The following is a 120,348-nucleotide window of genomic DNA, read 5'->3' as shown; positions in this document are numbered from 1 at the left end:
GCAATTTTCACACTGTGGTCTACACTTGATGTGCTGGAACATTACATACAATTGGTGGGTATTCTTGGTGGGTAGAACCACCTAGTGTAGGCAGGAAGTGACATCGAACTCCTTCCTGTAGTGTCAGAAATGCAAAAAAATTCAGATTCTCGTTCACCAGGAAGCATACAGCCACAGTGCCACGCTCACCGCACATCCCCACTGGCACCAGGGTGTGAGGGCCTATCCAATGCTGCTTGAGGCTTTCATTTATTTTGCTTTTGTTACAAAATCACAAACTCAATATTCTTGTGATTTAAAGGCAGAGAGTTAAAAAACAAATGTATAAAACATTTTGGTTTCTGTACACATACAGTCCAAAGCTGTCTGCTCATTACAGTTGGAATATTCACTTTCATGACAGTTCTTTTATCTTTTTTAATCTTGTAATAAAAAAGGTAATTTGACAAAATTCAGCTCTGAAAGCTAAAAGATTCCACCTGGATGAGGTCTCTACACCAACGCCTGATGTATCATCCTCTGCAGCTAACTACAAATTAAAGTTATTAATTAAGTAACTGGATCATGAAGTGACTGTAACCTGTCTTATGTTCCACAACTCCTGCTGGAGACTTTTCATCAATGATCATTTTGTCACAACACACAAAACTCTTTTGTATCTGTCAGCTATCATCATGCAAACATCTCGATAAATAACTCTTATTGTTGGATCACAACAACAGACATAAAAAAAATAATAATAATGACAAATGTTGAGTCTTTGCCAAGATGTTTTTGAGATATTTACTAAAACTAGATATTCCAACATTTCCTTTAAGTCTGTGAATGTCATGATACCTGCCTGACATCAGCTGAATCTAAACATTAACATAGTTCTGCAGACAGTTTACAAAGTACTGCATTGAAGTCCATGAGAGTGAATCATTTAATGATGTCTAACACTTAAACATGATCAGATATTGTGCTGGTGACACTCAATCACAAACTTGTAATTCTTACACTTTAAAGAAGGAGAGTTAAAAAAAATCCAAATGATATCAAACATTTTGGTTTCACAGCAGTATTCTGTACACCTACAGTCCAAACTGTCTGCTTGTTACAGTTGAATATTCATTTTCATGAAACTTTGCAGTTTTTATTGTTTTTTTCATCATCTCTACATATAAGAAAAAAGTGATATGATCAAAATTTACCTGTGAAAGCTTCAAGATTCCACCTGGATGAGTTTCCTACACCAACGTCTGATGTGTCGTCCTCTGCATCCAAACAGTCTGTGCAGTAAATATGGTGTGTGACAACATGCAGCAGGTTGATTATAATCTGTACCTGCTCTTACATGGCAGAGAGAGGAAGTATTCAGACATGAATATGGAAATGACAGAGCAACAGTTTTATTCTATATAGTGTATATTAATCCAGTTTAAAGCTTTGTTTTATCTTTTTTCATGTTTGTGTTGCACTAAATCAGGGGTGTCAAACTCATTTTGGTTCAGGGGCCACATACAGCACAATTTCATCTCAAGTGGGCCGGACCAGTAAAATTAAAGCATAATCTATCGATTATTCTGCCGATTAATCGAGTAATCAGATAAGAAATATTGCGTGTTCTGCACGTTCTGTTTTTCTATTACATTACTTTTGCTTTATTTAAGAAGAATAGTAAATTGCTAAAGCAAAAATACTCAGTAAAGTAACTTTACTTTTACTGTAGATTTACTCTTACTGTTTTTACTTTACTTTTTACTTTTTTTTCTAAGTACAAAGGTAAAAGTAAAGGTAGTAATGTCTGCAGAAACCACAAACAGAAGATGGAACTAACTCTTTTAACTGAAACAGTCACCAGAATGTTTTGTTAACATGTTAAAATCACAACATTTTTCTTCTGGAGCAGGACAGACGCTCCCAGAGGACAGAGGACAGAGGACAGAGGACTGGTTTACCAACATGACACCGTTTCTCCTCTTATGAGTTTGCAGATCTGTATTTAGTCATCAAAAAATAACAATAAGAATACCATTAAAGTACAACAACAGCAATAAAAATGTTGATTTTTCAAAAAAAGGAAACAATAACATGCAAGATTTTCAAATTGTAATTAGGTATTTTTGTGGTATTAGTGTTTTTACTTAAAATAAAGAATGTGAGTATTTTTTCCATCACAGCAGGTCAGTGATCAGTGTTTCAGTGACTCTCTGTGGATCAGTGAATAGTGTTTTATTTATGGCGGCCCGCCACCTTAAAAACATTGACACCACTTTTCTGTTTTTGGAGCTGCGCACCTTGTCGTGTCTAGAAGGTAACTGTTTATTTGCACAACTCTCGCGAGATTTGTGTTCGTTATTTCTACTAAAATAATCAAACTCGCACGATCTTTCACGGGTCTAGGGTTCCCTTCTAGACACGACCCTCTCTGTCTCTCTGTCAAACAAATGACAGCAGACTGTCTGTAAACAGCACAATGTTACACTCTGCAGTGTTTCAGACAGACTTTATTTGTGTGGACACCCAGGTTTGGGTTGTCAATTTTAGCATTTTTATTTTTTAATCAGTCCAAGAGGACGACAGTATCAGTGATTGATTAGTGATCAGTCTGTCCTCCTCTCCTCCCTCACCTGTTCACTCTGCTGGGAGAAGATCTGAAAGTTTCTCACAGACAAACACAGACTCTCCTGTTTTACTTACAGGCCTCCTTATACAGTTGTTTAATTTTATAAGTGCATCTGGTTGGTGTCGATGTCATTAACCATCACGTTAGTTTCTGTTGTAATAAACTCCGTCATTAACAACAGTCTCCTCCACACGCAGCTTCTCTGCTGCTGTGAAAACTTAATCGCAGGTGGATTAATATGTGGGGAAAAACCCAGAATGCGAGTTAGGTTTTGTCTTTTTGTCTTTATAAAACATCCTGCTGATGAAGAAAGTCAACAGATCAGATACAGTGTCTGTACTGTACGTGTGTGTATGGAGGAGCTGCACTGACCCAGAGAGGAGATGCTGCAGCCGTGTGATAATAAATGACATCAGAATTTAAATGTCGGCACTCATCAATACTCTGGTCTTTAATAACCCCCACATGTGAAACACAGTGTGCTGTACAGTTGTACAGATTTAAACAGATTTTAGTAATCAAATTACTCGAATTACTGTAGGAATGGTTTCAACCCTAACATAAATGTCTTCTCTGTAATTTTCACATTTTACAAAGTCATCCCGTGGGCCGGACTGGACCCTCTGGTGGGCCGGTTTTGGCCCGCGGGCCGTACGTTTGACACCCCTGGTCTAAAGCGTTCTCCAGCGCTTGGAGGTGTGCGTCGATGGTATACATAGTTGACCAGAGACTGCAGGGTGGACAGCAAGGAGTTGTCTACGTCACATGGGTAGGAGTGGGAGATTGAGACACAGCAGTGGTCTTCCATTTCTTTGGCTGAGGAGCTGATTTCTTGATTCTTTACTGGCTGCAAACAGGTGTGGTGGGGGAGGAAGCTGGAACAGCTGAATCTTGCCTGGGGGACGAATACTCTGAGGGATTGCAGCACACTTGTTCAGCCAGCTCACAGAGCTGGGACAAGGGGAGACCTGCTGCTCAAAAATGCCATGATCATTAGCCTCATCTGGAGGAGAACTGCTGTGAGACAAGTGAACACACCTACACATCATCAGATAAGAGGGAAGGGAGAATACTGGAGCTGCGACCCTCCAGACGGTCGAGATTGTGCTCAGACATCGGCTTGGAGAACAACAACCAGAAGCAGGATACAGGAAGTAAAACATGAGCAATTCTGGCAAAATCTGATTGGATTAATACCCACAATCAGCTGATTAAGAGGGAGAACGGGGGGGGGGGAGAGAGCGAGAGAGAGAGAGAGAGAGAGAGAGAGAGAGAGAGAGAGAGAGAGAGAGAGAGAGAGAGAGAGAGAAGTGTTACAGCTTGGCTCAAAGTTGCAACAAAAGGAGGGAGTCCACACACAAAAAGATCAATGATCTGGATATTTTATTGAAAAACCCAAATAAATAATGTGGAGAAAGAGATGAGATGTAATCAGTAGTGTAGTGCATGTGGGGGTGGAAATGGGTGTATGTATGAGTGCTGAAAATAAGGATTCAAACCCAAACTAATATGGCAAGACAGCCATGAGGAATGGTGGCAGCAGCCCAGCCAGAGAGAGAAAGAGTCTAGGGAGAGCAGCCCTTTTATGCCCTCTGGCTCCTCCCAACTCTCAGGTGCAACCAGTCTCACTGACGACCCACCCAGTCTCTGGGTGAACAAAACAAGACACATGGGTGGGCCGTCACAGAAGATTGTGAAGGCATGAAGCATGAAGAAGGTCTTCCTGATTGAACTTATGCTGAGCTTCATTTCACCATCTGGTTTATGTAGCCTGACTCAACTTTCTTCAGAGGGTTGGACAAGGTGTCAGTTGTTTTTCTCTTTGCACCACTGGCTCAAGCTATAGAGAGTTCCATAGAGATGATGTCTAATAATGATAGGATCCACACAGAACTCAGGAGTTTGTGGGGGGGCTTCCACTTTAATACTAACATGTTTATAGCAGTTGGTGGTATGTCTTTTATGAAGTTGCATCTTTTATGTCTTTTTTGTTGTTACGACCTTTTATTGTCCCTGAGGTCGTTCAGTGCCACCATTCGCCAAAGGGGTCCTGCCTTCATTTTCACCAGTGCTGTGGCCACCAGAGGGCTGCCACCACCTTTGTCTTTGCCGTCAGTTGCCACAGGGGTCCTGTCATCTTCGCTTCGTTAGCAGCCTCCTGATCACCGCTGCCTTCGTCACCAACCTCCAGAAGGGTTCCAAAGTCTCCCACGCTGACTTCCAGAGGTGTTTCATTCTTCATCCTTGCCACCTGGTCACCCTCCAGATATGCTCTGCTCTCTTGCTCTGCTCTCTTGGGATCCTAAAAACAGACTCTGAGATCCTGCAAAGAAAAGCCCTGAACACATCACAGATTTAAATGAGAATTGATCAAGTTCAGGAGACAATCATCCCTCACACTGCAAGGTGGGAAGTACCGAAGTACAAATGCTTTGTTACTGTACTTAAATACATTTTTCAGGTATGTGTACTTTACTTGATTTTCTGACAACTTTTTACTTTTGCAAATATCTATATTTTCTACACCTTACATTTTAAAAACAGACTGTCAGGAATCCCAACTTTTAGTTTGTTTTCATCTGGTTTTGTTTTTATGTCTCATCACTAACTCTCCTGTCATTTCATATCACACCTCCCTCTCAGCTCATGCATTTGCTCATTTCCTGCACCTGGTTTTCCTGCCCATCTCCACAACTGTGGCTCATTTTCCCACCAGTATATATACCAGTCCATTTCCCACTGCTCTCTGCTGGATTGTCTTGTGTTCCTGCCAAGCTATCCAACATTTTTTGCTTTTTTGTTTGCTGATTTGTCTGATTTTCTGGTTTTGACTCTGCCTGAACTCATTTAGTAAAGTGAACGTGAAAATGAAGGCAGGACCCCTTTGGCGAATGGTGGCACTGGTGAAGATGATGGCAGGACCCCTATGTTGGTCAGCGGCATTGGTGTAGATTAACACAGGACCCTCTAGCAGAGGAGCAGTAAGCCAGACATGAAAATGTGATCCCTTGGGTTGTTGAGCAAGAGACTGTGAACATGAGACCTCTCTAGATGCCAGCAAGGAGGATGGGACCCCTCCAGCAGACATAAGGCAACAAAAACAAAGCCGGGATCCCTCTGGAGGCTGGCAACAGTGGTGAAGACGAAGGTGGATTTCTACAGGAGGCCAAAGGTGTAGACAAAAACTCTCCAGATGCTGGTGATGAGGACAGGACTCCTCCAGTATCAGGCAAAGGCAGGACTCCTCTGGCGAGACCCCTCTGGAGGCTGATGACAATGGTGAAGATAAAAATAGGCCCTGCAGGGGGCGAGCGCTGAGGCGACAGAGCATCCATCAGGTCAGTCGGGGAGACTGTAGGCAGCTGCAGCTCAGGATGGGCAGGAGGTGATTGTGGTCCAGTTGGAGCAGGAGGAGGCTGCGGCAGAGACAACTCAGCCAGGACTGGAGGTAGCTGCAGCCCAACCAGGACTGGAGGTGGCAACAAAAACCTCAAACCATGACAGTTTAGTGTTTCTTCTAAAATTGTTCCCCCCTCTGAAAGAAGCACAATATTTAATTTATGTTATTTAGCTGATTCATGTACACTTTGTCCCTTAGGATTTGTCCCTCCATGAGTCTTCATAAATGAGGACACAGCTATCAGCTGCCTCAGCAGCCTCAACCACAGTTTTAACATAAGTGTCATTCACTTTGGCAGGCTGTGCTTAAAGTGCTCCAAAACAATTAATTCAGTCAGTTCCTTAAAATCATACATTTGCAAGCTCTTGCCCCTAATTTACACCAGGCGGGGCTGTGCCGCGGCACTCGGAGACATACGCTGCCATTCTAGTCAATGCTGTAATTTACACCAGAAGTGCTGCGGCGCATCTCAGCAGCGTCCCAGAAGCGGCTCGGTGCTCTGCTCCGCGGAGAATACACAGTGAGTCTATTTTTGACAGATGGCGCATCAATTGGCACAGAGCAAGTAGAATGAGTAAGAAGTCAGGCACGTAAAACGGGAGAATCCGGTTGATTTTCAAAATAAAAGACCCCGTGCAGACTCGAGATCATAAAGACAGACAGAAAATAAACAATTTAACTATGTAGCCTGCTTATCCATGGTAGAAGCACAAAGAGCAAGGAAAGAGGACTTAGTAAAATCAGAGCAAGTAAATATAATCAGATGGGCAAAACACTCCACTGCTGAAACGCTTCTGACATGCTGCTGGTGTAAATTGAAGTTGTGTGCATGATGGAGCAAAACAGCGGCACAGCCATGCCTGGTGTAAATTACGGGTCAACCACTTCTCAAAACTTGTTGCTGTTGTGCAAAATGCAAATAAGTCTGTCCCAGTTGTACTCTCTCTGTCCAGAACCTTTGTCTGTATGTCTCTGGGACTAAGTCATATGCTTTCAGCACTGCCTGTCAAACTACCTTACCATACACTTCCTGGGCCTTCCCTGTTGGGGAACCCTTCATGCAGGTTACCCAGTCCTCTCTAGGCCAGTCATGCTGCACAGCAATCTTCTTAAACATCTCAAAGAATAGACCAAAGACAAACACTTATTTACATCAAACATTTCTTGCTGTCCTGATGTCTGCAATCTAAAAGCAAGCTTCATTTTCTCATGCTCCTGCTCTTTTTCCTTTTGCTGTTGCTCACACTCCCTCATTTTCTCTAGTTCCTGTCACTCATGCTCACTCTTCTGACACTTTCTCTTCAGGGATATAGCTAATCCTCCTAAAACAAGGTGAGACCATAATCCAAACATCAACCCCAAATTGCACAGGACAAAGACATCACCTGAATAGACCAACAGAAATGTTGTTGAAGAGGACAGAGGAAACGTTGCAGTGGTTCTTTATTTCCAGTCCATGTGAGCTTGTCGGCACAGGAGCAAGAGGGAAGAATGAGTCCTTGGCTGTCCCTAGTTCTAACTTCTGTTGAGATGAAACATTTCAAACATTTCATTCTTAAGATCTTTGTAAAGACTTAATACAGTTTACTACACATTCACTGTGTCACAGTGACCTCACTGAACACATTTTTCACCCATAACTCTAGAAGTTATATGCTAATGATGACAAAATTACACACAAATATCTAATAGGATAATATGGTGAGATGATGACATTTCATATCCAAAATGTCAAAGGTCAAATTTACTGTGACATCATAATGTTCAGCTCTCTATCTGCCCTCTGTCTGTCACACTTCTGCATGCCCAGTTTCCATTGCTCACTTCCACAGCTCTCTCAGTACTTTTCCATTCACCCCACTTCTGTTCCACTCTGCCTGCCAGCCACTCCCACCTCATCAGATCAGCTCTGCTCACCTGTGCACAAACTGCAACTCCTCAGCAGTGGTGGACAGTAGTGAAGTACATTTACTTGAGTACTTTACTTGAGTATTTGTTTTTTTGGAAACTTCTGACTTCCACTCCACTACATTTCAAAGACAAATATTGTACTTTTGACTCCACTACATTTCTAGGAAGGTTGTTGTTACTTTTTGACTAAGCACATTGTTGAAGTCAGCTGTTGGTGTTTTTTCTTTTCTAAAATGCAATTGGTCACATGCTGTGTTTCCCACAGAAGGAAACCAATCACAGTAGCTCCTCTCAAATGGGACTGATGTAAAAGCAGAAATACGTCCAGGCGCTCTGTAACAAGAACAAGCAAACTCTCCCTCTTTCATTCAAACAAAAAGCAGTAATGGTGACGGCAGGAGAAAGACAAAATTAAATCTCAAGATGTTATTATAATTATTCATTATTCCAGGTAGCTTTTAAAGTTGGATTGTTTTTATAAGGGTGAAAAATACAGCATAATTCATGTACATACTGCCTCTGAAGACAGAAAGAAATCTCAGTTATTTAAATTTTTGATTGCATTTCTATGCTGAAGTTTTTATAGGTGTTTCTATAGGCTTTGTGTAGCAGAGTGGTTCTACAAGCAGGTCAGTGCTTCATGAGGTGGATTCAGAGAGGTACAAGCTTCTGTAAATGCATCATGAAAACAATACAGCATGTAATGATATTAGAAAATGTACTTTGTAATTTGTACTTTTGAATACTTACGTATTTTTAAAAACATGTACTTGTGAATACTTAAGTATTTTTAAAAGCAAGTACTCTAATACTTTAACTTGAGTAAAGTTTTGACTGAGCAACTTTCACTTGTAGTTGAGTAATATTTGACCAGGAGTATCTGTACTTTGACTCAAGTACTGGGGTTCAGTACTTTGTCCACCACTGCTCCTCAGTAATCAGGCCAGTATATAAGCTTTCCCTGCTCAGTCACTCACTGCCAGACTCTCCAGCACTGTTTCCCTGTTGCCAACCCTGCCTGTCTCTGACTCACCTGCCTCATCTGTACCCCGTAAAATCTACACAGCCTTCTGTCCGTGACCACGAGATCTGCCACAGTGTTCCTGGTTCCTGTCTGCCCGTCGTCATGGTTGTTCAGTGTTTCCCTCCCACAGCGTTGCAGTGTGAGTGTCCCTATTTTACCTGTCTTTGTGTTTCAGTGGAGTGTTTCTACTCACCTCTCCACTGGATCCCTGACTCTCTGTCTGGCCTTGACTCACCTTTTGTCTGCTCCCCACTGGTTTGTTTGCTTGGGCTCTGTGCTCACATGGTTTTGGACACATTGCCTCCTTGACTACGTCTCTTGCCTGATCCTCCTGGTACCATCAACTGCCAAAGAAATGTTCTGTCCAATTACTTGCCTGTTCATACCATTTTCCATCAAGCCAACAATCGTTACCAGCTATCCTTTCTTACTTTCTTAGTTTGCTGCATTTGGGTCCAAAACCCCACCCATTACACTGTCCTCCTCTGTAAAGATAGTCTCTAAGTGAAGACAGCATGTTTCTACCTGGAAGTTCTCACTGGAAACATACATTTACAGTGAGAACTTCCATTTCGAAAAAACAAACACTTAATCCATTATTAAATTCTTTAAAAGTTACAGGTCAGTAGTCATTATTTTTGTTTTGTTTTTTGGACTGCTCTGTTTTAACTTCTCACTCTTCTTAACTGGCCACTAGGGGCCGCTAATGATCAATTGCTTCAGCCTGAAGTCTTGTTTCAGCTCAGGACAATGTATGTGGGGGTGATGTTAATTTTAGCTAAACTTTCCAAATCTCCGTTGGCTGTATCTGGCAGTTGTGGTGGCATTGCAGTAGGTGCTTCACTGTCTGTTGGCTGGTGGGGATATGCACTCTGTGAGTGACCTCTTCTAGTTATGTCATGAAAATGCCTGCATGTTAACAGCAGGGTTGGACTTTATGTTTCTATCAGACAATAGATATTTATCAAGCAGCAGACATGTTGAACCTTTATTTCTCAAGATTTAATTCAGGCAGTTAGTCAAAGGCAGACATTCACATTTTGTTTTGAAAGGGATTTTTAATTTCCAGTAAATGTACAATTCACACAAAATTACATACACTGTCACATAAGATTTTATTCATATGACCAAGCAAACAGCTGCTCAGAATCAAATCCTACAATTTAGCATGTCTACCACTAAAACACCAAAAGTAAACTTATATGAAAAAAGGTAAATATTTGCCATTTACTTTAGTTAGTTTAGATAAATGATAAGAATGCAAAACAAACCCACTTTTGGCCATAGAGCCTACATTAGTTCTCAGAAAAACAAACTAATAATTTAAAATGTATAGGAGACTAAACTAACAATGAAAGTCCTAAAGACATGTCAAGATGTTCTCCCTGTGCTAAATATACGAATGGATAAATTAAAGATTTAGGTTATAATGAGCTTAGTTCATTAAATATTTGATTCTCTATCCTTTCTACTTGTCTACATTTCTCCTTCTGTTCTTTCTCCTTTCTCTCTCTCGCTCTTCATCTACCTACATGAAGCTGACTGTAAAGGCTAGAACACACCACCAGGAGCAGGTGTGTGTCTGCCAGTGTGGGGTGTGCGAAGAGGGTGTGTTTTCCAGCTATGGTGTGTTTAAGCCGTAAATGTTGTCATCATTCATACTGATTCACTGTTGGTATCATCACTGTCCATTCTGCAACAACACACAGAGGACAAAAGCTTGTCTATGGTCCCTTTCTTCATGAAAACATACAGAATCAAGTCTGCAAGAGGACTAAACTTAGCCAACATTGAAGACACGCTGAAGAGGGTAAAGTTATCGGTATATTTGTTTGGTGATACCAGGAACAAAACAACACTGGGCAGGAACAGCAGTGTGTAAATCAGCAGCACCAGAACCAAAACTGCCACAATCCGTCGTTTTTCATCAGAGGGGACACGGGTGGTAGACAGGACTTTGAGGGTCCCACCCAGGCAGAATATGAACAGTGGAAATGGAAGGAGGAGGATGACACTGAAGATGATATATCTGACCTGAGAACGAACAGAGAAGATGAAAGTGAGGACAGCGGCAGGAGCAAGGACCCAGACCAGGACACAGACCACCACAGAGCTCTTGATGGATCGTCTGAAGTGGTACCACAGTGGGCAGGCGACAACCAAATACCTGTAATACAAGATGGACACATAGTCTTTGAGGAGCTTCAGAATTATATAGTAATATAATGGTGAGACACAGAAGTAGCTTCACACATACTGGACAGACAGATAGCTACCTTTCCAGGGCGATGCACACCATGAAGCAAATACTAACTGTCAACACAGAGAAGTAAATGGCAATGGAGAGTTGAATTATCTTCTGATCCACAGCTGGTATCACTCGAACAATCATGTAGCAGAACTGAATGATGTCAGAGATGAGAAGGTTGATGACGTAGATCGGAGCAACATGATTATTTTGTACCTGCAGGAAAACGTTGGTAAAAGTAAACAAGCAGCTGTAAACATGTTCTAAACTCCATGTTTACCATATTTGTCATCTTAGCTTAGCATGTTAGCATGCTAAAATCTGCCAATTAGCAATGTAAAGTCCATTGGAGGCTGATGAAGCAACATATTGACCTGATGATGGCGCTAAATGAAAAGTCACAGGATCACAGAAGTTATTATGATTCAACCTCTGGACACCATGAATGTCTGTATCATTATTTATGTCAAACCATCCAGCAGCTGTCGAGACATTTCACTAAAAAATAATGTAACGTAAACTACATGTGTTTAGGCTCCAATCAAATGCGTATAAATTTTAATTGTGATGTCAGATGAAAATCCTTTACAGACACATAAAACAGACAGAGAATGAATAAATCTCAGTCATTATGTACATACCTGAGAATAAAGAGCACGGATGGCCACAAGGGTTGAAGAGAGGCCGACACCAATGATGACACATGTCAGCACATCCATGATGAACTGAGCTTTTGTGTTGTCCTCATTGTCAGAGGTGATGTTACTATAATCATAGCTGTTGTTCTGTGAGGTGATGTTCATGTAGAAATCTTCCATTCTTCAGAGTGAAACCTGTTTGAGAGATCAGGTTATAGACAGAGAACAAGTTTTTTTTAAAGATATGTTTTTGGGCTGTTTTGCCTTTATTGGATAGGACAGCTGAAGAGCAGACAGGAAACAGGGTGAAGAGAGGGAGGATGACGCGCAGCAAAGGGTCGCAGGCAGGAGTCAAACCAGCAGCCGCTGCAGAGGACTAACAGCCTCAGTACATAGGGCAGATGCTCTACCAACTGAGCTATAGGGCCGCCCCAGACAGAGGAAGCTCTGAGGAAGTTTTTAATATCTACCAAACATTGTTCAGTGACATCACTGAAGTTCACACAAAAACAACCTGTAGCATCTTCACAACATAATAACAGCCCACAAATGTAATAAACCACAAACGTAATACAAATCTTCAGCTTTTAATGTAATAATCCCTCAAACATAATAGCTTTAGCATACTACAAACATAATATGAAATTATAATATGCAAATGTAATAACTATTACATTATCAGGGATTTGTTATGTTTGTGGGAAGGTGAAAATCTTCAGCTTTTAAAATTGTAATAACTTCCCACAAATGTAATATGAAAATCAAAAATGATCTTTGTGGTCATTGTATTTGTTAATTGTAATTTGGCAAAATTTAGCTGTCAAAGCTTCAAGACCTGGATGAGTTTCCTACACCAACGTCTGATGTGTCGTCCTCTGCAGCTAACTACAACTGAAAGTTATTAATTCATTAACTGGATCTTTAAGTGACTCCTTCACTTTTCATCAATGATCACTTTGTCACAACACACAAAACTCTTTTCTATATCTCAGCTGTCATCATGCAAACATCTCGATAAATAACTTACTGTCTACTAACATGTTGTTATTGATTTCCTACTTCAATGTGAATGCTGTATCTTATTCTAAATACTTTTTCTATATTTTCTAAAATCTTTTTTGGTTTTTTTTGTTGCTTTGCCATTCAATTCTAAACTTGTAATTTTTACAATTTAAAGGAAGAGAGTAAGAAAAATCCAAATGATATCATTTTGGCTTCACAGCAGTATTCTGTACACCTACAGTCCAAACTGTCTGCTTGTTACAATTCAAATATTCATTTTCATGAAAGTTTGCAGTTCTTTTATTGTGTTTAATCATTTCTACATATAATAAAAAACAACATGAAAAAATTTACCTGTAAAAGCTTCAAGATTCCACCTGGATGAGTTTCCTACACCAACGTCTGATGTGTCGTCCTCTGCATCCAAACAGTCTGTGCAGTAAATATGGTGTGTGACAACATACAGCAGGTTGATAATAATCTATAACTGCTCTTCTGAGGAAGTAAGATAAAAAAATACAGGAATAAGGAAATGACATTAGATCAACAGTCACGACAAGCAGGAATAATTGAGAACACTGAAAGCCTATATACTATACAGTGGTGTGAAAAAGTGTTGATTCCTGATTTCTTATTTTTTTTGCATGTTTGTCACACTTAAATGTTTCACATCATCAAACAAATTTAAATATTAGTCCAAGACAACACAAGTAAACACAAAATGCAGTTTTTAAATGAAAGTTTTTATTATTAAGGGAGAAAAAAACTCCAAACCTACATGGCCCTGTGTGAAAAAGTGATTGCCCCCTAAACCTAATAATTGGTTGGGCCACCTTTAGCAGCAACAACTGCAATCAAGCGTTTACGATAACTTGCAATGAGTCTCTTACAGCGCTGTGGAGGAATTTTGGTCCACTCATCTTTGCAGAATTGTTGTAATTCAGCCACATTGGAGGGTTTTTGAGCATGAACCGCCTTTTTAAGGTCATGCCACAACATCTTAATAGGGTTCAGGTCAGGACTTTGACTAGGCCACTCCCAAGTCTTCATTTGGTTTTTCTTCAGCCATTCAGAGGTGGACTTGCTGGTGTGTTTTGGATCATTGTCCTGCTGCAGAACCCAAGTTCGTTTCAGCTCGAGGTCACGAACAGATGGCCGGACATTGTCCTTCAGGATTTTTTGGGAGACAGCAGAATTCATGGTTCCATTTATCACAGCAAATCTTCCAGATCCTGAAGCAGCAAAATAGCCCCAGACCATCACACTACCACCACCATATTTTACTGTTGGTATGATGTTCTTTTTCTGAAATGCGGTGTTATTTTTACACCAGATGTAATGGGACACACACCTTCCAAAAAGTTCAACTTTTGTCTTGTCAGACCACAGAGTATTTTCCCACAAGTCTTGGGGATCATCAAGATGTTTTCTGGCAAAATTGAGACGAGCCTTAATGTTCTTTTTGCTCAGCAGTGGTTTTCGTCTTGGAACTCTGCCATGCAGGCCATTTTTGCCCAGTCTCTTTCTTATGGTGGAGTCATGAACACTGACCTTAACTGAAGCAAGTGAGGCCTGCAGTTCTTTGGATGTTGTTGTGGGGTCTTTTGTGACCTCTTGGATGAGTCGTCACTGCGTTCTTGGGGTAATTTTGGTCGGCCGGCCACTTCTGGGAAGGTTCACCGCTGGAGTCCCGAAGTTTTAGAAATGGCTTTATAACCTTTTCCAGACTGATAGATCTCAATTACTTTCTTTCTCATTTGTTCCTGAATTTCTTTCTCTCGGCATGATGTCTAGCTTTTGAGGATCTTTTGGTCTACTTCACTTTGTCAGGCAGGTCCTATTTAAGTGATTTCTTGATTGAGAACAGGTGTGGCAGTAATCAGGCCTGGGTGTGGCTAGAGAAATTGAACTCAGGTATGATAAACCATAGTTAGGTTATTTTTTAACAGGGGGGGCAATCACTTTTTCACACAGGGCCATGTAGGTTTGGATTTAAAAACTTAAAAACTGCATTATGTGTTTACTTGTGTTGTCTTTGACTAATATTTAAATTTGTTTGATGATGTGAGACATTCAAGTGTGACAAACATGCAAAAAAATAAGAAATCAGGAAGGGGGCAAACACTTTTTCACACCACTGTATATGAATCTAGTTTAAGGGTTTGTTTTACCTTCATTCTTGGTTGCACCAAATTTTTCCAACCACATAATCAGACGGATCAGAGAACCGTCGTGTCCCACAGCATTTATTTGACTGCTGTAGTTTCTCCTCACTTTTCACATTAAAGCCAGTGTGTTTTTAACAGGTTATGAAACCATCTCAGTTTAATAATGATGCTCTATATGACCTACATGAGCAAACGAGACCATCTGAGAGAAGCTGTTTCTATTCTATTATTCTTCATGCCTGACACCTGCAGCGTGGACTCAAGAATTAAAGAATGTCATAGTCTTTAGTAACAGCTGTTTACTGAAACAGGCGGCAAAAACTAAATCTCTTTGTCTCGGCAGGTGCGTCCATTCAGTCTGCTTTAAAACAGCGCTGCCTAGTGGTGTAAAGTAGCACAGCTATAAATGAGGGAACACAACATCTCCTCTCTATATAGATCTTCTACCACAGAGTAAGTAAGTACATGAAACACACAGTGAAAATAAAACCTGCACTTTTATTAACTTTAAAAATCTACTTTTGTGAGCAGTTATTTATTTGTTTAGCAGCACTTAGCACAATGTAAATAACAGACACATGTAAACAGGAGTATACAAGCAACCAAACAAAGGGGAAAAAAGACTAGAAATACATGAATAAATGGTGCTGTTACGTAAATAACATGGTAATTAAAGAGCATGTCCTCATGTCCTGTCTGAAGAAGAAGAAGAATTACCCCTTATTTGTATAAATATATATCTACTCCATTCCTGAAACAGTAATACTACTTTGTTATTTACTTAATTGTGCATGGTCTATCTCATTTTCTTCTTTCATTCTTTCTTTAACTCGTTTCATTGACTCTTATGAGGGGAGGATGATGACCTCTCAAGCTTTGGTGGTTGTTCTTGTGGTTTCTGTTGCTTTCTCTCTGCTCCTCTGCAGGAGGCAGGCAGACTGGCAGAGGTGTGGCTGGAGGACGAGCTGCACCTGAGTCAACTCTTCCTGATTGAGCCTGACAGTCTGTATAAAGGGCTGGATGTCAGTCCAGCTCAGCTGCATCACACATTCACCGTACCTAAGCACTCACTACACCACTGACACTATTGATTTACATCTTTCACCAGATTGTTTACATATATTTAAATATTAGTTTTATAATTTCATTTTTACTTTAGCCCTAATGACCTGTGTGGTCTCCCCTGCTCTGTGTGAACTTTGAGCTGGTCTGTACATATTTATTATCTTTGTCACTTTCTGATCAGTCACTGTGGTCAATTAGTTTTCCACCATGAGTTTTTATGGTAGATGTCCAATAGTTAATGTAATTTTCTTTTTGTTTAGCTATAATTTGGTTGGGCCAGATTGTCTGAGGTCTGTCCTCAGGCCTTGTGCTGTTGGAGAGGAGTCTCCTCAGCCAGCTGGTCCTGAGGTTCATCTCCTCTATGTTCTCCTCTTCTCCTTCCTCTCTCTCTCTCTCTCTCTCTCTCTCTCTCTCTCTCTCTCTTTCTCTGCCTACATGAAGCTGACTGTGTAAATGTTGTCATCATTCATACTGATGGACTGTTGGTATCATCACTGTCCATTCTGCAACAACACACAGAGGACAAAAACTTGTCTATGGACCCTTTCCTCATGAAAACATACAGAGTCAAGTCTGCAAGAGGACTCACCTTAAGAAATATGAAAGACAGTTTGTAAAGTGTATCATCATAGCACAAAATAATGTTAGGTAGGAACAGCAGTGTGTAAATCAGCAGCACCAGAACCAAAACTCCCACAATCCGTCGTTTTTCATCAGAGGGGACAGAGATGGAAGCAGACAGGGCTTTGAGGGTCCCAACCAGGAAGAATATGAACAGTGGGAGGGGAAGGAGGAGGAAGAGGCTGAAGATGATTTTCATGACCTGATATGGAAACCAGAAATTAAAAATGAGGACAACGACGGAAGGGAGGACCCAGACCAGGACACAGACCCCCACAGACATCTTGATGGTTCGTCTGAAGCGGTACCACAGTGGGTGGGCGATGACCAAATACCTGTAATACAAGATGGACACATAGTCTTTGAAGAGCTTCAGAATTATATAGTAACATAATGGTGAGACACAGAAGTAGCTTCACACATACTGGACAGACAGATAGTTACCTTTCCAGGGCGATGCACACCATGAAGCCAACACTGACCATCAGAGCAGAGAGGTAAATATAACGGAAGATTTGAAATATCTTCTGACCCTCAGTCGTTGCCACCCGAACAATCATGCAGCAGACCTGAATGAGGTCAGAGATGAGAAGGTTGATGACGTAGATCGGAGCAACATGATCTTTTCGTATCTGCAGGAAAACATTGATAAAAGTAAACAAAGAGTTGTAAACATGTTCTGAACTCCATGTTTACCACATTTGCCATCTTAGCTTAGCATGTTAGCATGCTAAAATTTGAGAATTAGCAACGTAAAATACATCGGAAGCTGATGAAGCAACATATTGACCTGATGATGGCGCTAAATGAAAAGTCACAGGATCACAGAACTCCACCTCCTCCCACATATGTCTTCTTGATCCACCCAGCAGTTGTAGTCAGAGACATTTATGCATTTTTCATCAAACTTTCCTTTGTGATGTCAGAAATATTTAGCAGATTATGTTTACCATGTTACTAAAATCTGCTAATTTGCAGTAAACTCAAAGTCCATCTGAGGCTGATGAAGCAACATATTGACCTGATGATGGCGCTAAATGAAAAGTCACAGGATCACAGAAGTTATTATGATTCAACCTCTGGACACCATGAATGTCTGTATCATTATTTATGTCAAACCATCCAGCAGCTGTCGAGACATTTCACTAAAAATGAAAAACATCAACCATGAATGTCGACATAATTTGAAATGTTTCTGGAATGTTCTTGAAGCCACACATTTAAACTACATGTGTTTAGTGTCCAATCAACTGCATGTAAACTTTAATTATGATGTCAGATCAACATCCTTTACAAACAGACAGTCAGACTGTACAACAGACACATGATATAAATCTCAGTCATAATCTACATACCTGAGAGTAAAGAGTGTAGATGGCTACAAGGGTCAGAGGAAGGCTGATACAAATGTATATGGATGTCGCCACATCCATGATGAATTTAATATTTTTGTTATACTCAGTGATGTTGTCATCATAGCTGTTGTCCTGTGAGGTGATGTTCATGTAGAAATCTTCCATTCTTCAGAGGGAAACCTGTTTGAGAGATCAGGTTATAGACAGAGAACAAGTTCTTAATATCTAACAAACATTGTTCAGTGACATCACTGAAGTTCACACAAAAACAACAAAAAAATACACTTTCCTGGCGTCCTCTCTGACTCCGCCCACTGACTGCTGAGCCAGGAAGAAGCTCACAAGCAGAAAATCAGAGAGGGACGTGACAAAACTTTAAAACTTCACACAAATTTAACTGTTAGGGCCGCAACTCTGAAAAAAATCACACATCGACCTGCTTCTCTTTCCTCAAATATTTTTGTGAAATATTTAAGAAAAAAATGAGATGTAATGAAAAATGTTGTGCACACAACAAATTACAGGAAGACATTAAATATCACTGCAGTTTCACTGATCTGAACACAATTTGAACAGTTTGGTAACATTTAAAATAAAAGAGAGATATAAAAGAGACACAGATGTTAATTGATTTTTCATATTTTCATACACTTTTCAAATCTGTGGCGCTCAGTACAAGTAAAACACAATGCACTTGAATACATTAGCTTAGTGAACGGTCCTGATATCAACATTTTCACGTTGATTTCTCAATGCATGTCTTGAGTTCTTGCAAATTTCTGAAAATCTGCTATTTTGACAAAAACCAGATTGGCTCATTAATTCCAAAAGGATTGAAAAATCAATATTCCTCTGATAACTTTACATCATCAAAGTCTGTAGATGATGCTGACTCATTTTTAGGATGATTGGTTCAACAGTCTAAGACAAGTTTGTGAAAATCAAGACAGAAACCATAAAAGTTGACATTTTTAAAGCAGAAGACTTTTGATAAAAGATGCAGATGAGCTGACTGATTAAAATGGTGAAAGAATTTTGAGTCTACGCTCAAATGTTTTCAAGATAATTGCAAAAACATAAACTTGTTTCTTTTTGCCTTGAGGTCAATGAGTGTCACTTTTTTAGCCCCAGCAGTGGGTGGAATTTGCATCCTATCTGGCAAGAATCCAACAGATTTTGTCTGACAGCTTTTGGTACACAAATCCTTTTTTTTTGTTTGTTTGTTTTTTGTTTTGTTTTTTGTGTATTCTGTACACCCACAGTCCAAAGCTGTCTGCTTGTTACAGTTGAATATTCATTTTCATGAAAGTTTGCACTTCTTTTATTGTTTTTAATCATCTCTACATATAAGAAAAGTAATCTGCCAAAATTTACCTCTAAAAGCTTCAAGATTCTACCTGGATGAGTTTCCTACACCAACGTCTGATGTGTCGTCCTCTGCATCCAAACGGTCTGTGCAGTAAATATGGTGTGTGACAACATGCAACAGGTTGATAACAATCTGTAACTGCTCTTCTAAGGAAGAGAAAAAATATAGACATGTATGAATATGGAAATGACATCAGAGGAACAGTCATGATCAGCAGGAAAGAATAAGAACACTCAAAGCCTATCTTCTGTATATTAATCTAGTTAAAGCATTTGTTTTACTGGTTTCATCTTTATGTTGCACCAAATTTTTTCAAGCTTCTTATTTTGCTGTCATGAGAGCAGCATTTTTCATCTCAGCTCAGCATCTCAGTTGTGATTAATATCTGTTTGCCTCTTGGATTATAAAACAATAATGGACGGAGCAGACTGGATATTTTTGGTGTTGTTTGTTGAGGTTGTAGAGGATCGACAGTGTTGGAAATGAACTCAGTACATTTACTCAAGTACTTGAGTCCAGTGTTGAGGTGCTTGTACTTGAGTATTTCCATTGTATGCTACTTGATTTCCTCTACTACATCTCAGAGAGAAATACTGTACTTTCTCCATATTATGACCTCCATGACAAAAGAGAATGTGTGGTGTTAGGAGGTCATGTTGAACTGTATGAATCAGACAAAGACGTGCAGGAGAGAAGAGCTCCACCTGGACTGAGGAAGAGAGCAGCATCACTACTGTGATGAACTCTGCCTCCAGCTACCTGCTGCATGACAGAAATACAACACATAGAACAGATAAATTAGGAGATTAGAGGACCGTCACTCCGGTCTAAGAGGCTACAGTTGACATTTAGGCTAAAAACATGGTGTAAATGGCGTCTTTTGGGGTCAAATTTTAATGTTGTGGCTTACAGACACTTGGATTACACCACACAAGCAGTATGGAGACATTTTCTTTTCTTTTTTCTTGCGTGTTCTTTTTTTTTACATTTTAAAACTGGTCACCATTCACTTCATTTGTTCTGGATTTGGCTGCAACGCTGTTTCCCGCTGAAACTCCAGGAGTGTTTTGTGAACTGGAGATCTTCACCCATCCTCACATCAGCACAGGGGTGAGTAGATATTGAATTAATTCTCGTTTTTGGGTGAACTATCGCTTTAAGTAAGGGATAACGTACAGTGAGCAGGCCACCACCATGAAACAAGCCCCAACCAGGTGACACAGGAACACTGACGACACTCATCCCACAACAATGACCGCCCGCTGAAAGCACATGTGCATTTACACTTGTATAGTTTATAATATTTGCATAATTTGTTTACTTTTTCTATGAAACATAATGTTAAGACTGTTGAACTCGTGCTCATTCTAGTCCATTAAAATCATCATATGTGTGAGCGAGTTCTGCGTGTTGGTTAATGAAGCAATAGGAGAAGATATCCGGTTTCGATCAGTATTTATTCCAGCAATCAAAGTTCAGTATACAGAGCTCTGGGTCGAGATCTTCTATTCCCTGACAGCAACAGAGTATTTGTCAGTTCACGAAGTCTGACTGCCTATTCTATCCTGACCCAGTTGTTTTATACTATACAGAGTCAAACTAGAGAATGTAGGTAGATCTCTCTTCCAAATGGCTGTTGGCCCGCTGGTGGAGTGTGTTGATTGGTTACTTCCTCTCAGCAACAGGGTGCACGCGCCTCGCTCAGCTGTGTTGGCGCCCTGTTTCGAGGAAGTCAAGTTGGAAACATATGCACAAACAGCTCCTGTCTGATATCCTCTCACCTACGTCTGACCCCTAAATGATAGACATATTTTTCTCATGTGGTTTTAACACAGTTCCTATTTTTACCTGTTAAAGCAGTATATTTTGTGTTTACATCCTGTCGTTCTGCTCGGTGTACGTGACTACACTTTGTCCTACTTAGCATGATTATTCTTAATGCAACATTGTAGATATTGAATAGCACACTCATAACTGTCTAAAAACTGTAATCAATGTATCAATGTATAAAACCTGTAAAAAAGAAATATTAAAGGAACATATATTCACAAGACCTAATGTAAGTTGCATTTCTCCTGTAATTACCATTTTAATTTGCAAAGTACCAGTGCTTTTATTTTGAAGTTGCTTGACTCTTGTTGGCTGCTCGTGCGTGGATGTGGCTATTGGGCGACAGCACCAGTAAGTCACCAGTTGAACAGTTTTCTGCAGGTAGATAGATGTCACCTGTAGTTCCCTTTTTGCAGCAGCATGCAGCCAATGAGTTTTCATGGTGGATTTGGGAACAAAGGAACCAAATGAACCAGTGGCGAGAAAGCTACTGGTGTCTGCCTGTGTTTCAAGGGAATTCTAATAATAACTACATTTTCACAACACACAAAACTCTTTGCATATCTCAGCTGTCACCATTTCCTGACAACATGCAGACACCTTTATAAATAACTGTCACTGGTCGATCAGAACAACAGACATAATGCACATGTATATATGCTCACAGAAATCCCCCCATTTGAGCCTTGCTTCTTGGCACTTGTAGTAGGGTGGGGGGTGTAGTTAGCACATGAAAACAGCTGCTGGCTAATGGGCCTGACCCTTTAGCTGAATGGAACTAACTTTCTTTTTTTTTTGGCAGATTGTACATTTTACTCGCTTACTATACAATATTTATCTTGCTCATAAAAAAACTACACCATATATATTTCAAAGTTACGAATGATTGTTATTCAGTGAAGGTCTAGAGGAGTGGTTGGACGTTGCCCTAGACTAGCGCCCTCTATTGGCCAGCCACCAGAACTGCAGCTAAAATGATGAAGCTCAGGTCTGTGTCAATGACACATCATGTCATGAAAACTCCTCCCTGGTAACAGCAGGGTTGAGCTTCATCATTTATTCGTTCAGTGAGTTAATCAAATGCAGACAGTTACATTTTTGTCTAGAAACACATTTGTCATCGGAATTTTGGGAAATGTTTCAAATAAAATTACACTGACTGTGATATAAGATTTTATCTGAATCACAACCTAACCAACCTTTTGCATGCCTACCACTAAAGCATCAACAATAAAACTCATATTATAAAACAGATAGATATACATTATTTTAAAATGCTAACAAAATACAAACATTAGTTATAAAGGCAAAAAACAAAACAAAACAATGAATTAAAATGTGTATAAGACTAAAAAAGGAAAGTAAAGACTTATGATGCTCTCCCTGTGTTAAACATATAAACAACAGTCAAAATAATAAATATTACAGACCCAAACACGCTGAAAGTGATAACTGATGCTCGTGTCAATAAATGCTCCTCTGGTGCACTGCAGCTATTTATATGCACCTCTTCATTTGTTTAGTGTTATTATTAATAATTCATTTCTTTGATAAAACATTGTCCTGTAGAAGAAAGGAAAATCCTCACCTTTCTAAAATGACTAAATGGTGTCCAATGGATATTGTATTATCCAGCCAGGATAACTTAGTTATTAATAGCTATTTACAACAGTTTGAGACGTCTTACATGACAGCAGACAGCAAACTGATCACCAACACACACAGAGGAGATGAAGAGGAGAGACGGTGCCTGGACACGTCATCTGACTTTAATTTAGTGAGATGAGTTTATATAACACAGATCTGTGTGTTTGTTTAACTGTTAATTAACTGTTAACAGAGTCTCCAGTCTGCAGTGTAAAAGCCACAGAACTGTACAGTAACATCAGGATTCATGAGCAAAAAAGTTTATATCACATCAACACTCCCTCTCTCTCTCCCTCCCTCTCAATTATTAATGATGGTCACTCCATCTCACTCTGCTGCAAGTCCATATCACATTTTTTTAAAAACTAGTTTTAGGTGCGACTGCAACCTAAATGCCTTTTTTTTTTAAATTGTTTTTTGCTCTCTCCAAGCAGGTACTCCAAAATCAAAACAAGTCGGAGGTCGGTCAGAGGCCTCATAATGCTTTTTGTGCACATTCAGCCATTTAAAAACAACAAGCGTACATCATACGCACATCAGATGTTTTCAGAGAGTTTGGGCAGTTAGGAACATGATGGTGTGGTGCTATAATGAGCTCAGTTCATAAAACCATAATAATAATAATAATAATAATAATAATAATAATAATAATAATAATAATATCCATAATATTCTCTATGCTTTCTATTTGTCTACATTTCTCAATTCAGTTCAACAAGCTTGAATGTCATATAAACAATATTGACGAAACATTGTGAATGACACAATTAATAATAGAATGAAAAAAAGTCAAGAAACATGTATTTGAGTGTGTGTATTCATGAAGGATTGATAATTGATAATTGGCTATGCCAATCTAGTGTGTGTGTGTGTGTGTGTGTGTGTGTGTGTGTGTGTGTGTGTGCCATAGGTCTACTGTGCATTGAAATGATTTCTTTTTCTTTAGAATAAATTAATCAATTCAAATCAATCAATCAATCAATCAAGAAGCTTAGTATTATACAATCACAAAATCATAAAAAACAATGGTGTGAAACAATGTGAGCTATGAGGAAAATTAACAACATTTATCATGTGTTGTTGTGTTTGTCCCTTGCTGTGACATGTACTATATGTTGTCTCTGTGGACACAGTTGACACAGCCTGTCTTCTCTATGCAGCCAGCTCTGCCTGTGTTGCGCCTGTGTCTACAGCCAGGCTGTGATCACTGAGTCTGTACATATTGTCTGTCAGTTTCTGATCAGTCACCATGGTCAGTTAGTTTGCCACCATGTACTGTCTGTTTAGTTTGTCTTGAGTGTTTGTGGTAGATGTCCAATAGTTAATATAATTTACTTTTTGTTTAGCTATAATTTGGTTGTACAATTTCAGCATTTCCCAATTTTGGAGGCGGAGCTCAGGGTTGTTTTCTCACATATCTGCAGTCTGTGTCAAACCACTGTTCACGGCCTGGCTTAGTTGATTTGTGTTGGGGTATTCCATACTGCAACAACACACAGAGGACAAAAGCTTGTCCATGGCCCCTTTCCTCATGAAAAAATACAGAGTCAAGTCTGCAAGAGGACTCAACCTAAGAAACATGAAAGACAGTTTTTCAAGGGTGTAGTTAGAGCTGACTCCATCTGCCAGGTTTGAAATAATGTTGGGCAGGAAAAGCAGTGTGTAAATAAGCAGCACCAGAACCAAAACTGCTACAATTTGTCGTTTTTCATCAGAGGGGACTGAGATCGAAGTGGACAAAGTTTTGAGGGTCCCACTTAAGAAGAATATGAACAGTGGGAATGGAAGGAGGAGGAAGATGCTAAAGAAAATGAATCTGACTTTATATGAAACCCAGAAATAGAAAATGAGGACAACGACAAGATCAAGGACCCAGACCAGGACACAGACCCCCACAGATCTCTTGATGTTTTGGCAATGGCAGCGGTACCACAGTGGGCAGGCGATGACTAAATACCTGTAATACAAGATGGACACATAGTCTTTGAGGAGCTTCAGAATTATATAGTAATATAATGGTGAGACACAGAAGTAGATAGCTACCTTTCCACAGCAACACACATCATGAAGCAAACACTGACCACCAGACCAGCGTAGTAAATATAACTGAAGATAACAAATATCTTCTGCTCCACAGTTGGTACCACCCAAACAATCATGCAGCAGAACTGAATTAGGTCAGAGATGAGAAGGTTGATGACGTAGATCGGACCAACATGATCATTTTGTACCTGCAGGAAAACATTGATAAAAGTAAACAAACAGTTGAGACATTTATGCATTTTTCATCAAATTCTTCTTTGAGGTGTCAGAAATATCAGAGCTAATAAAAATGTAGCATGTCAGCAAACCAAAATGTGTTAATTGATGATGACACTAAATGAAAAGTGACTGCAATGGGAGCTTTGACCATGTTCCTTTAGATTCCATGTCCTATGCCTTGCCCGGGGCGCAGGAGCCTCAACCAGAAGTTCTGTTGTTTGTTATGGCCAATCCACAACTAGCACAGCAGTGCAATGACAAGACACCACTCTGGTTAAAATCAGGTAGGCCATTCTCACCAAACACCCCCCTCCAGGTTCCTCCATCATGACCCACGAGGGCATTGAGGTCCCCCAGGAGAGTTCCAAAATGGCATCCCTTCCAGAACACCACCCAGAGACTCCAAGAAGGCTGGCTACTCTGCACCCTGGAAAGCTCCAGACAAAGAGAGAGTTCAGGCCCTCTCCAGGAGCTTGGTTCCAAAGCCAGCGCTGCGTGTAGAGGTGAGCCCAACTACATCTTGTTGGTATCGCTTCACCTCCCTCACCAGCTCCTTCCCCATCAGTTGACATTCCACATCCCCAGTGCCAGTCTGCGCAGTCAGGTGTCAGCACACTTAGCTCTGCTGCACCTTTAAGTGGTATCCATCTACTGTGCACTTTAGAACTGTATGATGACTCTGTAAACATATCCTCATGCAATATACCATATATACTCTCAAAATGCACAAAATGGTGCGCCCCTATAGCTCAGTTAGTGGAGTGTGCACCCCATGTACTGAGGCTATCAGTCCTCTGCAGCGGCCGCCGGCTCGGCTTCCATCTGCAGCCCTTTTGCTGCGTGTCATCTTGAGCTATTTTATAAATAAATGCAAAAATCCCCCCAAAAAAACTTACCAGCCATACATTGTTTATACTTCAGCAGCTACAGTCAACAGTCAAAAAGCCTGGACATACCCTCAGAAAGAAAAAAAAAATCTTATTTCATCTTTTAAAAATTGTAATACTCAATGCCAGTGGCACTTACAGTGACTCTGAGTGCTAACCTTTCAAGAGAGATCATGTATGTACTCCACATGGTTCAGGAGCAGCTTTCAGTTTTTGTGCAATATAAGCATACATGTTATCAGCCAGATCAAGATCCTTTATAGACAGATATCAACAGACTGCATGGCAGACACATGACACAGATGGTAAAAAAATAAATCTGTCATAACGAACATACCTGAGAATAAAGAGCATAGATGGCCACGAGGGTCAAAGGAATACCAACACCAATGATTGTACATGTTGCCACATTCATGATGAATTCAGCTTTTTTGTTATATTCAGAGCCAGAGATGCTGCTGTCATTATGGTGGTTGAAGGTGATATTGCTGATTTTTTCCTGTGAGTTGGTGCAAATGTAGAAGTCTTCCATTCTGAGTGAAACCTGTTGTTTGAGAGGTCAAGTTATGGACAGAGAACAAGTTTTGGGAATATTTAGATTATAGCCCACAAGTTACTGCATTACCCTGTAACTAAAGGTAATGGGGAAAGAACTAACAGTGCTTTAGATAAAGATCCGTGTACCCTGTGGTTTTCCTATAGTTACACTGTAACTAAATGTCTGAGGCGGGAAACTGCAAATGCATATATATCTAACTTGCTCTGTAACTAGAGAAAATATGAGAACCATTTGTTTTGAGTTTACTTGCCTCTATATATGGAAGAACAAACTAAATTAACCACACAGTTTGCTGTCAGAAGTGTATATAAACCATATGTGTTGTAATTCATACCTTATATTTTGTCTCACTGTATTGTGGGATAAAAGGACGCACAGGGCTGAAAAAAAGGTAAGCTCATACCCTGAGGAGCCATGATGCTGGCCAAACACAATTTGACAGAATTTTGTTATAACCCAACATTTTAGCATGAAAATGTTGCAGAGATCTTTGCTGCATGTCATCCATCTCTCTGTGTGTCCTCATATCCTGTCTGTCTCTACTGTCTCCTGTCAATAAATGCTAAAAACGAACTACAACTTGAAGTTATTGTGTTGTGACTGTAAACTGTCTTCGGTTCCACAACTCCTGCTGGAGACTTTTCATGAATAAGCACTTTGTCACCACACACAAAACTCTTTTGCATATCTCAGCTGTCATCATTTCCTGGAGAACTGCACACATCTCTCTATATATCTATATACAGTATATCTATTTATCTAAATGTCTACACCAGACTGAAAGGTTTCATGTGGCCCATCATGGAAATATTGCAAATTACAAATCTACCACAAACAGTCAAAAGCATTTTGCTTGCCATTAAAGCGTTATCAGACCTTTATTCTAAATGGGGTCAGTGCTGTGTTCATTGGTATTGCTTCTTCTACTTTACTGCTACTGTTGTTGCAACCTGTATGCAGCCTGCTTGGTACTCTGTAACACATCAAGTTTTGGACATCGCCAACAAAATATCAGTCCACAATTCATCACATGGCAATTCAGAAAGGGTGACCAACAGAAGAAGTGCCCTATGTAGTGTCCTCCTGATCATTCCATTATTAGAGATTTTCCATTATTAGGACCTTATATCATTTGTGTCTACACCATGGCAGCCCGATCAGTTTCTCATGTGGGCCCCCATGAAAGATAATTGCCTACCCCTGGTCTAAACCATAATACTACTTTGTTATTTATTAATTTCATACTTTAAAAAATGGTTTAATCCAAAAGTTGTCTGCTTGTTACAGTTTTAATGTTCATTTTCCTTTTTAATCATGTAATAAAAACAGGGTAATTAGACAAAAATTTACCTGTGAAAGCTGCAAGACTCCACCTGGATGAGTTTCCTACACCAACGTCTGATGTGTCGTCCTCTGCATCCAAACAGTCTGTGCAGTAAATATGGTGTGTGACAACATGCAGCAGGTTGATAATAATCTATAACTGCTCTTCTGAGGAAGAGAGAAAAAATAGACAGGTATGAATATGGAAATCACATCAGAGGAACAGTCATGGCGGGCAGAGAGGAATTATTAAAAGAGTTTACTGCATATTCATTTAGTTTAAAAATTTGTTTTACCTTTTTAATCTTTATGTCGCACCAAGTTATTCCAACCGTATAATTCTGCTGTTATGAGAGCAGCATATTTTCTAAAAGTATCTTAGTGGTGATTAAATGATAAAGAAACAATGATGTATGGTTTATGGATGATTAAAAAACTGACATAGTACAAGCTAAAGACCTTAGAATATGTAGTGGAGCATTTTGAGCGACTCCAGTATCTTCTCTGTTAGCAGAAATGGGAGAGATGCCCTTAGCAATCAAAGGATATAAACTTGGACTAAAGTCTTTAATGAAAATTAAAGGACAGGATGAAACATCTCCAACAAAAAGCCTGCTGGTTTCAGAGTCCTGTCCTAGATGTAAGACTGTAGCAGGGATTAACATTACTGGGGGACATATAAGTTTAACCAGCCAATATGAGAGGCAGTGTCTGCTTTGTCAGATTAGAACTAATTGCATGTAACAAGTGTACTGCCATCTGCAGGAAATCTGAAGAGTCAGGACAGACTTTTCTAATTAGAAACTGCTGTTATGTGATCCAGATATTGGTCTCTCCAAAGCCAGCAGACTCTTCCAGCAAAAAACATTCATTTTTACGTTGCAGAAGACAGGAGCTGCTGGTTTGTCACTGCTGTTCTTGTGTGACTTTGGTGTTTTAAAGGGTTAGTTCGGATTCACTGAAATCACACAGTAGCACAAACAAACTAACAGTTTACAGCAACGTTAGAACAGCAACTCCTGTGTTCTGCAACATAAAATTACAGCTGTCCAAATACTGAGTTGGAGCCACAGACTGTACAATAAATAGGTTGAAAAAAAATGTAACGTACGACCTATGGCTCCTCCCCATACTACTGTAAGCTGATCAGCTGATTATAACTCTCAGTTGTTTGACGATGTAAAATGAAGCCCTTGTCCTGAAAACAAAAGCTCACTGCACCATAAATACACACTCTACAAATTTATGAATGATTTCTTACATCCCATAAACACTTAATCATTTGGTGAATATTCATTATTGATTTGAACTCTAATTTACATGAAACTGGTGTAAAAAAAAAAAAAAAAGGTATTAGTTTGGAATAGAAATTTCAGAGGGAGTTGTCAGAGAAGTGAGTATTTCAAGATGTTTCACTGATGTCTAATGATTTGTTACAGCAAATGTAGCACTAATTTCTCCTTTAACATTATTGATGGTCATTTAATGAGAAATGTTTTCACCTTCCCTGCATCTCACACCAGCCTCACTGAAGATCATCACTGAGGCTACCCCAAGCTTATGAAGTTCACATTCATATGTTTTTGTGTTATGTAAGAACTGATTTTCAGTAAGTTTGAGGGACACGATTAGGGCTGCAATTACGGTTATTTTTATATTGATTAATCTGTCAATTATTTTATTGGTTGATTGGTTCAGAAAATGGCATCCTCAAATGTTTTGTCTCGTCCAGTACTCAAAGATATTCAGTTTGCCATCAGAGAGGAGTAAAGAAGCCAGAACCAGTCCCAGGACTGCATGTTGGTGCTCAGTTGATTTGATATAGTTAAAGGGAAAATTCAGAACTTTTCATTTGGATGTCTAGTAAGCATTGATGGTGAATGTAGTCAGTTGAAGCAATAAATTCCAATGTGTGTGCTAGTACATTTTACATGGTTAGTGCAAAGTACATTTTCTAATATCAGTACATTGCTGTATTGTTTTCATGATGCATTTACAGAAGCTTGTAACTCTGAAACCATCTAATGATGCACTGACTTGTTTGTAGAACCATTCTGCTACACAAAGTCTTCAGCATAGAAATACAATCAAAAACAAAAGGGACAGCTGTTGTCATTTCCGGATGTAACTGTATTAAAATCACCACATAAAATTAGACTGAAGCCAACTGTAAGGAGTTCTCCAAATGTTCTCCAGGAGCAGTATATACATTAATCATGTGGTATTTTTCACCCCGATATAAACAATCCAACATTAAAAACCTACCTGGAATGGCTTCTCTTTTTCTAATTATAACATCTTGAGATTTAATTTTGTCTTTCCCCACCATCACCATTACAGAGTTTTGTTTGAATGAAAGAGGGAGAGCTTGCTTGTTCTTGTTACAGAGCGCCTGGATGACTGATTTCCACTTTTACATCAATCCCAGTTGAGAGCAGGTACTGTGATTGGTTTCCTTCTGTGAGGAACACACTGTGTGGCTAATTGCATCTTAGAAAAGAAAAAACAACAACAGCTGATTTCAAAGCTCTGCTTAAAAGTAATGGGTAACAACAACTTCCCTAGAAATGTAGTGGAGTCAAAAGTACAATATTTGTCTTTGAAATGTAGTGGAGTGAAAGTCATAAGTTTCCAAAAATACAAATACTCAAGTAAAGTACAGATACTGTACTTAAGTACAGTACTCAAGTAAATGTACTTTGTTACTGTCCACCACTGGGAATAAGGAAGACATAAGGTTTATGAAAAGCTTAGTATTGTTGAATATTTACATTATTAACAATTTGCAATGTGTAATGTGTAAGATGTCCCTGACAGGATCTAATTCTCTCACAGTCCATGTCTGAACAGTAATTATATTTTTTAAATGCTGGAGCTCTAATAGTACAAATTCCTGATACAATGTTAAAAACATGAGAATTGTATTCTCTTCCCGCCCCAAAATTTATCAAATTGAAATATTACCCTGCTCCCTTATCCTGACCATTTGTCATGGAATCACTATTCGCAAGTTTATAATATGCTACAGTTTCATGCATGTCCCTTTGTCTTGGTCCAGTTCAAGGCTTCACTGATTCACATTGCATTTCTCTGCATACTTGACTTGATGTTTTTGTAGAAAATTATTTTTATCCCAGGGCCATATCCTGGTGTATTTATTAGACCTGTCAGGATTTCTTTCAGAAAATGAAAAGAAGTTGTGCTGAAATTTATTATAAATGTTTAATGTACAGCTTAGAATATGATAAACTGTTTTATTGCAGCTTCATGAAGTTTTGTCAGTGAGTCTGCTGAGATGTTTCATTTCATATCAAAAATGACTAATTATACACTAATGTTATTTCTAATAAATGAGATATAACTGGTGTCCAAACGTTTCAAACAATATGAGTTTTAAGGCTCATTGTTACCCTACTGTATCTCTGCTTACACCCTTGAAGTCAAGGTATTTTTTCAATACTGTATGTCTATGTTTTTGCCACTAGATGGACACCTAAGACTACTATTTATCCAGATCAATGATGTGGTACTTTGTGAGTCATATTTAACTATTTACAGGGTTACTGCTTTTTTATATTATCATTTGATATTCATGTTGAAATTTGATCTGGTATAAGAATGATTAACATCTTCTACAAGCTGTATTGTAACTTTGTGGACAGTGTGGCACTTTAAACATTCCTTTTCATTATTCTTCAAAAAATTAATTCCAACAACCAACCCACAACTCCATCATATACAGAGCTATAGTACACACAACCTATACTCACTGTTTAAGGTGTTAATTAAAAATTCAAAGCAGTGGTTCTCAACCTGGGGGTTGGGACCCCAAAGGGGATGTGAGATCATTTCCGGGGTCACCAAATGATTGTTGAAAATAGAGAAAAATGATATTGTGGCAAGCAGCATGGAATGTGAGCCGGGAGGCAGCTCTCAGCTATGTCAATTCCCTTATGACATTATAAATAATTAAAGGACAAGCACAAAAACATGCAACATACAGCTGGGGTCAAGAAACATAACAGCTGCTTCACCGATGGTTAAAACAATAAACCAGCAAAAGAATGAAAATTACCGACATAAACCTCAACAGACATAAACATAAACAAAAAGTAACAATTGCATTTTGTAACATAAAATAGCTACCTTAACAAATTACTCAGACCAGCAAGCATGATGGGAAATGAGGACTGTATTTTAGACTGGGGAATGGTTTTGACATTTTATCTCCTATGGTAGTGATACAATTTGCTTAGAATAAATTTTATTTAGTATGTTTGTGACAATCAAAGGGTTTGAGCAAAATGACAATTGCATGGATGACTTTCTTCAACATGGATTTGTAACTGATTATTCTCAGCTGACTCACAAAGGCTGAGAACCACTGATTGCAGAGGATATTACCTTACCTGGGGACACTGAGGCATTTATTTTACCTGACTGGACAGATACTTTTATAGAAGCAAAGAGGGCAGATTAGATTTTTATCTGTAGAAGTAAGTCTTGCAAAAGGAAATACTATAGATAAATAACTTAAAAAATAAATACATTTTTAAAAACCCAGGACATTACATAGGAAAGTCAATATATAGAGGAACAAAATTTAAAACAGATTTCACACTTTACATTTCACATTTTACAAATAAATTATTGCCAAAATGTATTTTTGGTACATTTATTAGCACATAACATAATTAATCAAATTATTTAGTCATTTTTGGTTTTGGCAGTTTAAGTCATATTAAGGCATATTCTACTGGCCAAAAACGGTAAAGCTGACCCGGACATTTCTTGCGAACTGATCTCATCATAATAGCTTTGTATCACACTCATGCTGGACATTGAACGCACCGCTGCCATTGGACTTTTGCATGAGACATCCAGATTTCCAACCACAAGAGGAAGTAGTGGACGCAGCACGGTAAGGACGCATGTGCAGCGTCTGCTTGAATCTGATTGGTCCGTTTCAAACTCAAGACCGCGGCTGTGTTGTTGTGTTTAGTTAGCTCGACGTTAGTTAGCGGTAGCACGCAAGAGATTCTTCTGTCCCAGTAGCTCGCTAATGTCCCAAATATAACAGCCAGGTAAGTGTTTTTGTTGAGTAACACTCCAGCTGGACTGTCGTAATTGAGCTATTTTCATGAAAGTAAACGGGCATGTTTTACAATGTTACAAGTGTCAGTTGACAGGTGGGTCTGATAATCAGCTGAAAGTTTCCTGCTAACAGGCTAGCTTGTCACCTAGCTTAACCACGAAACGTGTAGTTTAGTTAACGCTAGCATGTTAAAAAGAAAGAAACAAACAAACAAACAAAAAAAAAAACGCTAAATGATCTTATATATTGACTGAAAAGGGCACATTTGACTAGAGCTCAGTAATAACTCCCACATCATCTTACTACGCTTTCTTTTGACACGTTAACGTTTACCTGAAGATAATACCAGAACATTTTCAGTTGAATCACTGCACTCAAGTTAACAAAGCTGATTCAAGAGCTGCTTGATTAATAACTTAACTATATGCTGAATTCACGGTAAAGCCCCTGACCAATTGTGTCACCAAATGTGTTCAGTGCAATAGAAAGTCGGTGTTGCCAGACTGGTTTGATGTTTCACTGCCCAGTAATTGCTCAAAATCCGCTTAAATAGATACAAACAGACCACATAATTTTATTCAGTCATAAACTGTAGCAGCAGTATTGGTCTATGGGAGTAGTATTGCACTTCATTACAATTTTTCCAATATGATATAACAATAATAACGATAAAATAGCATTTCAAGCGTTCACAAATGTGCAAGGAGGCTACAATGCAACTAAAAGTTTATTTATTTTTTTGACCATTTCCGACCCCTGCCTTAAAAACAAAAAATAAAAGGACAGCTTAGATAACAAAATGTTTTATTTAACTTCAAAATTGCAACAATCTTTGACAGTATTCCAACTTCAAGTGTACCCTCCACACACACACTCTCACACTCTCACACACACACACACACACACACACACACACACACACACACACACACACACACACACAAGGAATGGTAGAGAATCACAGTATTCAAGTAATGATGTAATGTTGCAAGCAAAAAGGCACTCAATACAAATTCTGAGATCTTGTTCTGCCAGGAGCCCAAATTTGATGGCCAGTCAGGTGAACAACTATGTTTTTGCTGATCCTTATTTAATTTTCAGGTAATGTGTTTCAGACATCATCAGACACTTTTCATTGCTGTTTTGGTAGATAATGTGGTAATTTGCTGAACCAAATTCCATTCTAAAAGCACTTTTTTTGTGTTAGGGTTGCATTTTTTCACATTAAAAACTTTATATACCCCATCACTGAGAATCTTTTCTGATTCTCTTCAATCTACGAGCATAATCGACACACTTGTCATTTACTCAGTAACATCATTAATTAACCTGTGATGAAGTGTTTGCTACAGACACACATATTGACTCACTGCTTTTACTGTGTTTGACACGCGATGCATGGCTGCTTTCATCCATATTTTTAATATAATGTACGTTATAATGCATTTAAGAACTAGGGGTGGGAGAAACAATTGATTGATAAATGCATTGTAATTCTCCATTGAAAGGTTATAAATCAGGTTAATAATTGGCAATGAAAAATCCAATTCTTGACGACATGATCACATATATCTATGTATTTTATGACTGAACCATTTGGGTGGTGAAACATAACAAATGTAAATGTGTATTGTGTTTACATTATAAACTCCTACTACTTCTTTAATTTTGGTGAGGTTGGCTGAGTGAGCAACTGCAGATGGATACAATCTGTTTGGCACCCCATAGCTTAGAAGCTTAACATTTTGATGCATCAGAATGCATTGATCATCATTTCATAATCACACCCTGTGAACTGGAATAGAATTGAGTCATAAGGTGCTAATAAAAACTCAGCCTATGGTAAACTGGCCCAAATCCTGTCCACCCGCACAGGCCCATTTTAACCCCAAAGCAGCCCAAGTGGGTGGAAAACTGCCAAATCTTGCAACATTGTACAAAAGTGCTAATGCTATTGAAGTTTATTGAAAGATGTGATGTAATACTTACTGTCCAAAGGAAGCTGAAGCTAGCTCAACATGCTGCCATTAGCTAGACTGTTTGGGTAAACATTGTCCTTGTGTGTTGCAGGATGATGGAATCATGCCTGAGTGACAAGGCTGACAAACAGGAACAGGTGGATGTTGATGATATGAAGAGCAATCTCTCATCAGAATTCATCACCTTACCAGACTTACAGGTAAACCCGGTAATGACGGGGCAGTTCACAGTGACACTGCCAGTGCTTTTGCCCACAATAATGATAATGCTATTACCCTACAGTTGACTATGCAGGGCTCTATGTTAACTTTTTTTGCTCATAACGCTGTTGGTACAGCGGCTGAAAGTCTTGTAGTACAGGCATGAGTACAAATCATCTGTTACATCTCTGAAAGCCACCACAAGTAGCACAATTCATCACTTAAACAGACATGTGACTGGCAAAGGACACTGAGCCTCATTCACTAATATCTTTGTAAGTTTTTTTCTCAAATGTATTTTTAAGAAAGATCCTAAGAAGTCAGATTCATGAATGTGTCCTCAGATGGCAGAATATTTTCTGTGTTCATATAATGATGAATGCCATTGCCATCCTGGACAAACCCAGAAATTAATACACATTCAAACAAAATAAAGATGTGCACTGACACTGTCTTTTATTTTTATGTGATGTGTTCCTCTCTTGAGATCATTTGTAAGCCATAAGTAATCACACTGTAAAGACAAGTTACTTATTTTAAAAGTCTATAATGCTTTGTAAAATATCGTAATTAATTATTCAAATATTAATTTTAAAAATATAGGCAAATCAGCACTCAAATGCATGTAAGTGTACTGTACCTCACACAAGAAAACACTGGTGAATGCCACAATCTTAAAACAGCTTAAATGAGTTTTAAGAAGAAATTTCTTCTTAAGACTGTTTGGTAAATGAGGCCCATTGATGCTGTATACTGAGCATGCAAATCTGACAAATGTCTTTTTTTGTCCATAGTAGTAAATTGCAGAGACACGAAACATCTTGCTACACAAAACATCATATATTACACAGTAGGGGTGGGAATCTTTGGGCACCTGCCGATTCGATTACGATTACGATTCAGGGGCTACGATTCGATTATAAAACGATTATTGATGCATCTTTATGTATATTGATGCACTTTTTCACAAACACATTTCTTTTTGTCTCACTGAATAAGCATTCGTCACTTGCAATTTTTAAAAACAGCGCATTTGTAATAAGAATTCATTTCGATTATATTTTATTAAACTATTGGAAATATGTGCAAACTGGAAAGTACCAACAGTAGCCACTAGTAGCCGCAGCAACAGCAGCCTGCCGTCTCCCCGACTCCTCCGTCGGGTGGAATCGAGTTACGGCTTCTCATGTTTGTTGTGTTGCCAAAGTATTTTATTTTAGCTCGACACAGCTTACATATAACGTGGCTCTTGTCCAGTTCGCTTCCGCCGTCGACGTTGTAGAAGCCGAAGTGTTTCCACGCGGCTGCTTTTAAATTAGAAGGAGCTGTTCGGACCTCATGGCGAGGTGGCTGCCGGTCGGCCATGTTTGTTTTCCGCTGTGCACGTGTCGCTCCAGGTGCGCGTCCCAAAGTGTCCCGGCGATGACGCGTACCGCGCTTCTTAGTTCCACATTATTTAGAAGCTTCTGTATCACTTTAATTAACAGATTTAAATAATCGAAATTTGGACGTTTGTGAATCGATTCAGATTCGTCCACGTCCGAATCGCGATGCATCTAAGAATCGGAAATTTCCCCCACCCCTATTACACAGTATTAAAAAATCTCAGTAAACCTAATGCTAAAAAATGTAGTCTTTTACTTTCCCCTTGCTGTTTTTGATGAAACCCTGATGTGTTGTGCAGCATTCCAGCACTGAGGAGAGAGAACACCTTCAGGTCTATCTCCGCATCCGACCCTTCACCTCAGCAGAGAGATGTAATGGAGAGTCACAGGTAAAAATGAAGAAAAATCAAATACTTCATATGCAGGAACTTGATCAGAAACGATTTCCAGTGTGCATGGTAGCTGCTTGATTTTATGATTGTCAAAACTCTATTTATGGTAGTTACTGAAAACATGCTGACTTGACAGCTGACTTTGCTTTACAGTCCAAAATTTCAAATTCCTCTGATAGTTTTGTGGATTTTCTTGCAGATATTTGAAATAGATTTAACCAAAAACAGAATAATTCTGAAAGACAGATAAATGTTTTTTCTTTTCTGTCTCCCTCCTTTTTCAATAACAGAACTGTGTTACCCTTGAGCCCCCTGACACAGTTCTGTTGAAGCCTCCCAGTTTGTCTCTCTCAGCGAGGCTCAGCACCGACAGGCCCCTTCCACAGACTGGACAGCGCTTCCAGTTCTCTCAGGTTGGTGTTTCCCAGCAGATAAGAAAGCCAAAAAAGTTCACTTCCTCTGACCACAGAAAGCTTCATCATCTTTTCTGAGACCTGATGTTCTCTTATTGAATGTGTTGTCATTATTTTGAGTATGTATCTATTATTGATAAGCTTTTTTCCCTCCCTTTAATAGGTGTATGGCCCTGAGACGACACAGAGGGAGCTCTTTCAAGGCACAGTGAAGGATTTGGTGAAAGATGTTCTTGAAGGGGGAAACTCTCTAGTTTTCACTTATGGAGTCACCAACGCTGGGAAGACCTTCACATTCTTAGGTCCGTTTCACTCTTTTACATTTAAAAGGATAGTTTTGGTTATTAGAAATGTGGCTGTATGAGGCACTTATCCATGGTAACTGCAATAGATGGCAGTGGACACGCCCCCAGTTTAGAGAAGCTGAGAGGAGGACCAGCAGGGAAGCTAAGCAATGTACTGCTGTGGACAGAGTCAGGAACAAAATGTATTTTAGCCATCTTCATCAGCCATAACTGCTAAATAGATTTATGCAGCATGATCAGATTTATGAGCTGTGCCAGGCATCGCTGGTCTCAGCAGCAAGTTCCCGTTTAACTGTACAATATGGCTATATCTGTATCTCTCATAAGTCCTGAACATTTGTGGGAGACATCATTGAGACATCCATTTTCATTGGTGATGGTTAGTAGGGGTGCAAAGGATCAAAAAACTCATGGTTTGGATTGTATCACGGTTTTGAGTCACGGATCGGATCATTTTTCAGATCAGCAAAAAAGAAAAAAGTGGTGGGATTAGGGTTAAATTATTTTAAAAATGTACTTGTGTTTGACCTTTGTCTGTCTGTAATTATCACCATAGTTATGTAATGTAATAATAATGATAATAGTAATGATAATGGTAATAATATTAAACTTCAAACTTATACAGTGCTGTACTATGTATATACTATACATATATTAGATCATTATACACTGTACAGTATAATACACAACTACGCTCTGTGGTCTGGCTCAATGTCCCACCTACAGCAGCACATCTAATTGGTTAGAAGTCATGATCAATCAGCAGACACACTGTGTCACAGACGGGGTGAGACAGAGCTGCAGCGGTGAGCAGAGAGGAGCTGTGTAGAAATTGACATCAAAGTTTCAATAAACATCACAGTTTTATGATCTGTTTCTTTGGTGATAGCATAGTTACATCAGTGAAAAAAGTTACGGTCTGGATTTCGCTCAAGGTGATGTGACGGCTTTTAAATCAGTCGCTCTTCACAGAGATGCAGTCTGATGTAGTCCGCGGATCACATGCGTGCCGAACCGTAGAGGGCGATCCGTACGGAACACGGGTCAACTGCGATCCGTCGCACCCCTAATGGTTAGCCTATACTTTATCCACACCCCTTCATAACTCTAACTGTTTATTTTAGGCACTTTATTGGAATCATCATTGGACTCAGCAGAGCTCCTTTTTCATTGGTGATGGTTAGCCTATACTTTTCCCACACCTTTCTCCGTAACGCATGAACTGTTTGTCCTGGAGCCTTGCTTCTTTTTTCCATTGCTGTGACCTAAACCCACTCCTTTTGAGGTGTTTGTTAGACCAAGTGATACAGCTGAAAAGTCTGTCACAATAGTGAAGTTCAATATTGGTAGATGACAATAATCAAATATGTAGTTTGTGATTGATGACATGTTGTGTGTTAAATAAATAAATGTATAAATAAATTTAAAAATGAAAACAGCATTTTGATAGTTGGCCCTCCACCTATATCTTCGGGGGTCTGGATGTGATGACAGCAGGCTGAGCACAACATCCCTCTCCTCAGCAATGCTTTCCAACTCCTCTACCTCGGCTGGCTACTTGTGATGCTTATCAGTGGTCTTACTCCAAGCTCCCTCTAAATGTCCAATTGGCTCTTAAATGGTTTCAGAGTTACCTCAGTGACAGGCAGCAGTGTGTTTCCGTTTGAAATGTTAAATTTGAATTTATCCAAATAGCAAAAGATGTCCCGCAAGGCTGAATTCTGGGGACTGTTCTGTTTTCGATTTACATCAATGATATTACCTCAGTTGTCTCTGGGTGTAATATCCATCTTTATGCAGATGACACTGTTTTGTACTGTATTGCCAATGATGCACACTCAGCCATAAAATCCCTCCAACACTGCTGTCCTGATCTACAAGTTGCACTCATTAATCATAAACTGGTTCTCAATGCTGGCCAAATAAATTTATGTTGTTCACCAGATCAAAAAATAGTATCCATACAACCTCATCATTTCTACCAGCTATGGTATATTGAAAGGGTCACTGTGTATATGAACCTTTGTATTTGGTTAGATGATAAATTAACCTTTGAACATCATATTTCTAAGATGGTGAATTCTTTACGAATTAAAATAGGGACTAGGGTGATATTCTGTACATGCATGCCTCTGCTGCGACTCTTAAACCCCTGGGCTCTGTCTAAGGTTGGGTGGCCATCTCTTGCTGTAAGACGTGAAAGACGCTGGGTTTTATTTATTTATAAAGCTCTTATTGGTATTTTACCTTCTTATATCAGTTCCATGCTTTCTTTTAATGTGGGTTCTTATTGGACTCGGTCCAGTGATTGGATTACACTGCAGGTGCCAGTTGTTTTTACCGAACTTGGAAAATCCAGTTTCTCATATTGTGCACCTGCAAGGTGGAACAACATGCAGAACCATTTAAAGCTTTCATCATTTTTATCCATAGGGCAATTTAAATCTTTAACTGTTTTACATTTTACCTCTAGGTGTTCGTGTTTTACCTGATTAATGTGTTTTACATTTTAACCATTTTATTCATTATTGATGCTTTTATTAATTAGTAATTTTTTATTTTATTTGTTTTTTTTTAAACATTTTTAATTGCAGTTTTATTGTGGTTTTTTTTTTAATTCTGGTTACCACTCTTATGTAAGTTCTCTTCGGCTTTCTTTATTTTCTATTGTTTTACTCGGCTACATTGTAAATGAGGTCTCTACCTCAATGTATTTCTGAGTTTAAATATAGGTTGATTGAATGAATGAATAAATGAATGAGTTTAACTGTGTGAATGTGATCAGGGTGTTGCTGTTCCTGAGCCCCTACCAGCTGCTGTCTGCCCCTGCATTTTCATGGCTTAGATGGCAATACCATGAGGAGGAAATGCCTCTTTTGTATTTCAGACATATTTCTTGTATTTAAATGATGATGATGATGGTGAATTACCTAAACTTGCAGCAATATGCTCTTGTCACCTCAGGTCCAGATGCTGATGCTGGTATCCTGCCCAGGTCTCTTGATGTCATTTTCAGCAGCATTGATGAACAGGTTTTCACTGGGATGAGCATCAAGCCTCACCGCTGCAGAGAGTTCACAAGGCTCACCACGAAGCAGCAGGCTGAGGAAGCATTGTTCAAGAGAAACCTCTTCAGACAACTTAAAGAGGTAACCTGTCTGCCAGAGGCGGGCACAGAGGTTGAGACAAAGGTTATCAAAGTATTGATACTTCAGTACTTTTCAATACCACATTGTTTAAAACAATACAATACAAACATTCAATTGTATCTAAACTACTGAAGCTGTGAAAAAGAAAAGATCTCCATCAAGATCTTGTCCTGCCTGAAAGTTGACTTTTTCTATACCAACACTGTGTGCAGATGTCAGTTTAAAAAAAAGAAAGAAAGAAAAATATATTGTAGCTCAGGATGGATGAGAGCAGCCATATCTCACGTCCTTGTCCCACACCTTCCTTTGGGTTAACATAAGCTCTGTAGAAGCAGCCATTCAGTATTTGTGTCACAAAGACTTAATCACAAGTTGTTTTATTTATTTGATTTGATTTGATGTTACTGAGTGATAGACTTGAGTCAGTTGTTCCTGTGGATTGAACTAAATCTGAAAAGAGTCTTAGTGATGCTGTAACTTGGAACATGTGTGGTTTTCACTCAGAAAGGGGCAGCAGCATGACACACAAGCAGAGTACCTGGAGAGGTTGCTCTCAACCATGCATGATGTGGAATTTTTTCAGCTGTTGCCAATAATCGATAATTACCAGCTTCTCATGGCCAATACCAAGAAGAAAACCCATAATTTAACTTATTGCATTTCAGAAAGAAGTTCATATAACCTGTAGTTTCTGCACACCTGTAATTAAGAAAGGCTCAGATGTAGTGAGCAAAGATGAATGATTTAATATTTCACAGCTCTGACTGAACCAAATCTGACATCACAATTAGAAAAAAAACAAAGAACAGTTCTGACTCTTCAAATGTTCAGTTAGTTTTTCTAGTTAACTTCATCAACGGGTTTCTTAAATATGCTTTAGTTTTTATAGAACATTTCCCAAAGAATTCAAATTAAATGCTTTGACATAATCTGTCTAATCAGATATTAGTAGCCGATATGTATCGACTAATATAATCTGTCACCAATGTAAACTGATACAGCTGGATAGGCACCTGAAAGGCCCAAAGGAAGTTTGTGGGACTGCAGTGTTGTGTTGGCCAAGGCTTGCAGCGTGGGGATAAAACTTTGTGGCCACAGGGGGCAGACAACATGCAATATTTGTTGGCCACAGAAGCACTATCGGCCAGGAGGGGCGTGAAACGAGAAGAAAATGAAGTGACTAAGTTGGTGGCTAAGTGATATTCACAGATTACATAACTATTGAAAAGAGACATTTTTGTATGGAGAGTAGCATTAGTATTGTATTGGATCTGGTGATACGATGCGTGTCATGGTTTTTTGGTTAGGATTCAATATATTTCAATATATTGTTATATTTTAAAACTGTCATAGTATAAAGAACACACCACCATATGCATAACATTTGACTGCAAGTTCCATTAACTTTTTATAGAATCCGATCAGGGAAGTTGGATAAAAACACTACTGTCTAGCAGTCAGGAGTTTAAACAGCACAAATGAACCACTGCCACAAATCATTGCATATAACACAATATAACAAAACAGTGTTTTGACAATCAATACAGTTTCCCAAACCATAATAATGCAGTACTCAACTTTTCCTTTCACCTCTAGTGGAGAGAAATCTATTGTAAAAATTAACATGGGCTGTCAATGAAATTTGGACTTTCTTTGTTGACCCTTATGATCATGTTGAAAGCATTCAGTGTACCCTTGGAGCACCCAGCCACCCCAGCGCACCCCAGCCCAGTCACCAGACATAAACTCTTAATGCCTTTGAAAATGTAGCTCAGGAGGACCTGCCTGTTCAGAGGTGCCCTATTTTGTACTGCTTTACAAATGTTTGTCTTGTATGTCTAGGCACTTTTGTGCAACAGTCAGTACTGTCTAAGTACACTTAATGTAATCAACCTATTAAAGAATTTGTGTCTTTGCATTTTTAACATCTTTACTCTTTGCCTTTTAGAGTGAGAGGAGCAATACCAGCCTGTTGAACTCGACCAATAGGACTCTCCTTGAAGGCAAGATTTACTCTTTTTATTTATTATCTCTTAATTAGTTCCTGGTTGTTTTTCTGTTAGTCTGTTAGTTAGCTGTAATGCAGCTGCAATTCTGAGACTGAAACCACATGTGAACTGTGATAATGCAGTAGTAATTCTAACTGACAGCACTGTTAGCCCTTGTTCATATCTGTTAAACCCGAAGGCAGGAATGCATTTTTAAAATTCTCATCCTGTGTCTCACAAGTACACAACTGCTGCTGTTCTTCTGTTCTTTGTGTGTGTGTGTGTGTGTGTGTGTGTGTGTGTGTGTGTGTGTGTGTGTGTGTGTGTGTGTGTGTGTGTGTGTGTGTGTGTGTGTGTGTGTGTGTGTGTGTGTGTGTGTGTGTGTGTTTTGCTGGGATTCTTAATGCTGTCTCTGTTGCAGGCACCACGCTGGGGACGACTGTTGCAGCAGAGGACAAAATCAGCCTGGAGGTGGAAGTGCACACCAAGTTCTCTATTTGGGTTTCTTTCTGTGAGATCTACAATGAAAACATTCATGACCTTCTGGAGGCGGTACCCAGCGGGGCCTTGAGGAGGACTGCACTGCGCCTGTCACAGGATGTCAAGGGCAACGCCTTCGTCAAAGGTTTGAGATGTTGGGGGCACATGCTTCTATACCTGACAGAAGTCTGAAGTTGTAATATTAAAATGATGCACTGGTTTTAAGCAAATATTTTGACAGTGGCAAATCGTCAGTAAAGGTAGCTAAATCTGCGGTGTCTACACATTCTGTTTATTGGCTATCAAACTTTGCACCACAGGATTTGTCAATTGCTGTTGGTAAACGCGCCATCGGGATAGTTGATTACTGAGTCTCATTCCCAGGAAGTCATGTGTGAGTTTTTTGTGGGACATATATAGTGTTAGGTGACTAGCTAAGTTATGTCACTATGCAATATTTTGGGTCTTTTGACAAGTTTGTATGAATTAATGTCCTTTGTTTTATAGACATGCCTAAGCCTGGGCGTTTGTGTTTTTTTTTTTTTTTTTTTAAATTAATGTTTATCAGTCAGCCGTCATGCCGTCATGCTCCTTCAGCCTTCCCCCTTCCAATTTGATCAGTGTGCCAAAACAGTGGCCAGACACTGCTAATCCTGAGCTACTAAATGTTGATAGTCTGAGTGTTACCTGCACATAACAAAACTTGTTAATAGACAACTGTTCACCTAAGTGAGGCTGAGATTAAGTCAGAGACAACAGTCTGATGCTTCTGTACTGTAACATTATGACTGAACTCTAGCAGACTCACACTCAAGCTAATGTTAGCTCTCCATCAGTAGGAACAATTACTGTTGTCTGGAGGCTCAGACAGTCTTACTGCTCTGTTTTTGGGGTCCTGGCCTTTCAAGGAAGGATGGAAAGCCAGAGAACCTTATGAATATGTATGTTTATAAGATAAGATAAGAAGAACTTTATTGATCCCACACTGGGGAAATTTGCATGTTACAGCAGCTCAAATAGTACGGATAGAAAGGGGAGTGAATGACAGAATACTTATAGAATAAAGATAAAATAGAACAAAATAGATGTATCAGAATTTATTTGTTTTCCAATCTGGTACACGGCATCTTTTGGCGTTGTCTTATCACTGCCGTTATATGAAACTGAGTTTTCTCTCAGAAGGGGTTGTGGGTGTGTGGATGATATATTGCCTGTCTGATTTATCACTGCAGCACTAGCATAATATAAGATAATTTATTTGATGCTTGTAAGTCCTTTTGGGTAAAATTCAACACTGATTTCAGAATTTAGACCCCACATCTTTGTATATTTTTGTGTATTTTTGTGTATTTTTGTTGTTTAGTCCATTTTATCAATATATTTTCAGTTTATCCACCTCTTTGAAAAAAGGCTTAGAGTCCTCAATCAGTGAGGGGCAACATACCTCTGCTTTTACCACTACATCCTTGATTTATATACATATTCCAGCATAACGTTCCAAAGGTCAATTAGAGAATTCTTCTACAGTCAGGTGAACGTCACTTGAAAGTCAGTGAAGTCTAATGTTTCAATGCTGTGCAGCAGTACAAGGAGCCAGAATAAGTGTATCTTTGTAAAACGATGAGCGAAAAGATAAAAAAATCGTCTCTGTTTGAACTCACTCAGTCAGATGTGAGGTCTCATACAGGTTTAATTTTGGGATTAAGGCAAAAATTAGTTTTAAAAAAAAACAAACAATTTTTTTAGATCACAGTTTTGCTAGTTTATGTAGAGAGTGGTGAGACAACCCGAAGCAATCTGGCAAGACTGCGCATCAGGCACACAACCCTCTGTGTAATGCAGGATGCAGGACATCGCCCCTGGGTGAAATTTTAGTGGCAGGGAGAAGTTTTAGGAGAGTCCTGGCGCTTCTCATGGCAGCTTGTTCTCAGCACTGTCTACAGCACATGTGAATGTCAAAAGCCACAATGCTTGGAATCAGATTGGCATCGCTAAAAAGTGGATGGTGCGCTGAGGCAATGTGATTTTTCAGGAATTCCTCCTCAACTCATGCTGTTGTGACATTAAGAAAAGTGTTAAGAGAAAAAAGACCCTTTCCAGTTAATTTCTATGAATATTGTGTTTTTGTGTCATTTGTGTTTAGATCTGCGTTGGGTTCAGGTAGATAGTGCAGAAGAGGCTTACAAGGTGATGAAGCTGGGCAAGAAGAACCAGAGCTTCTGCTCCACCCGGCTCAACCAGCTCTCCAGCAGGAGGTGAGGACAACAGCCAATCCTTAGATCAAATGTGGTTCTCCCTCATTGAGAAAGGCTCTCTATCTGTTCATCACTTATCCAGCAGGTCTAAACCACTTGTGTATTTCAATCTTACTTGAGAATAAAGATTAAAATTTAACAAAATTAGGGAATGCAAAAAAATTAAATAACTTGTAGATGTGATTTAAGAGGGATTCTGTTTGTACAAGACGGATATTGTGAATATAGGATGTTTCTACCCTTTCAGTTGTCTCTCTTTGTCTATTTTTAAACCCCATCTATCTTTTCTGCTCTTTACACACTTTAAACTCAGTTCTTTTTTTATCCCTTTTCTCTGCACTTCCTCAGCAGTCATACTGCTAATAAAAATAAACACAACTCGCCATAAATCTAAGCTGACCCGTTTTCCTTCTGGTAATTTCTGTCTTAACCCAATCATGATGCGATACTTCAAAAAAGAGACGGAGATATGAGGAAACTAATAGCAGTGTTTTAATTTCTCACATGACTCTCTGGTGGTCATGTAGAATCTCTTTTTTGCAGCCTTCTTCACATGGTTCAGCTCCATCATCTGTTGATACAAAAATGGTCTGAAAATATCTTTTTCTGTCATTTTACCATCTGGAAAAATTAATCCACAGTCATAGATAATAAAAATGTAATTGTAAATTGTTTTAAGTATTTTATTTGATAATTAAAAGAAAACTTAAAATGATAAATGTTGCCTGAAGTAGGACTGCTGGAGAAATGGATATTGCGAATTCTAATCTAATAATAATAATATTAATACTGAATTATTATTGTTAATAATAATTACAACCTGTTGTTTGTTTGATACAGATGTTTTCTTACATCTGGGGAATAAGATTTGTAGGTCAGGGCATCTCTACAGCACTACAGTACTTCATTATATGCTGTTTTGCCACACATTTTTTCTTTATCAAATAATTGCATGATTGGACTTATTGCGATTTGATAAATTGAAACGCAATTTCAATTAATTGTGCAGCCCTGCCTTGAAGTATCACTGTACTAGGACTGCACAATTATTCGCAAAATGGCCAAGTGCAATATCCAAATGTAGAGGCCTACAATTCTTTCATAAAGGAAAAAAGTGTGACAAAACAGCATTATAATGAAATACTGTAGTTCTGCAGAGATGCTCTGGCTGACAAATCTCGTTCTTCAGGTAGAGGACTGAAGAAAACATGTCTGTTCGGTACAGACCTATGTCACATCATCATGATTTGAATAATTTTTGTTTATTTTTTTTCCAATGAAAATTGTGACACAAAAATGATTGTTCCTACTAACTGTATTACTATCGCAATTTCAGCCAAAATGATCACAGTGTGACTTTTCCCCTCCATATTGTTTAGCCACATTACTGTTATGGATTACCACTATAACACTTTTGGTAGTGTGTATTCAGGGCTATATACTGTCCAACCAATAAAAGATAGGATGTAAACTGCATTGATATTGATTGTAGTTTTTTTTTTTTTTTTTTTTTTAAACTAATAAGCAGTGAGCCAAAGATGGCAACAACACAACAAATGGTTGCAAGAAAGTAATACATTTCATTCAAATTTGCAACAATAACTTTCTTTCTAACACACTCTAAAGTGAACCCTAAAAATTATTTCTTTAAAATTTCTTCAAATTATGTTGATTTTATTCTTTCTTTCTTTCTTTCTTTCTACCAACTGGCATCATATTGTGTACCATAGAGTGTTAAGAGTGTGTTTATTCCATCTTAATACAAAGTTGCTGAGATATATGTTGGATTTTCTTTCTGTTTCTGCAGTCACAGTATTTTCTCCATTCGCATATTGAGGATTGAGGATGTTGGGACTCCGAGGGTCCACACAGTCAGCGAGTGAGTGAAACTTTAGATTTAACTGGCATACATGCACATGGTTTTTGGTGTGTAACTGTACAGCTGTGAAAGAAGGCAGCACTGAAAAGGTGCACATATGCAAAATAAAATCCTTCATAAGTTTAGTGAAGTGTTGACCATGAATGTACAGCATCGGCTTTTTGTGTAAAAGTTATCTTGTCCTAAATGCGGATAAATGTGTTTGTTGTCAGGTTGAGTCTGTGTGACCTGGCTGGCTCGGAGCGATGCGCCAAGACTCAGAATAAAGGAGAGCGTCTGAAAGAAGCAGGAAACATCAACACCTCACTGCTCATCCTGGGAAAATGCATCAACGCGCTGAGACACAATCAGCAGGCCAAGTGAGCTCATTACTGGTCCATCATTCTTTGTCTGCAAAAAAACGTTCTATCAAAAGACCTGAAGGGATAGTTGAGATTATTTGATGTGTTGTTGTATAAGGTACTTACTCATAGTCAGTCTATTACTTAGAGTAGATGGCGAAGCAGCTGGAGTGACTGCGTAGGAAGCTCAGAAATGTACTGCTGTGGACAGGGTCAGCAGCAAAATGTATTTTGGCCAGCTCAAAAAAAGGTGTAAGCATGTCTGAAATACGTTTTGCTGCTGACTCTGTCCACAGCAGCACCTTTCTTAGCTGCCTACTCTGCTACTCCTGCTGCTTCTCTAAATTAGGCCTGTGTTTACTGCCATCTAATGTAGGTAATTCACTGACTCTGGATCAGTACCTCATACAGCCCTACTTCAAATTCCTTTAACTATGCCTTTATAGGAACAATTCAACCACAAATAATAAAAAAAATGTCTGCTGTCTCTCTTACATAGTGGGAAAATATTATTATATCATTATTATTATTATTGTTAGAAATGGTATCTGACTTGTGGTGCTCAAATTTCTTAAGTACAATCTACCACAACTTCTTTGCTTTTTACTAGAAAGATTCGTGAAGTGAAAGGATCCTTCAGAAGGATCATAAAGCCTCCCACTGGATGTGTAAATAGGAAACTGTTTGCTAATACAACTTCTTAAGCTTCTGCCATGTGGTGGCTGCATGTCTTTCTGCTTATTTAGTTGTTTTTCTCCCCCTTAGTGGCCCAAAATGAATGACGGCAGCTTTAAATCAAATCAAAGGAAATTCTTCCCAAGTTGCGCGTCAATTCAACTTGAAGAATGTAGCTTGCGACAAACAGTTGAGAATGCACACACATCAATGACAGCTGAGCTGTTTGTTTGTCTGTTTCCCTCCCTCAGGCTGCTCCAGCATGTTCCCTTCAGGGAAAGCAAGCTGACCCACTTCCTGCAGGGCTTTTTCTGTGGTCGAGGGAAAGCCTGTATGATCGTCAACATCAACCAGTGTGCCTCCGTGTACGACGAGACTCTCAACGTCCTCAAGTTCTCTGCGGTGGCACAGAAGGTCCATACACCCTTTGATTTTCTCTTTTATTGTGTTTTGTTATCTTGCCATGTTTCCTCTTTTTTGACAACACACTCACAGCTAGAACATTGCATTAACTTTTTTCTGGTAGTCTCTACAGTAAGACTGAATGCTGTACATATGTCCATAAATCTATATTTGTAGGAAGCTATGCAAGGTACTGCTGACATGGTCAGCAGCAAACCGTATTTTAGTCACCTAATAAAATCATTATCAGTTTAAGAGTGCAGCACTGTAGTCGGAATGTTTTCACTTTTACCTTGATGCCAGACATCCTTTTCAAACAAGACTTTATATAAGCCAAATATCACTCTCTCTTCCTCTCACCTTCCAGAACACAGGAGTTGCTGATCTACAACTCCCTCGATTGTTTAGTTTGTTTATGTTATTGCGTAACATTGATGAATCCGAACAATCAACAAACAACAAAAACTATGTAAAAGTATAGATTCTTTTGTCTGACAGGTCACACCTCTGTGACCTGTCAGATCTGTGATAATGAATCATTATTGTTCTTTTTGTAAGGATCAGTGTGTGTGTGCTGTGCTGTTGGGTTGTCAAAAGAAGAAAATGTTAAGCTCATACTAGAAAAGACACACACAAAAGATAATGTTTCTAACAATTGAAATGATTATAATTGATGTTATTTTTGACAGTGAAGCTTTGAAATGAATCATTCTTTTGGTTTATGTTCTTGTGTGCAGGCAGGAGGGCTCAGCTTTTATTAGATAAAAGTAGGTGTCCAGGGAGAAAATCAGGGAGATAGCGATATATTAAGCAATTTAACTTAAATTTCCTGTCAGAAAAGGCTGAATGATGGCAAGATGAAAATATTCTAAATATAATGAACGTTTGAATTGATATTAATTAACAATTCAGGGGGCTAAAATACATTTTGCTGCTGACTCCGTCCACAGCAGTACATTGCTTAGCTTCCTACACCAATACTTCTGCTGCCATCTACTGTAGGTGATACACTGACTATGGATAAGTACCTCATCCAGCCACACCTCAAAAATCCCAACTGTCCCTTCAAAGTCGTCCATCGTTTTGTCATATCCACAACAGGTTCAGGAGTGGACCAAAACCAGCAATCATGACACTGCAGAATTCATGGTTATATTCTTAATTTGCCTCTTTTCTGTTTCCAGGTTGTGATCCTGTCCACCAGACCCCCTCCTATCATACCCCAGAGTGAGGCATCCTTCATCATCAACAATACTGAGGGCAAGGCTCTTCGGCACAGTAGGAGGAGCTCCCTGATTGGCTGGGATAGTAGCCTGGAGGATGTACAGGTGGGATGGGGGGCAGTTCATGCTTATGGTTTCCTTATTATAGTTTATACAGTATTTTATACTTTATGACTAAGTAAATCTTCATTGTGTCATTATTAAAATCTTGTGTCTAGGAGGATGAGGACAATGAATATGAGGAAGAAAAGAGTCTGATGGGGGACACAATGGATCAGACCGGCATTGAAGAGGCCAGTGATGAACATGATAAAATTCTCATTGGTAAAAGGACACACCAGGTCAGTCCCTCTCGTTTTCATTTCACACTTCTAGCAAAGAATCTGCCACTAATTGGTTAACATATCATTAAAGCAAATAAGTTGGTATTATAACCAGCATAGATGTGTTTTTATTCACGTTATGTGGCCAGCAGTCTAGAGTAACCTCTCTGCTACACCGTCAGCTCGGAGGAAAGACCTCACTGTCCAACATGCAGAGCAGATACAGCGTTTCTGTGGTGAAACAGACTGAGTAGAGAGTTATTTTCTACACCACAGAGTTGGCTGTAGTTGTTAAATGTCGCTCAGCTGCTTTCATTTGTTACAGCTGATCGCTGCTCCACTCCGTGAGCATCTTAACGTCTCATGGCGACAGTAAATGATATTCACTATACACTTCACCTTTGTCTCACAAAATTATTATTTAATTGGCATTTAGAAAATGGATTTTTGACTTTTATGAATCAAATCAGAATCTTCCACATGAGCATCATGATGCATCTGAGAATATTTCCCCCACCCCATTAGATAAACTTGAATCTTTTGAAAATTTTCAAAAATTGGTCACTGTGTGCTGCGAACCTCCTATGTTAGCTGTAACTCTTTGTATCTACCTGATAATATATCACCTAATATCCCTGGATTGAACAGTAACATACATTAATTTTGAAAATATAGTTCAAAATACAGAGTCATGTTCTGTGCTCCTGGTGCAACTGCCTCTTAAAGGTGATGAGAGCTGACTTTCTGGTCTGCTTATTGCATGTTTGGCCTAAACTGGCTGGAGAATTAATGAGGGCACTTGGGCACATCTGACAAGTGTATCCTGCTGTGCTCTGGTGGTGCAAGAGGCAGAGCAGGGCAGGATACCCCTGCACCCCTGGGGCAAGACGGCAAATCCATTGCATCTTGCGCTTTCCAGTTGTGCTTTAGATCAGTGTAAGATAGGGGCCCCCTGTGTTCAAAAATGAAGAGGGTGAGAAGATCAACATGATGCAGCATGTCACCTGGAAACATAGTAAGAAGCTGAAGTCAACACCGCCTGAGCAAAGAAACTGTTTTAAAGGACAGTCCACGCTGACAAGCAGATTTTCAAACTAGGAACACATCCAAGCCCTAGTTTGTTTATTTGAAGAGATTTCATTTATTTATATGATTCATTTAGTTATACTGATGTGGGATTTGTTTTAAAAATCCAATTTTTATTTATTTATTTTTTTGTTATTTAAGATAAAATCATTTCAGTTGCACTTTTAAGAAGAGAACTTAGTTTTTTTGCAGTTTACTTTACTTCAGAGGTAAAAAAGAAATTTAAAGGGATTCTCTTTAATTTGCTAGAGATATGAGAAATGTATGTTGCAGTTTGGATATATTTAAATATATGTATAATTTTAAATATACACACATTGCATAGTTTGTGTTTTGCAGCTACATTTGTGTACACTTGACGTGTTTTTTGTCTGAGAAATGATTACAGGAATATTTTTTCAGTCATATTTGAAAAAAAACAAAACATGAAAAAATCATATTGTGAAGCCAGTTTTGGAAATCATATCGAATTGTGAGTTGAATGTATCGTTACAGAGTAAAGCAGCCATTCACAAAGACTGGGTCATGACCCACAGGTGGGACACAGGAGATTTCATTTGGGGCACCAATTAATGGAATAAGTTCTACAAATGTAAGATTTTAATCAGATGTACACCTTTAATAAAGCATTTAAAATGTGTACATTGTTTCACGGATGAGAGGAAGAAACTATTGAATTTCCAAGCACCCAAATAATGACAAATCAGGTCCACAGCTCACTGTTAAGAATTTTTGAACCTCAAAGATTGAAATGTATTTTAAGAAGGATATTAAATTTTCCCAACTATCCTGAAGGTAATAGCTTTGCAAAACTGTTTCTAGTCTTTTTCGAAACTTAAGTTTTTGTGTCTTGAATTTTGCCTTGAAAGTTTTAGTTGTCCTAACATTTTTTTTTGTAAAGATTTGTTTTCTTGATGAGAAGAAACAAAGTAGTGAGTTAGCCTGTTAAGTCAGCCGAAATGCATTTATTTCTTATATTTAAAGTAATTAACATTTGCAAGTGTTGAGATAATATAAGGTGATGTTGAAATGTCAGTAAAAATGGCCTGGAACACTCATTTATGGTCAAATGAACTCTTCCCAAGATTTATTGATAAGGCCTTTTGTGAATTAGATCAAGACGATTTGTTTTTAAAAAAGTGGGCCCCCATAAAATAGGTTTGGGAAACACTGGTGTGAAGTATATTTTTATAAAGCACTTATAAAATTTAAAATACTTGATCTTACTCTTACTTACTCTTACTTACTCTGGGGACTGTTTTTACTTAACTTAATTTATACAATTTATTCTCTGTTAGATTAGAAAGAAAGTTTAGTGGTATTTAAAAACAGCTTAAATAAATCCATTTTATTTGTTGTCTTCATCTTTTTTCTCACATACACTGTTGAATTTCAGATTTTAATTTTCTCCTCGTTTAAGCGTTTGCTCGAGCCATTTTTTTTTCCTTGCCTCTTCATATGTAAATGGAACCTTTAACCTTGTTTTTAATAAATAAACAGGAGATGGACTGAGTGTATTCAGTAGTCCTGTTAAAAAATGAAACCATTTCCATTTTAAAACTCTTTTGTGCTGATTGATTTCGTATCATTCCTCAGAGGCAGGTGGCGCTGTTGAAGCAGCTGCAGGTACAGCTGAAGAAGGAGCGAGCGGACAGCCTGCTGATGGAGGCTCGAGTCAGAGAGGAAGTCAGCAGAGAGTACTCAGAGCTCTTCTCTGAGATGCAGAATGACTACAAGTGAGACAGTTTGTTTGTTTATATACTGTATATATGCAGAGGGATGTTTTGGGTCTTTTTAAGTCATACAAATGTGTGTGTGTGTGTGTGTGTGTGTGTTTCTGGTTCAGTGAGCGCCTGGCGAGAGAGAGAGAGATCTTGGAGGAGCGAGCAGAAAGAAGGCTGGAGATCTTCAAGAACCTCATTGACAAAATGGGCACCGCTGGACCCAGTCCAGATACACAAGTCATGGTAACACACTTTCTCTTCTTTATTGGATAGTAAGAAAAGAAGCGCTGTGTTGCCAGGACATTGGATTAACAATATGAGCCTGTCAGTGAAAAAAACAAACAAACAAAACAAGCACAAGCAAACAAGCAAGCGTTACTTGCCCTCTGTGCTCCACAGTGCGCTCTGGTGAAGTGTCTGCCAGCGAATCCCCTGCGCTTTCTTTCTGTCACTCTTCTCTGCTTCTATCACAGTTAGAATTGTGATTTGTGGTGTTTTGTTCGGTTTATAACATTTGCAGTCTATCATGTTCTTGCATTGCCAGGGCTGTACAGTCAGCTATGAGAAGATCTGTGATCTTGTGTGTATGAGTGTGAGAGTGAGAGCCACTTAATTGTGTTCTGGGCTGAATCGATATACGTTTCCCACATATAGACTCTTTGTGGGCAGGCCGCTCAGGCGTGCTGACAGCCGCCCAAGTGCCCGTTTTGGCATTTTAATGTTGTTTTTTTCACACACCGCCATCCGTGATTGATTAACCTCCTGCATCTGTTCACTCTGCTATGTGGGCTGTCAGTTACAACAAGCCTCATCCACGCGGGCCTCGACTGCTGTTGTGAAAATGACATTGGGGAAAAAAAAAAAATCCAAAATGCATGTTATTTTTTGCTGACTTGATTAAACCTCATGCTGAACAAATCAAAATTCTAATAGTTTATGAATCTGTTTTATTCAAACAACAAGAATATTTTGGATTCTAATTTTTGGTGGTTACACTGCTTCCCATGTTTGTGTGAATCATTAATAACAACAATGCTTTACAGATTTCAGATTACAGATTTATTTGGTGATCAATATAAGCTCATTATCAACAATATTTTATGAATCATTTACCAAGATACATTATACTGTTCATTAGAAGTATAATATAGGTGTTTTGTATAGCAAGAGGCATCATGTCCTTGCAATTAATCATAATGGGAAACAGACAATATTTATTAAATTTGTGAGCCAGGTCTGCAACATTAATGTCCTTTCCTAGATACATATCTGCTTAAGTGATGAAAAACACTATTTGTAGTGTTTTTTTTAGACATCCTAACAGATGTTTTGTGCTACAGTTTTTGTGCCCTGTGCTGTAAAAGTTAACGTACAGCCCTGATTGCTCTGTGTACAATGAGGCAATCTAAAAAAACAAGACCTGACACTTGTTTACCAAACACTTGTTTCACCTTCTCTCGTCAGTAGCAGCGATTTGTTTTAATAAGTGTGTCCGTTAATATAATACCCTTCTTAGCCCGCTGCCGCTGCAGCCCAACCTTGGATAAGCAGAAGAAAATGGATGGATAGATTTATGATTGCCTTTATTTATAATTCCTAATTGAAATGTTTTCCCTGTGCATTTTTGTGAGCTTCTATCTGTTTTATCCTGTTATTGCAATGCATTGTAATGTCTCAGTCTGGCGATTCGAATCTTCGCTTTTCAGGCTCAGCCAATTAGACTGAAGAACCGGAACTATGTTTTATGGCAGATTTTTGAGAACAAAGACTTTACAATTAAAATTTGAATGAAAAAGGAAAAATGCAGAGGCTGTATTTTTTTATGCATCTCATTGCATCTTAGTGACAATATTCATGCACTGCGCTCACAGTTCATTCTTCACACACTCAGTTCTCACTAACAAAGCTACCTGAATTATTGAGTTTAACCTGTCTTTGACCTGCTTCCGCCTACAGCTTGCCATTGAAATAATGATGATTCCAGCTGGAAAGACTTTAATCACTTTAAGAGCAAAGGGAATTCCAAGGTTTCTATCATTTCATATGAGGAGGGACAAGTTATTTGATCTCTTTGACATGTATATTAATTAGTTGAGATCATTTGTATGTAGCCACTTAAGCAGGCGCAGTTTAATTATCTGTCACAGGTGTGGCTGAACTGCCTCAAACCTTGATGTTGTCATTGTGGCCATGTGCTCACTAATCTTCCTCTGGTGTTTCCTTCCTCCAGCAGGACATCTCTCTGGATTCCCACTCCTGTGAACTGGCAGGCATAAAGAAAGCAGCTGAGGCTGCTCATGAGTGTGTGGGTTCAGGCCGGGCAGGAGCCTGGAGAGACAGAAGAGACGCTGCAGAGGAGGCGGAGAGGAAGATGTTGGAACTGAATGAGAATCAGCTGAAAGTCCAGGAGCGAACGGCTCACAAACACAATGGTAAATATACATATGAATCCACCAATGTTTTAATCTGTCAGGATGACAGATGTTCAGATGGAAAAGGAGACTACAAACTGTTCTCCTTTCAGTTACAATTTGTACTGTGTAGCTGACTGATGCACACATGAATGTAAATATTCCAAACATCCAGCAGCACAAGTTTATGGCCTTCATTTCATATTTACTCAGTATAAAAGAGTAACAAAGACAGCTGTTCACAGTGCAGCCTGTGGGTTATCCAGAGTTACAGAGAGTGTTTCCATTGTTTAAAAATCATTTTAAAACCAGAACAATTTCCAAGGTTGGGTGCCCATATTGGTATAAGGAGAAATTGGTTATTTTGTCATTTGGTGAACTAACTAATAGACGTGAATTGTCCACAAACCATCAAAGTCACACATAAAATCTTAATGAGGCAGCCAAATGAAATAAGGCATGAGAGGCTATTTACACAACACTTTACACACTAACATGTATCCTGGGTAATCTGATCATAAGTAGACAGCTCCAACTTCTCTGATTCACCTCTGGTATTATGATGCATCTCCACGTGTGTCTACAGTGACCATTTGTGATTGGATCTCACCTCCTTCTCCATATGCAAATAAACACAAAGCGACATCATTTCCATTTGCAAAGACCAAATGTGTCCCGACAGTAGTAGCCAACACACTGGGACACCATTTTTTTTTTTTTTGTTCCACAAAGAAAGAAGTAACTTTATTTAGAACATTTCCCATATTTACAAAAAGGCCTAAAGAATTTGTCAGCAACAGTGTTTCACAAAGTTTCTAAAGCTTCTCCATAATCAACTCACAAAATTGTGTTTTATTTTTAGGGAAGTCTAAGGACTTTCTCCACAGGTGACACAGAAGTAGCCTATATTTGTTACTGTTAACTGTATTTGTGAAATTTAACATGTTTACATCAATAAAATGAAATCTTCTTTCATTCATTTAGTGTAATTGATGAAATTAGTTGAAATAGTGTGATAACTGCTAAATGTTGGCAGGTAAAACTCTTCAGGAGTGCTCAGAGCTAGAGGAAGTGGCAACCATTACAGTGATGCTCCAACAAACTGATACACTTTGTACAATCAAAGAAACAACTTCATGTTTTGCATTTAATGTTGAATTTACAAGAACGCACACGGCAGAGTCTGGGGATGTTGTAGTTCAGTGGTCAAATAAATTGAAACTGTGTGCTCACCAACACCTGCTGAGCACCTCAGAGTCCAAACACATAATTTGCATTACAGTGAACCAAATACTTTCCTTACAGGACATCAAGTGACTAGTCAGTCCTTCAATTTGGACCAGGACACATTGCTGAAAGAATTTGGTCACATGTGGCCTGGAGCACCTCTGAATGTGGTCTCTAGACTGTAATGACTGGATCTTAATGTCTCTAACTTTGTGTAAACAGGCTCTAAGGCTCCTCATCACCGACACTAACAAGAGATTTTATGCAGAAATGTTGTTTTGTAATACAAATGTCAGTGATTGAGTAGCTTTCATACTGGTAGAGTAAGGTAACTCTTTGTGGTAAGTGTAAAATAGCAGCATCTTTCTGTGATTTGTTCCAAACTTGACAGTTGGCTGCCAGTGTGTCACTTCTGGGCCACTTTTCACATCCTGTTGTATTTGTTCTTTTTTTTTTTCTTCTTCTTCTTCTTTTCTCAGGTGTAGCCGGCCGAGTAGAGGATGTGGAGAACATGAGGCTCCAGAAGTCATCAGAGGTTTCCCGGCTGGAGAAACAAGTGGGAGACCTGCAGAGGGAGGCAGAGCCGGGCTCACAGGGTCACTCCTCGCTGATTGAGAGGACACGGCTGCAGGTGAGGAGCATATAATGAGGCTGAAGGCCAAGAAAGAGAAGAAGTGATAGTCTCAGTAGAACTACTTATCAGTGAAGGGCAAACTGACCACAATTCTTATTATCTCCTAGAGTTACAATATTAGGGTTGCGGTTTGTTTTATCTGAAGTAAAATGTATTAATCTAAAAAAAAAAATCCCCTCCTCATGGTTTTGCAGCTCTGTTAATTCATGCTGCCACAGACTGCTGATATTGATAAATGAGCATCTTCGCTAAATCACTTGGAGGTGTTCGGTGGTACCTTGGCAACAAGAGGATAAAATGTTCCTATTTCATTTTTGTACACCCTTTTTATAGGTTCATGGAGTTAAAGCAATGACCTATTCATACGGTTCTTCTTTCTAACCTCCAGGCTGACTCTGGCCTACATAGTATCAGCCTGATGGTTGTTATAGGACCAAGCACGAATGTCTAGGGCTTTCTCATATCTAGGTCACCTGTAAAGCATAAACGTGTAAAATATTTAACTAATGTAATTTTATTAAGAGGGAGATAATGTAACATAATGGTAAACTCAATATAAATGTTTCATGTTTATCCTGGCACTAGAACATTGCTTGGCTTAAGTAGGTAAAGCACCATGTGCTACTTTTATTCAGAATCAGCCTCTCTAAGGTTAGACTTTCCAACTCTGTACATTTGCAGAATTTCACTCATTCAGCCACTCACCAAGAATCAATCAGCTGATTGATAGTTTCACCAGAACAAGGGAATTAAAAGAAACTAGAAAAGTGTTTTTCACCAGCCTTTTTTTCTCTAAATGACATTAAATAAAGGGCACCAGTTGCTTCCCAGGACGTATGAAATCTTAACACTGATAGCATTGGAAGCAGTGTAGGATATGTATGATTTGTGTTTTGGTACACATAATTCATGGTTCAGTAGGTACCTCTGTTTTGTGGTACAGCGAGGAAAACAAAAAGATATATATTTTGAAATTTTTTTAACATTCAGCAGGGAATCATTGGTTATAATTCTTACTGTAACAGGGATTTAACAATACTAAAAGCTCAAGGTATGATAATACTGCAATTTAAGTCCATCATATGATATTTATCTCTGTTAAAAACCAAAGAAAAATGACAATTTGATAAAAGTCCTTTCTTCAGTGACATAACTGATGTGTACATCATTTTTATTTGTATAAAATTTGTTTCTCATTTTAACTTAGAAGTGCTTCTGCTTTCTTTAATGCAATAAAATGAATATAGCCAGCATGACCTAAGCTTGTGCAAAAACAAATTGCATGAATTGTCTACACATATACTTAATGTAGTGTATGTTATGTATGTACAACTGCATAAAAGCAGTGTAGCAGTCCGTTAAATAAAATGGAAATCAACTATGTAATATGATGGTAGATATAATCACAGTTTGGTATTTTTTATTGTCATATTCATTATATTGTTACATCTCTAGGAACAGTTAAATGGACAGTTCTATCTAGATTTTTGTTTTATTGTGCGAGTTGCTGAGTTTTGGAGATACCAGTTTTAGACGTGTCTGCTTAAGATCAGGTGACTAAATCAAACAAAGACAGTCACCTAAAATGTGACTTTAAAACTCACAAACATTTCCGGCAAACAACACAGAATTAAAAATTCTTGTCAAAATTAACACAGCCCCAGTAATAATCATTACTTGATTAAATAATCAATACTCCTTTCATCCAGGAGGTGTTGGCTGCCCTTGAGAAGGAGAAGAGAGGCAGAGAAGATGCCCTTGCTGCTTTGGAGTATCAGACTTTGGGAAAAGAGGAGGCTCTGGCATCCTTAGAGGAGGAGAGGAGAGCAAGAGAGGAGGCTGTTGCCACACTCAAGGAGCTGCAGAGAAGCAAAGAGGAGGTGCTGGCGTCCCTCAAAGACGAGAGAGAAGGCCATGAGAAAGCCACGGCAGCCCTCGAAGCCGAGAGGAGAGCCAAGGAGGATGCCATCACAGCCCTCGAGGAAGAGAAGCATGGCAGAGCGGAGATACTTGCTGCTCTTGGTGAAGAGAGGAGTGCCAAAGAAGTGCCTCAGTCTACTCTGGAGGTGGAGAGACAGGACATCAGCAGGCTGGTCGAGGAGAAAGAAAGGGAGAAACTGGAGGCTGATGCTCTTCGACAAGAAGTCAGAGAGCTGACTGCCAAACTAGAAGCCATAGAGCGCCAGGTGGGCCCCAGTCTGATTATAAGCTTTTGGTCAAATTAAACAGGGAATCAGCACCCAACAACGCGGAGGTACAGCTGAAAATGTAGTTGCATTGATTACTCAATTAACCATTAGTTTGTGGGGGCAAATATGATTGCACACTATTTTTTATTATTTTTTGGATTATTTTTGGGGTTTTTACCTTCATTTGGATAGGGAGAACTGAAGATATGACAGGAAAGGGGGTAGAGAGAGGGGGAATGATATGCAGCAAATGGGTCACAGGCAGGAATGGAACCAACGACCGCTGCAGAGGACCAACAGCCTCAGTACATGGGGCGAACACTCTACCAACTGAGCTGAGCTGAATAATTGAATCATTGGTTCAGCACTTTTTTAGGCAAAAATAGGGCTGCACAATTAATTGAAATTTTATCAAAATTGCAATATGGCTTTTCTACAATTTTCACATTTCATTAAGTGCAATATTTGTTAAGGGCAAAGTGTGTGAACGCTGTAAGTGGATTACTTGATTGTTATAAGCAATAGTTTTAAAGCAATAGTTTTAAAGCTTTTGTGCAGGAATAATTCTGTCCCCAAACGTTTTGATCCATATAAGTTATTGGTCACTGTAAAGTAGATTTTTTGAGAAAAAGTATAGAGAGAGAACTTGTATTTGAGTTGCTGGCCGTTCAGGACCTGACATGAGCTTTTGAGTTTAGTCATCTCAGTTGCTGAATATGTTGTGGAATAAAGTGGTCATTTGTTTTTCATATATGGCCTTAATGCTACAAGACTAAAAGAAAACAATATTTGTTTAATTTCCACAGGTGACCACTGAGACAGAGAGAGGTGAACAAGCACTTGTCCAACTCCAAACTGCTCGGGCACATCTGGATGAACACTCCAAGGAGATCCAGGAGAAAACCTCCCAGATCCACACCCTGACACAGGAAGTTCAAAGCCTGAAACAGGACATTCAGACCCCAGCAGCATCATGTGGTGGCCTCACTGATCAGCTGAGACAGGAAGTGTCAGAGCTTAGGGAGAATCTGGCTGAAGAAAAGGAGAAAAATGAGACCCAACACAGACGAATGCTGGAGCTGGAGCAGGAACTAGCCCAGGCTAAAGGCCAGCTGGCACACAAACAGCTGATCTCCGAGCAACAGCTGGTGCAGTTGACTGAGAAGCTGAACCAACAGGAAGTGGCTTCAAAACTACAAGCAGAACAGCTGAGAGAGAAGCTTCAGGAGCAAGAGGAGCTATCGCAACAACCACTGGATGAGCTAAGATCCAAGCTGGAATGCCAAGAACGTGCTTCCAAAAAAGAAGCAGAACAGCTGAGGAGGAAACATGAGGAGCAAAAACAGGCCTCAGATCAGCGGGTGGAGGAGCTTAATGAGAGGCTGCGTGAACAAGAAGTGACATCTCAACAGCAGTTGGAGGAATTAAAACACAAAATGAGTGAAGAAAAAGCAACCTCCAGCAAACTTTTAGATGATCTCAAGCAAAGGCTCAGAGAGCAGGAGCAAACTGCTGAGGTGCTCAAGGCCCAAATCGAAGACGCTAAGCTTAAAGGTTCCTCTAGCTCTGCTGCTGAAGAAGATCTCAAGAGGCTGAACTCTGATCTCCAGACTGAGGTCGCATCCCTGAGGGCAAAGGTTTCCAACATGGAAGAAACAAACGGGTCTCCCTGTACCGCTGAAGCTCAGCGAGCCTCTTCAGAGAAGCAGAGAATGTTGAAAGAAGAGGACAGACAGGTGGAGGAGAAGAGAGCAGAGTTGGAGAAAGCATCTGCAAGCAGAGAGGCAGAGCTGCAGAAAAAGCTGGTGGAAAAGGAGGTGCAGATAAAATCCCTGCAGAAGAGCCTGCAGGAGGCGCAGGAGCGGCGGGAAGAGGAAGAGAGCCAGGCAGTGCAGGAGGCCCGGCGCAGGGAGGCGGAAAGGCGCAGGGAGCTGCTGGCTGTGGCACATGAAGCCATCGCTCAGAAGGATGCTGAGCTGGAGAAGAAAGCAGAGGAGATTATCAGGTACGCAGTCGTTCCTTTATATAGTCAGTGTAAAGAAAATGCACATTATACATGTTAAACAAAAATTGCTGAAAACTTGAAAAGTACAACTTTCAACCTTTATTTCACCATTTCTGTGTTCAGGATGTTTTGGGTGGGCCTGAAGTCATGGCCCAGTCACATACTTGATAAATACATCCCCTTTAATGATATAAGCCAAAGCACTTTAGGATTCAGCATCAGCAATGCAAGCGATAACAGAAGCTTGTATTATTGAATGTGTAGATGTATGAAGTATATATTAATAGTCAGTGTATTAACTACAGTAGATGCCAGTTGGCTCACCCTCAAGTTGGAGAAGCAGAGAGGAGAACCAGCACAGAAGCTAAGCAATGTACTACTGTGGACAGGGAGAGCAGCCAAATGTATTTTAGCAAGGAAACCATTGTTAAGCCAGATATTGCGCTCTCTCTAAAATAGCCAGACTCTGTGGGTGAAATCTGTAATTTGATTAATTTGTTTATGCTGTTAGGTCAGATTCAATCAAGTCACAAAATAACACAAACTAACTAACAAATTGAAGCAATGGTAGATCAGCTACTCCCGTGTTGTGTTAAGTAAAATGGCTGTTTTTGTCAAAGTGATCTTGTAGCTTCGAACAGTGGTGCCCTGTCTGTAAGGTAAAGCAGCAACAATATAGCACACTTACTTGAGGTGGATAAAATGTTTTCTGTTGAACCTTTTCATTACAGTACATTGCTTAGCTTTTGCCCCGGTAATTTTCCCAGAAATTACCTGGTGCTCCCTGGAGGCTCATGTGGTTGAGCATACGCCCCATGTACTGAGGCTGTCGGTTCTCTGACCCTGCCTAAATCCTGCCCCCTTTTGCTCTGTGCTCCAATAACAGCTGAGCAAGCTTGGTGCCTGGCGGAACCTTGGCCAGCTTTCTCGTAATTAATCTACATCAAATGTTAGCTAGGTTGTTTTTTGCTAACATTAGCTAAATTAAGATGTTAATTTGCCACTTTCACAGGTCTCCCAGCAGCATCTTTTTTATGACTTTAATTTGGTAGATCAGCCGAAGTGAGGACAGGAAAGGGGGGGCTGGGTGACATATAGCAAAGGGCTGCAGGCGGGAGATGAGTCCATGGCTACTGCTGCTGAGGACTCCCACCCTCAGCACATGGGACGCATACTCTACCTTTTTAGCTGTATCTTTTGACCATCTTCAAAATTCAGTGTCTTTCCAGTATAGACGAACTGAGGACAAGTCTTTTGATAAGACAAAAAACTCAGAAACAATTTTAAAATGAGATGTTGTCTGTCAGAGTATTCTTTATCCCCCTCTGAAACCAAAACTCATGAACCAAAGAAATGTCTCAGCAGTCATAAAGAAGTCTTGTTCTGTTAAAATATATGTTGCTGCCACTTTTAAGTTGTCATTTTGCGTTCTGTCCTCTTTTGTCTCTCTCTTAAAGTCAGTCATGGTGCACCTGAGAAGCATTCCCTTGATATTTATTCATAAGTGGACCACAATGTACTATCCTGTCTTTTTAGAGCACTGGTTGCAGTTGATTGTTATATTGTCTCACTCTCCCAGACTAAAGGAAAATGCCAAACAAGAGTCGGAGAAAGCCAAGAGCCTCAGCCTCGATCTTCAGAGGAAAGAGGACGACACTTCAGACCTCAGAGAGAAGCTAGCCGACTACAAGAAGCAGATCCAGCAGGTCCAGAAGGAGGTACACACATAATAATCTTGAAAACGTGAACACAGTCCTCTTTAAAAGCAGAAATGACAACAGGTTGCTTTCACTTCTGTCAGTAAGCAGTTGAGTTTTATGTTGTCACACTGCAGCAAAGACGTGTATCTTTTGGCGTTTCCTGCAGCATGGTTTCTGACGTAGTGTCTAGACTACGGTAGTTAAAGATAAAAGTTTTGGCCTTTCTGGCAAAATAAGCTGGCATTTTCCAAAAGCAGCACATTTCAAAATGCTCAGATTCTAGAGTGAAATGGTCTTTATCCAGAAGCACAAACCACTCACGCAGTCGATGTGTTGCTGTCGTCAGATGACACTGAACATTGAATTGTCTCCTGTGACATTCAAACTGTCAGCAGTAATTTATTTTTAAAAAGTAATTAATTTGGTTGTCAAAGAAGATATGTAAAAAATTCTGAGCTCATCTTGAATGCCTATAGCTGAAAAGTACAATCCAAGCCAGAATCCTTGGTTTAGTCATGGATTCAGACCCCACCAGCCGTACCAGATAGTAACTGTGCAATTAAGACCTTTAAATTTTTCTGACAGGGAACCTCAGTGTAGACAGGGTCTAAATGTTGCTGTATTAGTAGGATTTAATCTTGTGCAAAATATACAGCTGCACATATACAACTGAATCAAACTGTGGACATACTGTATACTAGAGGTGCACAGAGAAGTCATTATTTGTCTCTTCAGCCAACAAAATAATCTGTGTCTGTATTTGGTTAGAGGACCAGAAGTGGGCGTGGTTTATACCAGAAGTCATTTTCTAAACTAAGATTCCCTGGCAATGCCACTGTGCCTACAAATCATCAAAGTGATTTAATGTTGGCATGTAATTAGGAAATGAATTTCCACATGTCCATACTGTGCTCTTCATCTATCTCTTGCTCTTATTTTTAGCTAAACTAAAATGTATGAACTGAAGCCCACCACCACCACCTGTTTAACTGGTGAATATTGAAATATCTGACAATGCTGTATAGATAGGAAGATTAATAAAGATTTGTATCTGTTCTGCATTGGAAAGAATAATCTTGGTGCATTAAATTAGTGATAATAAATGACACCTTTTATTAATTATGCCAAAGTAATCATGGAGCTCACTTTTTTACTAATAATTATGAACCACTTAGTTTGACCAGAAGAAATATCTGTTTCCATCACATTATTTGTGCCTTCCTAAATAATGTATCTAGATTCGGGTGCATCTCTGCTGTACACTATACTGTGTACTGTTGTACCTGTTACAGTTTCCATGTCCACTGGGACGAGTCTGCTCTGAAACCACCACATTTCTGTTACAGTTTGGAATTGTTTTGCAGACACTTTTGGTGTTTTACAGCCCATTGACCAATATATCAACCAATATCGACAACAAGCTGATATTGGTTGATAATAAGTAATAAGATGATAAGTAATGAGTAATTGCAGAAGCAAAATGCCAAACTAGGTTTGATGTCATTTTAAAAAGTGTCATTGTTTCATACATGTAAAGAGCACTGACAATTTTATTTTTCAACTGTAAAATGTCATGATTCCTTGTCTCATGTGGTTATCCAAAAGAAAATGACTATGGACCAATATATCTTTACAGGACTTTCAAACTCTGAAATATCTATCAGTACTGGCCTCAAAATCCTGTCGGCTGCTGTCAGCTCTTGTTATGACTCTCAAGCGATGTTTTTCAGATACTTAAAAAAACGACCCTGTTTTTATCTTCCTTGCCCTCACAGTTGAAGGTTCGCCCACATCCTCTAATGATCAGTACTGCGTATGTGCAACTCTTAACAGAAATAAGAAAGAAGGCTCACTTCTTAGCTGCTTTCATCATGAGCTTCAGATAAAAAGATGTTTAATTCTTTTTGTACCACTTTCCTGCTTAGGCAAGTGGGTCACTAGATTTCCTAGCCTGCTGTGGTATTTTGTTTATCTTGTTTTTGAGCACTGTTTCATGCCTGATTGGAAATAGTACAAGGCCCAGAAGACACTAGTGTTCGCTGGTTAGTTGAAGAAAGTTAAATTAATTGAAACTTGAACAAAAATTGCCACATCACTAGACACTGATTGGACACTGATATGAAGAGCAGACATCTTGAATTACATTTATCCGAATGTTTTAACGTTCGTTCATGACTTTTCTCTCCTGAAGATCTCGACCATGAGAGAGGAGGAGAAGCTTTTGAGGCAGAAGCTGTCTGACATGGAGAAAGCCAAGAAGCAGCTTCAGTCCGACCTCGCCAACAGAGACAGAACCATCCAGCAGCTCAAAGTGGTGAGATAATCTGTCTTTGCTTCCTCCATTTACCAAACCAAATCTCTGAAGGCTTTAGCTCAGTTTGCCCTGGAAGAGCAGCTCTCTCTTGTGTGTCTGTAAGCAATCCAACAGATTTCCCTTTGACTGCCTCCATACTGCTCTATAGATGTGCCATCTTCATGCTCTCATCATCACGTCATCTCCTCCTCCCTCTCCTTTCCTCTAGGAACAACCATCTGACACCAAGTCAGAGCAGACACTCCAGCTCTACCAGAAGACCTGTAAAGGTAAATCATATTTGTGTCTGATTCATTAGCAGTTTGTGGATGGAGATTCGCCTTTGAAATCAGCAGAGCCGCAACTAATAATCATTGTCATTAATGATCTTTTGGTCCAAAAAATAGTGAAAAATCACTCCATCTTCCCACAATCTTCCAATTGCTTGTTGTGTCTGACCAACAGATAGAAAACATGTTACTTAATCTGCAAACACGTCATGCAGAAAAGCAGGATATTTGAGAACTTGAATTAATATTTACCAACTAAAAATGTTGTTTAAAGGACCAGTGTCTAATATTTGCAGGGATCTATTGGCAGAATATAGCAGAGATTGAATAAAATATTCATAAGTAGAAAATAGTTGTTTTAGTAGCTTAGAATGAACCCTTTATATCTACAGAGGGCGCAGATCCACTTCCACTGAGTCTGTGGGTGATATGATAAAATTTTCCAGCTGGCCACCGTCAGCCCAGCAACCAGTGATTGCTGATATATATCATATGAAGGAGTAAAGAAAACAGAAAATATGTAGCAATTCATTTAATAGATAATCGATTTATCATTGCTGCTCTATATTACGGTACATTTATTGCTGTGTAGATTGTGCTAGGATGGTACTCTGCATGTAACCCTGTACTGTTTTGTGTGGTCGGCTGGGTGTGTTGATTTATAGATCTTGAAGCCAAGGACCGTGTGATGGAGGACATGCGTCTGGCTCTGATGGAGCAGGAGGAGACACAGGACCAGATGGAGCACGTCTTGGAGGAGAAACTTAACCTCATCCAGGAGCTCTCCAGCGGTAAGACAAAGGACCCACAAGAATCAAAGACAAAACATGAAAAGCAAACACAGACGATTGTGGATTTCATTGTTTTGAGTTAGAAAGGGGGTTTTTGCCCACGGACAGCTTAGTTTAATCCTCTTATCCTTGCAAACTGCAGAGAAACAAGAATGTTCATAAAAGACAGTAAATGAATCTGACTGGACACTGAGGCTGGGGAAAAATTGTAGTTTCTTACAGCCACAAGACATTTTTATCAGGTACCAGAGTCAGGTTAATAAGTCAGTGTTTGTCGCTATGAGGACAAAAACACAAGGGATGCAGAGTGTGAAGAATGGTCCAGCACAAGATCCGTACATGAAAGAAGCTCTAATAAAATACCAAAAGATCACTTCAGTTCCTTATTTTATTGTGATTATTTTCTAAAGCAGTAAAAAATACAAGGGGGAAATAAACAGTGCTGATATGAACAGAGTTTATAAAGTGCGTTGACAAACAAAGCAAGAGCAGGATACCTTTAACAACAGAAAGCCGAAGCACTGAGGCCAAACAAAAACAGAACAAAATTAAGTGGAAATTGAGGTCAAAGTATAACAGAGCAGAAGGCCAAAAAAATAGAAGAAAAAAGATAGAATGATTAACAAAATCCAAACAATAAAAACATTTTTTTTCTAAATACTTAGAAACAAAAGAATAGAAGGATTAAAAAAACATTGCAAAATGGCAATATGAATAAAAAGAAATAAAAATAACAGATTAAAAAGATGACATAGCATGGAAGCAGATCTATGAAAATGGGTTGTAAGAAGTGAGTTAAAAGATGTCACTGATTCTGGGAGCCTTATCTCTTCAGGCAGCAGGTCGTTCCAAAGCCGAGGGTTTTACAGTATAAAAGGACATGTAGTCGCTTGAGCAAACACAATAAATCCATCTTTGATCTATATTTAAAACACTGTCCTGGAGACTTGATCAGAGAAGAGAAAGTTCTACTCACAGGTTATATGATGTTGTTCTAAAAGTACTCATTTCATCTTCAATAAGTATTCATTTTTCTGGTTTTAATCATTTCAGAGGTGGAGACATTGAAAGGGATGTTGCTGCAGCAGGGCCGTGGTAACGACATGCACCATCAAGCCGACAGCCCATCAGATGACCTCAAGGCGGCCAAAGAGGAAGCTGCACAGGCTCAGGAAAGCTTGAGGGTAATAAAAGGATGCTCTTTTTAAATGTTGTGTTGGATAGTAGAACGAGAAATGTGTGTTCTCAATTCATTTTTTAATTTCAGAGAATTACATGTTCAAAATTTGTAAAGAACAAAGAGAAACGGGCACTGGTGTGTCTGCTTGTAAAAATCCAATAATTAACAGATGATTTATTTAAACCCCTTTAAACTTTTGATAGATCTGATTGTTTTGTGATTTCCTTTTTGCCTCCTTTTTTGTGACATTTTGAATCCCAGTACTCAAAAAAATGTGTTGCTTGATTTTGAATTAAGTTCTGATTAGTATTGTAGAAGTAATTGTTTGCTTGCAGCAGAGCTTTAAAGTTGTGACTTCTCAGCACTTTATTGATATGAACATTTATGATAACCTGGTGTCACCACACTAATTCACAAATGCAAATTAGTCTGGAATATCTCAGTTCATTTTCGATTTGCAAGTGGTACTATCAGACCAAAATGCCTCTGCGCTGAGCGACACATGCAAGTTGGGACAGTGCTAGTACGTTTTCAAGCAGGAAAAAATGGTGGTCTGGTCCCTAATTTTCTCAAGGAGGAAGTGTTTCAGACAGAGGGTGAATAAATTAGTTGCACAAATGGCCAATATAAGAAGAATAATGTGTTATATAAACATTAAAGCTTGTAAATCTATTCTATTACAGCACTCAAATAAAAATATGAACCCTAAAATGAGCATAATATATCTCCTTTAACAATGTGATCTAAGTTTCATGAGCCTGGTATGTTGTGCTTGAAATGTCTGGTGTCACTTTTCATGTCTGTACCAGTGAGGCTGCTCTGTCAGTCATCCTATTAAACCTGCTCCATATAAAGTAAACGGTTGTGTGACGATTGGCCTGAAGAGATCCAGGCGGAGTGGAAATCTATAAACGGGAGGGTGGCCAGATGTACCTGCCAGAAATGAAACATTAGCTTATACATTTGTCTCGTTCCCAGGCTACATTTTTAAGCATTTCAGGTCAAACTAATTCCATATACATTAACATTTTTCTTTCTTTTTTTTTAATAAAAACAACCCTTTTGTTGTACAGCTGTGTACAGAGAAACACCAGGCTGAGCGCAAAAAGTGGCTGGAGGAGAAGCTATCCCTGATCGGCCAAGCTAAAGAGGCGGAAGACAAGAGAAACCATGAAATGAGGAAGTTTGTGGAAGACAGAGAACGCTACAATCGCCAGCAGAGCCAACTGGTAAGAAGAGGATGTTATGCAAACATGCTGAACAGTAACTGATGTCCAAAATGGCCACTATACACAGGAGAAGCCTGTTTGATATGGGTAACATGATGTTTTTTGCCCCACTTGTGGTAATTGTCTAAGATAGCAAAGTTCTCATTTTTAATTTACCCAGCAGATTTGTTTTATGGTATTTTAGTGATCATTACAGCCTCAGTTGTGCAGTATAGGGCTCTAATATTCTTTTACAGTTTCATTCAACCAAATATTCTGCATGCACATGTTCCTCTTGTCAGGAGTCCTTGTCGTCCCAGCTGGCTGAGAAGGAGCAGACCATGGACAAGTGGAGGAAAGAGAGAGACACGCTGGTGGCAGCTCTGGAGGTGCAGCTACAGAAGCTCCTTTCCAGCCAAGCAGAGAAAGACAAACTCATCCAGCAGCTCCGCCAGAGTAACACACAGCCGCCACAAGAGGTCAGTCTGACATAAAGGTGATAACACACACACACACACAGTACAGGGACCACACACCGAAGATGGAACCTGTCAGAACCGGCTGCTTTTTTACATCAAAGAGACTAACCACAAGATGTTTAAAGTGTTTGATGTGTTTGACTTAAAGAGGAGATGGACACGAGGTGGAAGAGGAAGGTTACAGAAGGTGCTTCACAGCACAAGGAACTATTTCAGAAAATGACTGTTGATGTTTGTAGTATTAGTGTCTCTAATCCCTCAGTCAGATAGCTGCCCTCTTACACATAAAATCCTAAAGCTTTAACACTAGAAGTGGCAGAATTCCATAATTAGTAGAACGGCCACAAACTCTCTTATCTCTCATGATGAATACCAGACTGAGAAAGTAATGCATTTATTCTGTTAGTTTATCTTGTTTAAAACTGAAATAAAACCAAAATGTAAATTTTGTCAAATTTATTTTCATATTTATCAGTATGTGTCATCACATGTAGTAAACTGTAATGATTGCAGATGTTCACAGCAGTACTTCTCTGTTTTAGATGAGTCTAGAATTACTTAGAGAAACAGTTAAATGTATTATATAAGATTCTGAATGTAAGTAAGTAATAAGTAAGGGTACTTTGTTTCAACATTTGAGAGCTTTAACAGTAAAATTTAGTGTGTTGTAGATGCTGAGACAAAAAGTGTTACAACTGTCCCTGGTGTCCCCTACTTCATTTTCAGTTGAGACTTGAGTTAATTAGTTATTTGTATTTTAATGCTAGGAAATTGGAAATTGAGACCACATGTTTGACCATCAAGTTTTATTGACAGAGACAATGATGGTTGCTAAGCGAGATACATCTTCAACTGGGCAAAAAATAACAATTTATCAGTGGCACTTTACGTGTGGTCAATATGACCGCCTGTGGCCGAAATAGGTAAGAATGATCACATTTTCTTTGCCTGTTGTGTAATTTTTATAACACACTTTAAATGAAAAACAGACACACAGGAGAAGTTGAGCACCAGCATCACTGTATTTTTTAATTCAACCATGTCATTGCACATTTAAATTGGAAAATGGTCAAAATGGCCACCTGGGCTGTTCTCATGTTAAGTGGATTATTCCACCATCAGTAACAAAAAACAAAAAAAAGTAGCCGTTCTCCTTTCTGTGAAACGTCCCAGTTTGTTTAACCTCTGCAGACACTCTAGTCGGTGATGTCAGAGCGATCGGTACCCATCATCTGTCAAGGCAAAACACCTGCTGTGACGTTATTGATCGGGGTTTAGCCAGAGGTGAAGCTTTGACTGAAAGTTTGAACCTGTAGTGCGGGCCGCAACAACAGCTTTCTGCCCCATTTCATTCACTAATGGTTCACCTTTTAGGTAGGATTTATTGAGAGAGCAGAACCCTGACGGTGTGCAGGGAAAGAGGCTGAAAAAAACATCTCTGAACCTGCAACATAAGTGAAACTGAAAGCTAGGGAAGGCAGTGCTGGAACCCTGTTTTAACAAAATTCAACAGATAAAGATGAATAAGAATTCCTTGCCATTACTCTCTTTACTAATTGGTTTCTGTAAAGTTGCACAGCAGAGACGTGCACTAAGTTGGTGCAGAGACTCTTTCAGCGTTGTCACACTTTGGAGCAGCTTATCAAGATCTGGCTCGCCTTCCCTCTCTGGTGAATCAGCTCTGTTAACGAGGAGCCATATCTCTGCTCCACATGCTACATTTCAGATTCTACACTTTTGCTCTGTCACAAATTGTCCTCAGCAAGCTTTTATGTGGCTTCCTAGCTTCCTAACTGCAGACAGTGTGAGGGGCAGACTGTAACCATTCACCAAATCAAACTGATGTCAGGCTCAGTGTCTGATATGGCTCTATTGATTTATAAATTTATATTACGCAGAATTTGGGACAGAATTGGAGCTAATTTTATGCAGACACCTCTATCTGAAAAGCCACAAATGATAAAAAGGATACTTTATAAGTGTGACAAAACCCAGAGCAGCAGAGAAATATCCAGACTGCAGGGCTTATCACACAAGGATCATTGCAAGCCTTCAATTCTTTTTTATTATCAACAAATAAGATTTCAGATAGGCTGCTGTCATGCTCTTAAAAAAATCAAACTAAATTGAAAGTGAAAATCACATTTTAAGCTTGTTAACATGTCCCTGTAGTAGTTTTCATGTGTTACACAACATATCAGCAGCGAAATAAGCAGCAAACACCATGTCTGAGTATTTCTCACTTTGAAACTGCAGTGAGCAAGGACAGCCTCAAAAAAACAGATTCAGTCAGACTGGGTCTATGATGTCATAAACCTAAGGAACCAATCCTGGTTAATTGAGGGTGGTGGCACTGTACATATCATTAGCAGCGATACCCAGCTGTCAGGAGAAACTGGATGAACCTAGTTGCCTTGATTGGCTAGCAGAACAGGAGAAGCCAAGTTCAGCTTCTTAAATGTAGGGGTGGGGGTTAGAGTGGGTGTGAAGAGGGCGGGGACTGTTTGCATATTCATCCTTGAATACTAAATGATGACAAGGTGTAGAGCTGTATCCCAGACATTTTTACAAGGTATTTGAACTAATTAAAAAAACACAGGCACAATTTATCACTTCTTGCAGAGTATTTTACGTCGTTTCAAACGTGACTGGAGATGGACTTTAAATGATCCATGCACAAAGATTCCTGTTTGAAACTAGTGATTAAAAGGGGCATTTTATTACACTGAATACTATTTCATTTCATTCTTAAGGGTCTAGGGCTGGGTATCATTTAAAAAAAATTACAAACTACTCTTAAAGTGAGAGCAATACCAATGGAGTATTTAATTCAGTACCATTTTTGATGGTTTCCCTTTATGAACATGTATTTTTTTTTCTAGATCTGGGTACCAAAAGGACTGAATGCTCATATTGTTTGACTGTAAAAAGTTTCAGTATTATTTTATATTATTAGTTAATTATGAAACCGAGAGGAAAACGAAATGAAAATACCAATAAAATGTCAAATGTGGATAAATAATTAAAATCTAAAATAAAATACAGTTATGTAAAACAACTATAAGCAGAGGTTAGGAGGTTAAAGATCAAATCAAGTGGATCGATTTTGGGGATGTTCTGTATTTTGCTGCAGGCCTCAGGTGAGCTGAAATTTAAAGAAATCTTTCCAACTTCAGACCAAACTCATGGATCACTGAGCCAGTCAGTAGAGCAGGTGTGATAAATCCCACCTGAGTCTTGAATTCATTCTGAGAGGCAACATGGTAGTTTTCCAGTGAAGGCTTTTACAGATAAAAACATTCCAGTGAGTATCGAATCTCTCTTGGAGAGAAGACCACCCAACCTTACCACATAAAATACAATGAAGTGTACCATAAACATCCTCAGAGATCGACTCGGTGCAGAGTGGTAGACAGTTGGCACCGAATGTCACATTATCAGACTTGTTTGTGTAGGTTTTTGTACAGTTGAGGCAATTTTTTATTTAAGTGTATGTTGAACAAAAGTGAACATTATAAGCTTCACAAATTGGAACTTACTGCAGGATTGTTGTATTGCATTAGATTTGTAGCTCTGTTCATCATCAGACATTACCTTCTAGACTTGAGCCCAATCCCATGTCCACATCTGACAAGGGTTAATGTTCAATGCTTAAACACTTCTTGAAACCTTTTAAAGTTTGATAAGCAGCTACAACAGACTTGTCATTTTGTTCATGCATTTCAGGACATTTCTTGTTTCATTTCAGCCATGCGTCACTCTATGCCAACACCACATTTTGCTCCAGGGTCGTCCTGTTGTTTGTCAAAACTAATACATTTCATGTTTTCAGGGTGAGATGAGGGTTAGGGACCACAGTCGTGGTACATCGGAAGCAACACAGTGCAATATTACAAAGATTTTCTGTTACCATTGCAAATTCCAGTACCTGAACTTTGCACATCGGCCGATATCAAGTACCAGTCAGATACCAGAGTGTTCAAAAAGTTCTTATTATTTTTTAACAGCTGTACTCTACTAAGTCCTGCAAGATGTGATATGGTTGCTGTCATCGTTGTGTGGCGTGACCCAGGTTAAACCCTTGTGCAGGATTCTTACGTGTGCTAGAAATCCTTGAAAGCACTCAGTTCAATGTCATGTTTTCAAGGTTTGAAAAGTATGTGGGTTTTGGTTAGAGTGCTTGAACCTGCTTGAAGGTGGAAGTGCATTTCTTTCATAATAAGTCTGTACCTGACTGAATAGTTGGCCTTTTAGATAAAATAAAATAGTTGAATTTTCAGAGTCAGGTTGTATGGGATGCCAAGTCTACTTACAGATAGGTTACACACTTTGAAATATGAACCTTTGTTGTGTTTTCCTTCAGTTTGTCACCCTTCCATTGCACAGTAACATCCAACTGTGATTAAGAAGTGAAATAATTATTTTGAGTATGTGTAAATAAATATGTCATTTACCACAGCTGGAATGTACCAGAAAAGCTTAAAAATACCCCTTGAAAATTCTTGAAACGTGCTTGAATCTAACATGTAGGAACCCTTAGCATGAAAATACAGAGACTGAATGTCATAGAACATGACTTCACCATCCTGGGGGGAAAAATGATATACACTCTGATAGCATTTTAGGCTGGTAAACTGGTATCATAACCCTATAGTCTTCCTAGAGCCTTGAAATACTTTAATTAAAACTTTAATTTAGCTTCTTCCTGTCTATGAACAGACTCTTGTGATTCCTCACTATCCGGTTACTTGGAAAGTTTGTTTTACTAATGTTTTAATCAAATTTTCTGTTGCATTAATTGTTTAAACATTTTTTTCTGAAAAGCATGAAATGCTAGGGTGTGGGGACAGAAATGATCCATGTCCCTGAACTTCCTGTTGCAGAGCGATGATGGTGGTGGCGTCAGTGTGGCAGAGCTGCAGGCTGCTCTGTCTGAGAGGGAAGCAGAGATCCAACGTCTGAAGGATGAGCTCAAGGCCTCAACAGCCAAACAGGAGGACACGCTCACCCAGGTCAGTGTGAAATACACATGCACCCAAACCACTTTATTTCAGACAGATTACAAGTACTTACATTCAGTACTTGTCAATACTGATACAAGTACTCAATAAAGTCATTACAGTTCTTACAGTGACTTTAAAAACCTCTTTTATTGTCATCAGTTGTTTCTAAATGTAATGTGGCAACATAAAGCCAAAACAATGAAGCCAAACAGAGGCAACAGCTAAAACCGAAGTAAATACTGGGGTTTGCAGGAGGTTAGCATCAGCAGAGCGGAGTGCTGTGTTGTCTTGATGGAGTTCAGACAACTAGGTTGGGGTCAGGTTATTTAGGGTTTTGTATGTGATGAGGAGGATTTTGAAATGAATTCTCTGGGGGATGGGGAGCCAGTGGAGTTTGTGGAGGACGGGGGTGTTGTGGTCACGGGTGTGAGTGAGTAGTCGAGTAGCAGAGTTCTGGATGTACTGGAGCTTATTGATAGTTTTTAATGGTGAGCCATAGAGGAGACTGTTGCAGTAGTGCAGATGGGAGGTGATGAAGGTGTGGATGAGGATTTCTGCAGCTCTGGAGGAGAGGGGTGGACAGAGACGGGCAATTTTCTTGAGGCGAAAGAAGGCTGTTTTGGTGATTTGTTTAATGTGCTGGTTGAAGGAAAGGGGTTTGATCGAGAATGACGCCAAGATTGCGGATGTGAGGGGAGTTTGAAACTGAGGAGCCGTCGATGTTGAGAGTGAAGGTATGGGTGGATTTGGTGAGCCACTAAAACATATTAAAAAATAAGACACAACAGCAAAACCTGTAAATAAGAATAAATAAAAATAAAAACATGTCAGAGGGAATATATAAAAGTGAAGGGAAAAGAATCATATTTCATCATATCATGTCATCTAGTCAATAGAAAAAAATAAAGATGGACAATAAGAGGACATCAATGTCAGTATAAATAAACAAATAAAATTAGTTTAAAAGATCACATCACATACAAGTAAGTCTTTTAAAATTGAGTTTTAGAAAGGGATTTAAAAGATGATGTAAACAATTGATCAGTGATCAATTATGTGGTCATGAAGAATATGATCAATGAAATAAAATTGAATTGATCCAGTATCAAATAAAGATCTGAAATATAGGCAATTATTCATATGAGTGCGCTCATCATGGTATCTGATATTCAAATATATGTATTTAATATGTAAATTATGTGCCTTTACTTCTTTGTTTCATCTGCTCTGATTCTGTTTTGATGTGGAAATAAAATTTTGGTTGAAGGAGGAAAAAAATCCATTTGGAATTGTTTGGTATAAGCTAAATCTTTTGCTAAATTTTATTGATCATTAATGTCATTGATGATCAATTAACAATATTGTTTGCAATTTGCAACCCTAGTGGTTACTGTACACATTGCATTTTTGGGTTGTGTTTCTTGTTTACTTGTGCAGGTTTCTCTGTATATTACATATTTCAGTAGGTATAATTCCACTACTACATATGCTACATGATATATTATCATTATCATTTACAGCACTTGAGCTATAACTTAATCACACATTTACATGTGTAGTGTTTAAGTTGCTTTTTCATGTCCCCCTTGCTGACGTGTTAATGAGTTCCTGCCTGCCATTGTTTAGGAGGGACATGTATGACTGTAACACAGAGTGTTCACCCTGCTGTAAACCAGCAATGTCAAACTGTGTCTGAAAGTTCCTTACACGAGAGAGTCAGTGTTCTTTGTAATTAGGTGAAAAAAATGTGCACATATTGGTACTGGCAACTGGCCAAAGTGAGTTTAAGTACCGGCAAAAATCCAGCATCATGCATCAATATTAATTAGTAAGAGTTCTACAGAGACATCTAGGAGTTCCTGTATTGTTTTTGGATCGCTACATCCCCAATTCTGAAAGTGATATTTTTAGAATTATATGAAGAAGTTGCCTATGACAACTTTGTAGTTCTTGTTTTGTACTTGAAGTCAAAGATGCCTGTGGTTTGCAGGATGGCAGGTAGCAGCACAATTTTGCTCTATTTTATATTTAAATCTTTTATTACTGCTGTTTGTTTTTCATTTGTGCTCAGGTCAGGAGTAAACAGGTCAGAGCACACAGGATAGAGATAAAAGCCTGGGGGTGGAGGGGGAATGGATGTTTGTTTTTGCTTGTTTGCATAGTGTTTTAGCTCAAATTCTCTGTTTTCATTTTCTTTTTAAAGCTTTTATCAGGAATAATTTGCCAGATTTATTTACATAGCGAGAATGTGACTGTGAATGTGGATATAATGAAATAGAGGAACAGAATTCATGGATTAGACTCCAAACACAAAGTTGCATGTCAGTGACATGGAAAATGTCTCTGCCCGCTGGGCTATCACCTTTGTTCTTTATTTATTCATAGTTTGTCCTCAGGTGCTCTCCATCTTCAAAGTGAATCAAATGTAGACAGTCAACCACAAACTGTTAGTTTGACTCAGATTTTTCTGAATTTCTTATTCTGAACTCGAGTATATCTTAACCACAAGGTAGAGCAAGGATTGTTCATCTGTCACTGCATGTGAGAGACCCTCAGCCACAGAAGCAGGGAAGGCACTTTAAAATGCATGTGACAGTGTTCTCTATCTGTATAACTTCCTCAATAGATCCTTCAATGCAGCCATAGGGAAGACCTGTAATTAGGCCCACTTTGCTTTTTTACTCTGAACCAAGTAACATCTGCATAATGCTGCCCCTGTGTGTGATTTTTAAATAGCATTCCGGTGTAGGTACCAAATGTGCTTGGTTTGCCAGTTCTGCTCAAGTCCTGCATTTACAGCTGATGGACACACTGTAATTTTCTGTATGTTGGAAAGTACAGATGCTGTGTTCAACAAACAGAACTCACGGCACAAAGCTTATGTAATATAAGGCTGAAATTTTGGGCCAGATACCGACATTAGGGAGTAAAAAACCTGATATAAGGAATGTTCGTTTAGGATAACACTACACTAAGGGCCACCATTAGGTGGTAGTAAAGCAGTAAATGTTTTATTGAAATTGAAGTTATTAGTCCAGTGATAGTTTGAGTGACAGTGTTGTGCTGAAAGAGCAGCCTTCACTGAACTTGCTCATATAGTTTTTGTTAACAGTGACCTGAATGGATCACTTTACTATTATTAATGTGAGCAAGGTTCAGTCCTAAGAGAGGTAACGGCAATCACATTGTCAGCTGAAAAAAAAAGTGCAATCACGACAGAAGGAGACAGAATGTGCGAATATGTTGTCATGGTATTAAAAACTTCAGTTGATCATGCAGTGTGAAGTGTATGAACTACGCTGAAGACTGGAGATTGTGTTACGGTGAGAAACAGACTGATAGATCCACCTTTTATTTGCTCGTCTCTTCTGTCTCGTCTTCCTTATCTCCCTGCAGTTCTCATCTATTATGGGGCGTTCAAGACTCCAGCTTCTATTTAAAATTAGATTAAATTGTTTTTAGAAAAACCCAGAAGAAATGAATGTGAACTAGTTCATTTTAATCTGTGAACTTGTACAACACTAGTTTATACATTTTGAAACTTGTAACTTAAAATAATCACTTTGAGTTTACATATACGCATATAAATATTTTATTTACCAGAGTTTGGGACTGGAAAGGCTTGAAAATGCACCTTAGAACGATCCCTCAAAATTGGTTAACACTTGTGACAAAATGTGTGTAATGGAAGCAGGACCTTTTGAAGTTAAATAATAAACTTCATCAGCTAAAATTACATTAGGGAACTGAAACATTTAACTTTAACTGATATTTTTAATAATTCTAATAAGGAAAATAATCACAATATGCAACACATAAACAAAATAAAAACAATCTGAATCATTTAAAAAAAAAACAGGACTGATATACCTGTGTTAGGCCAATAACAAGCTGGTGATACTGGTTGATAGATATTGTTTGGATATTATATTTGTAATCATGATTTATGTTATTTTCAATTTCTTATTCCTTCTGTGACAGACTAATAGCAATGAGAGCCCTGCCACATTGGTTGGGAAACCCCAGAGTGAAAGCATCACCCGAAAGTCAGGAGTAAGGAGGGATAACAGAGCATCTGTCAGCAGTCAGGTAAGATGACATGAAGAGGGTTCTGTCTTGTACTTCATCAATCGAGTCATAACTCATTTTGTGTTTGCAGTCGTAATTTTGAACAGATTAGAGGTTTTAATTTACAACAATTTTAATACAAAACTAAAATTACTACAACACAATATTGTGATTGGATTAGAGTCATTCCAGGAGTGCTTAAAGTCAGATGAAACCACTTTTTCAGAGTATAATGTTGTGAGGAATTTGATTTTAATGTTGAAAAGTGGGTGTCGCTAGTTAGCTAGCTAGCTAATGAATCTTAGCTCTGTTCAGCTAAAAGCTGAAGATTGATTGTTGTGTGGTGGTTGGTTCAAGCCTATATAAGTACACGTCATGTTTTGTTTTATAGGAAGAAAACATAATTTCATTATAAAAATACGGAAAATTATAAAAATGTTTTTTTGTTGTTTTTTTTTGTATATTTTTTGGCAATACATTCTGAAATAGGTGCATATTATGGCAAGGGGGGACTTCTGAGACAGCAAGATTCCATCTTTTTGTGTTGAGTTGGCTGACGCAATCTGCAGTTAACTATAGTTAGCAATAGCTAGTTAGCTTGTTTAGCAGTGGAGGTAGCAGCCTAATTGGCTCACTCAGCCTTGGGTGCCAGGAGCCAAATCCATCAAAAGTTTCTTTAAGTTTGATAATTTCCAATTGTAATTACAATCTCAAACTATGTCAACTTTCCATTAAAATTGACATAATCGACCAAATGACACTTAAAGGAGAAATCTGTAATATGTTCTCAATTTTCTTAGTTTTATAGGACACACAGTCCATGTGTATAAACATTTCAGAGGCTGCCAGTGATGAGTGACCACTCAAGATTTGACAGCTTGAATCTTTTTGGATGCTGCGTTGCTCAGCAACAGTGGCACAGGTGTAGATACTTCGACTGATGTGACGACTAACCTCGGCCCCTTGTAGGAGCCGACAGGCCAGCCTGTGCCCTCAGATATAGACACATTTCTCTTTTGAGTGACCATAATCCTGACCCTCAACCTTAAAATCATGTGTGGTCCCGCAGGGCTCAGCTGGCTGTCCGTCGGTGCTGGACTCCTCTGAGATCTCCACAGAGAACGGCAGGACGAGCCGCTTCCCCAGGCCCGAGCTGGAGATCTCTTTCAGCCCCCTGCAGCCAAACCGGATGGCTCTGCGCCGTCAGGGAGAGGAGAACGCTGTCACCGTCAAAATCACTCGCTCAGCACGCAAAAGGAAGAGTGGAGAGATGGAGAAGGTGAGAACTAATCACACAAAAGCAACTCGTCCACACATTCACCAGGTGTTGAAACATTTTCCCTATTCAAACTGAGCTAGTTGATAAGTATTAATTAACACATTCATCAGGGTGGTGGTTTCCATTCTCTACCATGTGTGCCCAAAAACGTAGTGCATGTGAAAAAGTCCCTGTGCATGAATCTACAATTCTACACCATGTTCCCCTCTAGGTTCCCTAAAAATAAATGCTCTCTAGAAAGCTGGAAAACAACAACAACAATGGTGCATCATAAGCCTCAGAGATCGGCTTTTTCAGTTATTTTCAGAGTTCATTTTTCACACGTGTTCTGAGGAGAAAATGTCACTGTGATACCTTTCCCTGAGCCACTATCAATCCAGTGTGTGTAGAGCAGGACTGTCTCACCAGTTACTCTGGAGAATGGAGCAACAGCAGTTGTAAATGCAGTAGTAAATTTGGTACCTCTGTACCAGCACATGGCAAATTTGAAAGTAATACCATGTTATACCAACTCCAGGTAGTAAAAATGCATCCAGTAGGCTACAGCTGCAACAATCATTTGATTATTAATCGGTTATTAAATTATATCTATTAATTTCATAACTGATAAATTGGTTTGAGTATTTTCTTAAAGGAAAAAAAAGTCTTCTTAGATAGTTTTGTAAAACTCCTCTGACAGTAAACTGAATGTCTTTGGGTTGTGGGCAAAGTTAGGTGTTTCAGGATGTCATCTTAGGCTTTCAGAAACACTGATCACTGAATATTTTTCACCATTTGGTGAGATTTTATAGACCTAACAACCTATTTTTTAAGAGAGATATTAATTAACAAAGAAAATAACCATCAACTGCAGCGTTAAAGTGAGCTTGTTGGTTTGTGTGAACCACGTAATTGCAAGATCTTCGGTTTGGAATCTGGCAGGAGACCCCAGTTTCTTGTGATTTCTCCTTTCCCTTCGTCTGTTGTCCCGTTTGTATGTTTTATATATAATAGAACACCATTAAAGGAATGTTTTACTGCAACATCCAAAATACATATTTTTTCCATTATCCTGTAGTGCTATTTATGCATCTAATTTTTCTCTGTGTGAGTTGCAGTGTTTTGGAGATATGAGCTGTAGAGATGTCTGCCTTCTCTCCAAAATAATGGAATTAAAAGGCGCTTGGCTTGTGGTGCTCAAAACACACATTTGAAAAATTTAAAACCAGTGTATCTTTCCAAAAATCATGACCCGGTTACTTAAAATAATCCACAGACCTTGTTGTGAGCAGTTTCATGTAGGAACTACTTTCTTTCTGCAGTAAAATCTACTGGAACTACTTTCTTTTCTACTAGATAGAAAGTAGTTCCTACATGAAGCTGCTTATAACAAAGTGTGTGAATTATCTTGAGGAACCAGGTCATGATTTTTCGAAGGAGTCACTAGTTTGGGATTTTTAGAAAATATATGTTTGGTACTTTGAGCACCACAAGCCAAGTCCCTTTTAGTCCTTTCATACTGGAGAGAAGGCGGTCATCTCTATGGCCAGTGTCTTAATAAGTTTGCAGATCACACCAAAACTATCTATATTGATAAATAGCACTGCAGGCCAGGGGAAATATATTTATTTTTAATTTTGGGGTTAAGCTTATAAAGGTAAAATTGGAGCTACATGATCCTGGTCGAAATTAGAAGTGTCGGAATTGAGATTCCAATTTCAGCACTCTTGAGTATTTCTTTTTTCTTTTTTACTATTGTTCTCTCCAGAGTGTTATGCAATTGCCAGGAGCTCAATGAAGGCAGTTTGTATCTTGTGTAGGCAATGTGTGAGTAGCACAAGTAACAAGGTCAATGAGCCAATCCCATCTGTGCCATTTGGAAACGGTTTACAGAGTTTCCATCCTGTCAACTGGTCGATACTACGGCTGTTCTGTGAAACCAATCTCAAGTCACACATAGTCTTGGAAAGTAAATCCCAGAACAGACCAAAGGGGCTCCATGGAAACGGCAGCAAATCCTGAGATTCGTATAGACAAGTGAAGCCGCTCGGGAGGGTTGGCAAGGTAAAGGTTGTTTTCAGGACATGTCTCAGTGGAATTCGATTAAATGCAGCCGAGGAGCTGCACTTATGTTAATTTGTTTGTTTCGATTAATACAAGGGAAGTGGGCTAATGCCTCTGTTTCATTTGGCTCCCAAAGGCATGTGACACTAATCGGAGCATGTATACAGCTCAGAGAGAAACATGCAATTTCCCACAGAAAGCCTTTGGAATGTACACATACAGTATACAAATGTGTACAAAAAAGAAGGAAATGCACACACACACACACGGTGTTTTAGAACACACACTACAATCCACACAATCCACAGAATTATCATCAATGAAAATAATTGTTAGCTGCAGCCCTTGTCAGGAGTTATTCCCGTGTATATAGTGCATCCAGTATAAAAAGAGAGTGCAGTATAAATAGTAAAAACATTTGCATGGATGTATCATCCATATGGGTGAGAGAAAACAATCTCATTAATCATAAATACCACTTACAAGGAGAAACACACACGCTCTCATTTAAGTGATCACACTCACACATACACATTTCCCCCAGAGAGCACATTGAACAAGCATCCCACTCAGAGGAACACAAGGTCGGGTATAGTTCACTTGTCACATCACTGTTCCACTGTGACTCTCTGTAAAGGTTAACGCCGGTTGTAGCTTCTACGACTCCTCCGTCTCAGGAATCACTGTTTTTCTTTTTCTCTCTTTGGCAAACACATCCTGAAAATACATCATTCCTGCATTTAGAAAAATGCCCAAAATAAGAATTTTGTTGACAGATCAGTGTTTTCCTGCTGCATCTTTCATGTTGTCCTCTAGATTGTGGATATGGTGAAAGATCAGTAAATCTCTCCACCCCACGGTGCCAAATATAGCTACATTAAAGCGTTCTCGCTTGCGCAGTAATATTATATATCATCATTATTGCAATTTTACAGCATTGGCTGCTCGTTGTTCATCCTGTAAACACTGAATTTCCCTTGTTTCCACATAATCCCAAGTGGCAGTCTGCTTGGGAGGAGCTGATATGTTCTGAGTGCTTAGGCATGAAAATACCTTATGCCAGTTATTCATATTTGCATGTGCTCAGAGTTTTAAGTTTACTACTGATAAAATTACTTTTAATTGCAGCTGCAATGCAAGCAATCATTGAAACAGGCAATTATGTGCATGACAAACCAGAAATAAAGATAATATCATTAGGACAAAGGAGACTGTGTTTTGCTTAACAGTAGAGGTGTAAGAAGATATCAATACACTTGATTATCCCAATATTATGTTTTGTAATACTATATTGATCCTCAGAAACACTGTATTGTGACAATATGATACAAAGATTCTTGGAAATTTAAACCTCAGCTGCTACATAGCTGTGTTGTTATCCATCTTCCCTGTTTATATGAAATACTAAACTTTTTTAACTCAGGGTTTATGCATGTAGTGGTGTCTTCTTTATATAGGGTTCTTATAGGTGCTTGAAATACTTGAATGTTAATTTTTTCAAGGTTTGAAAAGTGTTTGAAAATGCTTGAAATTGTAACCGCATTACTTTCACAGTAAGTAAGTAGTTTGACTGAATAGTTTGTCAGAGAGTCAGAGAGAGACCCATTCAGTAAAGAAACCAGAAAATATTCAAATCTTAAGAAGTTGAAATCAGAGAGTTTGGAAGAAAAAGAAAGAAAGAAAGAAAGAAAAACTAATCCTGTTGCATTCTTGTCAGGTGAAAAATGGGTCCAAACATGGGGAACAAAGTTTTTCCTGTAATGGTTATTTTCATTATTGATTATTTTGTTGATCATTTTGTCCACTAATCGATTATTTGGTCCATAAAGAGTCAGAAAATGGTGAAAATGTTGATCAAAGCCCAGGATGACATCCTCAAAAGTCTTGTTTTGTCCACAACCCAAAGTAAGACACCAGAAAATATTCAACTTTAAGAAGTTGATATCAGAGAAATTTGAACATTTTTTCTTAACAAATGACTCAAACCAATTAATGAATTATCAGAATAGTTGGACATTAAATTAATAATCAATTAATATCCGATGGATTGATTAATTGTTGCAGGTCTAACAGGACACCAAGTCTACTTACAGACAGATGTCAGATTTTGAAACATGAGACTTTGTTGTGTTTTCCTTTAATTCATCTCACTTCTGTAGAATTCTGTCATAAAAACATTATTATTATTATTAGTTATTCAAAGCACAATAACATCTGACTTTAACATTCTGAGCATGTATATGTGTGTAAATATGCCATTTACCACAGCTGTAAGGTGCTGGAAAATGCTTGAAAACGCTTGATAAGTGCTTGATTTTGATTTTGGAAAAGTCAAATGTGTCCTGTACCCCTGTAAAAATTCCAGCTTCAAACTTCAGCAACTCTTTTGAATAATATGTTATTTTCTAACTTTACAAAAGCTGTTGTGTCATTGTCATAGATATAAATGGCAAATCATGATGACACACCTCATCTACTGTTTGTTATATATGCTCCCATCACTGGGGTCCTCTCTCTGCTTACAAGTTCGTCCCCTGCACAATATATTTTTCCTAGGAATGGCAAAATCATGTCTGTTAACTAGGTGCATTTGGTGATGAGTCTGAAACATCTGTACTAGAGTACAACTGTTTCCATAGACAGCTCAGGTGTGTGGCACCGAAATGAGGCACCTTAATCTGTGTTGTGATTCAGTCCGGTAGTTATTTGTCATATAGGAACCATTGCCATGTTGGAGCTAGATTTCTGTGCCCAACCTTACTCAACACAAACAACAACACATCAGCAGTCTAAAAATGTATGAACACCATTTTTGACGCTACCTGTAGTAGTTTTGTCAGTGTTGAATAATTATTTATCAACCACCATTTGATTCATATAGTGATGGTTTTTATTTTGTTCTCCTCTTGGAAATGTCTAATAAATATAAATTAGTCTGCAACTGAAACACAAACAAACAAATTAGTCATCAAAATTTTTTTACACACATGAATGTAACATGACACATAACATTGGAATGCATTTATTTCAGCACATCAGTTTGGTCACCTCTTTGCAGGGTTTTGTTGTGGATATGGTGGCATCCCATCTCAGTGCAGGTTGATAGATATAAATCAGTGTGACACCCTTGCTCAGGGTCTTGTTGGCAGTATTTTGACACTGATTTTCACACCTTCAGTGACAAAAACAAACTTCCCTGAATAACTTTTTGTAGCCAACGGCAAGGGTATGAATGCTGTGCAGACTATAGGTAGACTTTTACCATGGTAAATAATGAAACTGACAAAGCTGACTCCACATTTGAAGGAAATCTGGTTTGCAGCAATTTAGCAGACAAATATCTTTCTCTATGATGTTATGACATGTATGAGCATCTTTAATTCTAACAGACTTCTTGCTGTTTAACAATTTTAACATAGCAAGACCGCAGTTACATTTTTATATTGGCTGAAATGAAATGTTCCTAAACAAGATCTATATTGCATTAAGGGTTAAGAGACATATCTATTTTGTTCTTAGAATTAACCTTTCCCTCTAAAGCAGTGTGTAAACTGTGATGGCTTTAATACCTAAATTGCTTAATTTTAAAGTTAAATAATCCTACATTTCATTCAAATAAACTAACAAGAATAGTGAAATGTGGGGATTTTGATTGCTGTAGTCCGCTAATGATGCCTTTTGTAAGTGAAGGTAACCAAAATTGTAATTACTGAGTTTATGTAAATGTTCTTGAGACTCAGTTTTCCCAGATGCATCTCGACGCTGCAGTCATCTTCATTCCACAGAAAGTGAACCTCGCTGAATAAAAGATGAAGATCATTTTAAGATGGCGCCAAGAGGAAAGCTATTTAGAAAATGAATGAGGAAACTTTTTGATGCAGCAACTTAAAACATGTTCCTTACTCAAGGGTTTTTGATCAACAGTTTTAAAAGTAGAGGAGGAAGTCTTCACAACACTACGGCAGAGTATTATATGATATTTTGAAATACTACAGCTGAGATGATTCCAGACTTTCCAATGCTAAGACAGTACTTTAATTTCATATCTTACTTTAAAGGTCAAATATGTATCACCCTAGGATGCTGTAGTGCAAATTCAAAACATGAGAGTGAGTTGTTTCCCCCACCTTCTCCTCTCCAGACTCAAATCTTAGGCAAGTTGAGTGCAGGTTGAAGGGACAGAAAACGTATTAGAATGCATCCATGTCAGCAGCCGTCCATGTACGTGTTTGTTTGGGAGTATAATTGAACCTGTTGAAGGGCAAGGCGAGCGCAACATTATATGTCGACAGACGATGAGTCCTCCATTGTAAACTGATCAGCTTTTTTGTCTTTTGTCCCAAAAACAAAAGCCCACTCTCAACAGCACTACATGCCAGAGGACAAATAGGTTGAGGTTAACTGTCCCTTTAAGTAACCTGACACACCAGACGATTTGTTACACAGAACCATCTGCGAAGCTTTCCATAGAAACTGTTTGGAAAAGGGCAGGCACTTTCAAAAAACACTTGGCCTGTGATTGACGTATAACACGGGCTAACTTCAACCAATGGAATCAAACTCTTGTCAAAGTCGATCGGGAGAAGAGTAAAACATCTTTTCCATCAAGGCAAGCCAAAAGATGACCAAAAGTATAGCAGTTAAATTAATTGTTCCAAACCTGTAGTCTGTGTTATTTTTGCCCAGGATTTTGACAGGTCTCACGAGGCTTAGAGCAGTGGGAAAGAGGACGCCTAATAATGTACATCGTCCCTTCTCAACATTTAAAAAAAAAAAGCAGTGGTGAAAACTATGTGAAGATGCGTTAGCAATGTGCCTACATTCTCTGACAAAAGCTCATTAGCTGGAACATATTAGGCTACGTAACAAGTACTCCCCCAGTGTAACTAGGCTCTTTTGACTCAGTCTCCTTGTACCCTGCTGGTATGACGACATTTTCTTTTTTGATACCAGCAGTGGGAGTACTTATACAGGGGTGAAAGCTCTGAGATGAAACCCCAAAGTAATTCCACTAATGACTGCCGTTCTGCTGACTGAGCTGGGTTCAAGAGAGAGAACTGGAACAGAAACAGAGGAGAAGGAGGTGTAATGAAAAGCTCACAAAAAGATGTAGGTGTTTGTGCCGGGGAGCGGTTCTACAGCACATCCAAAGTGATGTGATGTTACGTCAGATTTTATTCTGGGGATCTGGGGCACCTCAGTCAACATTTATGAACATGAACACATCCCTTTAAAAAAAGACTGAGATGAGAAGAAGGGAGACCCAGACAAATTCTCTGTGGGTATGAAAATATTTTTTGTTGTCCATAACTGCACAGCAAGCACGTACAAACCCTTTGTGTTTCAAGAATCTGCAAATAGTGGAATTAAAGGAAAACCTAGAATTTCATGCTCATTTTTTTCAAATCAGTGGAGGAAAAAAAAAACATTTCAACTTCATAGAGATGGTCTGTCCCTTTTTTTTTTTTTTTTTTTTTTGTCGTTCTGGACACTTTGTTCTCTAACCAATATTTCTTTTCATGCTGCTGCAATGACCCAGTTAGGAGAGAATGGAGTCTACATCCATCTGAACATATGAGAAAAATGATACAAGGTGTTGGAAGCATTCAGAGGCAAAGGGTCATGACAGTGTCAACACATCAATGACCCTGTCTGCCTTCAGACAGCATTTTTCCAACAAATTTAGAGCTTATGTGTGGTTTTTTTAAATCCCGCCAAAAATAGGCTATTTGCCCTTTTCCCATTGCTGGTAGATCTGCTTGCCTTTCTGTTTTTGTTTATTTGTTTGTTTTATTTTGTTTTTTTTCCTGATGTGCGCTGCAACTCAGCTCTAGTGTATAGGAGAGCAGAGAGTTATCAGCTCTGAGTACTTCTGTGGCTTCCAAATTAATTTCTGTTGCTTGAAGTTTAGTTTAGTTTACTTTCAGATGTGTGCCTAATTTGACTGGATGAGAGACAGTCAGTGATTGTTGATATAAAGCACAACATCACTGGGACAGTTTTGACTAACTAATTATGTCTAGACAAACGTGACTAACAGAGACAGGAGGTCTCTTGTACATGATTCAGGGCTTGTTACTGTTGGTTTCCTGTGACACGCCTTTTAATCTGACAAAATACAGAGTATGATACAAGACAAGCAATTTTTTGATCTGTTCATCAGGGAAAAGTATTGTTACAAAATGATTTGCATAAACATAACCTAGTTATATGGCTTAAAGAAATAAAATATAAGATCACTCCTTGAATAGTTTTCATGATCAGTAGATGGATTTATTGGTAGTTTAGGTTCTTAACTCAGCTGAAATAACATGCGTGCTGTCGTAAAATCCTGTGGTTGGTCCATTTGCTTTCAGGCCACAAATGAAGCAGACATAGACCCACCTTTTCACACGGACTCGGTCTTGTTCAGTCCGTAACAGGGCGAGTCTCAAAACTTAAATATGGATATTCAGTCTTATAAGAAGTCCGAGTTGAAAACAGTCTTGATACAGTTTTGTCGATCCATGCGGACAACTAAGCTGGGGAGCTCTACTGCAGTAACATGTGGACCTACATAAAATAGCAAGCAAGCTAATGTTAATGTGCAGGAAAATGTTTGTGTTGCTTGGCAACAGTCCAGTCAAGTAGTGGAACTATTTGTTTTGGTGGCGTGAAGTAAATTAGTAAATAAATAAAAAGATCATAATCTGTTTTCATTCATTACTGCTAATTAATAAATGGTGCTTGTAGCACTTGTGCGACCACTTCACATCTGTTTTATAATAAAGGATAATAAGAATAATAATTAGACAATAAAATAAATAATGTGGGACTTTTATTATAAAGAATTATAGGAAGTGAAATGTTTATAAATCCACTGCTTGACTAAATATTAGCACTTCATCACTTTTAACACACTTTAAAATGGGTGTGAACTCTGAGGTGCTGGGCTGCAGCACTAAGTCAAACCACGCAGCACATGTTTTTTGGAAAAAGCACAAAAGAAAAGCCTCCATTGCCTCCTGTTTGCATCACTGCAGATCAGAGCTGGAGACAATAAATACCCATGTCTACTGCAGGGTCATTTGCACCAATACCAAATGCCGATTGTACCCTTTTCCCATTGAAAAATGTCCTATTGGGGGAAAAAAAGGACAGATGTCAGCAGGTATTAGTGGGGTTTTTGTCCAGTGGAAAAGGGGCTATACAGTAGCGGGCCAAAAAAATGAGGTTGAAGTAATGGTTTGTACCCACAAACAGAAAAAGGGAGGAAGTAAGGTGTAGAGGAAACAAATGCGGAAGGTGAGTTTTAAACCAGAGAGAAATGGGCCAAAATAAATTGAGGAAAAGAGTGCAGAAGGAGGTGCAGGCAGCACAGAAAGAATAAATTGAGAGAGATTGGTTGAGGGTTAGAGGGGGGAATGCCAGCCGGGGAGGAAGAAAGTGAAATGAAACAAGACGGGGGGGAAGGACAAGTGGAGGAAGACAGCGGAGGGAATACAGCAGTGGAGTGGAGTGGAGAGGAGGGTTGGATGAAAAAGAGGAAAAAAGCAGGGTAGAAAGAGAGGGGAATAAAAGATAAAAGTGGCAGGCAAGCAGAGTTGAAGCAAAGATTGGGTGTGGGAGGGGCAGCAGAGGGAAGTTAGATAGCAAGATGAAAGGAGGGGGGGATTGTGGGAAGGGTGGCTGGATAGGAGCAGAGAGAATAAAAAGTAATGGGAGGAGGGTAAAAAAAGCAGAAAAAGCTGACACGGCGGTGACAGTTGCCGCTGAGCGACTTTAGATCTGAGTAGGGTCTGAACTGCGCAGCCTGTTCGTAATGTACACATCATTATCACAACATCTCCTCTCCTACATGTTCTCGCTCACAGACACTTTGAAGTGAAGATTTGTATACTTACTGTGCCACCAGAAACCCATCGACTTGTCTTTATGTCAGTAGACAATATAATAATACTATAATTATTAACTCTCAGACACATGGTGTGATGTGTTCGAGTTACCTCACCATTAAGAAAAATAAAAATAGGATGTACAGATTATTTTCCTTGCACCATAAATAACCTTACAGACTGCAGATACAGTAATGAAATTTATTGTTCCCATTCAAACACCATGTAATTGCTCACAGCGAGCTCTTACTGTCCCTCTCCCACTCCAGTCCAGTTTTACTGCCTGTAACAGTTGCTTTCTGAATCAGCCATCATCACCAAGGCCCATTGGAGAATTAACTGCGTGGAAATAATGGCTTAATATACACTGAAACAGCCAGGGAAGACAAAGAGACTATTCTTATGGGTTAACATTTACAAAAGGAAGTTGTGTACTTGGACGTTTTACTGGCATCACCAGTGGTAGCGGAGGATTTTGACAAAATAAGAATCCCACCTGAACATTTGCCAAAATTACTCTGGGTAGTTCAGTGTTCACTCTAAAATAACAGTATTACTATTTGTCACAGAATCTTCATTTAACTGTGCTTGAATTGGAAAAAGAACATTTGTGACATTCACATGTAGTGTCAGGATATTTTAAAATTGATATTTTTCTTATTATTATAGAATCAAAAGCCTGGTGGAAGGCAGATAAAGTTTCAGACTCACTGGTAAAGCCAGTGAATTATCTAGTAGCTAAATAGTCAGACACTTTTGTCAGAAGTTAGTGTAGACCAAAAGAGAGCTAAAAGGAGACTGGATGTTGCATTGTCAACAGCTCAGCAGAAAGGGATTTTATAACTGAACTATGAGCAGGATGCACACTTTTACTTTCTCTGGCTGATGTGTTCACATCACAGATGACAAAAGAAAAACACTAAAATGTGAGAGAAGCTCCAGTATGAGACTTTTGTAGGCTGATATAAGGATTTAGTGTGCCGCTGGACTGCAAATTGAACCACCAGATACGATGTGAATGACAAAGTTGGCTACAGCTCTGAAGTTAGCAAATACAATTTGATAGGTGGATGGTGTATCAGGGCTGTGTTGAACTTTTCAAATCTGGATCAGGATCCACACATTATTACTAATGTTGTGTTACTGTTTATGGTTGAAAGATCAAACTTCACCCCTTACACCACCCCTATGATGTAAAAATGACCAAAATGGCATGGATTGAAACCAAAAGAATAATTTCCATGATCTCCTCATAGACTTTTTTGTGCATATTTTATTAGGTTCTTTTCAAACTTCCCAACATACAATACCTGTTGTACAAATTCCCAGTGTTGATTCAGGGAAAGAGACTTCAGTATGTTTGCCAGAGTCCCCTTTAGATCATCTGAAATTGACCCAAAGAGCACATCCCTGCCACATCCCTTCACTCAATCTCTCTCACTGCGGGTCTGTCTGCCATCAGAGTCCTGGCCTATCCTTGATCCAGATGAGAGTCAGCAGGAGCACAGGCAGAGAGCGGCTTCACCACTGATTAATGGGACAGCACTTAAAGGGCCTCCCAGAGGTCAGGGAGAGTGAGAGTCAGAACATAGAGACCAACAGAAGAACAGCTTGGTCCTCAGAGCTTTCAACCTGAATCGCAGATTTACATTTTTTCAGGTCCCTTAACTGAAAACAACTCATTCATCTCACTCAGATTCGCTCTTTACCTCCTCATTAATTGGATAGAGTGGGTGGGTATTTATGGTATGTGAGTTTCTGCTTGGTTGTGATGGATCAACACAAATGTGGAGAAAGGGCAAAGTGATTGAGTAGACTATAACTTGTGTTGTAATGGAGCTCAAATGTACTTCTTCAGTACTTTGGACTAAGCAGTTGAATGTGGGATTTTTTTGGTTTTGTTATCTGCTGTAATGGTGATTCTTGATCAGAGTATAAGTTCTTTGAATATGATACCATGTGGAATGGAGAGCTGGACATCATGCAACATGGCGGTCATGTCTCAGGAGATGAGCTGCTTGTACACTAACCAGAAGTTTGACAACATAGGGAAGATACAGAACCCCAAGTTGCCCCTGTTTGTATGTTTGTGAACTGGTGAATGTGACACGTAGTTGTAAGACACTTTGAATGGTCGATTGACCAGAAAAGCGTTACATAAAATGCAGTCCATTTAACATCAATTAGGGGAAAAAAAACTCACAAGATAATGCATGAGGGCAAGGTAAATACATAATAATGCTCCAAATAATGTCCTTTTACATTTAAACGATAGTTTACTCTTGATCTTCTCATTTAGGAAAGCACATTTGTTTGAGAGCTCTCTTCAATTTTAATAAGGGTAGTGTGGAGCTTTTGAACAGCAAAAACACACTTCAGCTGAAGTACGTGGATTCAAGTATGTCTCTTCAATTCTGTCCAGTTATACTAAATCAGCAGGGGAGGGGATGAAAAAAAAATCAGTGGTGTGTGGTGGAAAAATTGCAGCAGAGCCCACTTTTGGAGAAATGCAAGCAGATGTCGTGTCGCGGTGGCCAGTCATGTAAGCTGGCCCCACAGTCAGCATGAAATATCTTTTTTTGGTCATACTAAGCTGACGACTTTAAATGTTACAGACGTTTGGAAGCCTACAGTCAGATGGTGTGTGGATTGTGAGAGAAGAATCGGTATCACATCATCAATGATGTGCTTGTGATCTTTACATTTTTAACATTTAACAAGATATCTAAGGATTTTGAGTTGGATCGTCTATTAGTACAACTTTTTGGATCAAAATGCTGATCTGTCATGAACATATAAGCAATTAAAACATCCCTGCTCAATGAATTTATTAACAAAGAAAATAGTTGTTATTATCACAAGCTCTCAAACAGCAACAGTTTGGTCAAATTTGTTGGCATTTTGAGTGACAGTTACTGCCTGCATGGCATGGTTTGTTACTCATGAACTGAAAATGTCCACTTACGAGGCTGTGAATACCACAAGAGGTGGGTGTTCATATGAACTCTTCTCGTGAATATCATTTGAAGTCAGCAAATCATCAGGACAAGTTGTAACTTTGGATGCGTTGTTTATGTTAAGTGCTTCCAAAATGGCCAGCCTCAGGATAGATGATGTGTCATGAAAGCACTCTGTTGTAAGGTGTTGCTTTCATTGTGTTCACCCCAAGGGGACAATATTATGACCTTAATACTACAAAAAAAATGCTACCTTTTCAGCACAAATCCCTTTAGCACTAATGGAGCATAACTGAAAAAGTCTTGTAGCCTCAAAAGACACAGACCTTTTTACTCCTGCAAGCCACACTTAATATTTTAACAGTGCTTCCACTGCTTCCATTTTGATTATAGGTTTTCTTCAACTGTTATGTTCCTTATGACACTTAAATAACTGTTTTCTTGCTTCCTCACAGAAGGCAGCGGGGTGTATGTGTATACACATGCATATACTCATATGTACTCACAAAATGACAAACATTGATCTAAGCATATACTGTAGGCCCATGCATATTAATGTCCTCTCTCTCTGACTTGAAAATGTACGCTCTGTGAGCAACTCAAAATTTATACAAGTAATATGAATCTGCAGACACACAGAGAGCTTTTTTATTTGTACATTTAACATGGATTCAGCAGAGTAGTGGGACCAACTGAGAGTCATGGTGGCACCAGTTGCACTTAATATCCAATCCCATCAGGACCTGAACTATATAAACTTTTAATGCTTCCTTTTAAAATGAGATGAAACATTAAAGTATGTCTGCTTTCATCTCGTTTCTGAATAGGTCATGACAAACTCAAAATCTCACTGACAGGACATATGAGTAGTTATCCATGGCTGGATGCATTATGATTTTGGGTTGTTTGTCCGCCTGTATGCACGTCTGTCTGTCTCTACCATTCTTGTGAATGCAGTGTCTCGAGAACACCTTTATGGAATTTCTTCAAACTTGGCAAAAATGTCCACTTGGACTCAAAGATGACCTAATCAGATTTTAATGGTCAAAAGTCATGATCACTGTGAACTCACAAACATTTTTGGTCATAACTGAAGAATTAATATACTAATTATGACAAAATTTCACACAAATCAAATAGCATAAACTGAAGTGATGACATTTTATATCCAAAATTTCAGCTTCACTGTGACATCATAATGTTCAGCTCTCTATCAGTCCTCTGTTCTTCTCTGTATGAATAGCCTCTAAGTGAAGACAGCATTTTTCTCACTGAAGATTATTCACTGGAGTCAGTCATCTTCTATTTTGCCAAAAAAAATTACACTGAATACCCTTTTATTAAATTCCTTCAAAGTCTTCATTAGTCTGGAGAGCCATGGATGTAAACAACTACATCCAACAAGACTGGTTTTTGCAGGCAAGCGACCATGAGGCACTCATTCTATTTTTATATATTTTTTGTGTGCCAATTCTCTGAGCAATGTTGTGCAAAGAGTGCTCTGGATAAATAAACTACATGACCAAGCTGACAGCCATAATTCTTGGAAAACTTGTGTGATCTGGTCAACTTCATTCACTAGAGACACAAAAGTAAGGTTCTTCTAGTACCGATATCTGTACTGGAAAATACCACTGGTACAATATCCCATGTGCCATTTCTTCCCCCTATGATGGCATAGTCATGTTGTATTGCATTAGTTCCCTGTATGCAGGATTTAACCTGAGCTAGGCCATACAACCGTGAACTGTGGAGTTTGACAGTTAAACTGGGGTTAGGGTTCGGTGATGAGCTGAAGCCATGGTCCCAACACTATATAAACCCCCACACAAACGACACCACCCGGTCAGTTACAAACTTAACCTTCAACATCTCTCTCAGTCCAAATCAGGCCAGCAGTTCACGTCAGCTCACTTCAGTTCCAACAACCCGACACAGAAGAAAAAAACAATACCATCCTATCACTATCCTCTATCCAAGAGCTTTATTGGACATGTCCAGACATGTTTGAGCCACCAGACCCAGAGTGCTTCAGGTTGTTTTCAGGCGTAGTGGTGTTTGACACTGAGACAGCAGAGTGGACACGCCTCTGGTGTTTCAGAGCAGAGAAAACTGATCATATTTTCATGATTTTGAAACCTAATTTAACATACTTGATGATTTTGTTTTTAATCATTCAAATTTGTCTAGGTGGTTAATAAAACATTTCTGTACTGTGACAAACTCAAAACACACATTTATTGCTGCTTTTCACAATCTTTAACCAAGTTTTTTTCTTTTCTGAAGTCTCATATTTTCAGGAGGAGTAAACGACGAATGACAAAAGAGGTACCTTTTTTCTTTTACTTAACAGCATCATGTGTTCATCACTCCAAACTCACAAACATTCCTCATCACAGTCTTCATCATCATTTACCACATTAGTATAGTTTCCACTCCCGGGCCAGATAATGCCGTGCTGCCAAATGGCTCACTCATCATGAACACGTTACATCGTTTGGTGAATAATTGTATACAGCGAGTTCCAGCGTGGCAGCAGAAAAAGTGAACATTAACAGAGTGCCTCTGCTGGCCTGAACCTCTGCAACTTTCCTCACAAATCTAGGAGGGAGTAATGGGAAAACCTTCTCTGTCTCAAGAGAACGCTGAGTTGTTGTCCTTTAACAGTGTTTTCACCTGCAGTTTCTTCATTGGCTCCTGGCCAACAGTAGACACAGGAGCAAATGAGTAACAGTGAAGATCTGATGCAGGAAACTGCATGAAAACAGATGGTTTAACTGTCTTGTTCTCTTTCTTCAGCTTTACAGTAGGGAGAATGAGACTTCATTTATTTGCACATAATGTGATTATAGCCAATAACCAGAGCAAGGCATCACACCAATGAGGATGTTTACATGAGTTGCTTGTTGGCACATTCCATTCATTTACCCGTTTTTCATGCTACAGAGCAAAGTGTAACTAATGCCTAAAGAGGCCCACATCACATCACATTGTATGGCAATGTCAGAGATTCCCTCCAGTATTCATCCTCAAAAGCTAATGATGCTAATGAGGTATAACCTTGTGGTGTAGTACAGGGCTGCAGCAAGGGTGGGATCCCATGGGACATGACACAAATGTTGGAAGAGTGAGATATACCTATATTTATTGTGCCTTGCATGGTCAGCAGAGGATGAGGAGGACACTGTTACCTTTGGACTCAATCGTGTGTAAATATGTGTTTGAGCAAGATGGCAAGGTGTTGATGACGTACTTACTTAATTCAGAATTAAAATCTTATGTTTTACCACTATGTGAAGAATTTGAAACTTTCCAGATTTTGCACACCCTCTGTCATAATTTTAGTACATAAAGAAAAGAAAGAAAACATGGCACACGAATGTATGGTGATATGAAACAGTGGCTTTAACACATCTGTAAAGGTCACTCGTTCCTGTTTTCTGTAAGGGAGAAGAATAATTTTCATTTGGTAGTTGCAGAATTTTCTGAGCTTTCATTTAGCAGCAACTTTGATGTGTGTTGCATTGGGCTGCAACAATTAATCAAAGAATCTGCTATTAAGTGATTATTTAATTAATCACCAACTATTTTAATAGTCAATTAATAGTTTTGAGTAATTTTTTAAGAAAGAAAAGTCACAAGCTCTGTTTGAACAGTAGCTTCTTAAATGTGAATATTTTCTTGTTTCTTTCCGAGGATGTCATCTTGGACTTTGGGAAACACTGATCGCCTTTTTTTTTTTTTTTTTTTCCATTTTCTGACATTTCATGGATTGTGCAGCTAATTTATTGATCAATAAAAATATTTACAAATTAATCAATAATGAAAGTAATCATTATAAGAAAGGCTTGAAAAATAGGTCCAAAAATACTGGAGCACAAAGACATGTGTCCAATCTGTTTTTTGAGTGACAAGATTTTGAGAGGATTAGTTAATTGATTTATCAAGAAACTAATTGACAGATTAGTCAACAATGAAAATAAATGTTAGTTTCATCCCTGGTTTTGCAAAATGTGGTTAAAAAGTGATGCCTTGTCATCGCTGGATCAGGCCCAGTTCAGACCAAAGATTCACAGCAAGACAAGCACTGTTTTAGGACGTTGCAGGGAGACGTTGCAGCGGTGTTCACTGGTTCGTTTCAAGCTAGCTGATGTCATCACCTGCGACTGAGCTCATCAAGGCGCCAGTTTCAACAGCCAATCCGCTCATGGCAAAGTCAATTAATTGTCGGTAATGACAGAGTTTTGGACAGAGGGAAGAGAGGACCACCTCCTCAATTTGTTTGTGGAACAGTACCGGCCACATGCAGGTAGAATCAGGCGCTGTGCAGTGGTCTGGGGGTGTTTATTTGTGCTGAGAATGTAACGGCTGTGAAACAATCAGAAAATAACTTTGTGTCTCTGATTGACCGGCTGTCTGCTACCAGCACTCACTCGCCTGATTGCCCTCAGCTGTGTCTCTTAGTTGTTTCTTGATTTGTGAAAGTTTGGTGAGAGTTGTTTGTGTACGTCTTGTTTCTTCATAGTGCACCTTTTACAAACTATATATATATTGAAATATGACAGTACTGTTGTTTTAATCTGTGTAGGTTTAATGACAGACATCACAAGGCTAGGGTTAGGGAAAGATCATGGTTTGGGTTAAATGGTCACTCTCACAAGATCTTTCGCAGGTCTGGGGTTTCCTTCTAGAATCAACCGTGTCTTTGTTGTCTTTCTGATGCTACAAATTATATCCAGCTACACAAAACCCTGAACAGCAGGCAGTTAGAACTGAAGCACAGAGAGTTGTTGTGAAGTAGGTGATACATTGTCTTGTCTAGTTGTCTTGGTATCGAATGGCAGGTTTTGCAGCCCAGTGCAAGTAGTTGCAAGTTTCAAATAGTCTCGCTTGTATTTCTGCATTATTTGATTGTTGGTGTGTGAAAGCAGACTTGCTGTGCAAGTCTGTCGATTTCCTCTGCTAAAAGCTTCTGTTTGCACCATGCTGACTAGAGGGTATTTTGGAAAAGTAGAAAGCAGAGCTTTGGTCTGCTTTGTTGCAGTTGTTGTCACAGACTCTTGATGTCTCTGGAGGAGTACAATCTAGCTGTAGCCTGTTCCTCCCTCCCACAGGGAGGTTAGAGCTGAGGTTGAGCCACAGGGCAGTGCTCCTGGAAATTTGTTGGGATTCACTTCCATGTTCAAGGACACTTGAGCAGATAACTCAGGGTCGAAGTGTAAAATTATTATTACAGGGTCGCTTGTATGACCACATGCCCACACTGCTCCCAGCAGTGTGGAGTCATGACTGGAATTACTTCTTCCTGTACAACTGCACTTAGAAAAATTGTCCTTACCAATTACAACTTGATAAATGTAATATAGATGAGGCTGCGCTGTCCAAGTGGAACACTGTATATTTAAGGCACTGAAAACCCAAATCCACAATAGCCTTGTTACTATAATATAATTTAGGGTCTTATTAGGGCTGGACGATGTAATGATTATATTCGAGTATGAATTAATGTGCAATAAAGCTGATGACTATATAGTCCTATTCCAGTTTTCATTGTTTCCACTGTTATCGGGCAGTAAAGAGGACGGCTCAGCCAGTAACACAGTCTAATTCAAATCTATTACTGAAGCAAAAATACTAATACCCCACATTGAAAATACTCCACTACAAGTAAAAGTTTTGCATTTTAAACATGACTAAAGTAATAGTATGTCAGTATTATAGCAAAATGTAGGATTGCACATTGGGCAGTGAAATGATTCTTGTCATAATATCTGATGTTTTAGGATTAATCTTACAGCTGCATTAATGTGTATGTTGTATTTTACTGCTGTAGATATTTAAGGTTGAACTCATTTAGCTACTTCATATCCTGTTGGGGAGCACAATGTACAGTAAAGTACAGAGTACAATATACAGCATTGCAATTTGTATTATTTGAGATTTTATAGTGTGTTATTTTACAGAAACTGTGTACATGGAAAAGCCTTTTCGCCCAGCTCTAGCTCTCATGCATGTAATAGTAAGAATCAGTAATTAGTTGTTATCCAAATGTGAAATATTGTCATTTAAGTTTTTGTTCATGTTCATTATCAGGCTTGAAGTGGGTGTGATTATGCTCTGACATTTATCAGGAAAATTATGCAATTAAATTCATGGACCAGTCAGTTGTCACACAGGTGCAACAAAACCTCTCTGCTCCCACTTAATCTACTTATTGAAGTCTTTTTGCTGGTCTACTGCTGCCTGAGTCCACAGGAAGTAGTAGGTAGTAGCAGAATTTGTTGTAGACCTAAAGTGTTACGACACTAACGTCACTTTATAACACAGACTAACCAATAGAGGCAGCAGAAATGTCCAGTGCTGTCTGACTGTAAGGTTAAGTGTCGAGTATTCTACTTATAGCATCACTTATGTTGATTTATTTATTTATTTATGATTTTTAGGTTGCTAAACTATGATTTGTCACTGACCTGTCCACAGCAGTACATTGCTTAACTGCCATGTCGGTACTCCTGAGGGAGTGGGTCAAACTGATCTGCCACGCCTGCAGCTGCTTTTTGAACTTGGTTTTCTAATAGTCATGAAAGTTTATTTTCACACAGATTTTTGAGGATGCTTAATGAGATACTCAGCTTTGATGTCATGCATGCGTTTTTTCCTATTTCAAGCCAAATTTCCAGAGGCTTGAAGTTTGCAATTTTTTCTGAGGGAAAGTTTAATTCTCACAGCTTTTCTGGATGATAATTGTGCCATGTGGAATTCATACCCTCATTTTATCCCTGTCTTATTTAAAAAATACCATTTTCAATATCTGATGATTATTATGTTCCTCCCTCTATCTATCAGAAGGTTTTTTCTATGAAAACTCTTATCTTAGAAATGCTCACACTATCAGATTTTATGCTCAAATTATTCAAGACATTCTCCCCGGCTTCTGCTTCATGAGACTGTTGATCTTTGCATAATTACTGTCATCAAATGGGGGAGATAAGTGTTAGTTTGTCCCACGCCAGTGTTAGTGTTGAGTCTAGTTAAACAAGTTGAGCCTGATGCACTGACAGGTCAATATAATCTGCAAATAATAGTTTATCACAGATATATCAGCGTTTATCTTTATCTTTCAAGTTTCATATAATCTGCATCTATCTGTTTCTTATTAATTAGGTAGTTATATTCCTAGTGAGGAGTATTTTTTAAATGTGACTGATTATTACATGAGAAGAAGTGTTCTTTGTCCTGCTTCCTTCTTTATTAAATGCTTCCGATCTTCTTGTCAATTGTCTTGTTCAAAATAAGTATGTTGTCAAAATCAGTGGAATAATTTAGGTGTGATGACTCCCTCTTAAACTGACTGTTCGTATTTCATCCATGTAACACCCAGGCAGGGTGTTGCATGGTAAAGTGGGATCTTATCTGATGGGTGTGACATTTGTAGGCAGTGACCCAGCAGTGATGCAGCAGCCGATTTCATCATCCATCCATCCAGACTCCAGCACCATTCAATTTTTCTCACAGATAATGGACTGTCGGCAGGCTGGAACATGCAAACTGGCACAACACGAACACACACGAGCAAATAAACTGCTGCTCCTCTTACTCTCTGCACACAGTTGTTTTCTTTTCCGTCTCCATCCGTTTTGCTCTCTCATTTTTCTGCCTCTCTTCTTGTCTCTCTGTCCTTTAACCTCTTTCAGTCATTCCTCCAGCTCTCCGTCGGCCTCCGCTCAGCCTCTCGTGAAGCCTCGTCTCTCCCAGCCAGCCACGTCTGTCTGCTCAGCAGATGAGCTCCTAATGATTTATTGACGATGGTGTGGCTTCTCTTTTAAAGGGGAGACATTGCCGCTGTCCCAGAAAATCTTTATCTGAATTTTTAGCTTTTATGATTTTGATATTAGAGTTTTGTGGCGCTGTCAACAGAAGTGCTGTGCAAGGTGGAGTCAATCTGCCATTTCCACTGATGTACTGTGTTAACTCTACAGTACGACTTAAAGCCCCTTTTTTCATTCTTCTGTTCTCACTGTTCTCCTGTATCCTTGTCCTCCAAATCACAGAGAGTGTATTTAGATGAATCAGTCATTGGCGGAGTTATTCCAAAAGAATGACTGTGGCTGTTTCAATTTGCTCTAAGAAAAACAAACGTGCGTGCGTGTGTGGAGGATTAACTTCTGCAGCTGTTATATTTGCTTTACACAAGCTACTTGAGCCAAATACTTGAGGGTTCATCTTCAAAAATGGTGGAAATAAAACCTATGTAACTGTAGGACCCTGACTTTTACTAAATATGTGTATATTTTGCTCTAACATTGTTATTTTACCAATATTACTAATCATAAAAGAGTTCTGAGTGTTTTTATCTGGAATGGCCATAATGGTCATACTGAGCACATTAGAAACACAATCATTTCATTCCTGCCTAGCCACTGTTTTTCTAGTTGTGTGTTTACGCTCTTGCAAACAGAGCTAAAACCAAGGAGAGACGAAAGCTTTGAAATGTATCAGAACAAAATGACAAGCAAGAGGGAGAATGACTGCGACAGTGACTTTAGCCACGCTTCAGAGCCTCAGTGATGCTGAGTCTGATGGAGGAGCAGGTTCATATCCTAATACATTCAAATACTGTGCAGATTTCTTTTACATGTGTCCATTTACCAAAAAAAGATGAGGGTACACCAATATTATCAGTGGGCTATTCTAAAAAGATAGATGATATCTAAAATGATAGATGTAATCATTTCCAAATTTCAGAACATGTTTTTATCTAAAGAAGAATTCTGCTTAAGATGATATGTTGGTGAACTTCATTCTCTTGGCACTAGGTGCTTCATGTAAACTAATGAAGTACTGAAGATGAGTATTTTGTTTGACAATTTTTCATTTTTTTAGGATTATGAGGACAAAATATGACAACAGATATTCAAACTTGTTATAAAAACCTTCAAACTTAAATATGACATAACAAAAATGGCAACTGGTGAATTATAATTTGTTATTCTTCAAATTCTACCAAGAAACAGTCTGCTTGCTGTAAATCTCACTATCTTCTCTGCATCTTTCTTTGTCCCCAGTCTTGATTCACATTATCTCATGTCTCATTTACTTTCCCCACACGCTCCCTCTATCATGTCATCTCTCTCACACACACACACGTTTCATCTTGTTTACTTTCTCCACACTCTCCAATTACGGTTTATCGCTGTAACTTATCACTACTCATCTGTGTCTTTGCACTTCTTTCTAGCTCTTTCTTCCTCACTCTGTCACACATGCACACACTCCAGCTCCATTATGCACTTTCTTCACATTTTCTATCGCTACTTCTTCTCTGCTTCCTGACATTATTTTTAAAACATCCACTGAGTCACTGATGACTCCACGTTTTGACCTTTTTTTCTCTGCTTTTTAAAGTAGAGCATGTTTACGGCGCCCACCACGCCCACTCCTCTGCCTGGCCCGTGAGCCACCTCCTCAGGTCAGCCTCGTCCCCAAGGACTAGTCATGAGTCAGAATCGCTTCATTTGCTAGAGTACCTAAATATGTCGAGGGATTTGTTGGACTGAAATTGATGCAAGAATATACTGACAATCACATCTCTGAGCATGTTGGCTTTATTTGTTTTGGTAAAAATTATTACATATTTTTGAGGCTTTTCTCTCCCAGTTTGAGATGGACAGTTGTGGTCTTGGTCACTGCTGACTCCCACTGTTGGGTAAGATGCAGAAGGAAGACCTCATTCAGGGCTCATCAAGCAACATGTAGACAAGAGATGCATCGATTACAATTATCTTGGTGTATTCTGATTTTTTTTTTTTTTTTAACGGTCTGGCCTGCCAATTCCAATTCTGGCAGATTCCATTAACGTTTCTTTAATGTAAAACTAAATTGGATGTTAAAATTAAAAGTCACTATGAAATGACCAAAAGTGCTCCAGGCTACAGCCAGGCCTTATTATATGATTGTATTAAGTTACCAGATTGGGCTCAATCTTGTGAGACCTCATATATCATTATACCACATTTATATGATCTTGTGTGAAAGCAGATGTAAACAAACTGGAGACAGACATGGTGCACCAGGTTGTTGTGTTAAAGCTTTGCATTGAGTGAAACAGATAAGAAAAAGATCAAATGTTTGGGGAGATGTGTCAGCACAGGTTGTTTATTCTTCAGTCAGGACAGGAGGTTAGATTTTAAGTGTCAGGCTGTAAGCAGCAGTCTGCTGCTGGCTAACATTAGCATGAAAGCTGAAGCTGAGCTAGAAAAGTCCTTGTAGACTGTTTGTCTTCTCTATATCCTGTTTTTACAATCTATTGCTAACATCACCTTCATGCAAGCATGTGTCTGAGTGTGTGCGGCTGTGACCAGCACTGCTGTGGCTGCGAAGTTACTGTCTGTGTTGCTGCATGACATGGCTATCATGTGGAACATATTTGACCTGTATAGAATCACATATGTGCTGCTGACTGGCCACTCGTGGTGAAAGCTGTCCATTCCTAACGTAGGCTAATTGCTAATGTAGCAATATGGACATGATCCCTCGCTAGCTTACCAACATTTTAACAATCAGGGCTAGTGCATTGTCACCTTTGTCTGTGCCACATCCAACCATGCTGCAGTGCATTTCCATTACCAGTTGTAATGCACCAAGTCGCACCCAAGATGGACCATCTCCAGAGTATGGCCAAAGTACACCCAACCCGTCTCCAAGCGGGTTGCAGCAATGTCTAGACAACACCCCTTATTCCCTCCAAACAGGCATGTTTTACAAGACTCAACTTGTGTGCTGGAGACCAGAGTTTTAAAAGTCTGTGTGTTCAGCTCTCAGTACTTATGTAGTTTCTAAGTCTGTGGTTTGAAGTTTAGTTTCTTGGCTGCGCCCCCGTTGGTACTTTTCTTTATTAATTTATTTTAGTGTTTCATGTTTGCTTTCAGCTGTCTAGAAGTTTTGTTAACTTACTGTCAATGAAAACCCAGTATTTCCTGATTTCCCTTTTAAATAACAAAATAAGGTGAACTGAAATGTGTTAATCCACCTTTTTACAGCTGCTCGACTCAAGACAAGTGTGTCAACAGTTAAAGACACACCTTCAAGCAGGTAGCCCTGTTTTAATGGAGATTTTAAACCCCCGACGAGCCGAGTCAAACTAAGTCACATGTGTAAAGAAAAGGGGCTAATACACTCTTGGTGGGAGACTGTCATATATATCACTGGGTATGCCCAAAGGTGCAACAAGGGTCAAATGGGCAATCAACACTAAAAAGGAATGGCATTTCTTGATTCTGAATTTGACAAGCTACTAAAATGAACAGATTAGAGGTAGACGAAAAGTGAATTCTTAATGGCAGACACAGTAACTATAGTTTTGAGAGTGAAAAGGCTGATTAATTAGTGTTACCCCCTGGGCTGTTATTTCCCCTCGATTAAAAACAGTGAGGTATCAGAGACCAGATCCACCAATATTATAGAAGCCAATTAATTAGTTTGGTCAAACTCGTGATCTGATCCAGGAATCTGTATAAAGCCAGACAAACTAACTGGAAACCTAAAAAAGAAGGAGGATGCCAACGTTTTAACCACACTCATTTTAATCTTGTGTTTAGCAAGCCTGTTTTTTTTTGTTTTGTTTTTTTTTTTCGTGAATAGTAGTGTAAAAAAAAATTGGGGAAAGTTTTGTGCTACATCTTTACATAGTCAGTCCGGGTGAAGCAGAGAAGAAAACTGAGTTAATGCAGTTTGAGGCCCCACAGCAACATCCAGGAAATCTGAAGGTTGAATAATAATAAGGGTGCAGAATGTTTATGCCTTAAATGAAACCACACTAGAGGTTTACTGAAGTGAAAGTGGGTGCCATCAAAAGCTTCATTTGTCAGAGAAAGATTGTCCTTCACCAATACATTGCAGTGAAGTGTTGCATTGAAACACAAAACTCAAACCTTTCAACAAATCATTCTTTATACTTTTTGATAGCTGCAAAGTGAATGAAGTATACAGTTTTTTTAATGCTCACTGTTATAGGTGGAATAATAGAGCAGAGCAAGAAGCATTTGAACTATCTGAGCTGAAGGTTTCTCCTATGAAAACTTGAAAATATTTGTGACAAATGGAAAGGCCCAAATTTACAAATTTCATGCAGTCATTCTCCATGTCCTCATGCCATCACCATCATGTCATTTAACTCATCACCTCTCAAATAGCATAGCTTCACTTGAAAAAAAAACTACCTGCAAGCGAGCTGGCTGTCCCTGACATGCCTGGGGTATAAAAAGGAAGAAAAAAAACATAACATATTTTAAACCAACTAAAAAGATTTCCTTTCTTCCTGAAAGCCAGCAGCTTCCTTCCAAAATTGTCCCTTGCAGGAACTGAAGAAAACCTCATGGACACTCATATTTGTTTTCTTTGTTCATTCTTAATGAAAGGTTTTCTCCACATGGTTGACAACAGTGTTTGTCACTGACATCAGAATCTTCTTTCAAAGTGGAAAACTGAGGATTAATTGGGTGTTTCTGAGGCACCCGGACAATATATTTTGACTGGTAGGACTTGAGCTTGTCAGCGCTTGCAGACACTCTGGCAGGTAAATAACCCTAAATTGGAGCTTGTTTTCCCTCCTTGGAAATTATTCCGGCTGGTAAAATGGTAAAAGTGGAATTGACTTGTGACTGCGGCCGGTGCACAAAGTGTCTGAATGTTTTTCTCCTGACGTCTACCTTGCATTAATGACGGCTCCATCTCGTCCACAGCGTCCTGTCATTATGAAACGTTTTGTGGTTGTTTTTAGCTACTTGCATCTTTCTAACCTCTCTGCTCGTCGGCCTCTTACTAATCCTCTGGTACGGATGACTCAGTACACTCTGTTTTAACACTTCTGTGTGTGTTTCTGCTTGTTTGTGTGTCTTCATTTTGTGCGTCCCCCTCCCCTGTGTGTGTGTGTGTGTGTGTGTCGATAGGACGAGGTGGAGGCAGAGAACAGAAGGAACACGAGGACCAAGCTGACGCCAAAGCTGACCCCACACCAAGAGGAGGTGATAACCAGACAGAAATGCACGCGCGCACACACACACGACAAACACAAGCAGACGTGCAGACACATGCATAACCATGAACATGTGCTCTGATGCATCATACATGTATTAACATAAATAATTTAACACTTCAGTTTAGCAAAACCCGTGTTTGGAGAATATAGATTGTGCAGTAGGTCACTGCAAACTTGCTGTCGTCATATTCTTACATATTCTTGCATAAGGAGGTCATTTATTTTGCATGAGGTATTTTGTTTGGCTGTCATTCTGATTCATGATAGAGATTTTCATTGCAAAATATCGAGTACTGATACTCGGCACTATTAGATATACGGTTGCTCCAAAATTGAACCAATAAGTAGGGCTCCATGATATGATAAAGTAATTCATATTGCAATTATTTTGACTGAAATTTTATCGCACATTTTTCCTTCTTCAAAAAATTGCAGTTTGGTTTTGTGATTTGAATGTTGCACTTGGCTGTATTGCAGTTTCAACAATAATGCAATTAACTGTTCAGCCCTGCCAAAAAGTAGTTGTCTAAAAACTGGTAGATGTTTATAAAGGACAGTTTAGAGAAATTTCATTCATCTTAGATTTCATTTAATGGTCAGTGGTTTGGATAATAAGTTGGTTAAAGGGATAGATCACTCAAAAATGAAAATTCAGTCATTTTCTACTCACCCCCATGTCGATTAAAGGTCAGGTTTAGTTTTTTTAGTCCACAAAACACTGCTGGAGTTTCACAGAAATAAAGTGTTGTAGAATCTCCAAACAATGGAAGTGAATAGTGACCAGTTTTCAAACATAAAGAACATTTTGGGTGAACCATCCCTTTAAAATGTCTAAAAATGCTAGACTTATGTTATGTAAATAAATATTTTGCTGAGTTACTGTACTGACATTATCCCAAATGTTTCCAACAATGGGCCTCATGCATGAATTGTTCGTAAACACAGATATCATCAATACTGTTGTACTTCCTGTTCCCTAGATGTACCAGTCAAAAGTTTGAAAACACTTCTCATTCAGCGTTTTTTTTTTTTAATTCTTTTATTATTGCAAAAGTGTGCAGACCTGTCATTAATGCAAAATGTGGCAAAAATCTAAAAATATCAGAGAGCAAAAAACTTTTGCATACTTCCAGGTCGACTGTTGTGCAGGAGAAGACCATGGGTCCACAATAAAAAGCAAAAAGGCTCTCGTACACTGTCTTCTGTACTTGCAATCAAAGTTTTAATGACATTGTTGTGTAGTCTGCTTATCACATTTGTTGCTTGTTACATAATATATTTCATAGTTTTGTCTCCATCTACAATGTAGAAAAAAATAAAAAATAAAGAAAAAACAGTAAATGAAGAAATGTGCTCAAACATTTGACTCGTACTGTGAGCCAGTACACACAAAAGCCAACTTGTTCTTTTTATCATGAAATGCCATGAAGAAAAAGCAGTTTTAACCTACTTTACAAAACTGTGATGTAAATATTTATCCATTTCTTAATTTTACATGTTTGCAAGATGATTACCGTAATTTCTGGACTATACAGCGCACCTGATTATAAGCCTCATCCAGTACATTTTTAAAGGAAAAACCATTTTGTACATACATAAGCCGCACCTGTCTATAAGCCGCATGTGCCCACATTGAAACATGAGATATTTACAAAGAAAGACGGTACACAGAAAGAGTTTTCAAAGTTTTAATAATATACCTTAGCTTTTCTTTCCAAACAGTGCCTGTGACGCGGCAGTAACACAGCAGCAATACGGTAGTAACACAGCACTAAAAGGGCTGGTTAAAAAAACATACCGGTAAAAGTCACTGAGACGCGGCAGTAACATAGCAGCAACACGGTAGCACAGCGAAGTTACATTAAACTTGCGTCTTCCTCGACACATATATTCCACCTGTCTCACTCTTACCTTTTCTGCTCGAGCGCCCCTGGCGGCCGTTAGAAAAAATGCATAAATTAGCCGCATCATTACATAAGCCGCAGGGTTGAAAGCGTGTGACAAAAGTCGCGGCTTATAGTCCGGAAATTACGGTAGGTCAGTGAGACTGATTCTTCAAAACCCATGTGCCATTCTGGAGCCTTAGATCAGAGACAAAACCATCTCATCCACCTCACTGCAGTGTTTCCTGGCTTTCTAGAGAGAGTTTGATGACAGGTCTGACATGTCACAGTCCACTGTTCAACCTGTATTAAGGCTGGATTACTCCTAAATGGCCACACACACACAGACGAGCTTTGTGCTTCCTCAAGTTCTTCAGTTGACACTGCAGTTGATTCAGTTTACATGTAGCACTGCTCAGCAGACCAGATAAATCCATTGTACTCGTGTGTGTATGAAGGCACCATTTCCACATCTGTCGCTCTTCCTCAAAAGGTAAAAATCCATTCAATAAACATCTAAATAAGATGTGACGTGCAGAATCTTGAACATGGTGGCCCGCTGGCCAGCAGAGTGAGGCAGCGCTCAGCCTCGCTGCACCTGCTGCACCCTGGCAGAAAAACTTCTCCAGTGATGCTCCAATGCACTCATCCATTTCCATCCATTTTTTGCTGTGGCATTTTATTTCCTTTTCCTTTCTGTTATTCTTTTTTCTGAGTTTAATGTCACCTGTCAAATGTCAGTGGCTTGTTGGTTTTTGGTTTAGACACACGTCTGTTGCCCTTCTATGGATTTAATGGGATGTTTCCCCACACTATAAAAACTTTGTGGCACATGCATCTTATTTAGGATCAAATGTGATTCACCACCATGCTTACGTGGATAAGAACAGACTTGGCAGTCGGTGCACGTTTCATTAATCCCACACAGCCTTATTAAAGAACAGATGTAAGAGAAAAGTAAGAAAACAATCATGCATGAGGCCCATTGTTCAAACCTAGAGAAATCTGTAATTTATTCAAGGTAACGGGGTGTTTCCTTCCAGCTGTTGCTGTAACTTCTGGGAAAACACAGGTTACATTGTATATGTCAGAGTGTTTGTGCTATAAACCAGTTTTTTCCTGACTACATTTACACTGTACACGCTGACAGACTAACCATGGTGCACTGTCATCTCTGATCAGGTCTCTTCCCCGGCGGGTCGCCATGACTCCCAGAGCAGCCTTCGCAGCAGAAAGGAAGGAACGCTGCAGAAGATCGGAGACTTCCTGCAGAGCTCCCCTACGCTGCTCGGCACTAAAGGTTAGTGTGTCAGTGTGTGACTCCTCACTGTGGGAGATGGTGGTTGATGACTGGTTACATGTCTAAAGGAATTATGAGAGCGACGAGGCTGAATATGATGAAGCAGCAAAATGATACATCTTTTTTTGTATTTTGAAAAGCACTATATAAGTATAATGAATTATTATTATTATTATTATTATCATCCAGGGAGGGCTGAGAGTTTTGGCATTGTTTGGGTTGTGGTGCAAAAACGCTACTTTTAAAATGGTACCAGAGCCTAAAGAGCCTAAAGGTTGACAACATTAAAGAATAGTGTTTTTCATTGCCAAGGTAACTTTTTTACTTGACAATGAATAATATATTGACCATTAACAGTTTAAGTTCCTTAAATATGTAAATAGAAACAAAACAATTTAATTTTCATAATGGTAAATACTAGCTAAGTTGTTTTTTCATTCAAGTTTTTTATGCAAGGTCCCAACTTTTTTGGGATTGGGAATGTATTTTTAAACCAACAGGTGACCAATTAAAGTGACATTAAAACAAGTGTGGTGCACGCTGCCCTTTTCATCTCTGTGAGCACTTGAGCTGCTGCATTTTAAACAATCTGCGATTTATCTAAAGGTGTCTTGGGGGGGGGGGGCACAACTGTGAGCAGTGCGGTAATCAAGCCTATTAATGATGAAAGTCTGCATCAGTCCGTCAGAATCTGCCCTTTACAGAAATTGCTTTACTGATGCAATATTTGAGAGATACTAAAAATCAGTTTGGTGGTATTTAAAACGGGCTTCAATATTCCAATCATGATCAAAAACACCAAGGTTACTTTGCTCTGGTTTTCATGGCCAGCCAGCCCACACACACATTCATAAACGCACCAAGGCTTTCATATATACACAGTATATCCTCCCTGCTGCATTTTGATGCATTTTGTTCATTCACGTCCAGTCATTCACTGATAGTGTCTGGGAGGCAATTGCATGATCCAGATGGGTTTTTCAGGATTTTTTAAATTTCACAGTTGAAAACCTGTTTGCAGAAACACAACGTAGGACTCACAAGGACAAACCTCTGAGGTCCTGCCAGAGTCATTTGGTGGGGGATAACGCAGGTTTGACAAAGCAACCAGGCAAGGGCAGCGAGTCTGGGACACTAATGATGGCTTAGAGGAGGAAGTTAAGACAGTGAACATATTGGACTCAACTGGAGCCATCTCTGTGTTTTTTATCCTTGGGGACCTGCAGTTTCGCTCGGTCAATTAATTGTCGCCCCGGGGTTCCAACGCAAGGGTGCTGTCGTCTGCCGCCATCTGATTCTCCCTCCCTCCATCTCTCCTCCTCTTCTCTGGTTCCTCCTCCCACCCCTCCATCCTTCATCTCTCACCTTCATGCCTCTTTTATCTTTGTTATTTTACTTCCGTCAACAACCTCATTCTTCCATTTTTTTCTCTCCATCACTCATTCCTTCTCTCCCTCCACTGTCCTTTCCCTCCTCCATCCCTTTTATCACCCATATCTTTTCCTTTCCCCTCCTCCCTGTCCCATATTTTTCTCTCCCTCCTATCCTCCTTTCTTTCCTGTACCCTGCAGTCTTCTATGATTGTTCCCTTTTCTTTTTTTTTAACCTGAACAGTAAATTACAGCCATGATGATGTCGGCTCTACAGCTTTAGGAAAAATGTGTCATTGATTAAAGGGCTAAACTGACATTTTTAGAGTTAGCAATTTCCCTGAAAAGACCTAAAACAGCAATGAATTTATCCTGCTGGCAAGTTGTCTGTGGATCAGTCTCACAGTTTACTCAATGACTTGTTTACTTGAGCACAATTGTTGTGATTATTCATTGATTTTAGGGACAAAATATTTTCATTGTACTTTCGCGTTTAAATTCGCAGAGAAACTGTGTAAACAAAATAAGACTGGTCCTTATTCATTGTGCATCTTCTAGAAGCAAAATCTAAATAAAATTGTAGGGTGGCAGCAATGGATTATTTTAGTAATCATGTGATCTACTGATTATTATTGTGACCAGTTATTTTCCATCGGTTAATCCAAGTAATCGGATGAGGAATACTTTTGCTTTACTAAACAAAAAAGAAAATAAATCACTCAAAATGAACAACTAACCAGTTCCCTTTTTATAATAGTAAAAAAAAAACATTATATAATACAGTATACTACTAATACTGTACTATATTATCAGGGCTCAATAGTAAGGATTGCCTAATTGTCTGACAAGGCACGTGGTAAAAAAGAATTCAATTATTAAAATATTTCAATAACCAATAATTTTTCATGCAAAATGGCAGAAAATAGTGTGTTTTCAGCCTCTCAGATAAGGAGATTTACCACTTTTCTTCATCTATTATCATATTAAACTGAATGTCTGGTTTGAACTGACAAATTGAGACAAAAACTGGAATGGACATTTTTCACTATTTTCTGACCTTGTATAGACGTTGAGGCTGAGATTAAACATGACAATTAATTTTATTTTCTTGTTATTTGATAACCGTGACTTCAGGGCTGACTGGGCAAAAGAAAAAGATTATAATGTTAAACCCTGATGATAGTATACTGTAATACATACAATAATTATACACTATACAGTATAATAATACTACAAGCTTTTGTCTTGCTCAGTTTCCTGCCAGAAGCAGTAGCTGTGTGTCAGAGGGAAAGCAGGTATAACTGGAGCTGCAATAAATTTAAATAGAATCTGCAATCAGACTGTGTTCCACTGCACCACTACTGTGCTGCACACGTGGATTAAACAAAGCCTCACTGCAAATTCTTTGCATGGAAGATTTTTAGTAATCAAGTTACTCATGCTTCAACAGAAATGATTTCAGCCCTGCAAAGTTACACCAACACTTTCTACCTAAAGTTAGATCAACAGGGTCTACTTTAACTTTTTGGTTGATGGTGCACTGTACAGATTAGATGTTAGATTATGTGATGTTATTCTTCTTGGCCTTCATGCATTCATCTGACTGCAGTTTGTGGTGTTTTTTCAGGTAGTTGAACAAGTAAGTTGTGTACACTCTTTGCATATGATTTGTTCTTGCTTATCACTTGCCCTGAATTTTGAAATGGGACTCATTTACAAAATGTTCTTGGATTTATACTTGATGTTAATCCTCAGACCAGCAGTGTGCTTACCTCCAATTAATAAATGATACTGAGCATAAAATCTTGTTTGACCAAGTTCTAAGAAGCCCATATGTACCATACACACCTGTGATCTTTAAATCTCAAATTAACTTTAGTTTTACTGCACCTGCCTTAAATCAGTGACTTGTCTTCATATAATGCAGCACAAATGAGGGTTTAATTTGGAAAAGCCATGAACCAAAAGAGGAAAGCAAACTTGAGGTCACGGTGGTGGTCGAGGTGATTGAAGCCAGACGCATCTTATCTGGTGGACTAAACAGTAGATTGACAAACAAAACCAAAGTATGATATCATAAATAACTCTGTACAGTTGGTTTTCTGTCAGACTTAAAATCAAAATTGATCCTAAGTCTGTTTTATAAATGAGGTCCCATGATTTTTTCCTTTAAACTTAATTATGAAAGGCTTTCTGACAGAAAGCATTGAAAGCTAACTTCTCCTTGCAGTGCGACTGCAGGGTGGCTGTCTGTTGTTGATTTGATCTGCAGCATTTAGTTTCCTGCGAGCGTAGCGCACATTTTAAACGTCAATATCTCAGTCAGTCATGTCCGTTTAATTGTGGGAAGCCAAAGTCGTGATCCAGATTAATATTGGGTTAATTGCACAGCCCTAGTTAATTATACAAATGCTATAAATCTACAGTTGAGATGATTCATTCATAGTCAAATTGATACATGGAGCACATTTAATGATATAAAATGGTTCACCAACTTTAAGTTAATCAATTAAAAAATCCATCTCTCCAGTCAGCATGTTCCTCTTGTCTAAAATTGTCTCAGCAGCCAAGAAGATGATGAGTCTGGTGAGCGGTCGGGGTGATGCAGACTCAGCAGCCTCCTCTTCCTCCTCTTCATCCCTCAGTCTGAGAGCCAAGAAGAACAAAAAGAAACTCTACAGACCTGAAATCTCCTCCCCGATGGACATGCCCTCACACCCAGTAAGTATCTTTATACCAACACGTGCGGTCATCATCAAGACTACGCAATACTTTTTCTTTTTGGTTCACACAACATATCTAAAACAGAGTACAGAAAACTTTGATCAACGAGTGTCAAGAAAGGAAATATTCAGGGCACCCTGGTAGCTCAGTTGGTAGAGTGTCATGTATCAAGGCTGAGTCCTCCTCAGCAGCCATGGGTTTGACTCCTGCTTGTAGATCTGTTCTGCAGGTCATTCCCCTGCTCTTTCTCCCCCTTTCCTGTCCTCACTTCAGCTGTCCTTTCAGATTAAAAGCATACAAATCCCCTCAAAATTAAAAGTAAAGGAAATATTCTCATAGAGTTGGGGATTAGTTGAAATTTTCAAGCCGGCTACTATCAGCCCATCAACCGGCAGATGTTGGCATATTCGTTTCTCCAGCTGATGACGTGTGTGTGAGGCAAGTTTGCTACATCACATACTTTCATTATGTCCAATTAACGAAACAAACTCACCAAGTGTCAAGAAATGAAACATTCTCATACCTTTTTTTTCCTTATTAAACAGACAGATGCAAGCATCAGATGCAAAGTTTCTCTCTTTTACTGAACTAAGATGAGCTTAAGTGGCTCATTAACCCAACTGGGGGGAAAAAAGTAAAAATCACTCAAACCATCTTTTCGTCTTTCCACTGTTCCAACAATCTCAGGTTCTGTTTGGGTTGAACTAAATTCCTAATTCACCAAGTTAGATGTGAAAAGAGTCTGGCTGTAGCGATCGGCTGAAACAAACGGGAGTGGCTGACTGCAGGACTAAACAACTTAAACCAGCTCTGTGGTGAAGAAAATCACTGTCTGCTCAGTCTGTTCATCTCCAAAACTCTGTACCCACTCTGCATGTTGGACCGCGAGATCTCTCCTCAGAGCTGACGAAGCAGCAGAGAGGCTGCTCTCCACTGTAGAGACAATGACAATAACACAGCAGAGCTCTCCACCTCCCCTTCATATTCTCATACACACAGGAGACTGTATGTATTAATTAATGAAGTTAACTTTTTTAAATAAAAAGCCTGAGGACCACTTTATTTAGGCTTCATCTTGTATTTCAGGGACACTGGAGCAAGAGGCTGAAACTTGAGCCCCCTTTTCTATAAAATCTATCAAGAATCAAATCAAGAATCAAAAAGATTTCTACTGCTAAGGACTATAACTGTGTAATAAGTATGAAAAATACTCAAGTGGATGACGAAGTCCAGACTGCAGCTTTATAGCTGTCATGTTGATTCCTCCATCCACTTGAGTTTGAATGGTTTTAGAGCTGTATTTTTTATACTTAAAGTCCTTGGTGTAGACGGACCTTTATGTATTCATATTTATATGACATGAAAGAATTTTCAGCTTAGATGACCAAACACTGTTCAGTGTGGTCACTTCTCAGTAGAATATTTACAGCCAGCAGAAATGTCCTTCAGCAGAACCCATTACAATATCATGAACCTGTCTGAGAAGTTCATGACTAAAATGAAAACTGAGTTCCACTGACTGAACCTTGACTAAAACGACAGACCAAAATTTCTCTTTAACTAACTACAAACAAGCGACTAAGACTAAAACTAAATTTAAAATTGATAACCCACCGATGACACCCTTGGAAATTCAAAACGAACTGAGAGACTGCAGACTACTGGGTGTCTGACCCTCCAGTCTCAGAACTCATCGGCTATCGTCTGACAGTAATTTAGCCTCTGGGAGTAGCGGCCAGTGTTTCGGGGCGTTTGGTGCAGCCAGGAGAGATTTCCAGGTGACAGATATCCAGGCCAAGGCTTCCTCTGTATAAATACATGTCTGCATATGAATGCAGATAAGTTTTAAATAAGCTAAATCATCATCAGATGATAGCCAATACATTCCCCCTCATTTGCTTTTCAGTTCTGCATGCCACCAAAGCCCGCTCAAGTGTGATTGGTCAATACTACATGGCCAATAAACAGATGAGAAAGGACCAGAGGACTTCAGATAGCTAAATCTTGTCCCTTGCCGACAGATTCTGCATAATTACAACCCTACAGTAGAACATAAATACACATTTTTTAACAATGTGTTCTTTCTGTTCTTGTTTTAGATCATCAGCAGAGAGCCAGAGGAGAAAGAGAGTGACCACCAGATCATTAAGAGACGCCTGCGCACCAGGATGGCTAAATAATCAGCCTTTATATAGTACTGTACATCTTTATGTAGGACTGTATGTCTTATTTTTTTTTTTTTGTTTAACTTTGTCTTAAGAAATGAAGGGAGCATTTAGATGCTCACAGGCACAGAACATTTTTCTGTCATGGTGGCTGTAAAGTCCCAAAACACAGAAAAGTGCCTTCTAAGAAATCTTATTTAATATGAAATCCTCACTATTTAATTCCCTTAAATTGTTTTTTAGAGTAGAATAAAGTCACTAATATACAGCTAGTTACAGGGCGAGTCAGCAGTTAAATTAATACTTTAACACTGTCACCATTAATGACTGATTTAGTGCACAGGCTGTATCAATCTAGTCCTCTAAAGGCCTTCACACAGCAACATGAGCAAATAGCACAAAATTGCAAATATTTTTAGGGGCGACCTTCAACCTGCCACACTATTTCCCACATTGAGCACAACACGATTTTGTGAAGAAATTATTAAGGTTCTACAAATTGAAGAAAAAGAATAAAAAAATGACACACTCAGGAACATCCAATATTGAAAAGTAGAGGAGAGCATGGAGAGTTTCACTGCTCAGTTCAGGATGTATTTCAGAATGGCACCAAGTTTGAGTAAGCAGAGGAGCTGCAGTTCCAGTTGTGCACGGTGCACTTTTGGTTCATATTCTTTGAGAGGAGCGGTGTCGCCTGGTTGGAGGTTTAGACAAAGAGGTTTTAAGCAGGCTGACCATCGACCTTCATTCTTCCTCACCACACGTTGTCTCTGAAATCTTTCTCTGTAGATTTTATTCCCCATTCTATAACATAAAACAAAGTTCTGTGAAACTAGCGTCCCGCCATGTTGGATGTTTTGGCTGTGATGTCGTCAACAATGTGCAGGTTGATTGGACAGATGTGTTCATGTTGGGAGCAAAACATCAGAAAAACCGTCCTCAGTCTAAAAAATTTAAAGCTTCAATGTAAGATTAATTCTGTTGTTGATGTGAAAGCTTGTTTCAGCTGGATACAAGTTTGAGAAATATGATTAACATACAAACAACAAAAAAACATGTCTGCTGTTTAAGGCCTGAACTATTTACAAGAGAGAAAATCAAAATGTTTCCCAAAATGCTGACCTGGTTATATAAGTTTATTATTTTTTTGATAGTATAAAGATAACTTTTTTCTCACTTTTTTTTTACGTTTGACTGATGCTTTGTTTTTGATTTTTTTTTTTTCTTTTTTTCACATTTATGATCAAATAACTCCCGAGTCACTGCATACATTTGAAATAGTAAGCACTCTACATTTGTATATCTTTTCAGGACACTTTATAGACTTTTTCTACTTTGAAGTGCAATTTTTCTTGAAATGCCTGGACTGTGCTGGAGTTTGGTTGGTATTTTTTTTGTCTTATTTGTGTATTTTTGTTTTACGAGTAAGCTGCAACAGTTGACAATGTACGAGTTAGAAAAAAAGAAACACTGACATTTTTCAACCCTCTGTAATGTCATCCTGTTTTATAAAAGGCAGGGACGGAAACATCTTTTCTAGTGAACTGCCAGCTTTCCGATTTATTTTCTAAAAGTGATCTCAACAAAGCTGCTAACAGAGCGTGGAACATGTCTCACGTTGTTCTAAGCAACTTCTTTTGTTTTTTTTCCACACCACATGTGAAAAAGTTCAGATTAGTCAGATGTACTCAGTAAACTCCCACTGCACTTTATCTGTCTCCTCGAACAAATTTAAGAAAAGGAACAAAACGTGACACTAAGGCTGGATAATGCGGGGTATAATCACCAGTGGTTCTGCTGTGGACTTGTTACTCAGACATCTTCATGCAGTCTTGTGCTTCAGTGTTTTGTCTCTGACTGACTGACGAGTGGCTGCTGAGCTCTCTATAGGTCACAGTATTCTGACAAAGGACTGCTGAGTAATTTTTCTTTTGTACATTTTGTTCAAGCTGCCTGACAAAACTTTTCTGTTTCTTTCCTGAAGTTTCTTTTCTGAAATTGTGCACTTTTCTATGTTTTCACCCTGTTTGTAAAACGTATTACACACTTACTGTCATACCAACATGTTTATTCTCCTTTTTCATACCTACGTTCTGTAGGTCATATCAGTCATAAAACATTTACCTCTCAAATATGATAATTGCTGTTTTTCTTTGGATTTTTTTTTTTTTTTTTACAGCTGGTTGAAGAAAATTCACACTCAAAAAACATACTTTTCCTCTGCCCTCTAGTGCTGTTTATCAGTTTTGATCATTCTGGTGTGAGTTTCAGAGTTTTGGAGATATCAGCAGTAAAGACGTCTGCCTTCTCTCCAATATAATGGGACGAAATGTCACTCGGCTCGTGGTGCTCAAAAGATTACATTTGAAAAATTCAAACCCAGTGTCTCTTTTCCAAAAAATCCTGACCCGTTTACTCAAGACAATCCACACACCTTGTTGTGAGCAGTTTCATGTAAGAACAGGAGCCAACAGAGAAGGCAGACATCTCTGTAGCTGATATCTTCAAAGCTCTGCACCTCACCAAAAAAATCCAGATGGATCAATAGCACTACAGGCCAGGCGGAAAATCCAGTGTATATTTTTGTTTGAGGTGAACTATCCCTTTAAAGACATGACTACCACTACTACACAACTACTTTATATCCTAAATATCAGAATAATTGATCATGAAAATAATTAGCAGTTCCTCTTGTAATGTGTGTGCACTATCATTTACCTGACCTTTAATTTCCTTCAGCACACAGTTTTTGGTTCATGAGCCACATTGTTTAAAAGTTTTAGCTTCTGTAAAGCAGGCGAGCCTCTGCAGGACTCCTTCACTCTGAAAGCCTGTTCTCAACACTAATGACTCACACAGCGTTTCAGCGATTAGGCCGTATATCAATCACAGACAGACATAACTCAACATTCAGGTAGTCAGGCTTCAGGAAGCAGTTTTGATGATTGCACTTTCAGAGTCGAGGTGGGGGAAAAAAGGAGCTTTAAAGCTTATTGACAGCGAGCCCCCCAGGTGGCTCGTGTTGGAGGCGGACTGTTCCCGAGATGCTGTGCTGTGTGGGCACAAGTAAAGAACTACTGAAATGTGTTCATAGAAAGTCTCTAGACCAAGAAAGAGGAGTGTTGGTGGACTTATTCAAGGGGTAATTAAGGTTATTTGAAGAAGGGTGATCTGATGTTCTGCTAGTAGACAGAAGTCCTGACTCTCTGCATTGTACTGCTGCAGATGGGATCAGCAGGAAAACTTATTTAAGGCACCAAATAAAAGGCCTAGCTGCTTTTTTAAGAAAAAATAAATAAAATTAGTACAGTTGCAGACGGTCTTTGTCCAGAACTCCCTTTATAAAATTTTAAGGTGTAAATTTAAAGTGAATGTCAAGTGGCCAGATTTGGATGTTGGTCCAGAAAATTGCTGGTCTTCCTCATTACAGAATCTACATGATTGTTCCATGTTAAACATGTTAGTGGCAGTAATTTTGCAGAATATCTTAAATTGAAAGATTCTGGAGTTGGAATCAATTATTGTTTTGGCCTTTCTGCTTTTTACCTTGTGAGGCAGCTGGATTCATGAGAGAAGCTCTTGCCAGACTTAAAGCTACCCATCTGTGTCTGCACCAAAAGTGATGCAGCCAATCAGCATCTTAGGAGGGACTGCTAGCAGCTACAAGTGTGGTTTTAGGTGCAGCAGTGAGAAGCATCCATGGAATTGTCTCAAATAAACAATGGCGGCTCCTGAGGAGGTTAGCGTAGATAGCTAACTGTGATAGCATCAGTTATATCAGAACTGGAGTATTTCTTCATTGAAAGAAGAGCAGAGAACGACACTGAAGGCTTTTCTCCATGGAAAAGATGTTTTCACTCTTCTCCCAACTTATCTCATTGGTTAAAGTTAGCCTATGTTAGATGTGATAAACAGATGGTTCATCCAATCACCTGCCAAGTGTTTCCTGAAAGTGCCTGCCCCTTTCCAAACACATCCCAGAACAACTTCTCAGATGGTTCTGTGTAACAAACCGTCTGGTGTGTCAGGTTATCTGCATTTTCTCAACCATAGTACTCCAATATTCTTACACAGAATTTGGTTAGAGCTACAGTGGTTTACAACAAGAAACAAATCCAGGAAAAGAAGAAACTATTATGAAGCAGAGGACACAGATGGAGACTTGGGGTGCTTATTCATAATTTTCTTCAGAAAAATTACCAGTGCAAACACAGAGTTGTACTATCTTGCACACTGAGTATTGAGGTCTGTATTCAGTTCAACCAGGACATTTGTTTGTTTGAACAGACTGGGAAAACATGCATGTGTGCAAGTTTGATTTCAGTCTGATCTCACAGCTTTCTGTCCCAAACAGCTGATCTGCAGCATGCTGCAGTGCAGCCCAGGCAGGTATGCTTATGCATAAGAATATGGAGGTTTTACAGTTGAGAAAAGAGCTGTCTGATGGCAGGGTAAAGTAGTGAAAGTCTCCTAAATATAGTGCACACTTAAATTGATATTGATTTTTTTTCTAGGTAGGCCTTTTTTTTAAGTGCCTTACATACACTTTTTGCTGATCCAGTCTGCAGCAGTACAGTAGTGCATGTCTGTCAACCTTAGATAATACACTGACAATCAATAAGTACCTCATACAACACCACTTCCTATAATCTGAAACTATCCCTTTAAATAATACATGATCACAGAGTTCGCCATCCAAGACAAGACGATTTAGAAAATGTCTATTTCACATGTTAATATTATTTCCTCCAGTAGACCCAGCAGGCTGGTGGCTGCCCTGTGGCTGTGGACCCTGGGCGAGCTCAGCACAAAGAAGAAGAAGAAGCTTCACTAGGTCGCCCCAGCTATTTACATTATTGAAGGGTTAACTTATGCGTTTTTAAATCTGGACAACAATATCTGAAATTGATCCGGTATTGAGCGGGAACATTGCAGCTGGCAGCTGCAGTGTAGTTCCTCTGGGCAATTGTGAAGTGTCAGAGAATGTCCAATAAAAGTGCTTGTTTTTGCCACTGACAGGCTCAGAA

The 120,348-nt window shown here is 39.0% G+C and overlaps 4 protein-coding genes across 4 annotated transcripts; 1 reads left to right on the top strand and 3 right to left on the bottom strand.

Moving 5' to 3' along the window:
* Positions 1–10,065: 10,065 nt before the first annotated feature.
* Positions 10,066–12,009, bottom strand: LOC146315787 (G-protein coupled receptor 4-like). The gene is made up of 3 exons (XM_084736577.1): positions 11,833–12,009; positions 11,220–11,464; positions 10,066–11,110 (listed from the first exon to the last, which is right to left on the bottom strand). Exons 1-3 carry the CDS (start codon positions 12,007–12,009, stop codon positions 10,600–10,602), a joined length of 933 nt encoding a protein of 310 aa, XP_084592703.1. The 3' UTR covers positions 10,066–10,599.
* Positions 12,010–16,316: 4,307 nt separating this feature from the next.
* Positions 16,317–18,205, bottom strand: LOC146315786 (proteinase-activated receptor 2-like). The gene is made up of 3 exons (XM_084736168.1): positions 18,041–18,205; positions 17,130–17,317; positions 16,317–17,020 (listed from the first exon to the last, which is right to left on the bottom strand). The coding sequence occupies exons 1-3, from the start codon at positions 18,203–18,205 to the stop codon at positions 16,531–16,533; spliced, it is 843 nt and encodes a 280-aa protein (XP_084592294.1). The 3' UTR covers positions 16,317–16,530.
* A 6,091-nt stretch (positions 18,206–24,296) lies between these two features.
* Positions 24,297–26,567, bottom strand: LOC146315785 (uncharacterized). The gene is made up of 3 exons (XM_084736576.1): positions 26,373–26,567; positions 24,930–25,117; positions 24,297–24,843 (listed from the first exon to the last, which is right to left on the bottom strand). Exons 1-3 carry the CDS (start codon positions 26,565–26,567, stop codon positions 24,297–24,299), a joined length of 930 nt encoding a protein of 309 aa, XP_084592702.1.
* A 6,295-nt stretch (positions 26,568–32,862) lies between these two features.
* On the top strand, positions 32,863–115,883 carry kif20ba (kinesin family member 20Ba). The gene is made up of 35 exons (XM_084736075.1): positions 32,863–33,001; positions 35,083–35,191; positions 36,877–36,966; positions 37,260–37,382; positions 37,546–37,684; positions 40,652–40,836; positions 42,785–42,839; positions 43,246–43,449; positions 45,448–45,559; positions 47,367–47,438; positions 47,651–47,797; positions 48,706–48,868; positions 50,041–50,184; positions 50,298–50,420; positions 53,085–53,224; positions 53,335–53,455; positions 55,446–55,644; positions 57,330–57,481; positions 59,194–59,670; positions 60,480–61,678; positions 63,258–63,396; positions 65,570–65,692; positions 65,901–65,961; positions 66,627–66,752; positions 67,806–67,936; positions 69,006–69,161; positions 69,443–69,619; positions 74,503–74,631; positions 78,604–78,711; positions 79,760–79,969; positions 95,130–95,171; positions 105,791–105,865; positions 108,945–109,062; positions 112,999–113,153; positions 115,256–115,883. Exons 2-35 carry the CDS (start codon positions 35,084–35,086, stop codon positions 115,334–115,336), a joined length of 5,784 nt encoding a protein of 1,927 aa, XP_084592201.1. The 5' UTR covers positions 32,863–33,001; position 35,083; the 3' UTR covers positions 115,337–115,883.
* Positions 115,884–120,348: the final 4,465 nt, after the last annotated feature.

This window comes from Lutjanus erythropterus, chromosome 14 (genome assembly GCF_056507025.1).
Source record: "Lutjanus erythropterus isolate fLutEry1 chromosome 14, fLutEry1.hap2, whole genome shotgun sequence".
Taxonomy (NCBI): Eukaryota; Metazoa; Chordata; class Actinopteri; order Lutjaniformes; family Lutjanidae; genus Lutjanus; species Lutjanus erythropterus.
The sequence above is the reverse complement of the archived record's forward strand: the minus strand, read 5'-3'. Positions and strand labels throughout refer to the sequence as shown.

What these genes read in the sequence shown, in the direction of transcription:
- LOC146315787 (XM_084736577.1), bottom strand. Translation starts at nt 12,009, where the DNA reads ATGGAAGATTTCTACATGAACATCACCTCACAGAACAACAGCTATGAT. An exon ending in TCCGTGCTCTTTATTCTCAG is followed by an intron (nt 11,465 to 11,832) that starts GTATGTACATAA and finishes ATATGGTAAACA; the next exon opens with TGGAGTTTAGAACATGTTTA. An exon ending in GTGTGCATCGCCCTGGAAAG is followed by an intron (nt 11,111 to 11,219) that starts GTAGCTATCTGT and finishes CTTGTATTACAG; the next exon opens with GTATTTGGTTGTCGCCTGCC.
- LOC146315786 (XM_084736168.1), bottom strand. Translation starts at nt 18,205, where the DNA reads ATGGAAGATTTCTACATGAACATCACCTCACAGGACAACAGCTATGAT. An exon ending in TCTACACTCTTTACTCTCAG is followed by an intron (nt 17,318 to 18,040) that starts GTATGTAGATTA and finishes GTTTTCCTGCAG; the next exon opens with ATACGAAAAGATCATGTTGC. An exon ending in GTGTGCATCGCCCTGGAAAG is followed by an intron (nt 17,021 to 17,129) that starts GTAACTATCTGT and finishes CTTGTATTACAG; the next exon opens with GTATTTGGTCATCGCCCACC.
- LOC146315785 (XM_084736576.1), bottom strand. Translation starts at nt 26,567, where the DNA reads ATGGAAGACTTCTACATTTGCACCAACTCACAGGAAAAAATCAGCAAT. An exon ending in TCTATGCTCTTTATTCTCAG is followed by an intron (nt 25,118 to 26,372) that starts GTATGTTCGTTA and finishes GTTTTCCTGCAG; the next exon opens with GTACAAAATGATCATGTTGG. An exon ending in ATGTGTGTTGCTGTGGAAAG is followed by an intron (nt 24,844 to 24,929) that starts GTAGCTATCTAC and finishes CTTGTATTACAG; the next exon opens with GTATTTAGTCATCGCCTGCC.
- kif20ba (XM_084736075.1), top strand. Translation starts at nt 35,084, where the DNA reads ATGATGGAATCATGCCTGAGTGACAAGGCTGACAAACAGGAACAGGTG. An exon ending in AACGGCTCACAAACACAATG is followed by an intron (nt 55,645 to 57,329) that starts GTAAATATACAT and finishes TTCTTTTCTCAG; the next exon opens with GTGTAGCCGGCCGAGTAGAG. An exon ending in AACGACGAATGACAAAAGAG is followed by an intron (nt 95,172 to 105,790) that starts GTACCTTTTTTC and finishes GTGTGTCGATAG; the next exon opens with GACGAGGTGGAGGCAGAGAA.